General features: G+C 49.7%; 4 protein-coding genes across 5 annotated transcripts; 3 read left to right on the top strand and 1 right to left on the bottom strand.

Moving 5' to 3' along the window:
- The first annotated feature begins 20699 nt into the window (after positions 1–20699).
- CCN5 (cellular communication network factor 5) lies at positions 20700–26907 on the top strand. 2 transcript variants are annotated; one of them, XM_036395651.2, is made up of 5 exons: positions 20700–20785; positions 23084–23300; positions 24146–24400; positions 24984–25177; positions 25682–25790. In XM_036395651.2, exons 1-5 carry the CDS (start codon positions 20726–20728, stop codon positions 25703–25705), a joined length of 750 nt encoding a protein of 249 aa, XP_036251544.1. In that variant the 5' UTR covers positions 20700–20725; the 3' UTR covers positions 25706–25790. The 2 variants fall into 2 exon arrangements, with proteins under 2 accessions (XP_036251544.1, XP_036251545.1); XM_036395652.2 differs by lacking the exon at positions 24984–25177 and having other exon boundaries at positions 25682–26907.
- A 3512-nt stretch (positions 26908–30419) lies between these two features.
- On the top strand, positions 30420–32998 carry LOC118694548 (P2Y purinoceptor 1-like). The gene has a single exon (XM_036395666.1). It carries the CDS (start codon positions 30708–30710, stop codon positions 31707–31709), a length of 1002 nt encoding a protein of 333 aa, XP_036251559.1. The 5' UTR covers positions 30420–30707; the 3' UTR covers positions 31710–32998.
- Positions 32999–43405: 10407 nt separating this feature from the next.
- KCNK15 (potassium two pore domain channel subfamily K member 15) lies at positions 43406–49454 on the top strand. The gene is made up of 2 exons (XM_036395993.1): positions 43406–43743; positions 47128–49454. The coding sequence occupies exons 1-2, from the start codon at positions 43461–43463 to the stop codon at positions 48039–48041; spliced, it is 1197 nt and encodes a 398-aa protein (XP_036251886.1). The 5' UTR covers positions 43406–43460; the 3' UTR covers positions 48042–49454.
- A 1774-nt stretch (positions 49455–51228) lies between these two features.
- Positions 51229–107232, bottom strand: RIMS4 (regulating synaptic membrane exocytosis 4). The gene is made up of 6 exons (XM_036395994.2): positions 106945–107232; positions 75628–75769; positions 61857–61969; positions 61118–61219; positions 60727–60866; positions 51229–58872 (listed from the first exon to the last, which is right to left on the bottom strand). Exons 1-6 carry the CDS (start codon positions 107039–107041, stop codon positions 58654–58656), a joined length of 813 nt encoding a protein of 270 aa, XP_036251887.1. The 5' UTR covers positions 107042–107232; the 3' UTR covers positions 51229–58653.
- Positions 107233–107889: the final 657 nt, after the last annotated feature.

Below are 107889 nucleotides of genomic sequence, written 5' to 3'. Positions count from 1 at the left end.
GACACTGCCGCGGCAGCCACAGCTTCCCTGGGCAAGCTGTGCCACCCTCACCGTTCTCACAGGGAGGAATTTCTCCCTCACATTTCATCTAAACCCACCCTTCCTGCAATCCCGCTTTGGTTTCCTTTAGGACCTCAGGGCCCATGTGGACCTGCTGCTCCAACGGTAACACTGGCAGAAAATGGAACTGAAAAAAAATGATAGCTCGGCCTGAAGAACAGGAAAGCAATCTCCAGCTTTGATTTCAGTCTTAAGCCAATTCAATAATGTTTGTTTTAACCTTTCCTGCTCTCAAACCTGCTGCTTAGTGACTCACTTTATTTTGGTCCACCACATCTACTTGCAGCTTCTGCAAACTCACACTTGGCTTTCCATTTTTTATTTTCAGTGTCCTGGCCATGTTTTATGCTGCTCCTCTGCCTCCTGCTTTCCTCTCCTGTGGGTGATGCACATGGCAGCCCAGATCTTTGGAGACAGTGAGGCAGAAGGCCACAGAATCACAGAATGGTTGGGAACTGTGGAGATCATTTAGTCCAGTCCCCCTGCTAATACAGTTTCACCTAGAGTAGGTTGCACAGGGCTGTGTCCAGGTTGTTTTTGAGTATCTCCAGAAATGGAGACTTTCAGAGTAGCTCTGCCTGCTCCTCTCTGCATGGATTCTCTGATTCTGGGAAGAGCAGAGTTTCAGTCACTCCAGACCTAGCATCCCATCTAACTAAAGGCAAATTTGCCAAATGGAACCTTCCCTAGACTGAGCCTTGGGGAACACCCTGAGGCCCATGTGCAGCCCTGGGTGAGATGAGATCTAAGATTCCCAGGAAGCACTGAGCAGGCAGCTGGTATTTCCAAAATCACTGCAGAGACAAGCACCACAGTTCAGTTCTTCATGACAGGAGTTCACCTGCCCAGGTGAGGCCATCCCCAGACCACAGGCTGGGTCTGCAGGGAGCCTTGCAGACAAAAATCACTATATCAATGAAAAATATTATTGTTATTTGCTCTGGTGCGTAAGCAGAGAAAGCACTTGGGGCCGTGGTTGCGAACACTACCACAAATGGTTGCAAAATAAAGTTCCCTCATCTCCCTCCCCAGCTGTTTTTCCTCCAGATGGACACTGTTTGTGGAAGCTGGCAGCAGGGGATTAGCTGCACAGAGCTCTGCTTGTGGGGATGGGCAAGGCTGGGTGCCCCTCCAGCCCTGGGCTGTCACAGGGGGCTGCAGGCTGCTGCTGGCACTGCTCAGTGAGTGCAGGACATGCCACAAGCTCACTGCTCCACAGGGAAATGTCACCAGCCTCCCTTGTCACTCCTCCCCAGCTTTGCCATGAGAGCGCTGATGGAATTTCTGCCCCAATCCAAGTAGGCATTGAGAAAACAGTGGTTTTTCAGCTCAAACCCCAAGGTTATTTGAGTATGTGCACTGCAGTGGGGCCTGTGGGAATAGCCCAGGGCTTGGCTGATATGGAAGGTTCATCACCATGTTCTCTTTTATTAAATACAACCTTTCAGGGATGCCCTGACTGCATCCATGCTGCACAGACAAAGCACATTAGTCACAGCTAACAGGCAAAAATATTCTTTACAAAATAGTGACTGGCAGGGGAAAGTAATCATTGGCTGCTGCCAAGTGTGGGGCCAGCAGCACTCAGGCTTCCAGGAGGCTGTGGGATGGAGCAGCACTGACCAGGCTTATGGAAAATGAGCAGGAATAAACAGCATATATATATTAAATGTTTTAAATATTAATCTATTTAATAATATACATTAAATATATATAATACATATATAAAATAGATATAATATATTAAATATTTTAAATATTTTATTAATATTATATTAAATATTTTTAAATCATTTCAAGTTCACAAAGCTTTTAAAGTGCTGAATTTGGAAAACACACCCCTCCCCTCTCTGGATGTATGGGGCACAAACAAAATGGTCCAGGCAGGGTACAAATCAGCCACTGGGTGTGAAACTGCCTCTAGGCAAGGAGAGCTCTGGTTCACATGGACCATTTCACCTGCATATCATGAGCTTTTTTTATCAGCCACCTGAAAAACATCTATTTTGCCTAGATAATGACTCACAGCATATTTGACGTCTGACTTCTGGTTCAAAGCAATTACAACAATAAATAAATACAATAAATGGCAATTTATTGTATTTAATGACAACAATAAAACAATGGTGGAAAGAGACAGTGCTTTACAAGGATCTTTTGTGGGCACAGCCCTGTTCGGTGTGCCATGTACACTGGGAGGACAGAGGTCAATTAGGGCATTTATTTGAGATTAGAGGAAATTACAAGGTAAAAAAAAATAGCCTGTGGGTAATTTTCTGTTGGGAGGAGAGTTGATAGCAAGGTCAGAAAGAGGCAAATGGAGCTGAACTGACCCCATGGACTGGGAATGGTGCAGTAAGGGGTTTTTGATGGGTTTTTTCCTGCTTAGCAAATACACGTGTGCTGCAGACTCAGCTCTTTCCAGGAGTGTCAGCACAGTGCATTCATTGGACACAAGTGTGCTGCAGAGCCTTAGAAACACGGCTTGGGCTGATTTTAATTGACCTGACCCTGATCCACTTTATCCATCTTTACCTCTGGCTTAATCAGGTGGCTGCAATAGCTGCTGGGCTGTTGGCATTAAATCTGTGTTTCCCTAGGAGAGCACCACATCTCTCTGCAGCCAGAAGGCTCAAACCTGTCTTTTAAGGGTGAATTCCCACTTTGAAAACCAGAGAGGCACAAGGTTTGTCTGGACAAGCACAAGGATGCTCTGGGGCCATCCTGGAGAAAAGCAACTGCTCCTCTGCGTATGTGTCTGGTCCCTGAGGTTAACTGTTTATCTTTTGTATTTTTAGGGAAAATTCCAGGCAGCAAAGTAGGGGTAAAACTGATCTTGGAAGTTATTCCAATGCTAATTTCCCAGGAGCTATATTTAAACCTGTTCCCTTTCTCTTGCCCCCAGAAGTTAATACCAGCTGTGTGTCAGGGCTGCTGACACCTGCAAACAGCTTTCCAAAAATAATAAGAAGTATGTTTATGCTGGTCTTAGATCTTAAAAAAGGCACTTTTCTATTTTGGTTTGGGGATTTTTGTTGGTTTGTTGGGTTGTTTTTTGTTTTAGCTTTGTTTTCTTTTTCTTTTTTTTTTTACCAGATAACAGTATCTCACTACAGCCTATTCTAAGGGGCTAATGGAAGAAAATGTGGTTAGATTCTTTAATTCTATCAGTGTAAATGCCACTGTCATGTATAAATATGACATAATGCTGTATTAGTCAACTTTGCCAGATAAGACATTCTCAGCCCAAACATCCATTGCTTCTGCAAAATTTTTGTTTTTGAAACAAAGCCTTAACTTATCTCAGCAATTCCCATTTCATTTCTGCAGCTTCCTTGCAGGGCAGGGAGAAGCTCTGCCCCAGGGTGAGCCATCGCTGGGGTCACTGGTGGGAACTCGGCTGTGTCCCATTTGGCTCCTGCTGGGGATCATGGACTCTGCTCAATGGGAAGGGCACAAACCCCGCTGGGGACCCACCCTGCTCCCCACAGGGACCTCATTTCCCCTCTGCTCTCAAAGGAGCTAGAAGCAGACACAGCACTGGCCTCCAAAAGCAGAAGCAGATCCTGAACTACCCCCTGGTTTCAAGCAGATTTTCTCCCATCAGCAGTGAGTGGGTGCTGGGCTTTTCCTAAGGGAATTGCAACTGCGGGGCCAAGAGTGTCAGAGAAAACAGAGAGGGCCACCAAGCAGCTCCTCAGAGGGCTGATGACTCCTCAGAGGCACCACTGGGCAGACCCCTCTGGGGAGCTCCTGTCTGGCACTGCTCACAAGAAAACCACAACCCTCACACCCCTAAAACAACACCAGCCTGGAAACAGAAAGAACTTCCACAGCAGAAACCCCCAAGACACACCCCAGGGAACAGATGAGGGTTAAACAGGTTGCATTTTCCCATCTTGGGGCATTTTTGAGCAGCACAGAAATTCACAGCCAGCTGATGACATGCCCAGCATGGGCACAGGATGCAGGAACTGGCAGAGCCACGTGGGCTGCTGCAGCCTGCTGTACTGATCCCCTAACCAGATTAGGGCTGTAACACAGAGGGCCAATTTGCACCCAGCATCGTGTGTTCCAAACTATTCTGAGCATCTCCTGCTCAATAAGGCTACCTGAAATGAGCTAGGGGGGAGTTGGACTTCTCCAGATCCCACTGGACAAGAATGCCCCCCCCAGGGCTGGTATACGGCACAGCTTTGAAAGTGAGAAAACAGAGAGAAGGCAGAGAAACACAGTCAGTGCTTTGGGCTGTGGGAAAGAGCAGTGCTCTAAGTCTGGCAAGGTTTCGGTTTTGGAAATGCCTCCAAGGCCCACCCTGGAAGCTGTGGGATGTCTAAGGATAAAGGCAGCCCCACTCTAACACAGCAGTTTGGGTCCCAGGTGAGAGGAGCACACAGTCCCTGCAGTGCAGAGCAGCCTCCCCTCAGCAGGGGCACCACCCTGCCCTCTGCTCTACCTGCTCTGTCAGCCAGTGCTCAACTTCAAGGACAAGGCCGTTATCATCACAAATGGAAGCAGGGTTCACCAGGCCAGATAGCTCAGCTCCTCCTGAGCTCTGGCTGGCCTTAGATTTCTCTTGTGGGTAAAGACATGGAGCCAACTCCACCCTGTGGGTAAAGACAAGGAGCAACCTCTACCCTGTGGGTAAAGACAAGGAGCCAACTCCACCCTGTGGGTAAAGACAAGGAGCAACCTCTACCCTGTGGGTAAAGACAAGGAGCAACCTCCACCCTGTGGGTAAAGACAAGGAGCCAACTCCAGCCTGTGGGTAAAGACAAGGAGCCAACTCCACCCTAGGGCAAGATGTGGCCCCGTTCCTCTTGTGCCAGTGCTGTCAAGAGGAGCTGAGAGAAAGCTGAACCAGCCCCTGCAGCTGAGACAAAAACCTTGCCAGGATGTGATCTCTGCCAAGGACAAACCAACATAATTTGATGCCAAGACCGAGGAGATAAGGGGGTGGGTGGGTACAAGGCTTCCCTGGCCAAGTGCACCCACCACCTTCACCACAATGGACGATGCCTCAGGGTCTGGGGAAAGGCTTTGCTGCTGGGAATTACTGAACCTGCTGCTGTTTGCAACATTGGAACCACCTTATTTACAGTGGGATGGCTCCTCCTCCTGCCTGGCTGAGTGCCCAGACACCCCACCATGCAGGACAGGAGACCCTGGTGGTGCCTGCACACCGTGGGACTCCAGCCCAGGTGCACAGCAGTCCCTCCCTGTCCCGAGCTCAGTTTTTACAAAGAGAAGCCCAGAGAGGAGAGCAGCACGTGAGCCAGGCATGTTCCAGCATATGCCAGTGGGTTCCCCCACCACGCTGGGCAGGTCTCAGTGCAGCTCAGTCTGATTTCCAGCAATCAGGACATGGGGACACTTTCCTCTTTTGTGTTCCTTAAAAGAATAAACACATCCTGATCCCAGCTGGGTGTAGCAGAGCCGTGACTCAGCAACGCAGCTCTGCCACCCTGTTTGCTGACATTGCTGCCCTCCTTGTAAACACCACACACCACCAGAGACAAGGTTTGCACCCAGATTCACCCAGTCTAGCACAACAAGCTCCTCCTAAGGGTATTTAGCACCATCTCAAAAGGTTCAGCTCACTTGTAGATCAAAACCTCCACAGGAACAGCACTGCTGTGTCCAAACTCTGGTTGGAACATGACCCCAGTGTCCCACTCTCACCTTCCTGCCCTCTTCCACAGAGCTGGAAGAGCCCTCCTGGCCCTGGCCCTGAGCCCACAGCACAGCCTATTGCTCTGGGACCTGTTGGGGAGGGGTGGAGGGAGGCGTTCCAGGCCCCATCCAGAACACATCCCCCCCCTACCCCTTCCTGCAGCACTTCTCTCCAGGGAATTCCACCAGGAGCAGGATGCCCTGCTCCAGCAAAGGGTCACTGAACAGGGCAGTAGAGATGCAGCTCCCAGGCTGAGCACAAGCCCAGCTGTGGCCAGGGAACACATGGCTCTATTCAAGTCCACTTTTTGAATGAGGACCAAGACACACACAGGCTGACACCTCTGATTTTATCTCTGCAGAGCAGGCCCAGGGGAACCAAGGCTTTTGCAGTTTTTCACGTATGCAAAGCTCCACAGCCCCAAACACACAGTGCCCTGAGCTCTTCCCCCCATTATCCAGAGCTGAATGAGGAGCAGGTCTCCATCCTCACAGGCAACTCACAGCTACATCCAGCAAAGGAGCTTGATCAGATGTCACACCACGTTCCATGGCCAGGTGCTGCCTAGAAGTCACAGAGTCACTGGGCAGTGTGACACGGATCCCAAAGGAAACCTCTGGCCAGGGTGCTGTCTGCACACCCAGCAGCTGTGACCAGCAGGACAGGCTGCTCTGTCCCCAGAAGAGACTCTGATGCCGGGGTTTAACAGCACATGTCACACCGTGGAGGGCTGAGCTGTTCCCCAGCCCTCAGGGTAAGCAGGTAATTAGATTAGCAGCACACGGCCAGACGCTGCCACCCGGGCCACTGAAGGACAGAGAGGAGCTGAGGACAGCGTTTCTCAGGGCTGTGGTGCCACGGGTCAGCACCATCCTCTCTGGAATGGCACAAAGAAAAAGAAAGGGCAAAGGCTTTTGCCAAATCTGACCTTCTTAGAGATGGTTCGGATGGGAGGGAGCAGCAGGAAACAGAAATAATCAGCATAATATTGCCCCCTCAGACTATTTCTAATATCACAGCCTCAGCCCAGGCTGCTGCCACAGCAGGAAACCCCAAATCTCCCCAGCTAAAAGCACAGCACATCCCCTGCACAGGGGAATTTGGGAGCTTCCAGCTGAACCAAATGCCACTTCTCACCTCCCCACAGGGTGCCCAGACAGCACCTTCTGGAGCCTGGTTTGTTGGGTTGTGGATTCACAGCACCAGCTTTGTGCTTCCTCATGGATTTTAGCTGAGCTCTCAGCCCTTCATCCCACACTCATTTTGGGTGGGACAAGGGGGAGAGGGCTGGGAGCAGGGCTGGTCAGCTGCTGCCAGGATGCAGGAGACACAGCTCACACGTGGGGAGGTGCTCTCTGTGGAGCCCCTCCGAGCTGGGGAAAGGAAGGCATTTCATCCACTCAAACCCCCAGCACAGCAGGGATTTAATGCTGGGTTATTCCATGGATACAGGCTCTGCCCAAGCCATCCTGCTCAGGCTGGAACACAGCAGTGCCAGAGCTGAAGGGGGGCCCTGATCTCCTCAGCAGCACTCACACACCAGGGCTAAAGGGTCCATCATTGCCCCAGATCTTCATCTCCAGCCCAGCCCAGGCCAGATCTTCATGGCTGTGCCCAAATCCAGATGTTGGGCCAGAAAAGGGAGCAGCACAGACCCAGAGGTGGCAGCCAGGTCCAACCAAGAGCACAGATAATGAGGCAACATCACAGTGATGGGGCAGGTCCTAGGCCAAGCCAGAAGTCAGTCTGATCCTCAGGGCTAGGATCAGGTCCAGAGCAATGGTGCAGGGATGACACTGAGCCAGGAAAACAGTCAACAGGTGGAAGTCAGGAACAAAAGGACCCATGGCCAGGCACCACTGTGGCTGTACTGGAGCCCAGCATTGCCCCAGCACAGCCAGGAAGAGTCTGAAGCTCTCTTTAAGCTGAGCTTAAATACAGCTCCTGGGCCCATGGGCATGGGGCAGGTGAGGCTGGCCAGGGCTACAAGGCCCATGAGTGTTTGCAGAGCTCTGACATTTGCAGGTCGCATCCTGCAAAGCAAAGCAAAGCTGGGGGGATTGTCCCCATTCTTCTATCACCCTGACCCTGTAGAGCCCTTAAACCTGGCAGACAGCAGGGTTTGGTCCTGGCATTGGTCCATCCCTGCTACTGCTCCACCCTGCCTGTAGATGGTTTTGGTACAGGAGCTCTTCTCCTGCCCAGATTTAGGATATGAAGAGCAGAAATGTAACTTAAATTGTCCTCCCTGATCCCAACTCAAAAATGCCAACCCAGGATGTCCAGATCACTCATTCTGAAATGCCAGTGAGGGTCTGGCTGATCCCAAACTGAGGATCCCTAACTGAGCACTCACGTGAGTTGCTGACTCCTCAGACAGGGCTTGCTGAGCACCACCAGAAACATCAACAGCAGGAGCTACTGCAGGTAGAGAAAGGCAGGTGAAGGGGAGAAGAAGCAGAGGGACAAGGGGAATAACCAGGTGTTCCCACATTTCTGCCCAGTGCTGGCTCCTGGCAGGACTGGTACTGCTGGGCTGTACTGGAGCTCTGTCATGGCAAAGGTGGCTGCAAGCCCCAGGGCCAACTGGTCACAGCCTCTGCTTCAGCAAAAAGTGGTTGAAGAGCATCCAGTCTTCACTGTTTTGAGCTGGAACTTTCATGAGCATGAGATGTTTTAATTCATCTAATCCAGGGTTCTGACCCAATTAATATTCTCTAGGATCCCCTGGAGCTCTTGTTTTGTTCTGTTCTTGGCTTTAAGGGCAGAAGAATTGAAATCAGATTATTTGGAATAAAACAGCTTCAAATTTTAGGTCGCTGACTCTGGTGAGGTTGGCTTTGTTTCCAACCAGGTGAGACGCAAAACTGCCCAGAAAGAGTTTCCCCCCAGTGGCAGCAGAAAGAATTTGCTTAAAAGCAAGAGGTGAATGTCCAGGAGCGGTTCTGGCCCCGCTCACACCTCCAGCACCGCCGGCTCCGGCTGGGATGAGCCGGGGTGTGCGCCCAGCTCAGGGGCACGGGGGACACGGGGCAGGGCGGGAATGGGCACCGGGGACACGGGGGACACGGGGCAGGGCGGGAATGGGCACCGGGGACACGGGGCAAGGCGGGAATGGGCACCGGGGACACGGGGGACACGGGGCAGGGCGGGAATGGCCGCGGGGGACACGGGGCAGGGCGGGAATGGGCACCGGGGACACGGGGGACACGGGGCAGGGCGGGAATGGGCACCGGGGACACGGGGCAAGGCGGGAATGGGCACGGGGGACACGGGGCAGGGCGGGAATGGGCACCGGGGACACGGGGCAGGGCGGGAATGGGCACCGGGGACACGGGGGACACGGGGCAGGGCGGGAATGGGCACGGGGGACAGGGGGAGTTCAGCACAGCGGCCACGAGAGGGAGGCAGAGCCCGTGCGCTGCGGGGACCGGGGCGAAGGGATCGGCCATAAGGGATAGGGGATAAAGGATCGGGGGTAAGGGGCTGGAGGTAAGGGATTAGGGGTAAGGGATTGAGGATAAGGGATCCGGGACAAAATATCGGGAATAAGGGATCGGGGCTAAGGGATTGGGCATAAGGGACAGGGGATAAGGGGTCAGGGGTATGGGATTGGGGATAAGGGACCAGGGATAAGGGGTAAAGGATTGGGACTGCGGGATCGGGGCTGTGGGATTGGGGCCGAGATACCAGGGATAAGGGATTGGGGCTGCAGGACCTGGGCTGGGGGATTGGGGCTGCAGGACCGGGAAATTGGAGCTGTGGAACCAGGGCTGCAGGGCCACCACCACCCACCCCACCACAGGCTCAGTCCCTGCCCTCCACCCCAGGAACCCTCAGTTTGTCTGCTCGGCCGGGCCAGGTGAAGAAGCCAAGCACCTGAGCACACAGGTTATGGCTAAATCCTTCCTAAGGGCTGTTTTCTCTTCCTCAGATGCCAGGGCTTTGTGTCATTCCCAACTCACACCAGAGGTGTGGGGTTGGGTGGGACATCCTGCAGGCCAGCAGCAGGGCCAGAGGAACACCTGGGCAATCCCTGTGGTAGAGATCCCATCTGTAAATCCAGGGCAGTCACCCCTCTATGCATTACAGAGGGACTGACAGACAGATGCATGAAGCAGGGCAGGAGCTCATGGGCTGGGCTGTCAGTCCCCACTGTCCACCCCGTGTCAATGGTTCTGGCTCAGCCCCAGTTAACACCATGACAGATTGCACCAGGTAGGGTCAGAATCCCAGTCCTGCCACAGGTTTGGTGCTCAAGTGGGCCCCAAAAGCAGTCAGGGAGCCCCCAGTGAAGGCCATCATTGTCACACTCTGAATGAATGGTCCCTTTGGATACTGCTGACAAACCCGGACACTCCCTGCCAGCAGACAGGTGTGCCTGGCTGGGGAGAGGCAGCTGAAAAACTGCAAAATGTGTGGACTACCAGGGCCAGAAATATGCCAGGGCCAGGAAAGCAGCTAGTGGAGGGGAGGGAAACATGGGGAAGCTTCTGGTTGTTTTTAAAATCACATCATGCCAGGTTTAAGCATAGACTTGACAGTGACATACAAGAGAACTGGCCCAGACAGTGACTCACAATAGCCCAGTGACATTTTAAATACCTGATTTCCAGCTAACCAAGAACAACCTGAGGTCAACCCTGTAAGCTGCCACGTTGTGAACAAAACATTCCTTGCAAAAGTCAGCCTTTGGAGGGATGTTGCACAAGGAGTGGCACCTGGACATAGTGGAGCCAGTCCTCTGGCACTGTCAGCGTGCTCATGTGGCCAGGACAGTGCCAGCAGCACTCTGAGCCAGTGCTTGGCTGCCTCATGCATTTCCAAGACAGACCAAAAGTCCAAGGCTGCCCACCCTCCCCATTGACCAGCTCAAGAAAGAAACTGGGGATGGCAGAGGAATGCAAACCAGGCCAGAGGACTCCTTCATCCTCCCACTCCAGCTCGGTGCATTCCAGGCAGCCTCAGCACAGCGTTCTGTGTGCTGCAATCCAGCCCTGCACACGCCTGCCTCTCATCCCCTGCCAGCCCTGACTCTCCAGAGCCACCTCGAGCTGAGGCTGTAATAAATCAGGCAGCAGCCTCCATCCAAGACACGCATTCCCTGGGTTGCTGTGCTGAAAAATGAGTGCTGAGCTTTTCATGTGAACACCTGCAGCCACCAGGCAGCCGTGCTGACCCAGGGTGGGGTATGGCTCCTAAATTAAAGGCATCTTGCTGTTCAGACTCTGTGAAACTGTGGCCAGTTTGCTGTGCTCAGGACTGGGATTTGGCTCCCACACCTGATCCTGCAGGTTCTGGGAATCCTGAACTGGCTCAAAGCTGAGTTTGAATCCATCAGCCGCTGAATTCAGTGATGACCATTGCTCTGTAATGAGCTGGTGAGAGATTGGCTGCTGTCATCTTATTGCAGGGGTTCCACGCTGTTGTCTCCTTATCACAAAAGTTCCAAACCTTCCAGGTGTTTTTCATGGGCAGCTCCTCAGAGCACTGCCTCTTTCTTCTTCACAAAGCAGCCACTGACTCCAGTTCCCTTCTCACCCAGCCACCCCAATCTTTTATAGCACTCTTCTTCTCATTGGCCTGTTAAAGTCAGGCCTGTTCCTAATCTTTGATAATTGGCCCAGCTGCAACTCCTTAGGGGCAAGATTACTTTCTATACTATCTTAATTTTCTTATATTCTATCCCCCTACAATTGGCAGCAAAATCCTCCCAATGGAAGGAGGCTGGGAGGGAGACCTGGGAATGGGTACACGCTGGAGGGATGTGCCACAGGCATCTGGAGAAATATCTCCAGCAGAAGAGATGGGAGCAGGGAGATTTTGCCCAGGGCTTCTGTGGTAGCACCCTGGCAGATCCAGCCTGGGGCAGGAGCACATCTCTGTCAGCCATGGAGGAAGAGCAGCAGTGCTCAGAGCCCACTGATCCACTGGGGAAAGGCAGGAGAGTGAGCAGAGCCAGGACACAGGTGCAGCAGGTGGCCACACTCCCAGTGACAGTGGCCAGGTCTGGGTCAGTGCTGGTCCCGCTGGAGCTGGGCAGAGCCTGCAGGGCCAGGGGCTGGAGGTGGGGAGTGCACAGCCTGAAGCTCCCTGTGCACCACAGAGGAGCATGGCCCCAGCTGGGGAAGCTGGAGCCAAGGCCAAACTCATCTGGCTCTGCTTTGCACACTGCTGAGATCTTTCTTGGGTTTATTTTCATGCAGATTCCCAGAGTGCAGAGACAGGCAGGAAAGTGAGAGCTGAAAGCAAACAGGAAAAAGGCAGGTTCTCTTCATTTCTATTTTTAGCACTATGAACAACATTAGTGTCATTATATTTAGGAAAAAAAATATTCAGAGCATTTCCTGCCTCCCCTTTCAATACCTTCAGCTATTTCCTTGCAGATGTTTCCAGGGACCAGGGTTCAGAGGCAGGAGCAGCAAGGCTGGGCTCTCACCCTGCAGACAAGTCCTGGGAGATGGAATTTGGCTCAAAGCAGGTGCCTGTGGTCCTATAGGGGGACAAGGAGGACAATCAGGTCATGGAGGATGTGTGCAGGTCCAAGCAGAAGCTGTGTGACAATGCAGGACCTTCAAGCTTCCTCTCTGTGGGTTGTAGGACCTTTGGTGTAATGCAGGGGAAGGCACAGTAGCCCTGTAAGGCTGGGGTTACAGGGGGAGGCTGCAGCAGCCAAGGCTGGAAGCACAGCTCTGCTTTTCTGCAGGGACCCTGGGCTGAGCAGAGCATCCCTGACCAAGCTGCTGGAGAAGGGACTGCTCTGCAGGAGAGGTTGCACCACGAGTCTGTGGTGAACTGTGGCAGCAGCAAAGTGAGATCTCAGAGCTGGGGCTGCATGTAGAGAGTGGCTGATGTCCCCTGGAGCCAGAGCCTGTGGCCACATTTCCCTTCACAGAGAAAAGCAAGGCACACCTTCCCAAGGAGATTTTCTGGGAATTGCAGCAAGGCACCTCAGAGAAAGAAAAAACAGTTCTTATCTCAATTGCTGCTCCTCTTGTTGGGCACAAGTGGAATTCATTGTGGAACATTGTTTACCTGAAGGGAATTGGTAATTGGATTCTGTTTTGTTTTCTTGACCAATCTCTGCAAGCTGTGTCCTGTTGGTCAGGAGACAGTCACAAGATTTGATTGAGTTGAGTTCTTGTGCAGTTTCAGTTTAGATGTAGTGTATATAGTATAAAATAATATAGTATAATAAAGTAATTAATTAGCCTTCTGATATCAATGGAGTCAGATGCATAATTTCTCCCAGATTTGAGATCACCTTTCTTTTCCAATAAGAGCCCCTGCATTTGTCCTTTGTCCCCTTGTCCAGGCTGGCCTGTCCTGTCCTGCACAGCTCAGAGGATGTTGCTTTGCTCTGACAGTGCCTCACACTGGAGGACTGCAGCTTGCCAAGGGGTTGTGTTTGATCCTCCCAGGGATGATCCAGAGCAGGATGTGAGGGTGGCAGGCCACAGCTCAGCAGGACCACGGAATGTGAGGAAAACCAGGGTTTGACTGTGGTCAGCTTCTGGCAGGGGAGAGAGAGGGCAGCCAAATTCTGGGGAAAGGGCTCTCCTAACCCCAGCCACAATGCTACGTGTGGTTTGCAGCAAAATCACAGACCAGCATTTCTCCATGCAGCCTAGGGAGCTCTCTGCCCCAGGAAGAACATGCAGATAATGTTGGAAAAGTATCATGGAGAGCATACACAGCAGTGCCTCAAAACGTTCTCTGCAGCCTGGGCCAGCAGGGAGGGCTGTCCCATGCACACACTGCTCCCCACACTCCAATTGCTGCCTGCTGACAGCAGTTCCAGGCCACATTTTCCTTCCTGGAGCTTGGTTCATGAGAGGAGCTGCCTTGTAAGATGCTCCTCTGGGGCTCTGGCTAACTCCAAACGGGCTGGGAGCAGCTCCTGAGACAAGCCCAGCCATAGCCAGGCTGCCACCGCCAGCCTGGGACAGCCAGGTGCAGACAGCCATAGAAGTCAAACATTCCCTTTCTGTATTTCTCTTCCCAAAACCCTGCAGCAGGTGGAAACCCACCCCAAAGGGTCTTGATTTGAAAGTACAGGAGGAATGCCTTGCAATCCCCAGTCCAGCCCAGCCCATCTTCCTGGGGAACAGCGGGACAAAAATGAGATTGTAACAGCCATTCTTCCCTTTTCCCCCCATGTCAGAGAAACCACCAGTTCATGGGAGACCCCCCTTCCCCAGGGCACCTTTGCCCCAGCCTCAGCTTGCTTTCACAGGGAGATGTTCCTCCACCTTCATATGGCCACTGGCATCATTCATGGAGATCTGCTGCAGGGCATCTTTGAATCACAGGATGGCTTGAGATGAAAGGGATCTTGAAGACCATGCAGTTCCCAGTCACCTGCCATGGCCAGGGACATCTTTCACCAGACAAAGTTTCTCAAAGCCCCATCTGACCTGGCCTTGGTCTCCAGGGATGTCCCAGGTTCCTCCAACACTCCTCCTGATGTTCTCCTGCGGTGCAGCTCCCTCAGGCACAGCCCTGAGCAGGAAGCCCCTCTCCAGTGCAGATTGACTCCACTTGGCACAGCTCAGGCAGCAGGAGCTCTGAGGACACTGTCCTCTCCAGCTGTGTCCCCGTGGTCCTGCAGTGCTCCTCTGTGCCCACATGAGCCCCTGCCTGGGCTGTGCTGCGTGCCAGCCCCCCAGACCCTCCCCACACTCTGGGGGCACCATAAGCCTCTGAAAGGCCAATCTGAGCTCTTGCTTTGTGGTCAGAGCACAGAAGAAGGCCAGCCAAGCAGGCTGGCTGCTTTTATTTGGGCTCAGGGCCTGGATGGGGCAGTCCCCTCCCTGCTCCTTTGGGGGGATTCTCATTTGTGGGGGGATTCTCATTTGGGGGCCACGAGTTTACAATCAGCAGATCACTGCTCTCCCACAGCACCAGGTCACCCAGCCCAAGAGGCAGGGAGAGAGCACCCAGAGCCAAACACCTTTTACAAATCACTCTGCATAGTTCACATTCTCGGCCGGTTTATGAGCGTTTTAGCTCCTCGTATTGATCAGGGCTGGAGCCGAAGTAATTACATTAATCAGAAATCATTTCCCATGATTTTGAGTCATCTTTGAGCTGGTGCCCAGCTGCTCTGCTCTCCCCCCTGCTCCCTGGTACATTCTTTCCAGGCGACATCGCTGCTTCCATAACCGTGCTCAGACCCAGAGGTTTGTTTGTCTCAGCTGGGTCCCACACACACCCTAAAGGTTTCAGTCGTGTCTTTGTTGATTTGGCTGGGGAAGGGGACAAGAGGAGGTGGTTTAGGTGAAGTTCATGCTTGGGAAATGTCTCCAGATGTCTCTGGCATCAGGAGGGGTGTAGGGAAGGGCTGGGGGCCTGGGATTCCTTGGCACATGGAGGCATCACTTGCTTCAGCTTTTCCAGTCTCGCTCAGAAGATGGAGAGCAAGCCCAGCCATTGCTTTGTTTCCTCAAGGTGGAATTTGGAAGTGGGACTCACCTGCAAATCCTTTGGCATGAGCAGGTCCCCCTGCCAGCTGGCTTGGGTGGTGACAGTCATTTGGGGTTTCCAGGTGCTGGGTGTGAGGGGTGAGCTGGCAGCTCCTCATTCCCCCCCAGCCCAGCTTCCCAATGTGCCCAAGGCCTGTGCTGAAAGCTCCTGCAGGAGCCAGGCTCCTTCCAATCATCAAGGCCACTGAGGAATGCCCTCTTCCCTGCCTTTGGGAAGGTCCCAGCCACCACCAGGGGTTTCAGAGCATCCCCTGGAGATGTGCCAGCTGAAGGGAGCTGTCTTTGCCCCAGGGCACTGTCCCCTCCCCAGCAGTGCCCTGGCCCAGCAGCCTGCATTCACCAGCACCCTGGGCCTGCTCCTGCTGCTGGCCAGCCAAGAGCAGCCCTGGGGGTGGGAAGGGCTGTGACATGTGGGGACAGACACAGCCTGTGTCACCCAAAGCTCCTCCAGCACCACACACCTCAGGCACAACACCACTGCCTCATGTGTGCAGCACTTGCATCCTTAAAGCCTTCCCAGAGGCACAGAAAGCAGGGAAGGAGCACAGCCATCCCCAAACCCTCCTAGAGCAGAGCTGGGAGGGAGCACAGCCACCCCCAAAGCCTCCTAGAGCAGAGCTGGGAGGGAGCACAGCCATCCCCAAAGCCTCCTGGAGCAGGGCTGGCACAATTACAAGGTGAGTTTGGAGACACCTCCCAGCATCCCTGCCTGCAGACCAGTGGGTGCCTCCATTTGCAGCTCTTTGGTGCTGCAGGGGATATGGCAACTATGTGAGAACATGCAGCACCCTCGAGCAGGACAAGAACTGAAGGAAAAACAATGTCTATTTTTGCCTGAAACCATGAGAAAAATAGAGATAGCCAAAAAAGAATGAGCAATTTGATCAGGAAACATGAGCAAGCCATCCAGCTCCATGGAAAATACAAAGGGTCTGTCAGTAACCACACAAGGTCAGGATCTGGGGATTATATCTTGTCTGAAAGATAAAACTTATAGTGATATTTTTTAAAAGAAGTTTATGTTTGATGATGTTTGATACTCAATAAAAAAAAATTAACTCCTAGAGGATCACAATATTGAATATGTGATGATTTCTGACACTGTTTTCCAGATAACAACGGAAAACCTCATCTGGCTTAAGTTTCCAAGCTTTGTTTTACAAAAGTCTTATTCTTTGAGTTATCTGGTTGTTTAACTTATTGTGAGACAATTATGAATTGCTCTTGTCTGGACTGCAAGAAAAAAAAAATCTCCCAGAAGTATTGCCCAGGGTTTGATCTTTCTCTGTTGTCCCTTCACAACAGCTGATGCAAGGCTGTGCTGTGCTAATGAGAAGCCCCCTCAGTCTGAAGGATGAGCTCTCACTATAATTTTGGCTAAGCTAAGTTTTTCTTGGTTGTGATAGTCCATTTGCTCCTCATGTAATCACTCAGCTCCTTCCTCTTGACAATGTCACACTCTGAGAGCAGAACCAGCCCCAAGCCCCATTTATCAGTGCTTCTTTTTAGTGAAACCTACCTAAAAACCTCTGGGAGAGGTGAAGGATGCAGTGCTCCCAGCACCAGGCAGGGTTCCTGTGTCTCCTTTGGCAGGGGCCATGCCCTGCTGGCCTTGCCACCGTGGCTGGGAGCTTGGAGGGCTCAGCTGGTCCCAGATGCAGCCAAGGTTCCTGGTGCAGTTGCCTGACCATCAGAACCTGGACAGCAGCCCTGAATTCTTTTCTTACAAGTCACTTGGCCAGGCCCCAGCTGGTAAATACTTTCAGTCCCTGCATCCCAGCCTGGGGTGGGAGCAGTGACCTCAAGGTAAAAGAGTGCCTGGCCCATCCCTGGTCCCTCAGGGCAGCCAGTCCTCTCAGCCTGGCCCTGCTCAACAGTTCAGGTGTGAGAACCAGAGGGAATAAAAAGGCCCAGACAGGGGTGGAAATAGCCATCAGCACCTCTCTCTGCTCTTGCTGCTTGAAACTGGAGCCAGATTCATTCTGGGTAGGAAACAATTCTCCCATCTTGCCAAAAAGCAGAGATATTTCAAAATTTCCCAAAGCCATGGTGTTTTCCAGAAGTCTCAGGAAAAACATGAGCAGCCACCCCAAAGTGTCCAACAGCCAAAGGAGACCTGAGGCATCTCCATTTCAGCTCAGGGCTCTTGGTTTTTCCAAGCTGGGTGTCTGTCCAGCTTTCCAGCAGTGCTGTTCACCCTCCATGGGCAGCCCTGCTCCTCTGCAGAGGGGATTTGGGCCAGGAGTGCCCAGGAGCAAAGGGAATGTTCTCCCCACCAAGCCATGGAGCTGGGCTCACCCACATTTTCACATCCAGGACCCAGAACAGCCTCAGAGCTGGACAGACAGACAGCCTGCCAGAGATGGACATCCAGACCCTGCTCTGACTTCCCCCAGCTCTGGAGAGGGTGCTTAACACATGATGTAGAGTGAGGAAGGGGAGTGTCCAGCAAAGGAATGGCATGAAGGGAGACTATGCTCAATATCCATCCCAGATGGATGCAATTTCAGCTGAGCAGGGTGTGCAAATGAAGCTTTTCTGTGTTATTCACGATGGCACGTTCGGAGAGCAAACACATGAAGAACTCAGCTCTCTAAAATGTAAATTCACTGGGGCAGTTCCTTCATTTCTATAGAAACAGCAAAGCTTGCCAGTGGCTAACTCAAAGGAGATGTATTCAGATGCCTGTATCAACTATTTTCTTGCACAACTGACCACAAAAAAAGAAAAAGAAAAAAAATCATAACCCCCCAAAAACCTGACAATAATACCATGGCAACTGTGGAGTGAGACATATGGACTGAATTACTTGCTCTGAAATCACACGTATGGTACAGAACACTCACAGGTTACGTGCTCCAGAGGGAAGGGCTATAACAGCATTTATAAAATGAACTGCTAATGTGCTGTTCTGCTGCAGCTTTGAACATCAAAACAGTTGCAGGGGCTGGATTCCTGTGCCAGGCTCTGCCTGCAGCCCCAGCACAGTGACCTGGGTGGGGATGTGGGACCCAGAGCTGGGAGAAGGGAAGCCAAAGCCAAATTCACCCATGGAGAATCCTCTCTGGAAAGGCAGATCATGGGAGAATTTGTGGGTACAACTCCAGCCAGCTCCACTGGGCACCTCCAAAACCCAGCCAGGTCCCAGTGAGGATTGCCAACGCCATCAGAAGTGTGGGCAGCTTGCCAGGCATGGGATGCTGGGTTTGGCCCCACCTGACTGCTTGACTTGGGGGTGTTGGCCTGGCTCAGGTTGGACTCGGGCTCTCTGTCACTGCCTGAGCTCTCACAGCTTCCTGGTGGTGTCAAACCATCACAGTGACACCAGGTGTGGGGGGAAGCAAGGTCCCCTCTTGTTCAGAGCTGAGAAAAGAATAGAGAAAGGAGCTGACCCTGTAGCCAGGACATATCAGGTGACAGGGGTTTCGTGTCCAGCTGGCTCCCCTGGGCAGCCCTGAGCCTCAGCCTCCCCCAGGGGTGCCCTGCTGCCCCCTGAGACCTCACACAGGGGTCTGTCAGCTGCTCCAAGGGTGCCTCATTGTGGGAAATGAGAGGTTTTTATTTCTGTTACCAGCACTGCCACCTGATTTCTACCAGGGAAATTAACTCATGGCCATTAATCAGGAATCCCTAATAAACACAAGGCTGGAATAAGTAATTGTGGCAGGGCTGGATCAGTACTTTGGCTCTCCCAAGGCACTCCCAGGATGTTTGGCTGAGCTGTAGCGAGTGGGAGGACACCGGCTGTGGGGCAGAAAATTTAACATGAGAGGCGTCTGCAGCCTCAAATATCAAACCCTCGAGCTTGTGAGCACCTGTCAGTGGGTCCTGAACCACCCCCTGCCAGGGAGTTCAGAGCAATGTGCCCTCCTCATGCCTCCCCTGTCACAGGCAGGGCTGCCAGAGCAGCTCCCTGACCTCCAGACATGGCCTGGGTGATGCACAGAGCTGGGGCTCCAACATGCAGAGCAGGGGCTCTGACCCTTGCATAAGTGACAGCAGCCTTTGGAAAGTGTCCTGGTGTTCCCACAAGCTGCCATGACCTCGTTAACAGCCTGGCTGCATGAAGCACAGCCACAGCAGAGATTTGGGGTGGTAATGTGAGAGCTCAGCCTGCCCTGCTCCCTGCTGGGCTGTGCCCACCCTGCTCCATGCCCTGTCTGCCAGGCTCTGAAAAGTGTGGAGCTGAGCTCAGGATTGCTGCTCAGGTGACTGAGAACCTGTTTCACAAAGGCAAAACAGAGGGAAAAAGGCCAGAGGGAGAGATGGGGCATCACCCTTGGTTGTGTGGTTTTGGTGCTCTGCTCGTAGCAGCCAGCAGCTCCTGTCACAGACCTGATATCCAGCATCACAGTTCTCATCATGCCTGAATGAAACAGGCACTCTGAGCACAGCCACCAGGATCATCCCCTGGCCAGCACAGGAGCAGCAGTCCTGGCCCCAGAACACATCCTGCAGGAGCCAGAGAGAGCTGCAGGACATCCTGCATCCCTTGAGCTCTGGGCTCACAAATTGTCCTCTCGAATCTTGTGATGAGGTCTGGGGAGTGGGAATATGGGGAAGTGGCTCTGTCTAGTGTAAGTCTTGAGGTGCTAAGGTTTGTCTTTCCTAAGAGCCAGCCTCACAGACATCTTCAGTCCAGGGGACAATAGAAAAGCTTGCACGGGGCAGAATGAGAAAGCATTGGGAGGCAATGGTTGAACACCTGCTTTTCATCCCCAAACTTGGAATTCTAATTCTCACAATTGATTAAGATGGTCATTATACTCCAGGGGCTGAATTGGCATTTACAAGGCTTGAAATCAGCATGGTCAGACTGCAGCCTTCTCTGCATCAAGACAATGCAGCATGATGTGCATCCAACCATCCCACCCCACCCCACAGCCTCCCCAGGTGGCCACAGTCCCTCTCAGGGTGGGGGTGATGTGGCAGCACCACCACAGCAAATCCATTTCCAGCTCCTTTGGGTGAGCCCTCTTCCACAGCCTGCCAAGGACTGGGTGCAGCATTAAATACAGGGGTGGATGCCCTGTTGCTGCCTGCTCCCACAGCAGCAACAGGTCCCAAACCCTCCAAATCCCAGGAGGAAGGTGCCAGCTCTGCCTGGCCAGACTTTGATCAGTAGGACAGGGTGTGAAGCTTCCCTGCCAGGCTAGGGGAAGGGAGCTGGATCACTCCAGCAGCCTGGCTCCTCAGCCTGCTCCCCAGGGACAGCACAGCATCCCTTCCCTTCACTCCTTGTCCCCATGGACAGCATATTCTCACCTTGAGAAGAGTGGAAATGGCAGCTGGAATGTGGGCTGGGAAAAAAAAAAAAAAAAAGGAAAAAAAAAGAAAATCTTGAGGCCTGTCCAAACCTACTCATGTTTATATTGGAGCCTGTGAGTGACATCAGAGCAGGGAGAGTATAAACACCAGCAGGACCTACCCTGGGCTTTAAAACCTGCGAACACTGCCTCCAAACTGCCTGGGGGGTGATGTGCTGCAGTGGCACAGGGAGAGCAGCATGAGCCTCCAGCTGGAGAAGCAGCTCCTCTTCCTCTCCCTGCTCTGCATTCTCTCCAAGGTAAGGCAGACGGGGCACCGGGGCAGCTTTAGCCGAGGAGCCCCCGGCTCTGGCAGCGTGGGCTGCAGGAGGGATGGGGTGCCACGGCCACTGAGCCCGGCAGCCAGGCTGTGCTGATGCAGGGGCCAGAGCTGTGCTCGGAGACGAGTTTGGGATGAAGCAGCGGGGTCCGAGCGTTCCTGGGCCCGAGGCTCGCTGTGAATCCCCGGGGCGCACAGGAATGCCAGCAATGCGCTGCGCTGCCCGCCGCCCCTGCCGCTCTCCGCGCTCGGTCCCCGCCAGGCAGCGAGCAGCAGCTGGGCGGCAGCGGCTCCTCCAGGCTCCTCCAGGCTCCTCCAGGCTCCTCCATCCCCGCCCAGGCTCCCGAGGCAGGGGCCAAGCCACGAGCACCAGCCCTGGCATTACTCAGCTCTCCCCACTTCTCGGAATGCTCACGCCAAGCCAGTGCCTCCAATGGGATTTGGGTTGTCATAGAGGTTTCATTAATTTTATTTTTTTCTCTTGGACTCTGTGTGAAAATATTTGCCTGTGCAGAGAACAGGAATGTTGAAAAATTTAGGGCATCTCAGCTCCAAGTTCTAATGGCTGCCTGAATCCCCAGGCAGGGATGTTGTGGCAATGTCGTGCCTATTTGACAATTTTCCCAGAGTTCAGACCTCTGACAGAAGCCACATTGTCATCTAAAGACAAGTAAATTACAAGAAGCAGGGAGAAATGGATTTATGGCTTGCCTAGGCTTTCTAAAACATTGATTTGTAATAACAACCTCCTGGAAGATGAAAAATGCCCTTGGCAAACTGTAACAGAGCAGTGATTCCTGCCCCAGGTGCTCACGAGTGCCTGGAGAATCACCAAGGGCCATCGTGCTGCCAGCCCAAACCTGGCCACCACAGCTGGTCCCTCAGTCCCTGCCACATTAATAATGCTGCTCACTGGCAGAACTAGGACAAGACCCAGATTACCCCATCCCAATCCATATTTTAACTCCAGTTATTGGCACTGACACGCCTGCAGCCCCATGGAAAGCGTCTGAACTGCTGCAAATGGGGAGCAGATAGAGCACCAGGAGCCACCCTCTCTGTCTGACTCATCATGTCAGAACTGGTGCCCCTGGGAGAAACGGAAAGAAAAAGAAAAATGGTATCTAAAACCTACATGGTCTGGCTGAGCTCATCGCTCTCCTGGCAGACTCAGCAGTCACACCAGTACCTGGACCAGGGCAGGGATGAATGTTTTGGTTGCAGGTTTGCTGTTCTGGCCCTGCATCCAGCAGCACGTGCATGGTGCTGAGCAGCAGGGCTGCCAGGGGGCTCTCATCACTGTCAGGCCAGCACTGGTGAAGGATTCACTCCCAAACTGCAGAGCCAGCTCTCGTGGCTTCGGGCTCTATATGCAATAGCTCTGTCACATGTGATGTGATGGGAGCTCAGGAGCTGCCTCAAAGAGCTGTTGGGGCCAGGGTGGTTGTGGAGCAGGATGAGCCAAGGGTATAAAATCCACCTGCCCAGGTGAATTCCTGTGGGCACCTCCCTGGCAGACAATTGGCTGAGCAGGCAAAGGACTGCAGTGCACAGCCCTGCCAAAGTGATCACTCAGTCCAGGCACGAGGGAAAACAGCTCCCAGTCCTTGAAACGTGTCTGTCTCTGGGCTCCTTGCCCAGTGGGCCAGGCCAGGTGAGGATGCTGCAGCCAGGGACAAGCAGAGGATGCAGCTGGACCAGTGAGGAGCGCAGCGAGCTCTGCCTGGCTTCAGATCCCCACTGCTGATGCAATGTCCTGTTTCCTGGCATGAATGAGGGCTCTTAAGGCTGTAAGGAGCGAGGTGCTGTGCACTCACCACGTGGATTCAGTCCCTGCAAAGCCACCCCTCCTGGGCTGGGCACAGCCTGCTGCCTTGGGGGCAGGCATGGGGGTGGGCTGCTTTACCTCCCTGCCTTCCTCTCTCCCACTGGGCTGCCTGGGGCTGCTGACCTCACTAAATAACCACCACTGCCTGGGATGTTCACCTTGTAGCTCCATCCTCCTGTGTGTTCAGAGCAGTGGCACATTAAAGCCCCCATCTTTCAGAGTGCTGAGCTTCTGAGCATCCTTGATTCTCCCTGGTCTTCCATAGCTGCCCTTCAGAGGGGACAGTAGCTTTGTAGCTTTCCAGGATGCTTTGAGATATTCCCATAGATTTGGAGCCTCCCTCCACCAAAAATCTGTCCCCATGGTTGAGACAAAGCTACCTGGCTGTCCCAGTGACAAAACAGCTGCTAGCCCAAAACCACCTGTATGGATTCAGCTTTGCCCCCACAGGTTTGTGCCCAGCTGTGCCGGAGGCCGTGCTACTGTCCCTGGGTGCCACCCCGCTGTCCCCGCGGCTCCCCCCTGGTCCTGGATGGGTGTGGCTGCTGCAAGGTCTGTGCCCGGCGCCTGGGAGAGCCCTGCGACTTCCTGCACGTCTGTGACCAGAGCCAGGGCCTCGTCTGTGACTACAGCTCAGCACCTGCGGGGACAGGAGGCACCTGCAACTGTGAGCACAGGGGTGCCCCCTTTCCCCGGGGGTACCCGCACAGTCCAGCCCAGCACACAGCCCCGCTCCAGCTCCAGCCATGGCCTCACATGGCTACAGGCACCCTGCAGCACCAGCAGGGGAGTGGGTGAGGCTAGGAGAGCAGCTTTCCTGAGGATGGTACATGCAGCTTGGCCGTAGGGCTGTGCCCCATCTCCTGCCGGCTCTTGTGCTGCTTTCTGGCTGAGAATTCAGGGTGGTTTCAGTGACAATGGACAGGGGGGTCCCAGGGGTGCCAAGGCTGGAGCCTGGGGGTCCTGCAGGGGAATCTCAGAGAAGCTTTTCCTAGCCTGGAAATCCTGAAGGCTGGGTCAGAGCCAAAGGGCAGGGGGGCTCTCACAGCTTGTGAGCTGTTGCTTTGAAAAAACAGAGATGAGGACAAAAGGCAGGGAAGGGAAGGGAAGGGAAGGGAAGGGAAGGGAAGGGAAGGGAAGGGAAGGGAAGGGAAGGGAAGGGAAGGGAAGGGAAGGGAAGGGAAGGGAAGGGAAGGGAAGGGAAGGGAAGGGAAGGGAAGGGAAGGGAAGGGAAGGGAAGGGAAGGGAAGGGAAGGGAAGGGAAGGGAAGGGAAGGGAAGGGAAGGGAAAGGAGACTGAGTGATGAACATGCTGCTGCACACCCATGTCTGTCCTGCACATTGCTTGGTCAATTCTGTGGCTCCCCACCTCAATCCCTTTGTTCAGCCCCCCAGATACCCCCAGCACTGCCCCTGCCATCCCCATCTCTCTGTCCCTCTGTCCCTCTGTCCCTCTGTCCCTCTGTCCCTCTGTCCCCCTGTCCCTCACGGGCTCCCTGGCTGTCTCTTGCAGTTGAGGATGATGAGGAGGGCTGCGAGGTGAACGGCCGGCTCTACCGAGACGGGGAAGTTTTCCAGCCCAGCTGCAGAATCCAGTGCCACTGCCTGGACGGGGGCTTCACCTGCGTCCCGCTGTGCCAGGAGGATGTGCGGCTGCCCAGCCCCGACTGCCCCTTCCCCCGGCGCGTGGAGATCCCAGGGAAGTGCTGCCCTGAGTGGATCTGCGAAGGTGCCCAGGAGCAGCCCCTGCCCCGGGATGCCAGGGCAGGTGAGATGCAGGGCAGCTCCAGGGAGGGGATGTGTGACCGTGTTCACAGGGGTTTTTGGTTGAGGGAAGAGATGAGGATCTGATTCCGTGTTTCAGAAGGCTTGATTTATTATTTTATGATATATATTACATTAAAACGATACTAAAAGAATAGAAGAAAAGATTTCATCAGAAGGCTAGCTAAGAATAGAATAGCAAGGAATGATAACAAAGGCTCTGTCTCGGACTCTCTGTCCGAGCCAGCTGGACTGTGATTGGCCATTAATTAGAAACATCTAACATGGACTAATCACAGATCTACCTGTTGCATTCCACAGCAGCAGATAATCATTGCTTACATTTTGTTCCTGAGACCTCTCAGCTTCTCAGGAGGAAAAATCCTGAGGAAAGGATTTTTCATAAAAGATGCCTGCGACAGGGATGCCCACGCAAATCTCTGGGCATGGCCCCTTCACCCCAGGCCGTGAAACGCCAGCAGGGGACACCTCCCAGGGCTCTCTGCCACGCAGGGCTTTGCCTGCAGCACCCCAGCGTGCACAGCACCTGCTTCCAACTCCCCTTTCCCCCGTGTCGTGTCTTGCAGCCCCCGGGGCGGTGTCCCCGCTGCTGTGGTCCCCCTGCCCGCCGTGGGGCACGGAGTGGAGCCCCTGCTCGGCCACCTGCGGGCTGGGCTTTGCCAGCCGCGTGTCCAACCAGAACCGCCTGTGCCGGCTGGAGACGCAGCGGCGGCTCTGCTCGGCCGGCCCCTGCCCGGCCCTGCCCGCAGCGCTGCCGGCGGTGAGTGAGGCTGGGGGAGCTGCTGCTGCTCCGGGGGGAACGCGGCTGATGACAAAGGGAAGGGCCAGCAACTGTTCTTACATGTGGGCCCCCGTCAGCCCTCCTCAGCCACGAGCTGAGCGTGTCTCAGGACACACGAGCCATCTCCTGAAACAGCCGATGGCCGGTGCTCACCAGAATGTTGGGGTCTCTGGATGTCTCAATCCAGGAGCACTGTGGATGCCACACAGGTGAGCTCGGCCTGCCCCTACGGCCAGAGATGGATTTGGAGCTCCTGCCTGGCTCACTGGGCACACACAGGAGGTGCTTCTGCCACCTCTTTATTAGCCTGGCACAACCCCAGTGTGGACACAGTGCTAATCTGCCTTTCTGGTGTGCAGGTGGCCCTTTCTGCCCCTTTCTTTCCCCCTGCACTGCAATGCTACATGCTCTTGCTCCCCAGCTGCAGGGGACACACCACCAGCCCTCTCCATCTCCCCACTGATACCCATTCTGCCTTTCCAGAGGGCAAGAGGAGGTCGTTTGTAGCTGTGCCCACCCCGGATTCACCCTGGAGCCAACGCCTCATCCTGGCAAAGAGTCTGGCACAAACCCATGGCACTGTGGTTATGGTGAAGATGGAGGTTGTTTCCACTGGGAAAACAGAGAAGAAATGATGGACTTTGGCTGCAAAGGAGGCTGGAAACAGAGAACAAGATCCCTGTGTCACCCATCACCTGCCTCCTCTGCACACCCCGCTGCCCCAGGCAGGGCTACTGGGCAGCATTCCGAGTTCCTTAGGCTGAATGAAATGGGAAGTGGGGAAATGCTGCTCCAAACATAAACCCACCCAAGAAACCAGGAATTGGTCCTTTCCTGGACCAGTGGGGCTTCTGAAGAGATGATGCTGCTTCTCTGCCACATCATGCAGCTCTGCTTTGCAGAGACTTCAGGAGAGACCATCTCCAGCACCTGGAAGCCAAAATCCCTGGAGGGAACCCTCATGCCCTGGCCCTCCAGGGAAGGAGCAGGTGACCCCACAAGTCACTGCCACACCAGGCTGAGCTGCTCAGCCATGCAGGAGCTCAGCCAGCCCATGGTACCCACCCTGCCTTCCCGGGCATGGGCAGGGTCCCCCTGATGGCAGCTCTAACTCACCTTCCCCTCATCCCTCCAGAATAAACACGAGCCTTCCCGCTCTGCCTGGCCTCCTCCTCTGGTGGTTTGGCAGGGCTTCGGCAAGCCAGGAGCTCAGACAGCAGCAGACAGACCGCCTGCCATCCAAGCACATTCCCCATGAGCCGGGGCCAAGGGAGAAGCAGGGAAAAGGGAAAACAAATCGCAAAGATGAGTCGGGGCCGTCTCCCGACGGGCTGGAGCTGCTCCAGCCATGCAGGAGTCGGCGCAGGAGAGCTGCTCGGCTGCTCTGGCTGTACTTTATCCCAGTAAAAAATGCTTCTGGGTGATGGAAAGTGAAACCCAAATGCCCTCTAACGGCCTCGCATAGATGTGCAGAGAGAACGTGCAGCCGGAAGGAGCTGTGGTTTGGGTGACGCGTCCAGGTGAGAGACGGACTTCTTAGATGGGTATTTCTGGAACTAAAAATAAAGATGTGCTCATCCAGGTGTGGAGCTTGTGTGTGCAGGGCGAGCCCAGCCCTGCTGCTCAGGGCCAGCTCGGTGGGTGCAGGAAAGTCCTGGCACAGGGTGGGACAGCTTGGAGGCACCTCAGTTCAGGCTGCTTAGAGTAAGAGAAGGAAAAAGAAAAAAAATGTGAATCAAAGCACTGAACACATTTTTACAATTTATTATATCTTGGGTTAAATCCTTCACTCTTACCCAGCCAGAAGCTCTGCTGATGGCACAGCCCTGGCCATAGCAGTGCCCAGGTCTCCAGTGTTGGGATGTGCAGGAGAGCAGGGCAGGGCATGGCACTGCTGCTGTGTCTGCAGCCACAGGCACAGCCCCTTCTCAGCTCCCAAAAATCAATGCCCAAACTCCCCTGTAGCTCATCCCTCCTGCTGCCAGGCCCACATTTCCTCCATTCCCCTGGGCTGGGATTTCCCCAGCATGGCGCAGCCACCATCAGCAGCTCACTGTGCTCCTGACCAGGGAAGGTCTGGGGCTGAAGGGACCAGAGCCTGAATGGCAGGGGGAGCTCCTCTCTCCAGCCCAAGGAAAAGGCCTCCCCTGCAGCAGCAGAAATGGCAGCAGGGCCAAGGCAACTCATTCATTCCCTCAGGCCCTGCAAGAACTGAAAAGAAAATGAAAGTCAAGGATGCGGCTCAGCCACCTCATGGGGGTAAAAAAAAAAGAGAAAGAAAAAAGGAAACCTCACTGCTCTTGCAGTAAAACACTGCCTACAAAGAGAATTATTTACTGCAATCATCTGGTGCTCAGCCTGAATACAAATCATTCATTCTGTTTGATGTGGGGCACATGGTGAACCTCCAGCACGCGGCAAATCGCAGAACAAACAGTTTGGGTTGGCTTTTTTAGTTCTCTGGTGGCCATGCCAAACAAGTGGTGACCCAAAGCCCATGTAGACTTCAAAACTACCACATTCCTCGACTGACATGGATAAAACACATTGTGGGTACTGAAAATCCTGGTTTTAAGCCAGTTCTTGTTCAAGCGTGTTGGGACTCGGCCACCAAGGCTGGATGAGCTGCCAGGGCTGTCACACACTCCCAGATCCTGCCTAGCCACCTCTGGGTGATGGTAAAAAATCAGAAGGTCACTTTTTAGGCAGCAACCTGCATTCTCATCTCAAACAAATGACTCAACACACCTCTGCTATAATTATCTTTCTTTTTACCCTGCAGAATGTCTCCCTGATTCACTAAGCATCTAAATAATGAATTAATGATTCCAAATAAATCAGAGTTATTTTTCCCTATGAATACAGGGAAATCAACTCTTGCAGTTTGATTGCTAATCTCACAATATTTCCCTCTAAAGCCCTGCTACCCTGGAAACGTGGTTATTTGAGGCTCTGACGCAGGGTCCTGGCTTTGCCTGCTCGTGTGGGGCAACAGAGGAATATTCCACCCCATCCACAAGTGATGTGTAAAGATAAAAATCCCCAAACTGAAAGAAAATTCACTCCTGTCCTCAAGGCACATCTGCACACAGCCCAGGATCTGCCAACCACACTCCTGAGCCAGTGATGAGCAGCAGAGCACAGCTCATATCTGTGCAAGCACACGCAGCAGCTGAAGGAAAACTGTCCTGCTGGATGAGTAAACAACATGCATCAGAATTGCTTTTCCCAGCCATTCTCATGATTGATGATTTTTAAAGCATAGAGTTGGGTGAGAGAGGGCTGGATGAGCCCCTTGTTAAAGTGAAACATTTTCAGAAACTGAGCACAGGAATGCAGTGCTCAACTGAAAAAAAAAAAAATCAAGTAGATCAAATGGGTTTTTTTATTTTTCCTGGAAACACATGATTCAGGTTCTGTGTTTGCAGGAGCTGTCTTGGCCCTGAGTTCTCATCCTGACATAAGCACTACTGTTGCCTGCCAGAGCCAGCAGCCAGAGGGGAGCATCCTCATGCAGGATGTTTGGGCAGAGCTGGCAGTAGCACCTGTTACTGTGAGTGAAACCATGGATCAAGTGAACACCTAAAACACACAGGAGGCAGGCACAAGAGAAAAGCTCTGTGCTTGTGCCTCCAAAGGGTCCAGGGAACAGGAGATGTGGAGGGCATGGGGCTCCCATTGCCATTCATGGACAGCACTCCCCATGCCCTGCCCTGCTCCTCTCTTCCCATGGCCGGAGGCACCAGCTCCAAGCTTTCATTCTCAGGACAGGGAAAATTTTGCCCTCATTGCTGAGAGCAGTTCATGACCCTTCCCATGCTCACAGAAGCCCTCCCAGCCAGCTGCTGTCTCTGCCTCAGTTTCCCCAAAGGTGGATGCTCTGGGACAAAGGGAACTGTTCCTCTCCTCTCGCTGCCCTTCCACAGCTCCATAAAGTTGCTCTGCAAGTGCCACCCCAAGCCCAGGCTGCAGGAGCAGCTGAAGTGCACAGAGACGAAGGGGGCAGCAGCAGGGCAGGACGGGGTCACTTCCCTGAGGGGTGCACGCCCATGGACCCCCCCCGCTGCTGTAACTCCAGCGGCACAGACCCACCAGAGCCTCTGCAAACCGCAGAAAAGCCATATCTTCACCACAAGGAAACAGCTTCCACGCTTCACCTTTTCGGCGGCACACCCATAACGGTGAGATTTTATTGCACCGGCAGGAAATAACACACGTTTCCCATCGCTTATCTGCTCCAGCAAGCACTTTCTGAAGTCAACAAGCACACTGGTACCTTCAACACTCAGCTAACCCCCACCTCATCTGCGTCTTGGGCCTGCCCACCGTGTACCCCAGCGTGGTCCAGCGGAGATGCTCGGCCGCTCCCGAGGAGGGATGGACGCGAGTCGGGATGGCTGGGCAGGACTCACCCTTCCTCCTCCTCCTCCTCCTCCCCACTGGCTGATGAGATACCAGCCCCCTCCCGCCCCTGCCCGTACTCAATTCCCGGAAAGCAAGCGGACGCGGTCTTTCCAGAGCCTAGCCTTTCACCTCAAGCCGTTTCCCCAAGGTCGAAATGGCTTATCAGGAAAAACCTCTGATTGCTTCCCCGTTAACTTCCGCGCCTGCAGATCCGAGCGACTTCTGGTCCCGTTTATGCTGCAGCAGCTGCTCAGCAATGCGATGAAGGCTGCTCTTCCTCGGGGTCTGATTTGGGGCTCGCTGCTTTTAGCCCTTGCCCCAGTTTGGCATTATCTGCGTATCTCCTGTGACAGGAAAGGAAAGGCACAGCCTATCTCACGTCCTCCCTGCACGGGTCTGGACGGCTGGAAGGACGAATGGGGAACGGGTTTTTGTGTTTGGGGAGGGAGATGGAAGTTGGCAGCAGGAGCAGCTGTAGGGAGGAGGCAGTTCTTGCACAGGGCTCAGTCTGCCTGTGCTGGGGGCAGCCTGGTGCATCTCTGCCTGCTGGCACTGCCCGCGGCACCGGCCATGGCAGCAGGAGCCCCATGGAACACTGCCAGTGTCCTCCTTACCTCTGCTCCTGTATTTCTGAGCCTCGCAGCCAGGAGAAAGGCTGTCAGCAATGGCAGTGAGGGAGGCTCATGGGGTGCAAGCTTCCATCCCCCGGTGTAGAAAACTGGGAGGTTTCTCCTGACCGCGAGTGGGACAGAACAGAAACAGGCTGAAAGCTTTGGCTCTCCTCCTCAGGCATCCCTCTGCCCCCCCTCTGCCTCCTGCTCCCTCCAGGCACCCCAAGCCAGCCGGGGGGCTGCGTGACCCCGGCTCGGAGCGGGCTGGGGGAGGCGCCGGGGGAGTGGCGGAAACCGCTCGGCTGAGGCTGCTCTCGGCGTACCCTCCCCGTTTCCCGGGGTAAGTCCGGCGCCCTGAAGCCCCAGGCTGGGCTCAGCCGGAGCGGAGAGGTGAGGGGAGCCTCAGCCTGTGCCGGAGGACACGGAGCTGCCGCGGCTCGGTGCCCACGAGCTCTGCCACCCTCTGTCACCCTGGCACGGCTGCCGCAGCCCCCATGGCCGCGGACGCTCTCTCCACGTGGCCCGGCAATGGCACTCGGGCTCCTTGCCCCGTGGATTCCGCCTTCGCCCATCGCTTCCTGCCCGCCGTGTACCTGACCGTGATCCCCCTGGGGCTGCTGGGCAACGGGCTGGGGCTGTGGCACCTCTGCACGGGGCCCCGCGATGGTGCTCGCCAGCCCCTCAGCCTGCTGGTGGGCAACCTGGGGCTGGCCGACCTGCTCTATGTCAGCACTCTGCCCTTCCTCGTCAGCTACTACCGCCAAGGCAGAGTGTGGATCTTCGGGCAGCCCTGGTGCCGCCTCACACGCAGCCTCTTCCACCTCAACCTCTACGCCAGCATCGGCTTCCTCAGCTGCATCAGCATCCACCGCTACCTGGGCATCGTGCACCCGCTGAAGGCGCGGGGCAGGTGCCGGGGTGCCACCTCCTCCGTGTGGCTCAGCGTGGCAGTGTGGCTCTGGGTCATCGCACAGATAGCTCCCGACCTCGCCTTCAGCAAGGCAGATGGCAACAGGACGCAGTGCCACGACACGACGGGACAGGAGAACCTGCACGTTTACTTGCCCTACACCTTTGCTGTCACCGTTACGGGGTTTGTCATCCCGTTCCTCATCATCATCGGCTGCTACTGCCACGTGGTGTTCGTGCTCTGCAGGAACGACAGCGTGGACGCCAGCCTCAGGAGGAGAAGCATCGGGCTGGTGATTCTCGTCATGGTTCTCTTTTCCATCTGCTTCCTCCCCTACCACATCTTCAGAAACCTCAACTTGTTTTTTCGCTGGCGGCCACAGGGGTCCTGCACACAGGCTTCAAAGGATATCTACGTTTCCTACCAGGTGACTCGGGGCCTGGCCAGCCTCAACAGTGCTCTCAACCCCCTGCTCTATGTGATTACCAGCAAAGACTGGAGGTCACGAGTGAGAAGCATGAGCCAAAGTGCCAGACAGTGTCTGAGGCCACCCTTCTGGAGCAAAACCTCTGACCAGGCAGCTTAGAAGAAGAGGAACGGCATTCTTTGTAAGGGGGAGGCTTCTAATGAGCTCTGAGGGTCCTGACACCCCCCTGCTTCTGCCACATCAGCTTGTGCTTGGCACCTCCCTGGGGGCAGCCCCCACCTTGACACCTGCTTTGCAGAGATGGTGACAGGAGCATCATGGGCTCTGTGCAAACAAGGGACAGGCAGGACTGTCAGCATCTCAGAGAAAACTGGGACCACATTTCAGAAGCAAAACTACTCAACCCGACTATTTTGCCTATGGAAAGAGATGATCACATTTGCTCCAGTCCACAGTGTTTCCCTTCAGCCTCTGCTGCAGCAGGCTGAGCTGGTTAACATCCCCTTGCTTTCCCGCTCCTCTGTGACTGAGGGATGCAGGGAGTGACACCTTGTCCCTCCACTGTATGCTCTCTACTCTACTGTACATGGGTTTGAGACAGCATTCCCTCTTTCACCTAAGGAGATGGCAAATTTTTGCAGCAGAGGAAGAGCTTTGGAAATGGAAATATTCATTTAAAAATGAGGTTTTAAGCACATTACTAAGCTGTGCCAGTTCCTGGGTGATTGAGCTGTTTCAGGATCTGTGGGATCCTCTACTGCCCACCTCCTTTGCAGAAGAAAAAGACATTTTTGGCATTACTCCTTCTCTTTTGGAAGAGCACATAGCAGAACTAACAAATGGGCATTTTAAAGTTTTTGGAGGCTATTTGTTGGGGTTTTATTTTGGAAGGTGAATGACTGCAGTAGGCTGAGCTCCTGCTTTCAGCAGGAAAATGCCAAGAGAGTTTGCAAATCTTCAGGTGGGTGCTTGCATCTTGCATCCAGCCTTGAGAGGGCATTAGATATGGCTTGTAAAAATTAGATGTGCAAATAAAAAGAGAAGCAGCACTGGCATGAAGGCTTGTGAAGGCAGGATGTGATGGTGATATCTATCATCACCAGGGGTGACAGATCTCTGCTGTTAAGGTCACAGAGGCTCCCAAGCAGTATTTTCGGTTTTGATCTCGGTGTTACCCACTACAACCAGCTCAACCACTTCAATTGAATAATGTGATTTGCAGCAGCAGCAGCTTTTGGAGGGCAGCTGAAGGAAGTGGACTGTGAGTTAAAATCAGCCCTTTCTGGGAAAGCACTGGCCAAGGGACGGATGTTGTGCTCTTTTCCTGACATTTATCTCTGTCAGCTGTTCCTCACCCAGACCCACCTTGGCTGGGCAGAGGAGGGAGCACAGCTGGCTTTCAGTGCAGTTAATATGTCTGCAGTGCAAATAAACACCTCATGCTTTCACTTGTGAGTTGTTTGGCTTCTTTTAAAGCTTTATGGGAGCTTAGGAGCCAGCTGGCCTGTGGGCTGGAGCAGGGGCCTGCCTGCTCAGGGAGTGGTGGTGATCTTCCCAGTGCTCTGCAGACAGAAAACTGCTGGGAGACTGCAGGCAGCCAGTGGGGAGTGATCTGTGACAGGCACACACTGAGGAATCTGCTCAGCACCACTCAGGGGTCCAGCAGAGCATGAAATGTCTAGCTCCCACCTCATCCAGAGGAAAACCAAAGATAATGCATAAATTCACCAATGACATCTTCTCTCTGTGTAGGAGGAAGATTGAGACATTAGGATCAGACCTGGTCCCTGCTCCTTGCACACATGCTCCAGATCTGGGCTTCTCCAGAGCTCTGAACTCTTCTCCTTTACTCAAAAAACACCCACGCCTCTGAAAGCTGTCCAGCTCTTCCATCTTCACACATGGATCCTGTCTAAGATGCTACAGCTCCCCCCTCAAAACCTCCCAGGGCTCTTTATCCTTGGAACCAGCGGGTGGGATTGTGCCTGGAGCAACCAGGGCAGCACCCAGCCTGTCCCAGGTCCCACCTGTGGCATGGAAAGAAATTTTGGGAGTGATTAAACTGGCATAGAAGGCAGGCAGCCATCATAATTGTTCTTCCCCTTCTGCCAACTCTCTGCCAGACATTGGCAGGGCCACACACAAGCATTTGCTGCTGGCAGGAAGGGGCCAGTGTCACTGGAGAAGCTGTGCCATGGTTACCTCCTGAATCATCACCCCTTTTTGGCTCCTGCCTTATGACCAGCTGAACATTCCCCTTTCCCTACCTTGGCTATCTGTTGCCAGACTCTGAAGATGTCTAAAAGCAAGTGAGAGGAATCCCACCTGCACTCTCTGCTCTTCCCACAGCCTTTCTGCTGCAGCAGCATGGAGCAACGGTCTGAAAGCTGAAAGCAGATTTTTAACTCCTTTATCAAGATTAGACCCAACCAATAAATCAAACGTGGTGGGAATTCTCCTCCTGACACTAATGGGATCAGGACCAAGCCTGGAAATTTGGCAGCATTTCTTGCTTCATTAAATAAACCACTCTTGGTTGAGGATATGTTGCAAACGCAGTCAAGGTTTGTTATGTTACAGATAACTTTTGAGCTGACAGCCCAGGGAAGCCAGTCAGGCAGAAATATCAGGCATACATACAGATGCACAGATGTACAGCCACTTTTTTCCTCCAAAATGCAGAACTGGGGATTTTTTTGGCATGCAAAACACTCTACAAGAAGAAAATATTGCTATCAGCAACATCTAAATGCATAGAACTCAACTCTGATTAATTCTTTATTTCATTTTGCACACATTAGCTAAAATCTGGCTCTGACTCAGTTCAGGGGTGTTGGTATGTCCAGTGGAGCCCTGACTGCTGAACAAGTGTGGGTTGGCTGCCCTGTGGGCTCATGCCTTTGTGTCAGAGACTTCCACAGCCTGGGAGAGGGGAGCTGCTGCACACAGGGCTGGGGGTGCTGGGAACATTTCTGTGGCACTGGGATGATGCACAGGTCCCTGTTGGACAAACAGGCCATGGCCATAACATGAGAGCCCTCAGGCCCAGAGCATGTGTGAAGCTGGAGGAGAAGCAGCCAGAGCAGGAGGCTCCCACAGGATTTGGCTCCCCATTGCTCCAGGCACTCAGCAGAAGGACTTTGGTGGAGCATCTTTTGCAGCGTGGTGGGAGGCTGCAGTGTGCACACAAAAAAGGGATGAGTCACTCAGGTCACTGATGAAAGGTCACAGCATCCTCAGATTCTGTGAGAGCCATTTATTTCTTCAGCAAAACAATTTCATTGCTAAAGTACCTTTGGCTGCAGTGACAACAGACCTGACAGGTTATCTTATTTACAAAGGGTATCGATCATACTGGGAAGGAATAGTAGATGCAATTATCCAGGTGAGCTGAGGAAAATGGTAAATATACCTGTCACTGGGGTGCAATTGGTGAATATTTCAATAAAAGAGAAAAAGCTGAGTCTTTGTCTACACTACACGGAGTGCTCTGGCATCCGAGGGACCAACAGCTTGTGCAGAAGAGAGCAAATCACAGAAATAGAACAACACTTAGCATGCCTGTGTGAAGCCATCAGTCCAACGCCCCTCCTGCGGTGCCTGCAGTTATAAATAGGCGATGGATGCCGTGCTGCGCGGACCGGGGCAGCGGGAGGGCAGGAGCGCACGGCGGCTCCGGCCGCGGCGCCGCTCCCATTTGTATGTGCGCTGCACAGCGACTGCGGCTGCACCCTGCGGGCACCGATCTGTCCTCGAGGACTCGCCCAGCCCAGGTTTAAAAGAGTTGTGGCATTTTTTACGCCGTTCCTTTAAATATCCCCCCCGCCGCAAGAGATCCTTGCCCCGGATCGCTGCTCGAGGCGGGCGCCAGCACAGGAGCGGGGCAGAGAGAAAGCCCCGGGAGATGCTCAGCGCACCACGACCTGTGCTGCCTCCTCAGCATCCTGGGAGGAAGCTATCATTTGAATTTTGCCCAACACCTCCGTTCTGTCATGAACAGGAGAGGTTCAGATCCGATCTGGCTCCCTGAAGAGCCCTTCGTGCCAACGCACAGCCCAACCAGCGTGAAATTCTTCTGCTTGTTTGGGCTTATGGGCAAAAAGTTTACCCTAAGGAGCATCAGAGAGCTCCCAGGCTTTCCAAAGGCACCACAGCTCCTCCTTGGAGAGGCTGCTTCCGTGCTGTGCTCAGGACATCCAAGGACAGGAGACAGATTAACTCTGTCCTGGCTGCCTTTGCTCAGGTGTGGAGGTGCAGAGGTGCACCTCTGTGCCCAGCAGAGGTGGGGAGAACCACCCAGCACAGCTCCCAGGCTGCTCCTACCAGCACAGCCCACCCTGCAGAACCTCTGTGACTCCAGGCAGTGGAGATACAGTCCCATGGCAATGGGGAGCTGCTGGCACAAAGGAGAGCTCAGGGGCAGTTCACTGGTGGGGCTGCCAAGAGCCAGGAATTCTCACTGAATAAAGTGTTACTTGGTTTGGAGGCACAAACCCCCCTTTGAAAGTGTGTAGTGCTGGCCACACAGTGCCATGCTGAGAGCCCAGAGGAAATGGGGATGCAGCTCCTTTGGGATGCAGCTCATCCATGAGCCTGGGGCTATCCAAGACCCTAGCAGGTCTGCACTTCCCATCATGAGATGCTGCAGCTTCCTCAGGGATGTTGGAAGAAAGAAACTTACTGTCTGCAAAGCTGAACCAACAGATCCATTCCTCGAGCCACTATCCCACTGCACTGAGCTGGGATGTGGGGAAAGCTCTGGCAGGGTGCCCCAGGGCAGACACCAGCAGCACAAGGGCCACAGTGAGGCAGAGGGGCTTCACGAAGTGAAACTTTATTTTCCTTTTCAGTGGGGCATTTAGAAGCAGAGGACAGCTCATGGACAAAGCAGCAGACTCAGCTGGGAGCACAGGACACATCCTCTCCCAAAGGCATAGCACATGATGGGTGCTGGACTTGCAGCCACTCCTGCCAATCCCAGCCCAGGGAAGGTTCTCCTTGACTCCATAAAGGGGGCTCTTCACACGTGGTTCTCAAGCCAGAAACCCCCAAAAGGCCTTGCCCTGAGCCTGTGCCTGTGTGGAGATGCCCAAGGGATACCCAGAGCGTCACCTCCTGTCACTGCCTCAGCTCCTGCCTCAAGAGACACACAAAGCACCTAAAAGTCAGTTAAATGTCTCAGATCACTGAAAAGCTTCTGGTTTATTTCTCCATTTACCTCAGGTGGTTTGCCTGCCTCCAAAAAAGCCTATTGTTAATTTAATTCCCTCTAACAGATTCATGGCAGATCTGGTGTCCCAGTGCCTGGAACAGCTGTGATTCCTGTGCCACCATTTGCTCTGTTCCCAGGGACACCACACAGCCCCTGAGCATGGCTGGAAAGAAAGGGCCAGGGCTGGAGCAGGGGACAAGCCGCTGGGCCAAGCAAACACAGGGATGTTTTTGCATTTGCAATGCAGAGAGGATCTGTCTTATCTCCCCAATTAGTCCTTCCAGAGAAAAGCCTGGAGAGAAAGAGCTGGAAACTCTTTGTATATAAACAAGACTTAGTGAAATCTGCAGTTTTAAGGTGGAGGAAGAAACAAGTCACTAAAACGATGCTTACACTGCAAGAGAAAACAGATATTTCATTTTGTTCTTTCATTCCCCACTGGGAACCTGCTGTGCTGTCAGGCATGGGCAGCAGGAACATTTTCACAGAGCATTTACAGCTCCCTTGGCTGGGAAATCGCTTGTGGCCCCAAACCCAGAGTTGTTCTGGCCACTGGAGTGTGGGACCAGCCATGGAGCATCGCTAGCAGGGGAAGAAAAATTAACCTGGGAGGAATCAAACCCTGCATTGAAATAAGCTGGTGCCTGTCTGGGAAGCTCAATCAGCCTCTCAGCACCGGTTCTTCAGAGAAAAACAGGAAAGGACATCTTGAGTTTTACTAATAAGTGCACTTTTCTCCAGTTGAAGTCGTGGGGCAGCAGGTTATTTTTAGCATCGAAAGGAGCCATTTGCTGTAAACTGTCTGCCCAGGAAGCGGAGCTCCGGGGGCCGCAGCCCCACACGGCCCCTCACGGCCCCACACGGCCCCGCACGGCCCTGCACGACCCCGCACGGCCCCACAAGGCCCCGCATGGCACCACAAGGCCCCGCACGGCCCCGCACGGCCCCACACGACCCCGCACGGCCCCACAAGGCCCCGCACAGCCCCGCACGGCCCCACACGACCCCGCACGGCACCACAAGGCCCCGCACGGCCCCGCACGGCCCCGCATGGCACTCTTCACTCTCTTACCCCTTTTACTCCCTTACTCTCTCACCCTTTCATCCTCTCTACCCCTCTCTTCTCTCAGCCCTGCTCTGAACTGTGGCTGGCAGCTCCCAGCAGGGCCCTTTGCAATAAACCACAAGTTCCAGACCTGGCTGCAGAGATCTCTCGTCTCTGTCCATCCCCACCATCCTACCCCCTGAGGCTCCTACACCCATCCCTCCCCCTGGGGTGTCCCACAGGATCCCTGCAGCTCTCCAGGACCTTTCCAATCCCTGCAGAGCCGTGCTACCATTCCTCCTAGGACGGGGCAAAGCTGTCACTGGGGAACCCTTCAGAAGAAGCTCACATATTTGTAATTCCTTCCCAGAGCCTTTTTCCCCCCTAGCTCTGACCTTGCTGGCAGTGCCACAGGCTGTGATGCAGGGCAGTCATTTATAGCACCATGATGCTGCTGGGAGCAGAGGCATGCCCGAGCTCAGGCCCTGCTCTCCCTGGAGCCATGTTCCTACAGTGAGGCTGTGCTGGGGGCCACGGCAGCTCAGTTCCAGACTCACCTCGCCCAGAAGCAGGACCCTTCTCCAGACACACTCCCAAAGCCTCTCTCCTTCATCCCAGGGATCCAGGGTCTCCTGGCAGTAACCAATCCACTCTGACACCAGCAGCAGCACCACAGAACCCCCCAGCCCCAAAACCCAATCCTGACTGGCCAACAGCTTTGATTTAACAGGCTCTCAGCAAATATTTCCACCGATTTTTAAGTAGAGGCATTATGATTTTATCTTATTATTTTATAATTAAAGCCAAGATCCTCAAACAAAATAAATGAACCAGCTAAAGCATCCAAGATCAAGAACTTGCTAAAGCAGAGCAGCACCTTTCCCATTTGGTTGTGGTCCAGGCGCTTTATGGCAGGTACTTTGTGCCTGGCTGATGTTCAGCTGACAGCTTTCCAAGCATATAAAAAACTTATTAGGCTGAAAATAGAGTTTGTGACCATCAACTCTCAAGAGTACTGTCAGCATTTCCAGCCCAGGTCTGCTTTGTGTACAAGCACTGGCAGATCAGGCTGCTGGGAGGAGCAGGGTGGGAGGATGGGGCTGTGTGTCCCCTCACAGAACCCATTTTGGGTGGGAAGAGTAGTTGGGAAAGGCTTCCCAATGAGTTCTGGGCTATTAGGAGGTGGCATGATGAGCTTTAGCATGGTTGGTACTGGGTAAGGTGGTTGAAGACATTCACAGGTGGAACTGTGTCCAGCTGCTCTGGGGTTGGAAACCTGGAAGTCACATCCATGGGAGAGCACATGGAGGCAATCTGCATTTACAACCAGTTTATATCCAATGCTCCATTAGTTCCCTTGCTGAGCTTCCACATCACAATGCAGAGCAAAGTGCCTGCAGCCATCCAAGCTACAAAGAGCCCAGGAAGGAGGCAGCAGGAATTCTCAGAGCCCAGGGAAAGCTGTGAGCTTCCTGAGCCTGCAGTAACTCTGAGCATGGCCAAAGGACAGCTCCAAGGCAGCTCCAGCATGCAGGAGGATGTTTTACAGGATGATTTGTGGAGTCATGGGACAGAAGCAAACACTCCATCCAGCCTGGATCCAATCAGGGTGCTGTGTCTGCAGAGGAAGGCATTGCCATGGCCCTGCATGCAGAGAGGAGGGATCTCTCCCTGTGCCCAGCTCATGCCTGGCTGGGGGCAGCCCAGCAGAGCCTGGAGTCTGCTATGGCTTAAGGACACACCTGGGCAGCTGCAGCTGGTTGTTATTCATACCTTGATACATAATACTTTCTGGAAACTAACTAATCCATTGCTTTAGAAATACCCTGTGGCTTTGCCAGGCTATCTATAATCTAAGTATTAATGGCATTAAAGCTAGAATAGCTGATGCTTTTGCTAAAGCAAACAAAAACATCAATTTGGTGAGTTTAAAAATAACCAAAAGAAGCAGAGTACATCAGGATGCTCCCCAAGCCCTCAGAGAGCTGGAGCACTTTGCAGCTGAAACCAGGGAAGGGGCTGACACCTGGTGAGATCTGGGATTGACCCAAGCAGACCCACACAACTGGTCCCTGTTTAGTGCTTTTCATCTGAGACTCCTAAGCAGCTTTGCTTATTTCAATCCATTAGAACTAGAAAAGCTTTTTAATAAACTCCCTGCCAGCCTGGAATTAGTAGATGTGGGCCAATTAGACACATTAATTAGGCACTGGTTTAAACACAGATGAGGTTTGACTTTGTTTACCAGCCTCAGAGGAAGCAGCTTCTCAAAGTTCACCTCCAAAGGATTGGGAAAAAGGCACATTCACTCCCAGTCACAAGCACCTCCCCACACAAACACAGCTCTTGGACTTAGGCTTTATTTTCAGAGCTCCTGCTTTTTCTTTGCCTCCCCATGCAATAAAAATGAGACATTTAATCTCATAATGCAACTTCTCGCTGAAAATCAATGATAAAGTACATTATCTTGCCTGCCCTGAACCCACGGCTCCAGCTTGACCTTCCTCAAGCAGAGTGAAGTCCTGGGAAACACAAAGGATGAACTTCTGGTTTCCCATCAGGAAAGTGTGAAGCTTTCCTGTGTCTCAGGAGAACAGGACAGGATGGCCCTCCTCAGCAGCCATCTGACACAGTTTGGTGTCACCCATCCCTGTGATCACAGGCAGGAAAATGCAGTGTGTGAGCAGTGAGAGGCAGAGCAGGCTGAATCCAGCCTGAATTTTGAAGCCTCCAGTCCCACTCCAAACACAGTCCTGGCTTGTTACTGGGGGGTTCTCATTAGGAGATGGATCCTGCTACCTTTTCTCCTGCTGAGCAGCATTTATTCTACAGGGGCCTCTGACCTGCAAGAGGTCAAAGCAAGCCCCAAAAGGAGAAATCAGTGACATCCCAATGTTTATAGCTCCCAGGGCAGCAGGGAAAGGCCATGATGAGGGAAGACCCATGTCCCAAGACACTGCAAGGTAAAGATTTCTCCTGGGCCAGGAGAAGACCTTGAAGCTAGCCAAGGTCAGCCCACCACAAGCCACAGAGAGGACAGGGCTAGCAGAAGGGAGCACCGAGAGCTGCTCATACTGTGGCAACAGAGGTGCTGCTCCTGTCCCCAGTGTCCCCAGCCCCACAGAGGGGGAAATGCCACCCACAGACCCCTCTCTGTGTAGGCAGCACCTTGGGAAAGCCATGCTGGACCATCTCTGCCCAAGCACTGCTGGGTCTCATCACAAACACAGGTTTGGAAACAAACTGTGCAGGATTTAATTGATGATCAGCTGAGATTGATGCTGCTCCTAAAGAAACTGGGCAAGCACCTTGTGCCTATTGTCACCCACCCAGTGGAGAGCATCTCCCAGGGGTTTCCAGGCTGTAACCTACAATGGCATGTTGGCCCAACATCTGCACAGAGCAACTGCCTTTCAATAACAGGCTACAGCATCAAATATCACCCAGGGACCCCAGAATCTGATCTGCAAGGCACTGCAGGCCCCAGAACCCCTCCTAAAAGATATGTGACAGGCACCCAGAGATGCAATCATCATAAGATCTCCTTCCTCTGCAACAGAAGCTCAGTTAGCAGCTCTGGCTCCTGTCTCCAAGGTGGGAAGTCATTGCTGACCAGTGGAAAAAATTACCAGCACCAGGTGAAGTGCATCTTCATGAGCAGGAGGCCCCCACACGTGTCTGGGGCTGGAGGTTTGACAGCATCCCAGGCTCTGTTAGCAGGGCTGAGAGCACAAAGCAGACACATTCCTCCAGCAGAGGCTCTGCCCCATGATTTAGGAGGCTGCAAGCCCTGAGATGTCGAGCAGCACCCGACAGCTTTGCTGCTCCTGATGGATGCTGGAGTCTATTTTTTCTCCAATAACAACTTTCACTAATGGTGCTGGCACGGAGGCTCAGCAAGGAGGAGGGAAGTGGCAAGTGGCCAGGGTGAAAAAGAGTTCACAATTACAGTAGAAAAGGCCACTGTGTCCCTTTGCTGGCCATGGGAATGCTGAGGACAGGGATGGATGGGGCTCTAGGAGAGCACTGAGTCACCTCCTCCTTCAGGAGAGCACCCACTGCACCCAGAGCACTTTCAGCAGACACCCAGACATCTGCTTATCTTATTTTTAAATTCCTCAAGTGACAGGGTGCCACAATCTCCCCCAGCAGTCTGTTCCAGTGTTTAACTGTCTTCATGGTTAAAAAGTTTTTCTTATGTCCAGTTCAAACCTTCATTGGTGCAACTAAATCCCAAAGCATCTTCTCCTGTCCAGAGAGGGAAGCAAGATGGATGAAGAAGGATGTAAGCCTTGTCATTTTTTTCACTTGTGTGTTTTATTCCCAGCCAAAAGAAGAGTTTATTTTCCTGAAAGAGATACTATCGCCTGCAACACACAACTCAGAAGTATCTTTCTATTTTTAAAAGTGAAGTATAGGAGTTACATAAAAGCTATGGTAACCAGGAATGAGAAACAGCATCTTCAATTTGTGGGCTCTGCCTCCTACCACAGCTAACTTCCCTGCTCCTTGAGGCTGACCTGGGCTGTCCACAGCACATCAGTGCAGAGAGGCTGAGATCACTGCCCCCCACACCAGCACAGGCTGGACAGGCCCCACATTCCCACATTGTCTGCAGCCTCTCACCAATGTGCCAAAGAAAGCAGCAGAAACATTGAATCTGTTTTTCTTCCTTTCTGCCCTCTTAAAACAGCACTGGACACAGCAGGCCAGACTCTGCTCTGGTAACCAGCTGGGAAAAGGATGACACAGATAAAGCAGACAGATAATACAGACAAATAACACAGATAACACAGATAGATAACGCAGGTAACACAGATAAATAACACAGATAACATAGATAACACAGATAACACAGACAGATAACATATACAGCACAGGTAACACAGTTAACACAGATAGATAACACAGCACAGATGGATAACACAGATAGATAACACAGATAGATAACACAGATAGCACAGATAGATTGCACAGGTAACACGAATGGATTACACAGGTAACACTTAAGTGTTCCTCAGTGCCATGGGTGTGAAGTGGCCCAGAGCTGGGCAGAGCAGCAGGAGCCAGGGCTGCCTGTGCAGGGGTGATACCACAGGGGTGATACCACAGGGTACTTGGGGACAGCCACAGCCCGAAAGGCCCTTGCTTTCAGGAGGGCAAGCCAAGACGGTGTAGGCACAAGAACCTCCTCCAGCCTGGGAGCATCCAGGGGCAGCTCCAGGGAACAGGGATGTTACTGCTGTCACTGGCATGAGAATGAACCGTGGCCTCGCTAGGGCTCACCTGCCAGGCTGGGAGGGTTCAGGGCACACCAGAGCCAGCCTAGGTGTGCGTAGCCCGCAGGAGCCGGTGCCCAGAGCCCATAGGAGCCAGTGCCCGGGGCAGCAGCAGCCGGTGCCCAGCGCCCACAGGAGCCGGTGCTCGGGTGTCCGGGTGTCCGGGCTCGGTGCGCGGTGCGGGGTGAGCCGTGCGCGGGGGGCGGTGCGCGGGGCCCGGGCTCGGTGCGCGGGCGGTGCGCGGGGGGCGGTGCGCGGTCGCGGAGGTGCGCGGGCGGTGCGCGGTCGCGGGGGTGCGCGGGGGGCGGGCGGGGGGCGGCAGCGGCGGCGGGGCCATGCGGAGCCCGGGCTGAGCGCGGCGGCCGCCCCTCGCCATGAAGCGGCAGAACCTGCGCACGGCCGCGCTCATCCTCTGCATCTTCTCCTACCTGCTGGTGGGCGCCGCGGTCTTCGATGCGCTGGAGTCGGAGGCGGAGAGCGGCCGCAAGCGGCTGCTGGAGCAGAAGCGCGGGGAGCTGCGGAGGAAGTACCGCTTCTCCGCCGACGATTACCGGGAGCTGGAGCGGCTGGTGCTGCAGGCCGAGCCGCACCGCGCCGGCCGCCAGTGGAAGTTCGCCGGCTCCTTCTACTTCGCCATCACGGTCATCACCACCATCGGTGAGTGCGGGCAGCCCGGCCGGCGCGCCCGGCATCCCTGCATCCCTCCATCGCTGAACCTCTGCACGCCGTGTCCCTCCATCCAACCTCCCTGCACCCCGTGTCCCTCCATCGCTGCCCCCGTGTCCCTCCATCCCCACGCCCCTGCATCCCATGTCCCTCCATGTCCCCGTGCCCCGTCCTTCTCCAGCCCCACACCTCCTGTACCACCGGGAGCTCCAGGGCAGGCTGGGGGGTGCCCGCACGGCAGAGGCAGGTGTCACCCTTGCAAGGCTGGGACATCTCTTCAGGCCGTCCCTGAGCTGACCCTGTGGGACCCCAGTGCCCAGTGGTGGGTGAGGTCACCCACGGGCAGGCTGGGGCCGCCCTGTGCTGGGGGTGCTGCTCTGGCCGGGGCCCCAAGACACGACATTGTCCCAGCCAGAGCAGCTTGGGGAGCTCCTGCGGGAACCTTTGGAGCAGGCAGCTGCCAAAGTTGGCAGTGGTGTGGGAGGGCAGAGGTAGGGGCTGTGTCTGTCCCTTGTGCTGGCTGTAGCCAGTGAGCTGCGTGAAGAGCTGGGCAAGAATTGTTGGCTTCTTTGCTGGCTCAAAACTCTGGGCGTTTGGCCGTGTGAGATCTGCTTCACGGAGCCAAGAGAGCCACGAGCCACTGCCTGCTGCTCTGCCTGCACAGAACCCTGCAGAGACAGGGGTGTCAGCCTGGAGTGATTAAATCACATTAAACTCCCCTGTAGACTCACTTATCCATACTAGAGCCCAGCGCCTTGGTTTGTCCACTTCAATTTTGCAAGAGGATGAAACTAAATTGAATGAGGGTTGCCTTAATTGAGGTGAGATTTGCCACATGGGAGTTGAGCATTGTTTAATGAATCCACTTTGATTAATTCATGCACCCTTAGCATCCCGTGGGGGTAGACAGGGATCCCGTGCTCGTGTCACTGCTTGTGCTGGGATTTCAGCAGATTTGTTTTGGAGGCAGGAATCCTGAGGCCAAATCCAGCCCCGGCACAGCCAGCAGCCCCCTCCTGTTCTTCAGGACAGGACTTCAGCCTTCCCAAAGGGCTTGGGATGGTTGAAATACCTCTGGTAGCTGGGAGCATCATCCCTCAGGACAAGGGTTGGTGGGATCAGCTGCACTGTGTTACCAGAGGACAAGAGGTGGAAGAGGGACAGGTATCTTGCAGGTCTTGCCTGGGGTCTCCCTGTGCTCCCATGGGACGTGGTGTGGGTTTGTGCAGCTGGGAACACACATGGTCAGCAAACCACAGTGGGCTCAGAGCATGGTTCAGGTCAGACCCCAGCAGGAGGGAAAGATGAACAGCTTCAGCAAAAATCCCCATCATCACCTGACAGGTTATAGCTTCATTTACATGATTTTCCTGTTGGCTGTGACAAACAATGGCTGTGCTTATCACACACCCCCTGTGATAAATAATTTCAGCCCAGGTGCCGTATTTCTCAAACACTGACATGTAAGATCTCTTTATATTGGGCTGTGCTCCAAATCTCAGTTTTAATGTTGTTGTAGCTGTGTTTACTCTTTCTAATTCCCTTTGTCATTTCAAAACCATCAGTCAAACACTCCTTCAACAGTCTCTCAGGGTATAACAATTGTTTTTCCACTTACTGCTCTTGTGGATCATTATCTTTACATCCTCATTGCTGTCATTGTAGCTGGACATTACATCTTGTAGCCTGGGACCTGGTGATTGCACTCAGTTATTAAGCTTGGATCTGACTGGGAGGTTTTGCCACTGCAGTCTCCTGTCTGCTCTCTATTTAATGAAATGTGGCATGCAGGCATTAAATCCATCATTTTTTGTTGTGTGAATTTGTGAACAGAGAGAGCAATTAGAAGCTGGTCCCTTGCTGCCTGCTGGACCAGCTCTGAGCACAGCATGGTGAAGGATAATGCTGTCCTCAGCCCCTCAGCTCTGTCCCATGCAGGAGTTTCCTGGAGCAGGAGGTGTGCTCAGGAGCCCAGGATAACATGGTTATCCTCCTCTGGCCCTTCCATCACTGGATGCAGCACCTTCCTCAAGTATCGTGGAAATCCACGGGCAGCAAGGACTGAGGTGAAGCCAAGTCACCACTTAAGACTGTGGGGCAATAAGAGGGTGTTTTTCCCCATGTCCCCCATGCAAAAGTCACACAAATTCCTGCAGAAAGTGAAAATACAAATAGCTGTTTGTGGAAGGCCTGGCAGCAGTGCAGGAAGGAGCTGGCACTGTTCTGCAGGCACTTGCAGAAGGGAAGTTTCAGGCCCTGGTAGTTTCTTGTAGAAGCAACTCAAAAGAAAGGCTCAGATGCCTTTGGATGCCTTTGGATGCCGTTACTCCCCACGCCACGTGACTCCCTTGCTCTGATTTTGTTACTCATCCTCTGAGGTCAGGGGCCACCAATTTCTGCTAAGCTGCTGTAATTGAGGTGGGCACGGAATCGCTGGAGCCCGGAAGATTGCAGTGAATACCTCACTGTGCCTCACAGTGTGATTGTGTGTGTCCTTGAGTCACAGCTCTGAAACTTGGGCCAAGGTGGAGAAATTAAATCTCAGAAGGCATTCAAGGAGAACCTTGTTGTCCTGGAGCTCCTTGTCCTGAGGAAAAGGGCTGACAGGGCTGACAGGTGACATCAATGCTCCCTACCCTGCATCTAAACCAGCACAGCCCCTCCTCCCCAACAGGCCAGTGGTGCTTTAGGTCTGAGTCTTAGGGACACTGGAGTAAATCTGGAGTGTGTCTGCAGAAGTCCTTCCAGACTTAGCTGCTCCTGTGGGGACTGTCCCTATAGCACAGGGTTGCAGGGTCACTCTGGCTCCTGTCCAACAGCTCCTACAGCTGAGACTCAAATGTGCATGTGACACTGAATGGCTTGGGAGGAGGAGGAGCAGGTGACAGGGGAGGTGGCAGTGCCCCTGCAAGGGCAGTTGTGGATGGTCCTGGCTGGGTGTGTTCCTCCCCACAGGGTGATCCGGCGCTCTTGGTCTCAGCATCTTGCAGAGCCTCTGTTCCCCATCGCTGTGGGGTTCAGGTTACCCTGCACACCTGGCACTGGCACAGCATCAATCTCTGAATTATTCATGAGCTGCAGGAGGCTTGCAGACCCCAGTCCAGCTCTAGGCCTTCTCTTAGCCTCTGTGACACTGGGGGCTATCAGGAGGGTACCTTCTCTCTTTAGGGGTCAAATGAGGTTCTGCCTACACAAATGTGCCATCATCCCAAAGGATGGGCATCCCATGGCCCCATTAGCATTGCCTACAGATCTGTTATTGAGTTCCATTCTTCCCTTCATTTTTCTACTGCTCCTCTTGGTCACAGGGCAGCCTTGCTGGGAGCCCCAGTGAGGTCCTGATGCCGCCTCTCCTCTTCCCTGTGTCCTTCACAGGTTATGGGCATGCTGCTCCAGGCACAGATGCTGGCAAAGTCTTCTGCATGTTCTACGCCATCCTGGGCATCCCCCTGACGCTGGTCATGTTCCAGAGCCTGGGGGAGCGCATGAACACCGTCGTGAGGCTACTGCTCAAAAAGATCAAGAAATGTCTGGGCATGAGGACAACCCACGTCTCCATGGAGAACATGGTCCTGGTGGGCTTTCTGTCCTGCATGGGCACCCTGTGCATTGGCGCCGCAGCCTTCTCTTATTTCGAGGGCTGGACTTTCTTCCATGCCTACTACTACTGCTTCATCACCTTGACCACTATTGGCTTTGGAGACTTTGTGGCTCTGCAGAAGAACGAGGCTTTGCAGAAGAAGCCCCCGTACGTGGCTTTCAGCTTCATGTACATCCTGGTGGGCCTGACCGTCATCGGCGCCTTCCTCAACCTGGTGGTGCTGCGCTTCCTCACCATGAACTCGGAGGACGAGCGGCGCGACGCCGAAGAGCGAGCCTCGCTGAGGAGAGCCCGCAACAACATCCACCTCAAGCCCAAGGAGGACAGCCGCAGCAGCAACGCCATTTTTCTCCCCGCAGAGGACAGGACGAGCCAGATGAACCTGATCCCTCTGGTGCAGGAGGAGGCCGAGAGGCAGCGGCGCCAGTCGGCCGTGTCTGCAGCCGAGGTGCCGTCCTTCTGCACCTGCCTGTGCTACAGGCCCCAGGTGTGCGGCAGCCCGGCGCCCTCCCACCCAGAGACCCTGAGCTGCCACACCAACCCCGTGTACTACAACTCCATTTCCTACAAAATCGACGAGGTGTCCCTGAGCACGCGGGGGCAGACCGGCTCCTCCCCAGGGAGCACTCTGTCCTCCAGCAGCCCCCGCTGCCGGCAGCACCCCCGGCTGCGGAGGAGATCCATCTAGGAGCGTGTGCCGAGCCACACTCACTGCTCCACCCTTACTATGGTGATAAATTAAGAACAGAGATGTCAGGTTCTTCTTACTCATTTCTTCAGTTCCTCTCCCTCCCCCCAGCAGGAGCCTCTAAATCCTGTTGGGAAATAATGATTCCTTTTTTGCAGGCACTGAATGACATTGTTAGTTTTTCTTTGCTTTTTCCTCCCAAGTAGGTTCAAACATTTGGGACTGGCAAGAGCCGCCCTCTCCCACCCCAGTGAGCTGCAGGTTTGCTCTCCCACCTCCCTGCTCCCCAAAGGCTGCATTGCTGCCCTCCCACCCTGCTGAGCCTTGGCTGTGGCTGCTGCCAGCACATGACTCTTGCTCCATGGGCTGGGCTGCATTTGCTGAGAGTGTCAAAAGCAAAGTGTGTGTGAGCAAGCCTTGCAAGGCCGGGGACTACCAAGTTGTCCCCTGGCACCAGGTGCAGGTAAGTCAGTGCCACACAGGAGGTTTGCAGCTGGTGGGTGGGCAGGGAGAGGTGGGCAGGAGGGAATGGGCTGTAGTCCTGCAGCTCAGCACATGGGGACAGCTTCATGGAGGAACTTCATCTCCTGTGAGCAGCCCTCTGGGTCTGAGCTCAGGCTTGTGGCTGGCTCAGTGCTTTTAGAAGATGAAGGCCCATGTACTCACCCACCTGCCCACCAGCACACCTTGTCTCTTACACCTCCCCACCATGGGTAGGTCCTCCTTGCTGAAATGGCTGGAGGGACACTGCCCCATTCCCAGGGGAAACTGAACTCCTCCAGTCCAGTCCAGCCCAGCCCAGTCCCAGCTCTACTCTGTGCTGAGCCCAGCCTGTACTGAGGGCAGCCCCAGGGAGAGCCTCCTGAACTACAGTCAACTGCAAACAGCTTGGTCCTAAGCAGTTTGTTTTTTTTTTCTTACCTAAAATCACCCCTTCCTTCCCCACCTTTCCTCCAGCTGGAAAGGTGATGTGTTGCAGCAGCTGTGCTGGCTCCTCACCTCCTCCCAGTCCCTGTGAGCCCATGGGTTTGTGCTTGTTGCTGCTGGGGTTATCTGAGGTGGGGGTGGTCCCATCTCCACATTCATCCCCCTGTGGTACCTGCACAGCCACACCTGGGCTGCTCTTTCCAGCTGGTGACCCCAGCGTGGCCTTTGTCCATCCTCTCTCATCTGCATGAAAGCAGGGCTCTGACAGTGGTAGGAGCTCTATTGATTTTTTTTTCCTCCAATAATGGACATTTTAACTCTCAGTTCTATTTAAAATACCCTCTGAGGGGGTTTTTGTGGAGAAATAGCTCCTTTTCCTGGTGGGGAAAGCATGCAGAGTTGCCGGCATTGTGAAGGTCTCAGGGCAGGCTTTGCTCTCTCCTCCTTTTGTTCTGGGTGGCAGGTTAATAAAAGGTGAATCCATCAGGTGGTGGTTGATTATTTATCACAAGGATGAGCAAAGGGAAGTGTCCAAGCCCCAAGGCTGGCTCCCCGTGGGCACCCAGGCAGAGAGGAGGATGCAGGTGCTGCTGGGCTGCCACCAGGGGCTGGTTTGTGACACCTTCACCTGGGTGCTCCCAGGCCCTTTGGGTGGGTGCGACATTCCAGGGGCTGGGAGGTCCAACCACTGCCTCATTTGCAGCAGTGGGGCAGCCCTGCCCCAGCTGGGTGAGCCTTGGGTTAAAGAGAAAGGGGGAGGAGGGGGGAACAAAGCAGGCTGTGAGCGTGGAAAACAGGCTTAACAATGAGGCTTTCATTGGCTTCTCAGCTCCTCAGCGTGTCACTTCACGCTGATCCCACCAGCTCAGCCCTTTTGTTGCCATGTCCCATCTCCCCCACCCTCCCCATGGATTTCAGCCCGAGGTTTGGCTGTTGCTGTGCTGCCCTTTGCCATCAGAGCTGAGCAGATGGAAATCCCTCCCTCTTTCCACGCTGAACCTTGGACATCTCCCAGTGGCCAACATGGGGCTGCACCTCACCCTCACCCATAGTTGTGGAAATAAGCAGGTTCTTGATTCCTGCTCAAGGCACCTGCATGGTGAGATCCACCTCTGGTGGAGCTGAAGCAGGAGAAAACCTGAACCCAGAGGCTGAGCCAGCCCTGCACTCTCCCTCTGGATTCAGCAGGGCACTGCCCAAGCTCAGTGGCTCCGTGGTTGTGTCCCAGAGACCATTATGCAGCCATGCAGAGGCAGCAGGGCTGGTGGGTGACCTCCACACCCTGGAGGGCAGTGCTGGTGGTGAGGTGACAGTAGCTGCCTGTAGCTGCTGCTTCCATGTGGCCTGAGCTTCCAGGCAGCACTGCTTGGCTGCTCAGTGACAGCCTCAGCCCCCTCCTGCTTGGCAAGCTGGTGGTGGTCTGAGGGTGGGAGATGCTGGGCTGCCCCTTGACACTCTATAGACACCCCCCTCTTCCTCCTCCTCCTCCCCTCCCATCACTGCTCCCCCAGGGGCTGTAGCTGGGGCAGGAGGGAAGCTGCCCCTTGGTCTCACCCTGATGACCTGCAGAGGGATTTGGAGGCACCACAAACACCTTTTAAGAAATTCTTAGCGAACTTTGTGATCCCTCATTCCCATGGGAAAAGGACTTGCAGTAGCTGCCCAGAGAATGGTGCCTATTCTCAGCACCACCACCTCCTCCACAGACCCCTCCAGCAGCATCCCCCAGACATTTCCCACCCAAGGGCTCACAGCTCCAGGTCACCCAGGCACAGCTGCACACCCAGTAACACCTGAGGGTCTCCTTCCCTGGGGCCCTCAGGCTCCCCTGCACCCACACTGGATGTTCCCAACAGCCTGGGCCAGGGGTGGCTTTTTTCTGCCAGTAGAGTCTTCACCTCCAGGGTTTCAAAATCACCCTTGAATGGCCAGGGCTGACCATGAAGAGTCTTGGAAAGAAAACAGCAGGAGCTTTAGACTGGGTGGTGAGCAGAGCAAGCTTAGCTCAGTGCCTGGAGATGCTCATGGCCAAATAACATCCAGAAGTGGCTCAGGGAAATGCAGGTTTGAAGCTGGGGCTGACTGAGGGGGCCAGAGTGACAGCCCTTCCACAGAGCACTGGGCACACCAGGCTGAGCTGGTCTCATTCCCTACAGGCACAAGGAGAAGGAAGGGTCCAGCTGAAATCTCAGGTTGAAGATAAGGGTGGTGACAAGAGAGAGAGAGCAGACACACTCCACAGAAAACCTCCAACACACCGTAGGAAAAAAAAAAGGTTTTATTATCACCATTATCAACATTTTCATTAGCTTAACATTGAATTGTAAATCACTTATTCATTACATATTGTCTGAATAAAACCTACAGACAGGAAAAAGTATAGCAGAATCCTCTCCTGACTACAGACGAGTGGCCAGTGTCCCACCTTCCACCCAAGGCAGCCCAGGCACCTCCAAGCCACCTGGGCAAGCAGGCTGCCAGCTCCATTGCCTGTGTTCCCTCTGGCTCCACAGAGGTTACATCCCATCAAATGATGTTAAAAACCTCCAGAAAGTTTTGGAGAAGCCAAAAAGAGCAGATCTCAGCTGCCCCCACTCCTAGGGTAAAGCAAGAGGAGTGTTGTAGTGCCTGCAAAGTCGCTGGGTTTTGTGGAGCAATTAATGAAGTAAAAAGGTTTAACCTGTGAAAGCAGATTTCCCTGCAGTGGCCAGGCCCTGGCAGTGGGGTGGGAGCAGGGATGGGCTGGGGGATGGCTGACCCATCCCTGAGCAGAGGCCAGCTCTGCCACACCAAGGGGGATGGATGTGTCAGTGCAGAGATGTGTGGGCAGCCTCAGCCCCCTCGGGCTGGAATAAGGCCTCGTGTCCAGAGGGAAGTGGGGACCCATGGAGGGAGCAGAGGGTGCTGGGGAAAGAAAAGGAAAGGTGGAGGAAAGCTCGCTGGGAGCTGCCCTTCTCCCAGCCCAGAGGCAGCTCCCTGTCTTCTCCTGGCTGTCAGGGATGCACATCCCGCCTGCCTGGGCTGCCCAGCCCTGCAGAGGAGCCCTGGCTCCTTCCAAGGATGGGAAAGGAAACAGTTTGAATACATTGGCAGGACATGGGCATCCCTGGTGGGTGGCAGGCCATGGCAGTGCTGCGTGAGGGGGTCTCAGGGAGGCACTGCATCCCCAGGATGCCCTTTCACTGTGCAGGGAGCAGGAGAAGACAATCCCAGTGTGGTGAGGCTAGAGGAACATGCCTTAAGATTCACCCTCCAAACCTCACTTTCCCTTGCTCCAAAGCTAAAACCAGCTCCAGGTCAAGAGGATGGAATCACCAAAGAAGAGACCAGCATGCAGCACTGGGTCAGAAGCAGCAGCCCCAAAGAAAAAAAACTGCTGAAGGATTTGAAGCTCCAGGCTGGCATTAGTGGGACCTGGAGTCCCTGTGGGCAGATATCCTAACATCTGATGCCCAAACAACCACAAAAACCAGCCCCTGCAAAGCTTGTGGGATGGCTTCAGCAAGGTGTGCCTCAGTCATTCTCTTGGCTGGTTCTGCTCCCACCATGGCTCAGTGAGTGGAGCTCACAGCTGCCTGGGCACAGTGTGTGCCCACATGGCCTCTCTGCCAGACACAGCCCTTCCCTGCCCCTGCACAGGGGGCTCAGCCCATGTAACAGGCCCAGAGTGGATGCCAAGGCTGTCCATGGACCTGGCCAAGCTGGACTGCTTTGGTTGCCATTTTAGCCACTGCAAAGTCACCAAGGGAAAGTCCTTGAGTCACTGTCTCTGTTTGCTGGTGCTCTGGAAAGGGCTGGTGCAAGGTCCTTCTGTTTCAGCCACTGAAATCCAAAGAACCAAATGCTACAAAGAAACTCTCCCTGGTTCCTCTCCTCCACCAGGATAAAAGCAGCTACCTCGGGGAAGGGAGTGCAGAGGGTGCCTGTACTGTGGGGAGAGTGGAGGTTCCCCAGGGGTGAGTGTGATGCTGCTGTCGAGGGTGAGCAGCTGGGGATGGATCTGAGGCTGCCTGGTGACTGGGACATGGCCACTGAGCAGAGGAGTCTGGCAGTGAGAGCTGAAGCCACATTCTGAGAACACCTGATCACCTGCAAACTCCCTGTGGAATCACCGTGTTCACAGACACACACCTTGCCTGGTGTGCACTGGGGTAAACACAAAAAGCCTTTCACTGATCATTCTCTTTTCACTGATCATCCTCTTTTCCAAATGCTTGGCTCAAATCTGGCAGCTGCAATTTCATTTTAGATGCTCCCTTCAGGTCACAAATAGGCCCTGGACTCCTCTACTGATGGCACTTTGCATTCACACACATCTCTCTCTCTCTCTCTTCAAAGCATTAATAAAAACCAGGAATTCTTCCAGCATTCCTTGGGGCTCCCAGCACCACTGGGACCTGCTGCCTGCACAGCCAGCAGCCTGGCAATCTTGAGAACAACACGGACACTTGTCCTGTGGGAAATGCTGGGAGGAATCCACAGGCAATGGACTGGGATGCTGTTTTGAAGCTCTTTTATTCTATCACTGCATCAATGATGGAGCTGACTTAAAATCCAGTATCCTGATCCTGCCACTTTGGAAAAATCAGAGAGCCCAGCACTAGCAAGTTTCTGAAGCAAGGCACAGAACAACCTGTGCCTGTTTTACACCTTGGTCCCCTGTGATCCCCTGCAAAGGTGCAACCTCTCTGCCTTGGGTGGAATTTTCTAACAAAATGGACAAATACCACCTATGAAATGGACAAAATAACCCACAGAGCCTTTAAAGAAGAGCAGCCCAATCTGCTGCTCTGAAAAAAACCCCTCCCTTTAGCCTGCCCCAGGTATCTTGAGGAAAATAGGCAGCTGTCAGGCAGAACTCAAGTGGCCCCAGAGTGCAAAGGCTTTTTTGCTTTATCAGGGCTACAATGGCAGTGGGAACCATTCTCGTCAAGTTACAAATACTAGATAGCCTAAGAAAAACAGGAGATTGAAACAGTCATGAAGTTTATACTGAAACTATTTTTTACCTCTGTAGTATGAAGTCACCTACAGCTGTTTCTTTCTTCACCTAAGAGAGATCTCATGTTGATGGGCACAGACACTCACAGAGAAGTCTATAGAATGAATATATCTCACAAGGCAACAGCCCAGTCTTTGTTTTTTTTACAATCAAAGTTAATATGGACCTTTTTCAAAAGTGATGTTGTTCAGATTGAAGACAATTATAAACTGTATCAACAATATGTACTACAGCCTGCAAGTCACAATCTGTGCACACCCAATGGAATATATTATTGCTTGGTAGCCTATTAGACTTTGTTTATAAAAAGATTTTTATACAGAGTACAGGATTATGACAAAACTAGCTTAGTAGTTCTCATCTTGAAAATACAACATCTATTCTTTCAACAAAGTAGCTGAGAGTTAATGAACAATAACAAATATTTACTAATAATTTTATGGCCAGTTTGAACAGAATTTCTTATAGGACTCTTTTCTGGTGTTTATTTACATATGCCTCTTTTCTTTTGGAAAAAAGTTGATAAAATATAACAAGGAACATAGAAATCAAAAGAATGAGTAAACTTCATACCAAGAACATCAAACATTTTTGAAAACACTAAATTATGTTACCTGTTAAAAAACATACATATCATTTTGTCTTTAAAGAAAAATATTTTTCCTGTTTTAAAATATTACCAACAGCATGTAATAAACTAACTTAAAATGAGTTTCATAAAAAAGTTGTCTTGCTGTCTAAACATTACTAAACATGCTTAGGTTGAGATTCTGTTAACTGCCTCAACATCTTAAAAACAGCTCCTTTACAGGAACTTGTGATATTCATACTCCAGAAGACCTGCAAATTTAGAACAGTACAATGATAAAGAATCTGGCAGCTAGGAACAATAAATATATATTTTCACTCAAAGCAAATAATTCTGCAGCGTCCTTTGAAACAATCCATGGCCAAGAAATGCTGGCCCTGACCCTGCCCACAGTGCCTGCAGTGCAAAGGGATGCTCCAGCAGCTCCAGCTGCTGGATGAGGACCCATGGATTGAATTGCAGAGTGAGGACCTTGGCCATCCCAGCTGCGTTGGGGCAAAGGGAAAGAAACACCAGGAGACTGGGAAAAAGATCACATTTTTTTTCCTGAACAAACCAGGACCATGGTCACGGCTGCTTTTTGCTCAGAGCACAAAGAGGACAAAGCCACATGCAAGGCTGCTCTCCCTGTGTGCAGGGGATTCCCACTGGGGAGAGATCATTCTGCTCTCAGCATCAACATTTCTTTGTTTTCCATAATGCAGGTAACATCAGGGATTGGCTCTCCATGGGTTTTTTGGCCAGCAATGCTCCCCTTACCTTTACAATGCAGCAGTTCATGCACAAGGAACAGAGAATCACCCCTGAGTTGGGCAGGTATTTATCTCTCCTCAGTCTCATCCCTCATAATCATTCACCAACCAAAAATACTCTGACACCTTTTTGTTCTTTTATTTAAGTCTCCTGCTTTTCCTCTCTCCCTCCCTCACTGTAACCAACAGCAAGACTCAGGCACAGGAAAAGACTCAGCCAGGAACTGCAAAGGGGACAAAAATTCAGTTTTCAGCTGCTCATCACTATGGCAAAATGCTGCTTTATACAGGACCACACTGGTAATCCCAACTCTCACACCACATCGCCTTAGACAGAAACTGGTCAGCCAAATTTTTTGGGGAAAAGTGGGTTAGGCTTTATAAAAATAGGCTATTCCAAGCCTGAGACTTGTCTTGGATGCTACACTGGGAGTCTTAAATCGATGGGCAACTAGCAGAGTTCTTTTCTGACTACAACACACCATGGCCAGTGCAGGAATCATGTGTGTGAGTGAAGCAAGAATTGAACTGCAGGGTACCATGCAACTCCCCCAGCCTCACTCTGTGTCCTGTGAGTCTGCTTTGTGAAGGAAGCACTTGCCAGTCCATGTGACTGTGCCGTGCTTGGCAGCCAGGGATTGCAGGGTTCACTTGCTGGGGAGAAACAGGACTTGGAGTGAGTCAAACAAAAGCACTGGACCACAATCAATCACGTAAAAAATGCAGAAGAAAATCGCATGGAGCAGACTGTGAAACTGCCTCCAAATTACAGAATTGGAGATGTTAACAAAAATAACACAACTAGAACCGTAACTTCTTTATTTCACCCTGACAGTGACCCTTCAGCATGATTAAAACCAGACGGAAGCTAGTCCTCGGTGTTAAGGAGTCCTGTGGTAACTAAATTGATCATCACTGAGCCTGCAGAGCTTTCAGAGGGGCAGGAAACAGAGACAAGTTGCATCTGCCAGGCACACAGGAACTGAGCTTTTCGACAGACAGTCGTTAAACAAAGTTTTCTGGGGAAATATTTTTGGCATTTATAGTCTCCTACTCCCCATTAAAAACTGCAAAAATGCTGCATTCGTCTTACTGGGCACAGGAAACTCAGGATTAACTTAGCTCTTACTGGTAGATAATGTCCAAACTAAGTACCAATACAAAGCTTTTGGCATAACTTAAGACAGAAGCCCTGTTGCCAGGTCTGGTGTGTGCCTGGAGCTCCCCACAGTCCTTTTAAAGTCATAGTTATTAAAAGATCCAGTGCTACAAACCACTAAATCTACCTAATCTAGTCTAGTTCATACACATATTGTACAATATTGCCTAGTACTCACTACATACCAAGAGGAAAAGATGCTGACTTGAATTACAGTAAATGTGCTTCTTTTTTAAAAATAAAAATAAAAGAGAGAGCGCCACAACATAGTTTGACCAGCATGCAACAAACTTTCTTCAGCTAATATATAGAAATTGTCTAATACATTAGAAAAAATAATTAGTGAGAGGCCAGAGACATATTTGATCAAGGAAATTAAGAGATTTATCTGAAATGTTGAGGCTTTTGCCACTGAAGACTCAAAAAATTAGTCATTCTATGTCCCTTGTCCTCCTTCCCTCTTCTTTATATTATATAATTTTTTACAGATTATTGTAAGGCCTATATAATTTTTGCATCTATCCTGTAATTTATCTCAAAATAATTTAAAATGCCATAGACAAGCTAGGACCAAAAGCAACTGCTTTTACCATCCACTCAACACTCATGCTTTTACTCTAAGAAAGCTGAGGTCCACATGCAGAAATAAATGCTCAGTATTTCTCTATGACAGGCCAAGAATCTGCTCATTCCTACATGGGACATGGGACCTTCACTTTTAAACCACAAAGTAAAACATCTCTAAAAGTTTATTCTGGGACAGCAGTCATCAAATCCTCATTTAGGAACTAAGACAAAACCTAGCCAAAACAGAGCTATCAACAGAAAATCTTTGGAGATTCTCTGTGATTCTGGATAATTTAATTGTCTGAAGGATCCAGAGCCCTTCCTCCAGCACATGGCTCTGCTGGCAGCAGCTGCCACAGCTCAGCAAATGTGCTTTACTCATTTAATGAACAGAACACATGTGCTGTGACCACTGTGTCATCACATTCCTCACTCACCACCTCTCTGTACTTTGGGGATCACATCTCCTCTTGCAGGACACTTGACAATGCCTGTGTAGTGCCAAGACTGCCTAAAGCTCCCCTCCCTCCACAGGGAGGGTTGTGGGCTCTCCAGCGCCTTCTTCTCAGATGGCAAACTGAGATTCTTTTCTTGTGCACCCCCAGAACCCCCCATTTCCTCTCCCATGGCAGAATAAAACAAACAGTCCTGTTTCAGGTCTGGGAAGGAAGGACAGCATCTCCAGCAGATATGTACCAGTACGAAGGAGATGAAGGAAAAAAGCAGGAGATAGAAGACATCATGACTGAAAGATGCACAGCAACAAGTAAGGGAGTCAGCAAACTGCAGAATGTCTTATCTGACAATACAAAACACCTCAAGCTGCAAGTGTGTTGTTCAGCTCCCACTTCTAGTGTTTTGGGGTTTTTTACTGAGCAAAACTGTGGTTAATTAGCCTGCTAAACTCGAACTCTGTTTAAACTGTCTGTTCTAAGTGGGTGCTACTTGTTCTCCCACCAAGTATGCTTCATCAGCAGTGTTAGACACATAATGCAGTAAAGACACTTGCTGGTAATTTGGCACAGTTTGAAAACACAGCAACGACAGTGTTACAGCTAACATGACTCAGTGACAGGGAACTGATTCTAAAGAAAGAGTTGCAGGTTTTTTTCTTCTTCTTCCTCTCAGAAAGAAAGACATTATAAAAAGACCTAATGCTTCCTCTTAAACTTTCCGTTCCTGCTCTTTTTTAGGCCAGATGATGACCTCTAAATTTTTCAGGTACTTTCTTGTGAAAGAATTCATATTAGAAGTTTCTAACACGCACAGCTAAGAGAAATCAATTCCTTACTCCCCCCAAATTCTTTCGAATGCTGCAACTTTCCAGGGTTAATATTGATCTGAAACAAGGGTCCAAGAATGACAGCGAGAGAAGTGAAACAAGAGGTGTATGTCTAATTTGACAACTAGGACTCATGCCCCATGGCACCTCCTCCTCGGACGGAGAGGGCACAGTGCCCTCCCCCTCATCTTCTGTCTAAGGTCACTGGGTTATCCTCCTCTTCCAGCTCCACAAGAACTGATTGAACATGCATTGCGCTTGAGGTCAGAGTTCCAGCAAACAAAACCTTGACAGCATGTTTAAAAAACAAAAGCAGTTCCCCCTTCCTTACTCACTAAGACCTGTCACAGCAGGGTCCCACTGTGCTCTCCAGGGAAAGCTGGGAGGACTGGCGCAGGAGCGGGCCTGTGGTGGGATCTACCATCGAGGAAGTTGGGAAGAGCTTGTACCAGCCGATTGCTAAAGTTGACAAATCCAGTTCTTCCAGGAGAACCCTGGCCACTCCCATGAAGTGCTTGCGCTCCATGCGTCCATAGTTTCCCCAGACTATCACCTTAGGGACAAGAAGGGGGAGCACAGTTAATCCTCCAACTTTCACACTTCCTTGGGAAGCACAAGTCTGACCAATCCTTCGACTCATCCAACTTTCTGGAGCTTTGCTACAGTCTGAGAAGACCAGAAATATTTACTCTACCAACAGGCGACGTGAAGTTCTGCCTGATGATATTACTATTTTATTTTAAACACATGTTTACAAATCCTAATGTTATTGGATTTTTTTTTTCCTCCCATGAAACAGAGGTGAATGTGCATGTGGACAAGACATCATTCTGCTGGGCAGGGGCAGCACCTGCACAAAGTATCCTCAGGGCTGCAGTCCAACACTTGCAGGTAAAATCTGGTCCTGCCATATAACAGGCCTTGGACACCAAAAGGTGGCCTGGGGAGGAAGGGCAGGAGGAGCTCCTGATCTGGAAAAATAAACCAACAAAAAAAAAAGGTGGGCAATAACTTGGGCCAAAAGCCAACAGTTTGAGGAGAAGAGCATGTTTTAACTTCTGCACACGTGGCAGATGGAGATGAGGCATGGCCACTCACCTGGAGGAAAGGCAGGAGCCAGGGACACGACACGAGGGGCACACGTGAGTGACATGCAGGGCAAGCAGCACAGACGGCCCAGAATGGCTCACAGACAGGGGAAGGGCAATGGAAGAGCTGGCAGAGGAGCAGGGAAAGCTGAGTCACACTTACGACACGATGGAGACCAGTGGGTGGAAGAACAAATGCAGTGAGGGTCATGGGCTTAGGCATGCTGGAGGTCTGGCCAGGTGGCCCTGTCGTGACAAAGGTGACGACTGACTGCAGAGTGAGTCCGTGCTCTGAAGAGGAGAGGATGAGTAGGATGGGTTATGATGACAATTAGTGATCTCTGGGTAATCCTGACAGCTTCTTTCCCTAGGCTCCTAACAGCCACAACACTACAGTTTTCTGTAAAATGAGGTAGGAGAGACAATGAATGTCAATCAAAAACCAAAAGTTCACATCTCAGCAGGAGATGGAGCAAGCCACTGCACAAAGTGAGTTTGGTGACATGTCCATTAGCAAAAAAGCCAAGCTCCTCAATTTATTCTTGGAATAAGTGCCTTTCCTGGCAGCAAGGCAGCAGGTAAGGAAACCCATGCAAGGCAAGAGCAGACCAAGCCAGGTCCCACTCCATTTCAGTCATAAATGTGCAGTTTTGTTGCATCAGGGGAAAATGCTTCTAATCAAGGCAAATGAGGTAGAAGTCACTGAAGAAAAGGGTCCAGCAGGTTAGCTGGCAATTTAGACACCAGTGGAGGTGAAGAATGGAAACTCATGGATTAATTACATTAGTATTACAAATAGACTTTAGCCAGGCGTTATTGGATGGAAATTACTTTTTATAAGATTTAACAATGCAAATCACTCTTTGCTCTGAAAACATAGGTACAGAGTTGAAAATATGAGTATGGCAGAAAACACATGGCAGTAACAGAAAAGAGGTAGAAAAAGGTAAGATATATAATTGGGTGATGGCAAAGTAGAATGCCCTGAATGTGTATAAGCACAGAAAGCAACCCATGCTGCAAGATCATTTTAGCACCTATAGGTACCACCCATCTCCTAACTGGTTGGGAAAAAAAGAATTAAAAAAATTAAAAATCAATCCACTCATGGCATCTGGCAGGGTGTCAAATAATCATCAGCTTGGGTATGAAGAAAGAGGGATTCCTTTCCCTTTGCTAAGTTCATATTGAGTGCATCTGGTTTGACACAAACATTGGCTTTTTCTCATCTATGCTAATTAACCAGCATGACAGGACTCAGTATCTTCCATGAGAGGTGGAAGAGAGACAGGGGCAGACCTGAGACTTGCTCATCTTACCTGTAATACTTTGCCCTGGGGACTCTCAGCAAACAGCAACACCTGATTGTACAAAGGGTCCAATGACTTGCGAGCCACTTTTGTCTTCTTTTTCGCAATGCACACACCATTCTCTAGCAGGTAAGCTTTGATGTAAGCAGCTGGAACAAAGAACATGGTCAAATATGAAGAAAATCTTCATGTTCACTTTAGGAAAGAAAGTGTGGCATGTCTCAGGTGTTTCTAAAGAAGGCAGTTACAGAAGGGAAAAGATTTGCCCAAGCAGCTTTGTTTTCAGCACCACACACAGGCTGCTCAGTCCTGCCAAGCAAAAATTCAAATTTTCCCTGTTCACAAGCATTGGGGGATGCAGAGGTTCAGGGCAGTACTTTAGGAGATCAAAGCATCCTACCTGGCAGTGTTTTGGAGCCAGGTTTTGGTGTCAGTCCTCGAGCCTGAATGATATCCACTTCAAGCTGCCCATTTCGCTCTTGCAAGCCAATTTCCACGTCCCCTAAACCAGAATGTCAAAATACATAGAAGACTTTCAAAATAATACATCATTGGGTTACAAAAATCTTTAAAAAACCATCTTCATGTCCCTCCTGCACAAACTGTAACAAACTCTATGTGCCTGATTTCCTCCTGTATTACTCTGGAGCAGCTCCACAGTGATTCCAGGCCACATTTTCAAAAGCAAACTTGACTGGGAGCCCTCTAAAATGGCTTTGGTGGCTCAGTCTCCTACTCTTTGTGGCAGCAAGCTTCTCATCTCTTCCAAATGGAAGAACCTAGGATTGCAAGCTGCTTTGGAAAATGCAATTATGGTGGACCATAACAAAATTCTTACAGAGCCTGATGGGCCTTACAGAAAGAAAAACCCCACAAGATGCATTTTCAGGATTTTAGCTGCATTTTACTCAGTCTGTGGCTTTCAGAGCTGAGGGAGAAAAGCATAAAGCTGCTGCTCTCCTCCTCCTGACACATTTGCTGCAGTCAGCAAAACCTTTCAGCCAAGCTCACTCGATTTAACAGAGAAATGGAGCAGGACAGTGTTAGATCAGCAGATGCTGGACACATTATTAGGTGCCTTGTAGGAGCTGTCTGTTCAAGGCTCAGTTAAAGCCACCCAACTCCTTTGTGTTCCTTACCCATCGAGGTGGTGGCCAAGGTCTGACGGCCAACAAACTGTGCAGGGCCCATGCTCCCCAGGAAGTCACTAAACTGCCCAGCAGATGCCAGATGGACTCCACTGAAATTCAAGCTGCAAGAGAAAATTATTTTGGCTAGTGGTTAATCTGCATTTTAAAGCAACTCAGTAACTAAAGAACCAGATTTATCTTTGAAATGAATGACGTCTATGGCGTCTTTTTTTGAGCAAAACTCGATGGTTTCTACACAGTTTAGTTAGATGGAATCCATTTAAAATCTCTCTCCTCGCCCAAAAAAAAACCCCAATAATGGCTGCAGTCACTGTCACCAGCTGGTCAACATTTGTTTAGCTATAACTAATTGCCTCTAAAGAAAATTTCTGCTATCTCAGGCTCATATATGGCTGTCACCTCTTCAGGTAACAGATTGCTAGAATAGCTTATAGGATTGTCTCTTGGTAGCCATCCCTTCCCAATCCTCATTTCTGCAGAGGAAATAATCCATCTAGAGCAGTAGTTAAAAGTGAGATGAGCAGGGGTCAGTCATCAGTCCCCTTGGGACTCAATTCCCTATCCATTTATAACACACACAGAGCAATACATCTCCTTTTTGATTAGAAGGTCCCATTTCCTCCTGCTCAACATCAGAAGCATCCACCCTGTCCACACTGTGGTTTTCACATCTGCTTCCATGACTGTAGCCACAAAGAGGATCTGAATATGGGTGGCAACAGGACAACATCCTCGAACACCAGCAGTGCCTCTGCCACAGTCACCACAGCAAAAGAAAAGCTGTTGGGAGGACAGAGCCTCCAAATCTCATCACCAGGTACTGAGGTTGGCCCGTGGCAAGCTACAGGTGCTGGTCACTGCGCTGGGACGTGCGTAGCAACACCAAAGAGTCAAACTCTGTGGTACACTGATACAAACGAAGATTTACCCAGCTGGACCCTGATTTACGCAGCTGTTTTGGAGGTTGTAGAAGAACTTGCTGCAAATGGTAAGGAGGAGGCTTGAGGCCAGCATTTGACACCTACATTTGTCCCACAGGCATCTGCCAAGCCATGACACAGCTGCTGAGCCACGTCAGGAGCTCTGTGCCGGGATACCCACGCTGCCGTGCCGGGTGCTGCTCTCTGCCTGCTGCGTGCCAAAGCCAGGCACAATTACAAACCTCCTCCACTTCTCCAAACTCCCCTGAATGGGGGCAATTACCCAGGGAGTGATGCAGCCCCCGTTCCCCCAATCCCTTTCTCACAAAGGACGCTGTGAGGAGGCTGCAGGTTGGGTACAAGTGACGGCAGAGAGGAGCCCTGCCTGAGGGGTGGGCAGGCTCTCACACAGCTGAGTCAGCCACAAAGCCTCGGTGATGCCCCCCTGCTAGCCAGTTACATTTAAAAGACATTAAAAAGAAAAGAAATTCTTTTCCAACCCCATTCAACCAGCAGTGTGGTAATTTCAGGTTGGGATTTCAGCTCTCATTAGCTATTTGCAGACCTGCTCTCAGCCCCATGGGAGTATTTATTTATTCTGACAGGGAAGGAGGATGCCAGCACACACACATCAGCAGCTCACCACACATGGGGACTGAAGAGGACATGTCACTAGCATGGGTTCATGGGGTGGCTTAGCTCCCTGTGACAGGGGCACTGCATTAAATGGCCCAGCTTTTCCACAGAACACTGCACCTCCCCTCTACGCCGACCTGGCTCTTTGAGAAACCTGGTTATTGCTGCTGGGCAGGGAGAGCTGCTGAGCCATCAGCATGGAAAAACCTGCCCTTGAGCTCTTTACAAATGTCACCTTTGTGCAAAGGGATGAGGGAGTCTTGGCATCCTGGGTGACAGGCTTGGGAGGGGCTCTGCTTGGGTGTGTTTTCCTCAGTTCAGTGTTTTTTTCACCCTGCATCCACTGTTTGCACCAACACTCCAGGTGGTATTCTGAGATACAACAGAAACAGCAGCGTTTATTTGGCATTTGTTGCAGAGAAGGCTTAGCATTTCTCTCAATTTCCTGTGTCACCAACTCCTTAGCAGCACAAGGTGTATCCCCAGTGTCCAGGGCCACACTCTGCTCCCTGTGGGCACACAATTCCTGCCCCACCACCCACCTGGCATCTGTCAGCCCCACCGTGGCAGCCATCCCTGGGACCACGGCAGAGTTGCTGGATTTGTGGCTCCCCAGGATAAACTGTGCACACAGTTTATCACACAGAGAGAGAGAGAGCCCCAGGGCTGGAAAATCTGCAGGGACATGGGATAGGGGAAGCAGAGGAAGAGGGAGCCCAGAGCCAGACAGGCTTTATCAGGCTCGTGATTTGCCCATACAAGGAGGAAGAAGTGAGTCCTGGTGCACATGAGGACCAGCGAGACTCCGTGACCCTGCTGGCTCAGGCATTTTGGGCTGCACACAGAGAGTCAAAAAAGGATGAAAACTAGTGCCTAGAGAACTCAAAATAGTGCGGGAAAAAGGGAGATCTGACAGACAAAGACATAAGATTCAGCAGGAGATGAATGGACCATCAGCCAGAAGGTAAATGTTTTCTTTATTCTCTTCAACTCATGGAAGACAAATGGCCCAAACTCGGGTCTCACTCCTGCCCTGGGGAGTGTGTGACCTGAACCAGCACGTAAATAACAATCTGGCAAGACAACTCATAGCTGTTCAGGGAAATGTTCACTGCTGTGCTCAGAACAGATGCTTGGGCTAATTAGCAAAATGCTGAGGACCAGGACAGAGGAGGGGAAGCCCAGGATTGAGTGAAGCTGAGGGCTATGAGAGTTCACAGCACACCCAGAACTAGGTCTTAGAGCAATTCCTCTCTAGGGGAAAGTCAGCCATGTTACTGCAGAGGACACACAAAGGTGGGAGAAGACCACCCACAGAAACCCCTCTGGCCTCTGAATACTCAAAACAATCCAATAAACCATTTCCTCTTACGTGCCAGGAGAATCACATCAAAGGCTGATGCCAAGTACCCCTCTGCACTATACCTGTGTGGAGAGAAGGCATCTCTGCTCTCACACCAACCCACCCCTCCTCTGGCCTAGCAGGAGGTGTCCCTGCCCATGGCAGCAGGGCTGGAACCAGATGATATTTAAGGTCCCTTCCAAGCTGTTATGTGATGCTAACTATGAATGCTGCTAGCAAAGGCTCTGCCCAGCAGCTGGGGCAGCTCAGGAGAAAGCAAAAACACCTGCTAACAGAGCAGCTGATGCTGCAGCCTGCATTGATGATACAGAGGGAAAAAGCAGGAGAGTATGAAGGACAGTGTTAAAAAGCACAAGAACAAGAGCTGTTGGGGTAAAGGTGAAGCAATGGCAAGGGGAAGTGCTTACAGCAAAGCAAAGGCTGCTATTACCCTCCATAAATTCAGAAGTCAGAGAGCTCTGGATGACCTTGAAATGATGAATGCTCTGCAGTGCAAACTACAGCAAGAGGGCAGGACACTGCTGCAGGGCCACCCAGGCTGGGCCACCAGCACAGAGCCTTGCAAGGAGGGCAGTGGAGCTGCTGCTTGAATGGAGCTGCTGATCCCAAAGGGAATGGCAAAGCTCACTTAAAAACACAGGCCAAGGTCAAGACTCAATCAGTCTGGATAACAGCCCTAGTTAATGGGTTTACTAGCACTATAAGAAACTCAGGATTAAATTAGACAGTTAATGTTCCCCACTGTTGTTATATTTGACTGGGAAGTGAAGACATAGGAATTACTTCTATAATAGATTATGCCATTAGCTGGTGGAACTGGCTGCTATGTTGCACAGAGGCTGACCTTTTGCAATCCTGCTTTATTAGACACTAGAAGCAGCAGCTCTAAATCTTGGCTTTGACCAATTCCTGGACATATATTTGGGTATTGCCAATAACCCTGGAATGGAAACAATTTCTGTCTGGAAAAATCATAAGCTATCTCCAAGAAAGCTACTGCTTCTCCCTTGAGAGGAGAGGGAAGGGGAAAATAAAACGGCAGAAATACAGTATGAATGTGGATTAAAACCAGCAGGAATGATTTAGCAGAATAGACTAAATTTCAGATGCTCAAATTCAGCTTGATGAGCTGTCTGTCAAAGGCTCAGAGAGAGGCTGAGATGGTGAGGTGAGGGGGACATGTATGGTGAGATTGCTGGGACAGGCTCTCCCCATTCCCTCACTTGTTTTTCCTGCAGTTAAAGCAGGGAGGAAAAGAGCTCCAGGGAGCACTGTGACTTCTTTTAACTCCTTAAATGCAGCCCTGATGCTCCCAAGAGCCCTACCCTGCCACTCTGGAACATGCTGCAGGCTCAGCAGACTTTTCCTGCCTGCCCTCTGCATATATCAAGCTGTTCTGACCTGCCCTTGATGCAGCAACCAGCTCTCCAGCTGAACCATCACACACTGGATGTGCTGGAGACAGGCTCCTGAAGGGATCTGCCGCAGGTGACAGTGGTGTCTCCACCCTGGGTGACAGCCAGCAGATGTTTCACACACACTGGAGCAATCCTGGAAAGCCTTTCCCCTCCCATTGCCCAACATGTCTGTCCCTTAAGGGGAACAATCACTACAACCTGGTTATCACTGACATGAGATGTCTTTTTTTTTTATTGCATCTAAAGAGAAATGCTAAAAATAGCCAGAGGAATAAAGAGGGAGAGCTTTGCAGCTGACTTGCAAATAGCAGCTGCCAGAGCCAGCAGGGCCCTGTGACAGGACCATCTCACGCTGCAAAGAGCTGCACACAGAGAAGATTAACAGGTGACACTTGTCAGCCTTTTGTCTAAAGGGCACAAATCCTCCACTGAGCAAGGGCAGTGCAGCCTTTGAACAGCAAAGCGAAATTAATTATCTCTTCTCTGGCCCTTTGCTTTCACTAATCATGATTTACGGGCTCTGCTTTTCCACAGCCAAATGGGGATGATTTTAACAGAATTAAAGATTATGGGTTTGCTGTGGAATTGGTCCTAAGTTGAATGCAATGCTGTTGTTGGCCAGAAGGCAGAGGGAGAGCACAGGGAGGTCAGCGATGTCTCCAGAGTGTCAAGGACAAATGAAGGACATTTTGCTGGAGGATGCTCAGACCATGGTCTTCAGCTGTAGGCAAGGAGGCAGAGCAGGGACAGCGGAAAATAACACTGGATACTAGTAATAATAATATAAGTGGATACTATTGATCCTGGGATCTCTGAGCCCACCAACACAGCAGAAACCTGCATCAAGGCTAACCCTGGCTGCACAGGTACCAGCTCCTGCCAAGGCTCAGCACAGGCTGTAAACACCACTTCAGCATCAAATAACCATTGCTGTGCCCAAACTGTGCCTGGCACAAGAGCCAGCAGGGATGGCAGAGGGGACACACCTAGAGACAGCACGGAGCTGGGGACAGCAGGGACACACCTAGCGACAGCAGGGACACACCTAGCGACAGCAGGGACACCGCTAGGGACAGAGGGAGCCGGGACAGCAGGGACACCGCTAGGGACAGAGGGAGCCGGGACAGCAGGGACACACCTAGCGACAGCAGGGAGCCGGGACAGCAGGGACACAGCCAGGGCCAGAGGGAGCCGGGACAGCAGGGACACAGCCAGGGACAGAGGGAGCCGGGACAGCAGGGACAGCAGGGACACCGCTAGGGACAGAGGGAGCCGGGACAGCAGGGACACAGCCAGGGACAGAGGGAGCCGGGACAGCAGGGACAGCAGGGACACAGCCAGGGACAGAGGGAGCCGGGACAGCAGGGACACAGCCAGGGACAGAGGGAGCCGGGACAGCAGGGACACACCTAGCAACAGCAGGGACACACCTAGCGACAGCAGGGAGCCGGGACAGCAGGGACACAGCCAGGGCCAGAGGGAGCCGGGACAGCAGGGACACCGCTAGGGACAGAGGGAGCCGGGACAGCCGCGAGAGGGAGACACGAGCCCGCGGCAGCGCCGCAGCTCCCGCACTGCTGCGGGGCCCGTGCAGAGCAGGTACCAACCAGCAGCCCGGCTTTATGGCACACGCGACAGAGCCCACAAACCCCTTCTGTCTTTGTGGGACACGTTTATATGCAGGATAAGACTGGGTGTGTGTACAGACAGGGGAACAAGAAGCACCGTGGAAAGGGACCTGGGGGTCCTGGCTGATGGCAAGTTGAATATGATCAGCATATTCACATATGATCAGCATATTCACACTCCCTGGAAGCTGGGAGGGCCAATCCTGTCCTGGAGGCATCAGACACAGCATGGCCAGCAAGGGAGGGGATTGTTCTGCCCCGCTCTGGTGCAGCCTCACCTCAAGTCCTGGGGGCAGGTTTGGCACAGCAATATAAAAAAGACATTGAACTATTAGTGAACATTATTCAAAAGATGCCACAAGGATGGTGATGGGACTGGAGGGGAAACCTTATGGGAAACACTAGAGGTAGCATGGTTTGTTCATTCTGGAGGAGACTGAGGGGAGACTTCATTGTGGTCTTCAACATCCTCATGAGAGGAAGCAGAGGGGCAGGAATTGATCTCTTCCCTCTCATGACCAGTGACAGGTCCTGAGGAAATGGTATAAAGCTGTGTCAGGGAAGGTTTACACTGGATATTAGGAAAAGGTTTTCACCCAGAGGGTGGTCAGGCACTGGAACAGGGCACTGGTCACAGCTCTGAGTTCTAGAAGCGTTTGGACACCGCTCTCAAGCACAGGGTGGGATTCCTGGGGTCTCCTGTGCAGGGCCAGGAGTTGGACTTGAGGATCCTCGTGGGTCCCTTCCAACTCAGCATATTCTACATTCTATGGATCTTAGAAGCTGTGTGCTCAGACTGGGGCTGAAACTGCCCAGACCTTCTTCTTTTAAACACAACATTCCTAATCCTGTTTATTTACGAAATCTGTGCAGCCTCTGAAGACTGTGTTCTTGTGCTGCATGCTGTAGGTCAGGTCATTACTCTACTCTGTAGAGTAATTTAAGAGTGGCTTAAAGGCTCCTTGCCAGCTGCTTGCTTCTCTGGTCTTTCAGGGTAGCAGCATTTCCTGACCTACTCCTTGCAAAGATCCATGTCCTTCCCCTCTGTGGGGAAATCATGCAGTCCCTGCCTTCATGGCACAGCAGCTCCTCCTTATATATGACTGGATGCAGAACTAGCTTTTCAGAGTTTGCTTGTAAACTGATCAGGATTTGAATGCTCAGATGGACAACGCTGATTTCAATGCAAAATGCTATGAAGAAAATGCAGAGCAGCTGTGCTGATGCCTCTCACACAGTGTATGTGGCTCTGCTCAGTCCCTTCTGCACTCCCACCCACTGCTGGCTACAGATTAGCATGCAGAGTGTGCAGAGGCAGACACTTTTAGGGAAAATGTATCATTAATTTCTTTTCCTGTCCGTGCAGAGTTTGTCCGACCTCTTTTCTAAATCTATTTTTAAATTGCTCCTGGGACTCTGTATGCCAGGTATCCCATTATGCTGCTGAGAGCGTTTGCAGAATCAGCTTGTCAAAATCTTGTAATACTCACAGGAAATATGGTCAGAATGCATCTCCACAGGTCAGACAGTCACACCCAGGTCCCAAGACCAGAGCAGCCTTATTTACACCATCTAGGACAGCTGCTTTTCTAACCTGTTCTTAAATCTTTCCCAGAGAGTTTATTCCTGTGCATTATTTTACTTTCTCCTTCCAAATATTTTTCCAGTTTTTCCTCTTTACACATCAGTCCTAAACATCCTTTGTGAATTATCAGTTTGAAAAACAGACCACCTATTCCCTTTCTTTTCTTCTTGATACTATACCTTTTTATAAGTCTTACAAGACTTTGAGACTGGTCTTGATTGTACTAATGTGTAATGGCCACACACTCGCTGCTGTGCCTGTGCAGAAGAAATACAGAGTGAGGCATTCATCTCCCTTCACAGGCTGGGTGTAACACCATTTGTCCAGGAGCTCTCTCAGAATAAGAGAATTTTGTGTCCTCACCTTGGACCAAATCCCCATTCCTGTCTCTCTGTTTCACACATTGCACACCTTGACTCCCACAGAGCTCCACTGCTCCGGGTTCAGCGAGGTGGTGAGGCCAGACAGCTTCAACACAGCCACCCCCTGGCACACCCAGACACAGCTATTTCTAGAAGATAACATTTTGTCTTGTTCTTTTCATGGATTCATTTACACTATCCACACAAACACCGATTTGCCATCATCTCAAGTCTCCAGAGGTGATACATTCTTGAAGAGCTGCTCCACTGTGTCTGCTATGTGCATGGGATGTGTCTGGGCCCAGGGTTCAGAAATTATTGTGCTGTTCTTGCAAATAAAAAAGCCTCTTTTTTTTAACCATCTCATGGCACAAACTTGCATTTAATAAGCAAGTTGCCTAAACACAGCCATGCATCTCAGTGGTTTGACTTGCACAGCTGAACTAACAGATACACCACACATCTACATCTAACATGGAGCTAAATTCTCCAGCTCTATCTTTAAAAAACAGGGACAGCAACAGATTCCTACAGCCAGAAGAAATGGGGAGAGGGAAGTCTCCTCTGAGACTGATAACATATTTGACAGTTATTTTATTTGAGCATTAAAAAAACCCCATCAGAACTCCAATTTCAGGGAGCAGTAATGCTCTGTGTAACAATCACACTCATCCATATTGCATGTTAACGTCTTTTAAATCGCATCTCCCAGGCAGGAGCCAAGCAGAATCTATCAGCTAAGGAAGAAGGCAGAACTTGCCAATGTCCATAACCCCATCTTTCAAATATTTATGGTGTGCAGGAGGAATATGCATCCAGGGACTGGGCACAGAGCCCCTTAACCTGCCAAAGTCGATGTGAACGCTGCAGGAGCCTTCACTTGGGCTGGGAAGGTTTTCCATGACCCAAACCCACCCTAACCCCACCAACTGCACACCTCTCCTGTGCCAGGCAAGATCTCCAACTCTGCCTCTCAACAAGCTCTGTTTCTCTCTGGGCCACTCCAGTTTCTGTAGCATTTTTAGCACTGTGACGTGCTGTCTTCTGCGCTGTAACACATTGTACTCCGCTCGCGTATCCCGCTCCTTCTGCTCTGCTCTGTGAATTCTGCCACTGAAACAGTGCTATAAAAACTATGCAGTGAATTCTGCACAAAGACCTCCCCCACTCCCTTCCCCACCTTGCCAGGCTAGCTCCATTTTTAGCAATCACTAGTCATCTAGATGCACTGAATAAAAGATAGCTACCTGTCTTCAGTGAGCAATTCTGTCTGCTCCCAAGGGGTTGCTGAAGGTGGGATTCACTGTATTTCCTGCTGGAACCACAGCTCTCAAGGTCACATCCTTTCCAAGCTGTGCTGGTCAAGCTTTGCCTGCACAAAAGGATGTGCTGTTGCTGAACAGCCTAAGGAATTTTTTGATACATTACAGAAATAATCTCCATGCCTTTCCTGGTTTCCATCTCAAAAGACACTGGTTTCTTACAGCCTGAACTAATATTAGCATGTTTCATTACATTTTTTTAAAGGGCTCAGATAAAAAGAGGCCTGAAGATAATCTGTTATAAAAGAGTCTAGAAGTCTCTTGGCTTTGGAAGTCCAACAAGAAACATTCAGGGAATAGCTGCAACATGAATCTCCTGAATGGGGCATTGAGGAATCAAGTCTTTTGGTCATTCTTGAATGTTGATGGATAATTTCTGGTGAAGGGAAGTGAATTTTCATGTGGTCACAACCCAGGCTAGTATTTTCTCCTGCTTCCTGTTAATTATTGTTCCACAGTGAAGCAGAGAGGGGCAGGCAGCTTCCCCAGCCTAAGTCCCAGTGTTGGATTACACCAGCCCATGGACAGAGCTGGTACCAGAGACAGAAGAAAGCCAAGAGGTGTGAGATGCCCCTGCAGGTGGCACTTATGCCAGGCTGTGTCCTGCTCCTGCCCAGGGCACAACAGGGCAGGGCTCGGGCAGCACTGCCCTCACCAAGGAGAAGAGAGCTGAGATGGAAACAAGAAGATGCCTCCTCACTGGACCTGCACACTCATCTCAGATAATACCAGAACAATCCTCCAAGTCTTTGTTAGTCACCACCTGCTGTGCTTTTCTAAGGTAAGAATCACCTGATCTCTCCAGAACTTAATCATCTCAGCAGTAGCCAGCAAGAACAAAAACCCTCTGAGTACCACTCACTAGGCACTATGGCAGCTAGCAGACTTTTGTTCCAGGTCCGTTTTTATCTTTCTGCTCCATTTTCAGGAAGAAAAGTGTTTGGCAGGAACAAGTTACATGCAAGTCCAGAATCTACTGCTTTTTGAATGCTGTACATGGTCTCGTGCAGCTGCAGCAAAACCCAGCCAAAACAAGATGTAGATGGTGCAAGAGCCAGGATGGAGCTGAGATTCTGCTGAATCTCACAGGGCTGTTTGTGAGTTATTCCTATATTGGGAATTGTATCCTTGCAGCAATCCTGGTGTCCTGAGACTACCCCACAGGCACTTACTACAGCGGGCAACTGTTTCCTCAAGCGAATCTTTAAGAATAGACATAGAAGAAAATATTCACTGCTGTAGGATTTGTAACCAGTGCTAAGATTGTTCTGGATGAATTATGAATGGGAACATCTGTGTATGTGAAAGCACAACCAACCTGGCTGCAGCAGATCTGTTCTCCAATGAAAGGGGGAAGAACAGACAACAAGGTTAGAGAGCACATCACTTCCATAGCCTGTCTGAGGGCAGACTGTAGCCATAGAAAGATCCCCCAAAAAAGGGAACAAAAAGGTGGCAGTGCTGCTTGAGATCTACAGAGACAAAAAAGAGCAAGACCCTGAGGTGAAAGATCACTCCAAAGCAGCAGGTAAGTCCTAGAAAGTGTAAGAAAAACACAGTCCAAGAGCCAGTCTGCTGTGAAGAACAACTCAGCAGAAACAGCGAGGGCTTGACAGATGGTGTCCCATGTCCTCCCTGCAGCACACAACCCAGCCTGGCTCCAGCACCTGGATTCACCAGGCTCGGCGCCCACATGGGGTGGTGAGAGCATGAGGGAATGAAACCTGGACATGGGAATGACTGAAAACAGTTTTGTTCATGGTAAATATCTACTTCTCCTTCTACAAAGTCTCACATGGAGTTTTATTATATTCATTTCCTATACTAGTGCACAACCACTGTGCAATAGAAAATCTGGATAAGAAGGTTAGAGGACTTCTTGTCTGACAAAAATTTACATGAAGCGGTGTGTTCACAATGTCAGCGTTTCCTGGCATGCTATATGAGCTTTAATTCCAGGAGATGCATCATTTAGCCCAGCTACTCTCCAGTATACTTCATTTTCAGGTAAAGGGAGTATTCAAAAGAATGCCAAGCACACCTCAGAGGTATTCCCCTACATAATAAGCCTCTCCATGAAAAAAAATCTGGATTTTATGCATGCTGGTATTCACATGGAAGCAGCATTGCTCAAAACCATGCACCTCAGAACATTCTTAAACTGTGATACCTTGCACTAGCACAGAGCAGCTCCCTGCAACAAACATGAAAATGCAGTCAGTGAGCAATACTTCCTAAAAAGCAGTTTGTATGGCTGAGGGCTGGTATTTAGGCCTGCTGCAGCAAAGTTTCACCAATGTTTGATCACTTCAGCATGCCATCTTTGGAAGTTTTCCTGTTAGTCCTTAAATTGATAAGGATTATAAGAACACATGGAAGTTGAGAGGTTGTGAATCCATCTTTTTCCAGGTGTGGACACGGCAAAGGGATGCATGGGTGGAAAGAGCTAGAACAGCATTGCCTTGCTGCAAACCAGGGGTTTGACAGTCACTGCTGAAAACTCTCTGACCTGGGAGAATCTGCACCAGTCACAAACCCAGCTTTTATTAGAAAGAAAATCAACTTGCCACAGCTAACAGAGACATATGAATCTTCATTCTGCCTCCCTGGCAAGACAGCTACAGCAAACGAGAGAGGTCAAGAGAAATCTGATTTAGGAGAACACATTTCTGTTCCTCGAAGCTATTCCCCAAACAATTCCATTCTTTGCAGCAGGAAAAGAAAGCAGAGAAACTCCCCTCCCACCATGTTTCAAGAGAATTGAGCCCTCTTAGCTCTTTGTACTCTCAGCCCTGTTTGCTTATCACTTGTGGCTCAGACAGATAGCTGCAATTCCCACGGGGCTCTCAGAAGAGATTAATTATCCCACCCAGGAACAAAGCATCCAGGAACAACTTAATCACACTTTTCAGAGAAAGGAAGAAACCACCCCATCCCTGGCTGAGGTGCTGGCAAGGATGATCTGGCAGGGCTCAAGGCTGGAATACCAAACCTTAGGCTCGTTCTAATAAAGACAATTGCATTGCAAGACAGGCTTTTCCTTTTTCTGTCCAGCTGGTAGCTACATGTCACCTGCCCTCAGGGTGAGACAGCACTGGTAGGGGTGCAGTATTTTGTTGGCAGAAATACTCCTGTTCCACAAAAGCAGCTGATGGAAGCAGTGAGAGGACACAAACCATCCAGGGAACTACACCCCTTCCCAGGAGGATAAGCTATGTAAATATAAAAAAGAAAGAATTCTGCCCTGCATGAAAGCAGATTCTTACTCCTCATTGCCCAGGGAATGAACTTAATCACTAATCCTCTGCATCTAGTAGCGGAGGCAGAACTCCAAGCCACAGGACTGTGCTGGTGTAGCAGGAAAATTTCCCTGGAGACAGCAGCTCACAGAAGAGATAAGGTACATCACAGCTTTGGAGTGACAAGATTGCTATCGCAGTCTGTGCCTCATTACTATTTTGAACCTTCAGCACAGATCTATGATGCCTTTCCAGGATTAGCCTACTTCTAAAGCTAAAGAAAGTCTCTCTTAATTTACAGCCTGTTACTTATTTAACACCAGAATCACATTAATTGAGAGTGCCTTTGGACTATCTCAGCATTTTAGCTGTACAGTGTACTTGGAATACCACACAGGACTCGAGAGAGCATACAGAGTGATGCCAAGTGTAATCCTTGGCTTGAACAGGACACCTTTTAGGTATAGAAACATTGTGGCCACACACCTAGAAAGCACAAAATCAGATGGTATGTATTGCCTTCTTCTTTAAACACTGTGGGTTTTTTGCTTCCAAAGATTTCCATGAATAGTCATCTTAGTAAAATAATTAAATTTCCATATATGGCTTCAAGTAATGGAAATACAAAAACCAGAATTGGAGACAAGTCAGGTCTCCAAGTTCTGGCCTAAATATCCCCTGCTTTGCACTCTGGTATAAAGTCTAAATGTAAGCATGTTGTAACTTCTCTTGGAGTCAAAAATCTTTTCTGAAACACATTCTTTTAGGATACTAACTCAGATGAAACAAAATTAGGTTTTTTTCCGAAGTACACTCAGGCTCTAGAATATATATTTTGATACCAGAATTTTGCCATGTTATCATGTATTTTATTACTTTCACCCTTTTCAGCACCTTGAAACTTCCTTCTGCCCCAAACCAAAGGGCTATTTTGAAACAGGGGAAATGGAAAACTATTGTGCAACATTAGAAACTACTGGCTTATAATTTACGAGCAGTAATGAGCCTCTGCTATTGACCCTGAATTACTCATCCAAAGGCAAAGTGGTTAAAAGTAATGGGTATCTGCTTCAGCTCAGAGTAATGAGGACACTAAAAAAAGTATATAAACAGTCAAGTATGTGCCAGCTATGCAGACAGAGAGATCTGCTCTAATTGCATGGGCAGTACACCTGCAGCACAGGCAAGTCAGAAAAACACATCGTCCATCATGCTGCAGGAAAATTAATAGGTTCAGGGACAGTGCATCCCACGAGTGATTACCCAGCTCCTTTTTGATGACTTACTTTCCCTCTGACCCGTAGCTGTTCATGCTGTCCTCGATGGACTCGTGGCTGGCCTGGCGCACGGTCCTGCTGGGCATTTCCACAGCCAGGCCGGTCTCTGTGCTCCTCTGGATGGCTCCCTTCAGCCTCCGGCCATCACCATCTAGGAACACAAGGGGAGAAAAGGCAGTCAGCCTCTATTCCCAGAGCCTTCTGCACTCACAGGGCCAAGGGGAAGCAGAGGAGGTATTTTGGAAGACCAGCCTTTATTATATAGGGAATACATTTCTTTATTCCTTTATTATAAAATATAGAATTTTATAATAAATTATATATATATATAATATATATATATATTATAAACATATAAATTATAATAAATTCCTTCATTATAAAACATAAAATTCCTTTATTACAAAGGAAATTTCCCTTACCCAGCCCTGCTTCATCATCAGCTCCCGAGTCACCTCTGGAACACACTCACTGCTCCACCATGCCAGGCCCAGCAGATATTCAGAGCATGCACACCCTCCCTACCTGCTCCAACCATTTGAACCAATTAATTATCCATTGAGAAGGCAGCCACACCAGCTGGCTACACCCAGAGCTACCCAGTCAGGGAACACAGCAGCAGCAACCATGGGCACAGCTGATGCCTCCAAGCCTCTCCCAAATCCCACGTTGCTGACTCAGGTTGTGTGGAACAGCACAAAGAGTGGCAGGTCCTGGTGGGCATTGAGGGCACAAAAAGGCCAGGCAGCACCAGAGATGCTGTCAAAGCAGGAGCCCTCCCAGACCTGCCACAGGGGAATATTGGGCACAGCTGAAATGTTCCCTGGTGGCACCAGCATAGAAAGCCCTGGAGAGGACTATTCCCCTTGACAGACGCCCTCAGCCACAGCATAGAGGGAATTAAGTAGGTTCTGGTTCCTCCTGGGTGCAGTCTTCAGAGGCTCAGCCCTCTGAAATTAACAGCTGCTATTTTCATCCTCCATCTCAAGCAGTCTGTTTCTCAGAACAAACCATGTTATGTAATGAATATGTAATGAATACCATTACTATTAATTGCTGTAGCTGGTGTTAGGAAGCTCCAGATTTCATCCCACATAGAGCACTCATCCTAAAACACATCTGCTACAAGTTTTCTGAACAAAGCAAAATTATCTAAATCCTCTAAAGATGCTCAGTCACTACCCTGGATTCAGGCAACAAACCTCTGACCCACAGTGCTCTCAGAAACCTTCCAACTTTTTTGAGTACCACCTCCAGAGGAGAAATGACCCAGCTATTGAGTCTGGAGAACTCAGGATTGCCAAATATTAAAGAAAGCAAATCTTTCAAAGAATCACAGGATGGGTGAGGTTGGAAGGGACCACAGTGGGTCATCTGATGCATCCTCCCTGCTGGAACAGGGTCATCCTAGAGCACACTGCACAGGATTGCATCAAGACAGTTCTTGAATATCTCCAGTGAGGGAGACTCCACAACTTTCTGGGCAACCTCTTCCAGTGCACCCACACAGTGAAGTTCTTCCTCATATTCAGGTGGAACTTCTGGTGAATCACTTTCTGAACTACTTTGGAAATATGAGGGTATCTGTAATAACCTGCCTAAAATACACTGTTATTTGTAGCAGGCTGCTTGACCTAAAATACTTTTCTTTAGATCTTGGTGGGAAGAGGGACTTGGGAAAAAAAATTCCGTAAGATATCAGAAATGCTTCCTATCTCACTTCTCCAATTACATCTACATGGAAATGCAAAGACAAAAATTCTCCTATCAATACAGCTGTGAAGTACCTTTTTCTCTACTATCATGATGTTTCCAACTGGGTAAATGTGCTGGCCCCAGGGCTCTGTACCAGCTGCTGTCCCCAAATATGGTGCAGCCAGTGTACACATGTCCCTGTGAGCTGAGGGGATCGAATTTCCACATTCTGGGTTAACATTAACTACAGTTTGTACTGTTTGTGTGCCTAGAGCAATGCATGAAGCACATTGTATAAATCAGGAAGTCACACAAATGTAAAACATATTTCTCATGTGCTTTCAAAACCCAAACCTTCAGGCAAGAATATCAAGATGGGCATCAACAAAAGCGAAGCTTTGTGAAATGGCCATGCTTGTTCTCCCCATCAGTGCAGAGCAGCTCCCTTTGATTCACCCTCCTTAGCCTTGTGCAGCTCACTGGAGCCTCTGATGCCGTTTGTAGGTTCCTCTGAGGGCACATCCCACAGCCATGTGGGCAGGCTTGATGGTCCATTTCACTTGTCTTGCATTCACCTCCACAAACAATCTCTGAGTCATCCACATGCACCAGTGCCCATCCTTCCTCCTCGTGTGCACTCAGAGCACTCATACTCCTGCCCTTTGAGGTTACTCCTCACAAGAGCTCTGCTGGCAGCCAGAGTCAAAGCATCAAATGACATAAATGTAGGAAACAAATTAAAAATGCCCCATTGCCCAGCCAAGCAACATCTGCTTAAAAAAATCTCTTCTTTCCCCAGTCTAATGAGATGTGCCTGGAGACACTCAAAATTAAAAGACTATTCATCCACAGCTGGAAACAAACGAGAGGCTTGGGACAGAGCATGGGTTTGGAGCAATGCAAGGTGCTTGCTCTATTCTATCAACTATCTCCTGATTGAAAGCCAGGGAAACAAAGCAGAAGGGCTCAAAGGCAAGGAAAGGCAGCACTGTGGGAGCACCAGGGCACTGTACCAGAGATTTAGCTGGCACAGGGCAAGTTCAGATGTAGAGCATCACATGCACAGCTTTCCACTGCTGGGTGGGTCATTTTCTAGTAGTCCTGATTGCTTTTGCAGACTGGGGAAAAAAAAAAAAAAAGGAAAAAAATGACAAAAGTTTAACTGAGAATCTCTGTAAAACAAGACAATGGGAATAAAGGACAAAAATCCTTTGTTCCTCCCTCTTCTTCCAGACAGGGATGCAGAGCAACTCCTGCATCTTACAAATTATCTCTCATTATTCTGGAGAAAGGTTGGAGAAACCTTTCTCCCACTACAGTCTCTTTTTGTTGAAAGTTTCCTTTAAACAGATGGAGAATAATTTTTTTGTCAAAAAGGCAAGCTCCCAAACCACAGTAGCCAGAGGCAGAGCCAGACTGAAACAGGGTAAGAGATCACCATATGCACTAGATATCAGAAAGGAGATACAGGTTCCTAAACTATCCATCCCCATCAGCTGGGAGAGGAGGACAGATCAGAGATAGCACACCTGGAAAGGAAATAAATATGGATGACACTGCACTTCTCATCAGTGAGCCAAAAATATTTCACAAGCAACAGTCACACAGCATCAACCTTCTCTGGTCAGTGTGGAGCATGGCATAGGGGCTGTGCCTCCTCCCCTTCCTGAAATCTTTGTGCTTTGACACCTTTGCCAATCAGAAGGTAAATGAGATGCATCTATGTGGGTGTTGCCTGGCAATATCATTTGTCTTAATTTGTCAGGGGTATCTGAAACAAGTAAGAGCAGTATCGACATTTTCTGCAGCGTCACCAGATTTATTCCCTGCACCTCTTCCAATTAAGCAGCAAACAACAGAGGTTAAGCAGTCAGTCAAGGCTGCAGTGCAACACCTCACTAAGGGAGGATTTTAGTCCGGGATGACCTTGGGGAGATGAAGTTTTTTGGTCAAATATGCAGGATGAAGATACACAGCACCTCACTGATGCCAACAACCAGAAGGGCCCAGGAGTCACTCTGCCAAGCTCTCAGTGTTGACAGGTGCTTTGATTTTGCTCTGCTCAGCCAAACAATTTATGTTTGGCTAAAGAATATCTTCTAAAGCACTATCCACTCTGGGTGTGAAGAATATCAAGAGATGAAGAATCTGCCATTTGCCTGCACAGTTTATTTTACTACCTGACATTTAGAGATGTGGCTTAAGTTTGCCTGGTTTCAGCTTTCACACATCAGGTTTTTTTAGTGCCCTTCTCCACCCCAAGAGCTGCTTTGTGTTCTCACTACACAGACTTTTCTGCAGTGCAGATGAGTTATCTCTCAATCTTATTTTGACAAGTTAAACAGACTGAGAACTCTATGTCTCTCATGCTCTGGCATTTTTTTTTCTCCTGGCCTTGAATCTTTCTAACAACCTCCCCAGGTTTTAAACGCCCTTTTGAGAACAGAACTGAAGTCTGCATTTAAGGGCAGAAACGCACACAGAGGTAAATATCAGCTTGTGCTCTCATCTTCAGTACTTCTGCTGGCATCTCCCAAGACCACAGTAAGCCCCTGGAGGAGACACCTCATCTGGAGGCTCTGCAGTCCCTTGCCTGTCTTGATGGCACCACCTTGCAGAACATTATAACAAAAAATATGTAACAAAACGAATTTTATTTGAAGAGAAAGCAAGCAAAACTCCAGACAGCTTTATAGAGCTCTTCCACACTCAATACTATTTACTCTCTTTCTAATGTCCACATCACCTGTGAATTAAGTGAGGTTTAAACTCATGCTTGCTCCAAATCAAATGAAAACACTGAGCATCAATCACCAGGCCTTCAAGAGAGGCCTCCTGCCTTTGAGGCTGTTCCTTGACAATTGCTCTTTGATCATGATCAACGTTTTAATCCACTTATCACCATCACATTTTTAGGGCCATGTTGTTCTAGGACAAAGCCCTAACATACTTACCATGCTTACCCAGTATCTGTGTCTTCTAAAACTTGGCGAAAAAAGAATTTCTCACAAGACCCATTTTCCCTACATTCTTCTTGATTGATGTTAATTATATTCCATCATTTTATTCATTATTAATTAGATCTCATTATCATATTTCCTGTCATTTTGAGTGATGTCAGACCAGCCAACCAGAAGCTCCTTCCAGGCAGCCCAGTACCAAATGAAGAGGAGCGAGGTGACTGTGCAGGTGCCCCGTGCAGAGCAGAGCACCTTCTGGAGAGCTCCCTTAACTAAACTCTCAGCTGCCAACCAAGAGGCAGCTCTTCTCAAGGATGGTGCCACTCCTGTGGAAGAGCTGCCACCAAGGACTGGATTTGCCTGAAATTATGGGGTGGGAAAAATAAGAGCGGTGCTGCTCCCTTTTCTCCCCCAAGGAAAGAGTAACCACTCCTCATGTCCTCTTCTACATCACTCCCACACACAACTCTTTGAAGCTCTTCCTCTCTGCTGCTGACAGGGCTCTCCATGCTCAGAGGCCAGCAAGTCTTGAAAAATCTACCTGAGTGCTGCAATAACTCATCACAAGGTCATCATTATATAATTATTACTCCTACACAGAATTACTCTACGATAGATGTTTATTGATGGCACTTCTGAGAGACAGAAGTGTCTCTCACTGTTATCCCTACACTGTCTAATCTCTTGTCACTTCCTTTTCCTCCACCCAGGTACTTGTTACAATCTTTCTGTTTTCCACTTTGTTTTCAATTTTCTCCTCCACTGCGGCTTGCCACCATCACAAAAAGAACCCAGCATGATGCATGTGCTACAGACCCTCCTGTACTTTAGAATTAATTGGTATTGATTTAGCCCTGAGATTAGGCATTGACTGACTTTCAACTCAATCAGCCTGGCTCCTAAATTACCCAACCACTTCCAAGCACAGAGCACAGTGGCACCCAAAGCACATGGACACACAGCACCACCATGGGCCACCCAAGACACCCAGGATCTGGCAAAACACTGCGAGTAGCTGTTATCCTTTCCCAAACTTCAGCTTGAGGAGCCAGGGGGGAAATCAGGAAGGGAAATCACTTGGCTGCTTACTTTCATTTGTTCCTATTGCAAAGCTCAGGAAAATATAACATTTTGTATTTTCCAAGAAAGTCAGTCCAAGCTTGAGCAAAGAGACTGCATCCCCACTGCTTTTCTTATCCAGGTGCAGCAGTATGGAACAATTCCCATCCAAACATGCTGCAGGGCATCAGCCTGGGCAGACTCTGCTCCCTGGATTCACACCTGGGCTCCTCAGCACATGAATCGCCTGCTTTGCTCCAAAATACAAACCTGAGCTTATGAAGCATGAAGAACTGACAGCTCCAGCAAGGGACCACAGAAAAACCCATCTGGCAGAGTCAAGGAAGCCTTCAGAGCACATTGTAGATCAGGCAGAGCAGAGCCAGGACAGGACCTGACTGCCTGCAGAGGAGATTTGCCTGGAGCTATCTCCTTTCAGCTCATCTGCCTGCTCTACCCTTGGCTCAAACAAGGGCTCACAAGCCCTTTCACTTTATGCTGTCACTAACTTCATCCTTGGTTTTGACCCCAGGACTTTTTTCTAGCTTTCTTCCCCATGGAGATCTGCCCCTGAGAAAAGATGAAGTGGTTTGGGGCTGAGAACGAAGGGAAAACATCAAGCACCCATCTGGATAATATCACCTGCTGCGGTGAGGGAGGTCCCCAAGTCCAACAATTTGGGATGTCTGTGGGCAAAATGCAGAGTGGGAGTCTCAGCTCAGCTCCCCATCAGACTGCTAAAGTACTGACCATTTCACCTACCTATTTTCAGCTACGCTGAGAAAAGAGTCAGCACATTAACTTCTCCACTTGAAACTTTGTCACTGCATTGTTGCTCCTGAAGCGTTTAAAAAAAATTCTTCTGTTTAGTCAGATGCTGACTCCCTGTGACACGTACTAAGACTTGAGTGCCATGAATCAGTTCTGAGATGAATAAAAATTCCATTGTTCAGCTTCAGAGGAGAAGAAGAGAAACCTTCCCACTGCCTTGCATGAATACCCAACACCTGTGACAGCCTGGCACACACTGAGCTGTTGGCTGCCAGGGTGGGCAGCACAGGCCCCTCTGCAGGGCTCTCTCTGTTCAGAGCAAGCCCTGATGCTCTGCTAAGGGACTGCTTCTGCTGAGGGGAAAAAAAATAAAATATATAAATACTGAATTGTCACTTCAGAATGCAGTTTAACGAGATGAACTCAATCTCATCATGCCTGGCAAGCCCTGACATCCTGCCAAGCATTCCCTACATCAACATCCTAATGGAGTGTGAATTATGAGCACCTAAAGAGAGGCAGTTTGTACTGTGCTCCAGAACATGCCAAGCTATCATCACAGCCTGAGTAATCCACCAGAATGACAGAAAATGGCTGGGGATAAGCAGGGGCACTAATCAGGCTGTATGCTTCGTTCCCCTTGTCCTAGTTTCAGACACCAACAAAATCACACCCTTTCTTTCCAAATTAAGCACAGAATCTTTGTGGGATAGAAAAAAAAAATCACCATGTTAATTCTAATCTGTGGAGGTTAGGTACATTCACAGGGTTAGGAAAGTTCAATCAACTCTTCTTGTGAGAGCCAGAAAAATAGTAAAATTAGCAACTATTTGCATTGCTTTTACAGCTACCAACTCCAGCTGAATGCAGAGCAGGGCCAGGACACCCTGCCTGCATGGGAAACCTCTGGAGATGCCAATGAGACACCTCCAAATTCCCACTGCAGCACAGTGCCAACCCCACTGCTCGTGATCCACAAGGATATTTCAGCACACAAAAGCTTTCTCTCATCCTAGAGCTCAGACTGGCCCATCCTCACCCACACCCAGATGTGGGGACGTCAAACCAACTCCCCCTGAACCCAGAGGTTTCTGTTCTTTCCCCATTAGAAGATGACCAAAAATCATTCCCAAAGGTGTTCCACACAGCACTGGAAGGTCTGCTTTGCTGACATCCAGTGTAAATATGATCAAAGACCATAATTACCATTAGAAGACAACCAAAAATCATCCACAGGGTTATTTTCAAGTCCAGCCCCTGAGGCTGCCTTCCATAGTTCCCCCACAACTCAGCCCAAACCCCAGCTCCTCAGACACTTAAAGCAGCATTTTTTCCTCCATGCTGCTCTGAGCTGCAGTTCAGTTTAAATTCAACTGTGCCTGTAGTTAAGCAAGTCTCCACCCCAGCAGATGTTATCATCTCTTGTAGCTTGTCTGGGGCATGGGTAGAGCATCAATTTTTCCTCCGTTCTTCAAAAGCTCCATTTTCTTATTTTAAACATATTTTTTCTCCTCCTTTTGAGGTTAAAATCAAATAGTTCCCATGATGCTATTTTTAATTGTGACCTTTTTGATAATTCATCTATATAAAAAATTTAACGGCCAAAATTTTCATTAAAATTTTCATTTAAAAGTGTCTAAAGAAAAAGTTCTGCAGCAAACACGTAGCCAGGAAAATCCTTTGGAGATTTTTTCCTTTCCTGTCAAAAGAGAGAAAGCCAACAGCCAAAAAGGTAAACACATATGTTCCACTGTCAATGACCTTCAAAAGGAGTTTTTGACTGCCATAAAAATTGTTTCACTTTTCACTACAAAAAAGCTGCAGTACCATAACACTAACAAAAACGTTTGGTTCTTTCAGAGTAACTTCATGGGAACCACTTTGCAGCTAGACCCAGCTCTTCAGAATTCATTCCATGTCTCTATTTTGTTTGCAGCAGCAGGATCCAAATAGCTTTATCTGATGGATGCTTTTGCATTTTTATTTTTATAAGAAAATGGAACACACTGCCCCCTTCTCGTTCCCCAATCTGCCAGGCTTTGCAGTAGAGTCTGATTAAATGAAACGTCCATAGCCACCCAGAAAATGCACTGCTCTAATATTTCTGCAGCAATGAAACCTGAACATTGCTCTCTGTCTGTAGCCCAGGTCTCCAGGGAAAGCACAGAACTGCTGATGCTGCACCAGTTCTCTGGGACAGACATCCCACATCCCAGGCCCTTCTTCATCTGCTGCTTTTGTGCTTGGGCAAGGGGTGATGACTTCAAAATGGAATCTTACTATGGTACTCAAGAGTCCAATAAACCACAGATACACACACACAACACTCTCTCACTGCATGGCAGTTGGGGGATTCAATCTTTCCACTTCTTGCATTTTGGGTTTTAAGCCTCACCAAGAGTTAAACGCCCCTCTGACATCAGCCCATCTGGGAACCCCACAGGATCTGCAGCCCAAATATGTACCAGGTCAAGGAAAATTTAGCTGATGGGCTCAGAGAACACATACATTTGGCACAGGCAATTAATTGAAATTATTTATTTAAACTACAACACTGTAATATTTACTCCCTAGAAAGCTGAGGGAAGCGTCATACATACAAACATCAACCAGCGGTGCTCTCCTTGTTCTCAGTTCCAAACTCTTGGAACTTTGCCAGCTATCAAGATGTGGGTATCAGGAAAGCATCAAAGTAGAAAGATGAGTGGCTGGTTAGTGTGCCAGCACCATCTCAGGGCTTTCTTCTTGTTAATTCACAAGGAGAATTAGAGGTTGAGCCAATTTATGTCCCTGTGGCTGGAAGTCCTCCAGCTAGACAACATAAGTTGTGAAGGCCAGGTGAGGTTCTCTACTTAATTACAAGAGAGCTGAACCAGAGCACCCTGATGTCCTAATTCTGCTATCCACCTCACACTATTAATAACTGAGGATGTTGCTTAAGTCCAGGTTCTGAAATATGAATGAGCCTGAGCTGCAGAAAACCTCTTGATTTAGAAAAGGATCACAAAAATGAGGTGAATTCACAAAAATAAAGCTACTAGAAAGAGCTATTGTAGAGAAAGATGGCATGAGATGAAAGAGCTGCTCTGCCTACACTTCAGTGAGCCAAGAAATTTTGCATGAGGCTGCTGTGCCATTCCTGAGCCTGCTGGACCTGTGTGCTCACCAAGTGCCCCCCATGGCAGAGCTCAGCATCTAGCTCTTCACTTTCAGGGGCAAAGTAACTCCAGCGGCCTGTTTGCAATCTGTGCTTTCCTGCTGCAGAAGAGGACTCGGGTCATGAGCCTCCTGAAGCCACCAAAACCTCCCAGAGGTGCTGACACACCTTTCTGTCCCACTGGATGCTCAGCTCCAGCAGTCTGCTTTCACCCACAAAGTGGATTTTAAACTGAGATTAGGTGTCAGGCCTTTTCTCCCAGGGGTGCTAGCTTATGTCTCTCTCTCTACCCAGAGCCATCTTTTCCAGCATTTTTAAAGTCTGCACATCTTGGACATCTCCCCCAAATTCAGCTGAAACTAGAAAGTGTCTGCTACATAGTAGTGATGGGAAGAAAGTCAAGACAGCAGCTTAAGCATTGAAGAAATACTTGCCTCCCTCAAAATCACAGCTACTACACAGCAGGTAAAGTTTAGTTTTGACAGACAAAATTCAGAGGAAGCAGTTGACAAGGCCATATTTATTAATGAGATTTCTTCCCTTTTCTTCTGTCCTACTGATGCTCTTTTAGGAGCGAGCAGCTTTGTCAAGACCACGTGCGTGTGAGCGCAGAGAGGAGCAATAGTCTTGGCACAATGCATGAGTCATGCAACCTTTTGTTCACTCGTTATAAATACAATTAAAAACACAGCCCCATTTCCTTAACAGGCACAAAGCCACACAGAACCCTGGAGTCATTCATAAACTAGAATCCTCGTGCAGAATTGCATTTAGAACAGCATTTGATTTGTGTTTAGCTTGGGTAATAATTACTTCATCATATTTTCCTTAAGGAAACGAATGCTCAAATTCACAAGGAGTGAAACTTTAATTATACACACTGCTTAATAACTTGTGTCCATTTGGAAGCAATTATTTGATCCACTATGGAAGCAGAGAGGGGGCAGCCGATGGTCTGGTTTCCAGAGAAGTTAAACAACTTCAGGCATTGAGTTCCTAACTCCAGACAATCTCACCAGATGTTACAACTGCTTGTGCCAGGCTCCACCAAAGGTGCTTTCATGGAATACCTGTAGCAAATGCTAGAAGAGCATGCTCTTCCCCTCTAGCTCTACAATTGCTTTGACTCACATGGGGACATCCCATGACAGGTCCATGGCTATGGAGTGTCTGTTGTGCCAGGCAAGTACCACAGCCCACTACAGGTGCACTAAAGGGAACCCTTTTCTTTCCAAATGGTACCAAGAACTGTACAAACTCTCTGTTTATAGCACACCTGTGGTGCTGAAGGGAGAGCTCAGAGAGTGATTGCATCTCCCAAAAGCCTGCAAATGGACCCAATGCACTCATAGTGTTTCTTTCACACAGATCCCTTTCAGGATTGAGGTTCTGGATCAAGTGCCAGGTTCTGCCTGGGTGGAGTGAAAGGAGAGCACCCAGCCCTTCATGATTGCAGTAATTTCACTGCAGATATCTCATGACAGCTGGAAGGGAAGGTCAGGCTTCAATGCCCAGAAGCAGGACAGGAGCCACGGTTCCTTACGCTGCTAAGTCATTCACGGTGACTAAGAAATCAAAGTGAGTTTGTATCACTGCAAACAGCCCTGCCAATCATCCATCACAGATATCTTCAACTGGGGACAAGTCAGGCCGTTACACATGGAAAACACCATCCAATACCAAAAACAGAAGCGCTGGAATTTAACTAGCAGACACCTAAGAAAAAACATTCAAGTAAAATTTTCACAGCCCAAACCCTGAAGAGACACATGCAAGCTCTCATCCGAGTGACACACTCTCCCACAGATGAACATGGCAGACACATAACTGCCTCCTACATCTGCTTGCTGCATGCACAAAAGCAGCACTCAGATAGAAAAACATCCCAGATTATTTGAAGTCCTTTGGGAAATTCAGTTCACTGTTTGCCTATGCAGAGTATAGAGCTTTCAATAGAGGAGAAAAAGCCTTTTGGCCAGAGCTGGAAAATAAACATGATGTGTTCATCTCTGCTGAAAGATACTGCAGGATGTGGGAAACCAACCAAAATATCATGCCTGGATGTAGATTACTGAGGATGGAAGCAAAAAATCATCAGATTAATACAGATTAGTTAATACAGGAGATTAATACACTTTAGGAACAACACCAAAATCTCGTTTTCTCAATTATCAGCAACTAGATGTAGTAAGAATCAGTCCCTTGTGAAGAAGAGGCACACCAGACTTCAATATCGTATTGAATGGAATTTGCATTAATCACACACAGTGAACAACAGCCACACACCAGCACAGCATCCTGAGAAGCAATGCCCGTTTGCAGCATGGCTACCACATGGCATGTACCTGGCAGAAACTTCAGCAAAATCCCATGATCTGTGCCAAATATTTCTGAACAAATTTTGTAGAAGGAGCAAGGATGAACAAAATGCTTTAGAGCGCCCTGCTAATCTCTCTCTACTACAAGAGCAGAAAAGAGAGCAGATGAAGAAGCAATTGTGACACAGACAGCATCAGCCTTGCAGGCAACACTGACAGTTCAGCGAGATCAAATATGCATTAAAGGGCAGTGTGTGAGTGAAAAATTAGTTTTAATGTAACCACAAAAAAAAAAAGTTTGATGGGAATCTCTTTATAAAATGTGCAGGCAACTACTGCTCAACAGTAATGGAAGAAGGTCAGGAGAGGACACCGTGCTTACGAAGCACCTGCATCACTGTCACTTCCTCCCTTCTGATACCTGCAGGTAACTTTCATGTTTCTGTTCTGGGCAGACATAAGGAAGCCTTGGGATTTCTCAAGATGTTACTGGCAAGGTCAGAGAAGTACAATCCCCTTCCATCACCACCTGGGCTCCCAGCACTCTGTTTCACTCAGCTGTAACAGCAAACGTGCCAGTGACCTGTGCCAGCCACCCACCCCACCAGGCCCCACCCTTCACACTCATTCCAACAGGGAAACAAACAGAAGGAGGTAGGATACACAATTTTGAAAATGAGCTTGAAGGTGAGACCCTCAGTCCCAACCGATTCACAGCCTCTGATCACAAGTCACAAATTGAGCTCAAGAGTGAAATAATACTTTCCTCCTCCTCCTGCAAAGACAGGAGTTCAGGACTCTGTTTCCCTGGCAACAAAAAAGAGCATCATAACAGCCTCCTTGCTAGCAAATGACATATGAAAACGTGTCATTTTTTTTTCTCTCCAGTGTCTTTCATCACCAGGGAATAAGCCTGAATTCGGAACTTTCCACTCAGCAAGAATGGAAATAGATATCCATTACTGCTATTTAAAATGCAGCATCTTTGGAGCCTTTAAGCTTGTCCAGAGGTAAGTAGCAAGTAAGGGATTTTCATTTATTAAGTTAAGCAAAGAAAGGAAAAAAAAAACCCTAAGCTTGCTGAAGTTCACCTTTTAAGATAAATTATAGAACTTGAAGAGTTTGGAGAAAAAAATGCAGCTCATAAATTTATGAGCTGCATTTTAGATTCTGTTAATATTCACTTTTGAAAAGCATTAGAAATGAAGATTACAAATTTAATAATGCAACACATGGGAGGAATTATCCTCCTCCCCATATAAAAAGGCAATTTGCTCTTGCCTATAAATTGACTTTCTATTACTGTCATTAAACCAGCATAATGTGGTATAATTAGGGTCTGCCCTGCCACAGCTCTGTGGCAACCCACAGCCAAGAACTCAACATGCCAACTTTATCAGACATCCTCCTGAGGCAACAGGGGCAGTGGCACTGCTGGGTATCTCCTCACTGCAGGACTTTGGGGTGCTCATGGACATTTATGAAGGGTCAAAAAGAAATTGGATTAAATCAACGAGGAAAAAATTCAAGAGCAGAGAAAGTCCCTAAGCCATGAATCATTGGAAGGTGGGCCAGCATCCTGAAGGAGCATCCTAAGAAATCTCCTTTCCTTCTGCCACAACAGAGAAGTGAGATCACAGTCCTCAGACTGCAGCAGCTTCCCATCCATTTCCTAAGCTGCTTCCAGGTTCTCTTCCTCTATAGTTTGTGCAAACTGAGTGCACTGCATGGTCTGTGCAAGCCCTGGCACAGCTGTAGAGTATCTGCCACTCCTCTCCCATGCTCATGTCTAACTCCACCTGTGCCTGGACCATCAGGGATGATTTTGCAATGCCCACATGAGAACCTACCAATCAGCAAAAGCATTAAAATCTATATTCAGTGGTTTCCTCAAACAGGCAACTACATTTAAACAGCTCAACTGAAAGAGCATTAAAATTGTGCTGGCAGGTATTTACTGTCCCATTTCCCATGGCTCTTTCTCCATCTTTCAGTTACTGATGTGTTGTGACATATTGAAATAACAGAAATCTCAATAACAGAAACCTCTCTGCCACTTCTCAGCACTAGCACCATTCTTCCCTTTCACCAGCCACGTACCTAAACAGCCAGCTGTTAATCCTGTCATCTGCTTTTTTTTTTTTTTTTTTAACCATTTTCACTCATTTTTTATGCAGCAGGCAGCTGGAAGACTTGCTCACATCTCAGTTACTTCTGGAACAAATCTGAGCAACTAGCACTGAGGGAGTGAGCTGACAGCATCTGCTGGTGGTTCTTGCCCTTCCTTTGCTCATAAATTATCCTGAGTTTTAAAAGAAAAGCAGCTGGTACCTGTTCAAGATTACCAAAGTATGACTGGTCAGTGCAGGCCCAGCAGGTGCTCTGTGCCTGAGGAAGCAGGGTGGCAGGCCAGGCCAGGCCAGCACTGGACCTTCAAGCACCACTGGTCAGCTTTGGCAAGTCCTGCCCTTTGCTCCATGACAAGTCAGTTTTTAAGATTGCTGGATGACAGTTAGTCCACTTAAAAACTTCCCATTCACCCAAACATTCATTCAAAGAAGCTTAATGGTTTGGAATGAACATGAAGGGGACTCGTGATAATCAAAGTGAACCCATTTGCAAGTCTGACAATGCACAGAAAGCACTTTGCAGTCTCCACCAAAGCCTGGTTTAGTCTCCCTGTTGAAGCAATTTTTAGGTCAGAACATATGCAGATGTTTGGAGGTCTGTGCTTTGTCCTTGGCCTGTTTTGGAGAAGGATGTAACATTTTGCTTCTGCTCCAACTGCACATTTTCATCAGAGAAGCCACAAGGCCACACTTGATTTGAAGTCACTACTGAATTCTATTCCTATGGATCCATGAATGACTATACATCCTCCTTCTATCACATAAGCCATATTCCTCATTGAATGGTCCTCCTGTTGTATCCATTCTCCTTAGAAACTCCCCTCTATGAAGCATGACTTAGCCCTTCTGAACATTACACAATATTTGTCTTTCCCATGTATTTTCTGCTACAGATACGTGACTTTTCCCCGTATTTTACTGTCATATGGAACAGCTTTCCCTTTCAACACTCACAGCTGCTTAATGAATTCAAAGTGTGACATTTTGTTTTCCACAGTGAGGTGTGTGAGAAGTGTAAACCATGGCTGAGAGATGTACTAGAAAACACAGAGGGCACTGAGCCCTTCTCACCAGCCAGACACAGCACTCTCAACAGCACCCACTGCACCTTGCAAGACTCAGCTTTACTCAATTAATTGACAGACTTCATAAAGAAATCAAAATGTCAGCTTCAGGAAGTTTATACAAGCTTCTATACACAATAGAGTTTCACAAGCCCCAAAGAGATCCTCTTGTGCTTGGTACTCAATGTGCTATCCCACCTGGACACTTGGAAGCTTTGCTCAAACAACAGTTCCAGGATCCAAGGGGATTCAGAGCCTCTAAAGACTTTCCAGAGCACTGCACAAATTCCTCTGATGCCACCCACATGGGAGGCTACAAATTGGCACCAGTAGTTGTCAAAATTTTGTTTTGGTCTTCTGGCAAACAAATCCACCCTCTGAAATGTTTGCAGGATGCCGAGATAAAAAGCAGCAATGAATAAAACCCAAAGAATTTTGAAGGGTTTATTTTTACCAAGTAATCAATACCTTCTGGCAGTTTTCCTCCAGCTCTAATAATACCAGTGAGGACAGTGACCCTTGGCAGGTTTTGTACACTGTTCTACAAACATTATCTAATTAACCATCACAATTCACTCCTAGAAAAAAGAAAGCATGATCTGAAGTTCTTCTACAACAAGAGAGAGAGAGAATGAGTGCTGGGAAGGGCTACTGATAACAAGGCTATAGTTTGGGAGTTCCAGCTCTTGCACATGAGTCTAACCATGCTGCCCCTCAGGGGCCAGCTGAAATGGTGTGTTTTTCACACAATGTGCTCAGCACAACTCTTGGTTTCACCCAGCTGTGAGAAAGCACTAGGACAATGTCCGAGCCAACTCATTAATAAATCAAGTGACAATAAAACAGTTGGATCGAGATGAATTATTGAAATCAAAGCAACTTAGTGCTCAGAAACAAAACTAAACTCTGTAAGCTAGGAGCTACTGAACACAGAGCCTGATGCTCCTCAGAAGAGCTTTACTGAAATGGTGCAAACTGCCTGTCCAGTTCAGAAGGGGATTCAGCATTTCAGTGGGGTGGTGATATCTTGATCCTGATCATCAATATTAAAGATGGAAGAGGAATCTCAGGTCATCAAGTCAACCATGAAAGGCATCTCAGGGGATGCTCACCTAAACCAAGTCTAAGAAACAGGTCTAAATCCAGAGTCAGCATATGTGTCAATATAAATCCAGGTCTGAATTCTTTTGAACAGAGTATTTTTCTATTACTTTGGGGCAGCCATTACAGAGTCACAATATTTAGTCAACCTTTTACTTCTACAGTCATTAATCATGCACCATTTAACTACTGGTTTGTCATTAACATTCTTAATCCTTTTCAAATCCTTCTGCTTATTTTCACATCTTTTTTCAATCCCATTCTATGTGTCTTGCTAATTACACTCCTTAACTGTCATAGGCTGTTTCAACAGACATGTTGAGCCAGATGTGGTTTGATCACTTGCTGTTTTATGTGCCCAGTGAATCCCTTGCTATTGAGATATTTAAAATATAAACAGTGTTACTGGAATATATCAACTGTACTTAATTATCTGGACAGCTTCCTGTAACTCTAGGGAGGAAGGGCAAATGACCATTTAACAACGTACTCAAAACCAAGATTTCCAATCTTGTAAAAAAGAACAATGAAAAAGGAAAAGAAGGGTTTAGGGTTTCCATCTTCTCAAAATACAGAGCTTTGCTTCCTTGGAAGACAGTACTGGTTTCAAAGTACTGTTATTTGCAATTTTGCTGTGTCCTGAGCCAGTCTTTCCTACCAGTCTCAGAAGACTCCATCTCCAGAAGTCAGCACATCACAGCCTAAGAGTCACAGGCCGCCAAAAGTAAGGTCACATCCAAATGAGAGATGCCAAAACCTGATGACAGATGAATGAGACAGAGCAGATATCACCTGAAAACTTAAAGGAAAGGGAATTATTCACGGCCAAAAGGAAGAGATGTACTTTGATATATGGGAAAGAAAGAACTGAAGGAAGTAGGTGGCCAATCATGATGGAACAACTATCAGAAACACCCAGAGCACTGGAAATGTCAGCCCAGCTTTACACGTCCACACATTCACTCCCAGTGACAAGCTTGACTACACAACTTGACACAGAGCAAATGTCACCCTGAACACTTCCTCTCTTGCATCTCAGTCTTCATTTCACTTCTATAACCATGTCCTGACCTGTCATGCAGGGGATGTAAAGCATAAAACCACATGTGTGTAATGAAGAGATGAGTTTATGAAGAGCCTGGAAGAGCAGCCAACTCATTCAGCCCAGAGGAGAGCCAACAGAGGCTGGAGAGGGCCATTATATGCCACCACTGTTAGCTACTAATTCAGTATCTTCAAGGATAGAAAGAACTGAACATTTCCTTCTCTTCCACACCCACTTCCTTCTCTTCCATCTCCTCAGACACGGCTATCAGCTCAGAGGAGAGCAGAACTCCCTGCACTTGATACCCCTTGGAGAATTCTGTCCAGGCATGGTTTGCCACACCATTGAAGCCAAAATGTGCAGCTAAAACAGGTGAAGGAACAAATACCTTCCAAGACACCATCAGCACTATGCAGGAAGGTTGTGCAGCTCCCACGTGCCAAGAAAAATGCCATGGACACCATAATCCACAAAAACACTCACATCATGCAACCCCGTAAGATCAGCAGCTCCTAATTAATTTAGAGTGTGGATCAGTCCTCAAACACCTTTTGCTATCACTAAGACCTCCTGAAAGTGATGAAGAGGAATCATTATGCATAACACCCTCAAGAACTTGCTGTAAGCACATTTGGCAGCATAGGGAGGTTCCTTTATGGCATAATCCATTTTTACATACACCTAATATTTTCAGGTTTTCAACTGATTGTCAAGAGTGTTTGTAGAGGCTGTTAATGAATCTCAGTGCTAAAAGCAGTTACAATTCTGTAGCTATTAATATAACGTGACATCAGTTATATCAGCTTCCGAGTGAATCACAGTTTGCAATCTTGTAGGTGTTCGATAGCTGTTGTCACATTGAAATAGAACATTGTTAAATATACCCCAAGTCTGTCCTAGTTCTACAGCTCTTTTCCCCCTTTCTGCACTGCAGCCTTAGTGGACTAAGCAGAGGAATGTCAAGAGGAAAAAGCAGGTTGACTCTTAGACCACTAAGATCAGCAGGTTTTAAGATGTTCACTTTTGACTGCAATTTCCTCTCAAAATTGAAGACTATAAGCGGTTAAAAGAACAGGTCACCAAACCTTTTATGATGTCTAAACCCTCCAAGATGTACTTATATCAAGATGTTAAGCTTTTTTCCCCCCTCTTTGTAAACTGAAATAACAGGCTGATAATCTTTCCTGACATAGTAGTTTAGCATTAAAGCAGGCAAAATCCAGTTTTCAAACCATTAACTGAGTATTAACTGAGTATCAGATGCCAAATGCTGCTTTAATCTGCATAACTGACATTCACAGAACACTCCTGTCTTGGTCAGCTTGTATATAAAACCACATTCTTAACAAAACTGGCACAAGCCTGTGAAGTTATTAATATTTTGCTCAGTGAAGCATTTTCAGACCATCATGTTGTCCCTGCTTCAGGATTCAACCCTCTCACCAAGATTTTTCATGCAGGTATGCATACCCTGTATGTGTAATCTTTGGAAACCCAGCCTTAGAGCTCCAAAGCAAAGATGTTTTAGAAAATATAGAGCTTTCTGGATTTCAGGAAATTAAACAAAATTATGGCCTGAAATAAGACTTCCTGATTTTTACAGTCACTCTGTCCAACAAGCTTGCTGCAGCAGACAGCTGCAGTGAACAGGCTGTGAAAACAGTCAAACTCACCAAATAAAATGGACTGTGGATAATTTGCCTGGTATTATTCCTAGAGCAACAAGCCAGATTTTGCCTCAACCAACCATGCAATATTTCATAGAGTGTTTTAGTAGGTAAGCCAGGCAGTACTGAGACAGAAATAGAAAAATATTGAAATAGGGCCCACACGATGCCAGGTTTAGAGGCACTTGGCTTGGATTGGGCCTTGGGAAAAACTGAGTTTAGGACATAGCAGTGTCTCCTGTGCAAGAGCAGTAAAAGTGTTTCTGCAGAGACTGAGCAGCCAGGTCACAGGAACAGATCTACTCCTGTTACTAGGCAGATGCCAGGAATTCAGTGGAAACAGATGAAAAACAAGTTTACAGAATGATTAACTTGGGACTCTGGCACGACTCAAAGCAGAGCACTGGGCAAGACAGGAGAGCTGAGAATTATTGTTGTGAAACAGTTCAGAAGTGGGTCTGGACAAACAGAAATTATTGAAAAATCAAGTTCTGCTCCTTCCCCAAGCCTTAACAGGTACTTTCTCACACCTCACATTTACCCTCTCAGACCCTTTAGACCAGATGCGAAGATCACAAGTGCTGGGTTCTATCATGTATGATTCCTTTATGCTGTAGCACCACGGTGTGAAAAACAGCTTTGTTGAGTACCCACATTCCTTGAATTGCACATCCACAGCCCGTACACACTGGGCAGGCAAATCCTTAGTTAAACATCTCTTTGTCCTTGCCATTTGCAGAACTTTCACATTCACAATAACTAACTCCAGATCTCTCTCCTGCTCTAATAAAATACCAAGCAGGAGTCAGAAACGTGCACTGGTGGAAGGTCTACAGGCTGCCATACAGGAAACATCTCCACCTTTGTTATTTCTTGCCAAAGCTCTAGCTTATATTGAGAACAGCTTTCCCTATGTCAAGGGAAAAGAGCCAATAAACATATCTGGAAAAAAAACCATGATGCTAATTTTGGAATACCTGGCAGAAATACAGAAATATAGGAAGACAAGGGGAAAATAAACCTTGGGGAATACTGAAAATCCTGGTGGGACACAGAGGGAGCAACAAAAACTGAAATATTTTTAGGCGAGTTGAAAACATTGATCAAGACATGATGAAACCTCCAGGTAGCCATGGAGGAAACTCCACCCAAAGGTGTGAGGCAGGTGTCCAAAACCAGCTGTGCTCAGGGCAGCTGATGGCTCCTGCTAAGGAAGGGGAGGAGGGAGCAGACCAGCAGGCTGCAGATGGACATCAGCAACAGGCTTTTTCTGGGCTGAAAGGACTGTCCCAAAGCAAGACCAGAGTGTCTGTCCAAATGAGTGTTCTCAGAGCTGCCTGATAGCAGTGTGGGTGCTCTGATGCCAGGTAGGGCACAGCTACTGCAGTGCCCATCTGATGGAGGGAATGCTGCTTCCTCAGTGCAGCAGAAAGCAAATCCAGGTGCTTTTGAGCCCAACCATGATCATGAGAGTGTTGCTATGCTAAAAGAGGGAATCATTGCCTTACTTAAGACACCCAAAAGCCCAGTGAGAGCATCTCTTCCACCCTCAGCCCCACAAATGAAGAAATCCACATGATCCTGCACTCCCAAGGCCCCAGATGGAGGAGGAAAGTACATCAATGACAGCCTGCGCTGACACCACAGCAGGAGAAGGGGTGTCATGGGATGCTGAGGTTGCCATGGCAATGTCCTCATAGCACGTAACATTTTGACACTGTCTGTTTGGCGAGCAGCAGCAGCGATGTGGCAGCCTGCAAAGGCAGGAGGAAGCGGCTGTGCGAGTTTGCCACGCTTGTTCCCGCAGCCGGCAGCCAATTCAAACTGTCTGGGCATTGGAGTTTGACCAATCTGGCAGCTCCGCTTCCTAAAGTGCACGAGGAAGCTTTTAACAGCAACTGCTTCATAAATCACCCTGATTTAACAGGCTCTGTCTGCCAGGCTGAGCGCTGGCCTGCACGCCCACTTTCAGCACTGCCTGCCCTGCTTTCCACACCAGCGTCCTCAGTGCTCCCCTATTGTATCTGCTGGGAATGTCCCAACAAAGGCAGGAAGGAATGATGAATCTGACTCCATGTTCTCGGAAGGCTAATTTATTACTTTATGATACTATATTATATTAAAAATACTATACTAAAGAATACAGAAAGGATACTCGCTAAAAAGCTAATAATGAAAACTTGTGACTGTTTCCAGAGTCTTGACACAGCTTGGCCCGTGAGCCAAAACAACTCACACCAGAATCCAATGAAACAATCACCTGTGGGTAAACAATCTCCAAATACAGTCTACATGTGAGCACAACACAGGAGAAGCAAATGAGAGAAGAATTGTTTTCCTTTTCTCTGAGGCTTCTCAGCTTCCCAGGAGAAAAATCCTGGGCAAAGGGATTTTTTCGGAGAATGCGAATGCTACACTCCCTCATCCAAGTTCAACTTCTTGAACTGCAGGGTCCCAGGGAGGATCTGCTCCTCTGCTCCAGCTGGCTTTGCACAACCAGGGCAGCAGCCTCAGCCCCACACTTGCAGAGCTGCGGGGTGATCTTCTGAACTGCCAAAAGCAAACACAGCCCCAAATCCCATTCACTTTCAACAAATACCAGAGACCAAAACTCATAGGCACTTTTGAAAAAGCCCAATTTTGCACATTTAATATTTAAAACAAGCACTGACTCTTGTAGAAACTGCTCACGGCAGAATGCTTGGTTTTATCTCAAGGTACATTAGATAACATGATCTAAGCCTTTCCCCTTTACTTACATTACAACAAAAATCCTGTATCTGGAGGGGATGTACTGTGGACTATGTGATCCACAAAGGCAGATGTGTGGGGACCAACCCACACAAAAATGCCTGGGTTTTTGGCAAACATACCAAATTCACCATTGAAATGCAACAGTGGGTTGTGACAGCAATTCCTGCAATTCCTTCTGCTTTGGAGGGATCTGGGGGAAAGCAGAATACTGACAAGCTTCAGAAGTTAGTCTGGAGCACTGTCTACCCTTATTGTGAATTTAATTTAAACTGTTACAAAGGTGGAAGGGCTCTGCAGAAGTGGTGCAGAGCAGTTGCTCTAATCCCACAGGCTACTGGAGAGGTCTCAGGGCAGGAGATAACAGAGCTTCAGCAGAGGAACAACAGCACAACCTAAACCTAAGGGACAGGGAAAGTTACTGCGTCGGAGTTGTCATGATACTTTCAGGAATTAATCAACTACAGCAGCTGGAAATCCAACAGGCATTAGAAAGGAAAAGCCTTCTCTTTTTTTCTTCTGACAATCTGATTAAAAGACAAATTATGGATATAAAGCAACCACCTTACAATCTTGACTGAAGGTTTCCTAACTTTCCGCTGGAGCTGTGATAACATGCATGAAATGCAAGAAAAGAAAGGTGAATAGTAAAAATAAAAGAAAAAAAGAAAAACCCACCCACACAATCCTCACAGGATGCTGATAAGTGCTAAACAAGGAGCTGGATTTACAACAGGGGAAAAAAAAAATCTTAATCTTCTTAGACATCTTGGCTGCAACACAATTAACATGTTTTCCATCCACGTGGCAGGATACATTCCCTGCTAACTGTAAATATGCATACTGCTGGTGGGCAGCTGGCAAAAGTCCCACACCACTGGGAAACTGTCACCACTGGGAAATGTCAGCCTCATCCATATTGCCCAGGGAGCTGAGCGAGGGGCAGCCTGGCCCCACACTCCTGTCCCTTGGTGACTCTGCTGCTGGATCATTCTGCAAGAGTTGAGCTGCTGCTCCTCAGAGGATGGGCAGCTCCAGAGAGGGACACAACCATGTGCTCCTTGGGCAGAGAGACTGTAACCTCTCAAATCAGATGTCACCAATGTGAAGCACAGTAAGAACCACTGTGATCCTCATTCCAGCTGCTAACTGGGAATGACAGCCTGGCAGTCCCTTCACCTGAGCATCAGAGAATGAAGTGATGAGAAGGGGCCTGACAAAACAGGCTGCTCTGAAAGCAAAGGTTTTCAAGGATGCTGCACTCCACCTCAGTTACAGACCATCTCCTCCAGCTCCCAAATTAATCCACAAACATTGCTACATTCCTGGAGCCCAGGGGATAAAGCATCTTATTACAGACATTTACCCCACCTCCCAGTCCCACAAATATCCCATAAGCACGGGTCTCTCTAAACAACAGATATTGAATTCAGACCAATACCCATGGGATGAAATAGCTCAACCCTCCAAGTCAACACAAAGAAAATCACTAAAGGCACATGTAAAACCAGTAATTTCAGAGCACTGAAAAAATTAACATACAAATGCCAGAAAGGGAACGAGTAGCCAACAGCACTCATGCTGGGAATGATCTGGAAAATAGCATGGATCATACTCTGAGTGTTAGCAGGAGTAAGAGTGTGTATTTACAGGAATAGTGCATACAAAGTGTGGGAAACAGATACTCCTCACTGCAAGGGGCCAGACAGCAACAAGGGCACTGTCCACACTGCTCCTCCTGCACAATCCCAAATCCAGCAAGAAGGCCAACAGGACATTTGGGGAAAAAAAAAAAAAAAAAAAAACAACAAAACAAACAAACAAAAAACCAACAACAACAACAAAAAAGACCAAAAAAACCAAAACACCTGATGAAAACAAAACCATCCATCAGGTTTCTTTAGTCCAAACAGCAAAAGGAGGGAGAGGTATGCCAGGCAGCACTGGCTGTCATTACAGCCATTACTTGGCTTGGAATTACTGGCACAAGAAGGAACAGCTTTGTGATGTGAAGAGTTGCTTTGAAAAGCAGTGATCAATTGCTTGCAATGTTGCTGGGAGCAATGCAATAGCAATCTGCTATTTCTATTCAGATTTAAGCTAAATTTTAGGGTAAACTATTCTTCTGATTAGGAGTAAATTAGTTACTTAGGGAACAGATATAAGTGACCCCTCTACCTCTACATTTGCAAGAATAAGGACACAGACAATAGCTTAAGTTTCTCTTAGTCATAAAACAGTTTTGAGAAAAACATGTCATTTACCTCTGTACATGGTGTACTCCCCAAATTGCTGAGCACTCAGACATTTTAGACCGGTTTCTGCAAGGCTGTATGAGTGCTCTGTGTTTTGGACAAAACTGATAGAACATCCTGATGGCATGAAGGTGGAACATTATCCATCTCAGTGATTTAACTGTGGATGGATCTGGCTATAAGGTCGGGCTACAGAGCTTGCTGTACCCCTGTGTGGTGAGGCTGTATCAGGGCTACTCAGCCTTTACAAATGTGCTGTTTTGCAAAAGCAAAGCCAAGGATAAAACTTAAATGCAGATTTCAAGGCATAGTTTGACAAACAGCAGAGAGTGCCTAATTTGTGTGTCATCAGCAGATGACTTAAGCAATGGCACAACTGATGGATCATTGTGTTGCAGAACCCCAGTCGTGACACGTGTTGTCATACAGTACAGCAACCTCCCAGAAAATAAAACCAAACCCCAAGGGAACATCATCTGGATAGATGGGATATTCAAAATGTGTTGAACACTTCCGCAGAGGAGCAGAAATCCTTATTCAAATATGCTAATGGTGCTTCTCAACAGATGTCTGTGGGAGAGAGGAGGAGACAGCAGGGCTGAGAGCCTTGAGTGAGTCAGGTCTCACTGCCCCACCAAAACCATCAATGACTTACAGGCCATTTCCTAAATTAAATTGTTCACATTTCTAATTTAACTGAAGGCATTCAAATATAAGCAAATAGTGCTTCAGAAAACAATTGCACAGATAAATTATTCCTCAAGACAACTACTCCAATCAAACTTAATTCTTCCCTACACAAAGCAGATCCACACATTCTGTCAAACAGGAATGTTGAAGCAAAGTAGTTCCAGCGTTTCACAACTTGTCCTGATGCAAGAATCTGACAGAGCAAAGATAATTTTTTTTTGCCTGGAGAACAGAGTGCTTTTGAATTAATAAATGTTGCATTAGAATTAACTGCACATGAAATAGAAGCAGTAAAAAAACAGTGTCTCCTAGATAGAAAGCTTTCCAGGGACAGATTCTTCTACTTGGAAACCAGCTGAGAGCAGAATTAGAGAAAAGAGACATCCTTTTCCTGTGGCTGGTGGGGTCACATCTAACCCACCCTCAACAACTCCTGCACACACAGCTGAACTCAGCATCATCCTCTGAATGAAGTACATCAGGCCACCTTCGAGGGAAGGAGACACAACGCTGTGCTCTCCATGGCTGCACGTGTGTGCTGCAAAAGCTCAGGGGACAGCACAGAGCCACCATCATGGCCCATGACCCCATCCACATCCCTCTCCCCTATAAACCCACACCCACCTGACCACCAAGGAAACTTCTAGGCAGCACTTTGTGGCACAGTGCTTGAGCTCCCTGGGCTAGCAGCTGCTGCTCTTCCTCCACCTTACATCAGCATTTCTAACGATTCCCAACACGGCACAGGCGGATGCTGCCGGTCGGGGGGTGCTGGAGGGCTCTGCAGGATGCCCCATGGGAGACAGGAGTGGGAAGCAGCTGGTGGCCCAGGAAGGCAGCCTGGCACGCTGAGCCCTGACCGATGCCACGTCACCCTTCCCCGCGCTCGCCCATCTGTCCCACCGGCCCCATCTGCCGGGTTCTGCCACGGAGCACGAGCGCCCTGCGACTGACGCTGACGTTCTGCTTTGCCTTTCCACAGGCACAGCATGAACCTGGCCCAGGACCACGGCTCTCACGTGCAGCCACAACACCGAGAGCAACACAAGCAAGGACAAGGTTTCCAATCGCTCGCTCCTCGTGCTGACTCATTCTCAGCCTCCCATGGCCACTAAAGACAAAACCTGTTGTCTGTACCTGCGGTCCCCTGATCACACGTGCAGCAGCAGCAGGGCTGAGAGCAGAAAGCTGCTCCAGTGCTCAGGGCAGGGAAGGGGCAGCAAGGATTGCTCAGCTCTGCCTGACCAGGTGTCAGAATCAGTCGCTGTATTTAGGATCTGGATTAACTCATAACCGGGTTTGGGATCACCAGCCTCTGCAGGTCTTACCACAGCCTCATCTTCCAGGCTGCTGCTCCCTTTCATACTTTCCTCTGATGGAAGACTGATTTGACAGCAGGTCTTCCAGAACTGTTCTCATTTTTCATTTCAACTTAATCCATTTATGAAACAAACATGTTTACCTAGAGCTAGAATGTGCCCAGCAGGGAGAGAGACATTTCTTACCATCACTAGGATAATCTACAGCCAAAGATACACTCCTTACTGTGCGAGAAGAGGGAAAGGCCCTGGATTTTACTGCCTCCTGCACCAACCAAGAGAGCTGGCACCCCTAGATTTTACTGCCTCCTGCACCAACCAAGAGAGCTAGCAACGCATGGCCAGGTGAGCTCTAGGGGCTATCTTTGCAGGGATAAACTATCCATTCATTTATAAAACATTGATTAAAAAAATAGCTAACATTCCAGATGGATGAATAATTTCCCCTGTTCTCTATATGTCTGCCACATGAGCACAGCTACCAATCTTACAAACAACTAACAAAACCGGTTAGAGGCTTCCAGAGCTCCAAAAATTAACTCTGGATGAAGCAAAACCAAAGTAAGCACAAAAAGGACTTAACACACTTGGGCTATATTTAAAAAAAAAAAGAAAAAAAAAGTAAAAATGGACTAGTTAAGTCTTGAATCATAATTTTCTTTTAAACCATATGTACCCCAATACAGTGCTGCAACTGAGATATATCCATGGCAACATGAAAACACACATAGGGGCTCTCTCTATTTAATAGCTTTGTAACGCTTAATGTTTGAAATTATAGAGCAGGTCAATGTTTAAAATTATGAGGAAGTTCAATACATAAAACCCAAACAAATGAATATCCTAAACTAACCTAAATATCCACAGCCCCTTCTTACACCCCGATAGTTTAAATGTTTTTTATCAATCCATTAAATTAGTATTTCACATACTTTCTCTTCAAAGCAATTGATCGTAACACAGTGCCTCTGCCAGTACTTTATTATGTGTGAAAGCAGCAGCCTGGGCTGAATTTTATCTCTAATTCAACTCTTTTCTGAATGAGCAGCTGACACAAGGAAGGCTTACTGTCAGTATCTAGGAGACATTTTGACTTTGGAAACCATTTTCTCTCTGCCAGACACTTGGTTCCAGCTGGCTGAGACACGATTTGATTCTCCAGTCTTGCAGCAAGGACAGGGGTCTGCCAAGCTGGACAGTCCCTGTGCTGAGGTCCTGACCAGGGAGGGGACACTTACCAGTCCCTCACAGCTGCTCTGTACCTTCCCTTGCTTCCTGACAGAGCAGCCCTGCTCTTCACACTTGTGTAAGGAACCTGGTGTAGATGCTCAAGTTGGATCTGGATTCCAGGGTAGCTGCGTGTGCAGTGTGACCCATGGCTACAATTCCACACATCCAAGTCTGCATCCCTGTCAGGGCACGCTACAGATGCCTTCTGCCAGCGCAAGCAGGTGTCCTTCCCTAGAAAACCGGGGTGTAGGATGAAAGGAGCTGGTGCACTGCAGGGTCTCACCCACCTGGGCCACAGCACAGCTGGAGCACACACCCAGACCTGACCAGTGCTGCTGGGTCCTGCAGTTTAGGCACAAGAAAGGAAACCCCATCCCTTCCAGTGCTCTTTGCCTTTACCTACCTGCCTCTCTTTAGGTGTAGCTCCTGTCCTCTGTAGTACACAGGGTTTTGGTCTGGAAGCTCTCACTCCTCCAGAGCTGAGCACTGCTTCTGACTTCCCAACTCCCAGTGGGTTCAGCACTGCCACATCAACTGTCCCAGCTACTCAAACCACCTCCTCTCTCCTGCTCAAAGCTTGCTTGTTCTGCATGTGCAGCTCCAAGTCAGTTGTTGGTACTCTCTACAAAATCCTTACTTTCTGTTCTGCTTTAGCCACATTTCCAAACCTCATGCCCCACACAAGGAGTAAAATGGCTCTCCTCCACACCATTAGCCTTAAGGATGACCTTCATTCTGAACTGGGGAGGGCTGTGCTAAGGCCACCATCAGTCACAGAGGGATTTCATACACCCCACTCCCCCAGCTTTCATTATGAGCTGCACCCAGGTGCACCACAATCCTGTTATTAACCTACACGCACTTGCCACTTGGCAGTTCAGTCCTCAGCAGTTTGGTTCCTTCTGACATGTTCCCACAGGAATATCAGCATTCCAAACAGCTGATTCTAGCCAAGACCAAACGTATGGCAGATCCTCAGAACAGCTCAGATTTGTGTTCACAAGATTTGTGTCAGAAACAGGCATTCTAGAAATGTGCCCACAAAGAGTGCATGACTGACTTTTACCTCCTCTTACTCTACTGCTCCATAACTGAAATGTAGGATAGACATTTGCATAAGTTAAACCAACAATTATTCTGATAATAACTGCAGCTTAAAAATCCTTAAACTCCATGGACATTGCTGGGGACCTCAGAGGAGCAAAGACAGTGGCACCCAGCCAGCAGGAAGGCCAGCAACATTACCATGCTGAGATCAAAAGAGTTATTAACCCTGAGTCCTTGATCTGCTGAGTGCATTTTGGCTATTTCAAAGCCCCACTGCAACTTCCTGGCAAAAAAAGCTCCGCATTTGCTCAGAGCATCTTCTTTTGTAGATGCAGCTGAGGAATGAAAAGGGCATTGGAACCCTGAAGTCTACATCCACCTCTTTGGAGAGACACATGGACATGAAATACCTGAAACTCCAGCACCCTCATGCTCTGGAAGCACTCAAATGTGATCCTGTCTCTTGCTCTGTTGCTTTCCTGCCTCCACTGGCTGCCTGCTTCTGCACATGAAGAGATCATCTGCACCCAGATTCACTGCTCAGAACCCCATCCAGACACACCGCAGGTCTACCAGGCAAAGGAATTGTGGAAGATGAGGAGAGTCTTCTCACCTTATGTCCACAAGGTAGACAGCAAAGAAGAGCCATGGCAGAAAAGGAAATATTGTATAAATAAAAGTATATTCTGTATTTTTCAAATGCAGAGTCATTTTTCCAGACTAAAAGGGTGAAATACTGGAAGTCAGAGGTATTGTTACCACTGCCCAAATGCGGCCACGGCTCTCAGCACATCTGTAAATTTCCTTTTAGACTCCTTTGATACTACCCACCCATAGTAACTTAAATGAAACACCTTGAGAATTCTTCTTGTTTGTACATTTAAACGATCATTAGGCTGTTTTCCCCTTTCAGAGGAAAACATCACATTTCCCTTAAGCTTGGTCATTTATCAGCTCTTCTCCTTTTTCTGTAGGACGGCTATTCTCTTAAAGATGTGGTTCTCAGCTTCAGACAAAATGGATGATGTGTCTGTTTGAAATAGGATTGTTTACTTTGTCAATGCCCCTGGGATCAATTTCATTTTTTTTCTGCCTCCTCCTATAGAGAACATTTTGCCAAGTGCAGTATTCATCTCCCTGAATGAGCTATCGAGATCTATTTTTTTGACAGAAATCATGCTGCAACCCAAACTGATCAGAATCTCTCACTATTTCAGAAGCGTGCATGGGTATGAATAATATAGAATGTTATCTGGCACAATTGCAGCATTTCTCTTATAATTTCTCTTTCAAGTAATCTACTTGCTTGAGAAAATTATACACTTGTAGTTTTAACACCAAAAATAAAAAGCAGCACACGTTCCTCCTGGCTGGTTGCTCATACATGTCTGAGCACACACTCACAGGCACAAAATACAGGAGCAACACTGCAACATCCCCATCGTACTGAATCCACCCTGAGCAGCTTCACTAACCAGACAACTCACACAGGCAAGATCTGCCCATAAGCTGCTGGAGAATGAGGTTTTAATTGGAGATTTACTTAATTCAGAGACAAGTACTTGTGTTGTATTAAGAGCAGCTTATTAACATTCAATCATGAACATTCACTAAGCATGAATAAATAAAATTCAGCGCAAAAACGGTTTTTTAAGCGCTGGAAGAGGAAGCATTCACCTAAACTATCACCTTGCTCAGGACAGGAGGGGCTGGACACCAGGGAATGAAATGCTGTCCAGGCATTGTGTTGGGTTCTCATACTTGAGCATGTCTCACTATCAATCATGCCTGAAGCAACAGCGCTGAGACTTCCCAAAGCTCCTGTTATTGTCTTGTACGCTTCTCGGCATCTGAGCCAAATCTGAAGTGCAAATAAATCATCAGCAAAATTTTTAGATAAGAATTTTTAAAACTACATCTGTTGGAGGAGACAATCCTCTGCCTGCCACCCCTGCATGATGCTGATGACAAGTCTAGGTTAATCACACAGATGATGAATTGATTCTTACGTCAACTCCTTTAAAAACAACATCGTTACAGGTGTAGCAGCTGGCGGACTGATGCATTCCTGCTGGCATCTGCACATCTTGGGATGAGCCACTAGACAAAGGAGCATGCCGGCATTTTGAGGGATGCAACCATGACAGTCAGTGTTAAAATATGCTTTAGTTACCAACTTTTTATTATTTGCCACTCACAAGACTCACAGGTTCAGTCTCTGGTACAGTGTGCACTGGGAAAAACACCCCTCAATTATCAGGGAGCCGCCGGGAATGGACAGAGGGCTCTGGGCTCTCCGACCGCTCTCCATCCACTCCCGCGCACGCCCTCCCTCCCTCTCTCCCTACCCACGCAGCGGCTGTGCTGCCCTCTACTCCCAGCACCTTCCCCAGCACCCACCACCCTTCCTCGCCCCTTCAACCCAATGCCTTTCCTACTTCTCCCTACCAGTGCCCCTCTTTTTTAAGCTTGGTGTCATTTTATCACCACCAACAACTGTCTGAGGCCAGAAAGGTCTTTCTGATGCCAGGCAAAAGAAAAAAAAAAAAAAAAAAAATCACTGCATCCATTCTGAAAGGCTTTTGTTTTGGGATTTACTCTGCCCTCATTTAAACGGAATCCCATTATTCGTCTCTCCAAAAGCAGCACGGTGTAGGGCGCTAACAACCCCTGGGAACAATCAGCCCGAGAGTTGATGGTGTATAAATCAGAGCGGACACACCACCCGGCAGGATGGACGCCTCCTCCCTGAGCTCTGCCCTTCATTCTCACAGAGGAGGATGGAGCGTGAGCCGCTCCATTTGCAAATAACCCGTGTTTCCTATCGATCGGCAGCCGGAGCGTGTTTCACCGCTGGAGCACACTCCCAGTTTCACCCTCCACAGGCACACGCATCCAGCGGTGCCCAGCATCCCTCGGACACCCGCACGGATGAACCCCCGGCCCCAAACCGCCGGCGGGGTCGGGGATGGCGCTGACACGGAGCACAGCCACCCTCGCCTGCCCACGGCGGACGGACACACAGCCCCGGGAACCACCGCCCCCCGGTGCTCCCCGGCCCCCCGTACCCGCGTCCTCCTCGTCGAAGCTGTTCATGCAGGGGAAGTAGATGGCCAGGGCCTCGAAAGAGGCGGAGAGGCTGAGGCGGCTCTGCGACCGCTCCATGAAGAGCCCGGCTCCGGGGGCGCCGCCGGGGGTCTCGCCCGCGGCCGCGGGCGGCTTGGCGAGCTTGGCCGCCCCATTCTTCACTCGGAGCACGGCCCGCGGCGTCTTGGCGGCGGCGGGGCCGCGCTGAGGCGGCGGGGAGAGGAGAGGCGAGGCGGGCGAGGCGAGGCGAGGTGAGGTGAGGCAGGCGGGAGCGCGGAGCGGCGCGGAGCGGAGCGCAGCCACCTGCTGCCGCCCGGCCGGCCCTGCGCGCCGCCCGCCCCCGCCCCGCCGCAGCGCCGCCAATCGCGGCCCGGGGGCGGGACGGGCCCGGCGCGGCCGCGCTGCCCCCGCCCGGGCGGCCCCGGCTCCCTCCGCCCCGGGCGGCCCCGGCTCCGCGATCCCCCTGGCCCGGGCGGCCCCGGCTCCGCGCTGCGCCTGCCCCGCCCTGCCCCGAGCCCGGCCCGGGGAGCCCCGGTTGTGTTCTCGCCTTCCCTGGGCTGGAAAGGTCCTTCGCATCCCGGGCATTGGGATAACGCAGGTGTAGGTTTGCTTGTGAATTGATCTGGGAAAATGAAAGTGACAGAAATTGATTTATTTCTGAAATAGACAGAAAATTATTTATTTATTTATTTATTTCTGAAATGGGAATTTATTTATTTATTTCTGAAATAGACAGAAATTTATTTATTTATTTATTTCTGAAATGGGAATTTATTTATTTATTTATTTATTTCTGAAATAGACAGAAATTTATTTATTTCTCATTTATCCACCGAGAAACTGAAATTGACAGAGGAGGAGATGCAGGAGGAAGAGCGTGGTCCTGGGTTTGATCTCAGAGTGCAATGGCAGAAAACAACCTTGAA

Source organism: Molothrus ater, chromosome 17 (assembly GCF_012460135.2).
Source record: "Molothrus ater isolate BHLD 08-10-18 breed brown headed cowbird chromosome 17, BPBGC_Mater_1.1, whole genome shotgun sequence".
NCBI classification, from domain to species: Eukaryota; Metazoa; Chordata; class Aves; order Passeriformes; family Icteridae; genus Molothrus; species Molothrus ater.
This window is presented reverse-complemented; position numbering and strand designations above follow the sequence as displayed.

Bases quoted from the DNA above. Each gene is read 5' to 3' on its own strand.
- CCN5 (XM_036395651.2), top strand. From the start codon at position 20,726: ATGAGCCTCCAGCTGGAGAAGCAGCTCCTCTTCCTCTCCCTGCTCTGC. The intron at 20,786-23,083 runs GTAAGGCAGACG...TTGCCCCCACAG, and splicing joins TGCTCTGCATTCTCTCCAAG to GTTTGTGCCCAGCTGTGCCG. The intron at 23,301-24,145 runs GTGAGCACAGGG...TGTCTCTTGCAG, and splicing joins GACAGGAGGCACCTGCAACT to TTGAGGATGATGAGGAGGGC.
- LOC118694548 (XM_036395666.1), top strand. From the start codon at position 30,708: ATGGCCGCGGACGCTCTCTCCACGTGGCCCGGCAATGGCACTCGGGCT.
- KCNK15 (XM_036395993.1), top strand. From the start codon at position 43,461: ATGAAGCGGCAGAACCTGCGCACGGCCGCGCTCATCCTCTGCATCTTC. The intron at 43,744-47,127 runs GTGAGTGCGGGC...TGTCCTTCACAG, and splicing joins CACGGTCATCACCACCATCG to GTTATGGGCATGCTGCTCCA.
- RIMS4 (XM_036395994.2), bottom strand. From the start codon at position 107,041: ATGGAGCGGTCGCAGAGCCGCCTCAGCCTCTCCGCCTCTTTCGAGGCC. The intron at 75,770-106,944 runs GTACGGGGGGCC...TTGTGTTCCTAG, and splicing joins CTTCGACGAGGAGGACGCGG to ATGGTGATGGCCGGAGGCTG. The intron at 61,970-75,627 runs GTAAGTCATCAA...TTTCTCTTGCAG, and splicing joins AGCTACGGGTCAGAGGGAAA to CTTGAATTTCAGTGGAGTCC.